Source organism: Rhinopithecus roxellana, chromosome 14, assembly GCF_007565055.1.
Source record: "Rhinopithecus roxellana isolate Shanxi Qingling chromosome 14, ASM756505v1, whole genome shotgun sequence".
NCBI lineage: Eukaryota > Metazoa > Chordata > Mammalia > Primates > Cercopithecidae > Rhinopithecus > Rhinopithecus roxellana.
The window spans coordinates 66957925-67102103 of record NC_044562.1 but is presented as its reverse complement, the minus strand read 5'-3'; the positions used below and the strand labels follow the sequence as shown (position 1 = coordinate 67102103).

The 144179-nt window shown below is 35.7% G+C and overlaps 1 protein-coding gene and 1 pseudogene across 2 annotated transcripts; one reads left to right on the top strand and one right to left on the bottom strand.

Moving 5' to 3' along the window:
* Nucleotides 1–1462: 1462 nt before the first annotated feature.
* Nucleotides 1463–3414, bottom strand: LOC115893167 (annotated as a pseudogene).
* Nucleotides 3415–46833: 43419 nt separating this feature from the next.
* On the top strand, nucleotides 46834–130402 carry UBE2E3 (ubiquitin conjugating enzyme E2 E3). 2 transcript variants are annotated; one of them, XM_030916695.1, is made up of 6 exons: nucleotides 46834–47359; nucleotides 48403–48621; nucleotides 50428–50478; nucleotides 124954–125086; nucleotides 127966–128113; nucleotides 129766–130402. In XM_030916695.1, the coding sequence occupies exons 2-6, from the start codon at nucleotides 48428–48430 to the stop codon at nucleotides 129861–129863; spliced, it is 624 nt and encodes a 207-aa protein (XP_030772555.1). In that variant the 5' UTR covers nucleotides 46834–47359; nucleotides 48403–48427; the 3' UTR covers nucleotides 129864–130402. The 2 variants fall into 2 exon arrangements, with proteins under 2 accessions (XP_030772555.1, XP_010366979.1); XM_010368677.2 differs by lacking the exon at nucleotides 46834–47359 and adding an exon at nucleotides 47425–47774.
* Nucleotides 130403–144179: the final 13777 nt, after the last annotated feature.

Genomic DNA, 144179 nt, shown 5'->3' with positions numbered 1-144179 from the left:
CTATGATGGTTTGGAATATTGCTACACAGGAGATAGTAGCTAATTGATGAAAGTTTCTTTGCCATCCTGACAGGAATCTTCATCTGCATATAGAGACTCAAATTCATTTTTAGTTATTTTCTGATTACCTCCTTACATATATTGGTCTATGATTGCTTCTCTAACTTGATGTGTCTTATTTTTTGGAAATCTTGCCCTTTTGTAGCAAATATGGAATCAAAACAGGTTTTGGATTTTGTTACTTCTAGAGACCTGAGATCATTTGTCTCCAATATTGTTCTTTTTACTCTTCTTCCTGCTCTGAACATAGTTTATAAAGTCACTTAGGCTGCATTTAGTAACTTTTGTCAAACTCTCAAATGTATTCTTGGTTTTAATCTTTCTGACATTATTTCTAGTTGTTTGTGTTTCTCTTTTGAATTAGAGCTTATTTTTGAGTTTCTTCTTTTTTTTTTTGCATCTTTTAAAGCAAAAGAGATTAATCAGAAAACTCTTTATATAGCAATACTGATTTATTTTTAATAATGCTTCCTCATTTTCTTTTCTCTTTGAGTTATTTGTTTTTTAATTTCATCTTTTACAGATCTCCAACCCTCAAACTTTATTCAAAAAAAGAAATCTCTTACCCATTACATACCGTATTCCATTTTTAGAGTCTTTAAGTTAGAGGTGTATCTGCGCTTTTACTGAAATTTTAGAATTTCGCTCCTTTCCTAATTTATTACATTTTTATACCCTTTGAGTTACTGGCGAGAACAAATTAGCCAAGAATATGGCCAAGAATACCTTCATACTACAGACAAAAGGTAGTGATAAATGAGTTTGAACAGATGTTTTCCTCTTTGGTTTAAGCAAAAAAACTGGGGAAATACTCTTCCCAATCCATACACGTTTTGTATGGATAAAGCCTTGGCAACACCAAATGGGATGGAAAAGGTCTTTGTAAAAATAAAATGTTATTCAGTGAAGTTTGATTACCGTTGTTTCTGGCTTGCCAATATCTTAGAATTATTATTTCATGTGGTGGAAAATTTGAAGATGTGTATAAAAATTATTAAATTCCAAATACATGCAGACTCGATATCTTTAGGAGCTGGTATTTTCTGTGCATTAAGGCCTAGCATATTGGTCTTATCAAAAGCTGAATCCCAACCTGAAGAAATAAGCCCTTATCATTATAGGTTACCTCAGACGCTTACCAGTTACTATGATGTTAACCAGAGACTAGGTTGCCAACATAAAGGCTGCTTCTACCAGAGTCACTCTGCCCAGTGGTAGACAATAAGGAACTAGAACCTTGACAAGGAGAAATTCATTTTATTATGGTGAGATCCTTTGTGTACTCAGACAAGCTTGTTAAAAGATTCTGATCTTCCTATTTATTTCATCATGCAGTACCTTCACTAGAAAATATTAATAAAAGCAACATATTATGGTCTCATAAGACCTGTTCCTACTTCCCTCATTCCAGAATCAATAACATGCATGACTGTGTGTTTCTAACTCATCCTGGAATGATAGCAATAACCACATGAACCAACCTTTTTCCACTTTAGCATTTATGAAGCCCCTTACGTGCGCTATCTAATTCAATCCTCAGAACAGTGCTACCAGGCAGGTGATATGGTTTGGTTGTGTCCCCACCCAAATCTCATCTTGAATTGTAATCCTCATAATCCCCACATGTCAAAGGACGGAGATGGTGGGAGGTGGTTAGGTCATGGGGGTTGTCTCCCCCACGCTGTTCTCGTGATAGTGAGTGAGTTCTCACTAGATCTGATGGTTTCATAAGGGGCTCTTTCCCTTTCACTTTCTACATGAGCTCTCTCATATGCTGCCATGCAAGACATTCTTGCTTCCCCTTCCATCGTAATTGTAAGTTTCTTGAGGCCTCCCCAGCCTTGCGGAACTGTGAGTCAATTAAACCTCCTTTATTTATAAATTGCCAGTCTTGGGTAGTATCTTTATAGCAGTGTAAAAACCACTAATACAGTAGGTATAACTATTTCAATTGTACAGATGAGAAATTTCTTTGAAGGTCAATTACTTGCTTCAAGTGAAGGACTAGGTAGTGACATCAGCGAACCAGAACATCAGTGAAGGCAGATCTCCTTCAATTTTAAATATATCATGTATTCTTTTTGTTATGTTACAACTATGAGGAAATCTGTGACTTCTTTAAAAATTCCATCAGAGGATTCAAAGAAGAGATAGAGGCAGAGGTTAATGGTAGCTTAGGTCTAGAATAAGTGGAATTAAATAAGGGTAAACCTAAATAACAAGGTCCGCAACTGGAAAAAAATTAAAGAATTACTGCACAGAAGGATCCCATGATAAGAACTCTCCAATGACAAGAAATGTCAGTGGCTCCAGCTCTAGAAATCACCTTTACTCTCAATTGGGATGAACCCTAAGATGAAATTAAAAGGCTAATTAGGATCTTTGGCTGCTGAGACATACTTCATTGGGCATTATGAGTAAATGGAGAAAGACATCAGACTATGAGAAAAGCAAAGAAAAAAATTCAATAGTTTACAGTCGTTATATTAGACAAGAAAGACAAAAGCTTTCCAATATCATATCTTTATTTCTTGCAGTGAACTACATTTCTGTTCGCCAAATATTCTTGTTTCCCTCCCTGCAATGTTCGTCACTGCAGAACCCTTCCTGTGGGAAAATTACACATTCCCTTACTATTGCACTTGAAAGTGATTGCGAAACTTGGTTTGACCAATTAAATAAAAACAGAAGTGAGTGTGCGTGTTCTGAGTGTGAGCTTTAAGAGTCAGCTCATGCTTTGCCATGTGTCTTTTCTCTTCTTCAAGAACAGCAACATCCTGAGCAGCAACAGCTCCAATCTAGCTATTAAGTCTCGGCAGATTAGTCTTATCAGAAAGTTGAATCTTTTCTTTTTTCAATTGTTAGCATTTAATGGACATCCCGCCATGTGACTTCAAGCCCCCAGAACCCCAACCCCACACCCCCACCCCACCCCTGACACCCTTAATCATCTCCTTGGCTCTTCTGCTGAAGAATTTGGCCTTCGTGATGACAGCTGCTTTGGGAGTTTTCCCTTTTCCAGAACTTTTTCGTTGTCAGATCATACCACGTCAACAATGGGAGCAGCTCCAGTCTTGTTTTTAGCAACCTTCACCCATGTCTGCTCCCTGATGAAAGTCCACAATTTGTCAAAGTTGACAGCAGGGCAGAAGCTCTGGTTTCTCCATAAGTGGTAATGCCTCATGCAAACTTTCCCAAAGTAATGTGGGTGATATTTGTCAAAGTTGATCCTGTGTGATGCATGCCACCAGCCTTACCACGGCCTCCTGGGTCCCTCTAGTGCCTTACTATGCAGCTGTGGCCATGGATTACGTAGCCCAAAAGCTTTTGGGTCTTCCTCAGTCTGGATGGCATGTCAGCAGCCCAGACAAAAGCAAGAAAGCTGAATCTTAATGATAGAGTGTGCCTAAGTCAATCCTGGGACCACTCTCCATTACACTCTCTGCAATTATATCCTAGGTGATCTCATTCAGTCCCATGACTTTAAATACTAACCACAAATGAACAACTTGTGAACCTCATAAAGGTTATCTTCAGCATCAGACTCTCCTCTGAACTCCAGGCTCATGTATTCAACATCTCCACTTACATGCCAAATAAAGACCTCAAACCTAACATGAGAAAACTTACCATGTGAATTTCTCTCAAGTCTTCTATTCTCATTTTTTCGATTTCAGTATAGAAATTTCCTTTCTCTCATTGTTTACATAAAAACCTTGAGATCATCCATGCCTCATCTCTTTTCTCATGAGCCATATTGCATAGGCAAATTGTGTGAACTCTACCTTCCAGTCATACTCAGAGTCTGTCTCCACCTTTATCACTAGAGTCTGAAGCATCTCTGTCTCTCATCCGGATTATTGCAATAGGCTCCTATTGAAACCCTTCCACCTGGTTTTTAGGCACCATGTACTCCATACATGGGAGCCACTGGGATCATTTGAAAATAGAAGTTAAATCATCTCATTCATCTGAACTCACAAGACAAACTCCATATTCATTATCCTCCCCTTCTGTTAACCTCTTGTTCTCCTTCACATGTTTCTTTTTCTTGTAGGACCTTATCTCTCATCCTGTCCTTTGTCACTACCCTCCAAATTGGCCTCCTTTCTGATCCTCAAATAAGAGAGGCATGCTGTCACCCCAGGGCATTTGCATTTGCTTTTCTTCCTGGAAAAGGTTATTCCCAAGCTATCTGCACACTTTAATTCAAGTGTTTACTGAAACATCATCTTACCAAAAGTCCTTCCTTGAGCACATTATACAAAATAGCATTTAATCTTCCAGGGAGAAGTCCCTCGCTGAGTGTGGAAGTATGCTGCATGTGATCTGGGCTGCCAAGACAGGGTGAGTCTGAGCTGGCACAGAATCACCCCTCATAGCTTCAGCTGAAATCAGGAGTGGGCCACATGGATGTGAAACACACCCCCAGAAGCACTGACTAGTGTTGACATGGAGATATGATGACAAGTTTTTGCCCAGTTAAATGAAAACTTGTTTATAGATGAAAGCAATTAACTGATGAGGCTACTAAATGAGACTTGGAGAAGACTGATTACTGACTGAGGCAATTATTGCAGATTAATTTTCTAATGAGGACTAATTCTAGCAATCTTACTAATGTATCATAAGGTCATTTCCCTAACTTCCTCATCAATTTTATTATTTTGTAAGCCATTGCCACCCAAGCTGTTTTTGTTGTTTTATTTTGTATTTTTTTATTTTAGATTTATCTGTTTAAATTTTAAAAAGATAAATGCTTTACATATAAAAAATATAGGAAGCTATAAAGAAATGAAAAGTTTACCATATTTCTTATCCTGCTGACAGAAGTTTTAAAAAATTGTAGTTTGGTGTGTAAACTTTCAGATTTTAAAAATTTTCAGTTTGAATGAACATTTACTTATATATAATATTTAAAATAAACTATATCAACTGTTCACTAACTCGTTTTTCACAAATACAGTATATATTAAGTCTTATTCCATCACTACAATAGATTCCTCATTATTTTTACCAGTTGTATAGTATTCAATTACACATAAATTCTTTAACTGATTTCTCTAATAAACATTTAAATAATTTATAATTCTTTATTACTAAGAATTATACGCTCAAAAATCAAAATGATAAAAAGCAAAGTGCAGTGTTCCACATACATACTACACAGATTCTGGTTTTGAAATGTGATTCTTCCATTAAATGGAGCCAGGGCTCCTCAGAAAAATGGCTGATTCCAGAGCTGGGACAATGAGAATGAGCCTGAACCATCTTGTTGTATCAGAAACTAGGAAAGTGTCCTAAAAACGATCAGGTTATGTCAAAAGGACATATAAGCTAGCTTAAAGCAAACCTCATTTGCCAAATCTGATATAATTTGGGCACCAAAAAATTATATCTTAATAAATATTGTATTCGTTAATATTATGTTAATAAATCCTCATAAAATATTTTTTCTTGGATTAAATTAAAATCCATTATTCCATAGTAACACAAAGAAAAAAATAAATAGATAAAAAATGAGAATCTTTCTTATAGAAAGTAAACAAATAAATGTAGAAGAAATTGTGGAATTAGAAAACCTGTATTTGGCAATCATCATACTAATAATTGATTTAGGTATACATCATTATAGGATACTAAAATGATTAGGTGGAAGTTTGAGGGATACCCAAATATTTGTATCTTTCAATATATACCCATAAATACTTGTAAATTAAAAAGAGAAAAATGGCATGTTTACACTAGAAAAACCTACTGAGCAATTATTCGACCAAGTGATCACAGGTATAACACCACTGGTTAAAGCACAAATGGTAGCATGTGCCCCCTGGTATCATGGACCAAGGAAAACAGAACATGACTTCTGGAGTATTCCTGCCAAAATGCCTGATATGAGCCTAATCATGAGAAAACATCAGATTAAGCCAAAGGTGGAGAAAAGCTACAAAATAACTGGTCTGGACTTTTTAAAAAATGGCAATCTCATGACACACAAAGAAATACACAGAGCTCTTTCAGATTAAATGAAACTAAAGAGACAAGACAATGAACACAACCTGTAGCCTTCTTTGCTGTAAAGGACATTACTGGGACAATTGAAGAGATCTGAATACGTTCTTTAGAAAAATATCGTATCAATATTAATTTCTTAATTTTGATAAATGAACTGAGAATATGTGACAAAAACCTAGATTTTTAGGAAATACACAATGAAGTATTTAGGGGTAAAGAGTATCCTGTGTAGCAAAAAAAAGTGTGTGTGTGTGTGTGTGTGTGTGTGTGTGTGTGGAGAGAGAAAGAGAAAAATAAAGCAAATGTTATGAATGTTAACATTTGAGCATTCTGAGTAAAAGGTATATTCTTGAGTTATTCTTGAAATTCTTCTATAAATCTCAAATTATTCCAGCCCTAAAAGTTGCAAGCAGTATTCTAGTGAACAAGAATGTATAGAAGTATTTTTATCATTCTAAAGGGATTACGTAAGATTAATTCAGAGAAGTGGAATTAATGAATCAACGAATGTACATACTTTAGATTTTGAGAGACATAGACAAAATTCTTCTCTTTTACCTCCATGTATCATTTGACAGTCCACAAATGACACAGGATATAGTGTATTTTCTGACACCTCAACATCAAAAACCACTGTCATTCTTTTGAATGCAAGTCTGATAAGAAATGAGATCTCACTGATGTTTGGGTTTGCATTCCTTTGATTAGTGGTGAGACTGAACATCTTTTTATATATTCAGTAACCATTTAAATCTCATTCTCTTTAAAGTTCATATACTTTAATATTTCAAATGTTATTTTTTCTTAATCATTTACAAGAGTTATTATATTAAGGACAGTAAGTAATGAATTAATACTGGATGTAAATGTTGTCTCCATTAGTTTACCCTTTGTCTTTGACTTTTTAGTAGTGTTTCACAATTTTATGTAATCAAATAAATCTTTTCCATATGGATTCAGGATTTCATGTCATCCTTAGAAAAGTGCTCTTCATCCCCATGAATATAAAAATTTTCTCCTATAATTTTTTTTTCCTGGACCTTTCATTATTATTTAACATTTAAATTCACCAAAGCTATTTATTTTGCTTTCTAGATGATTATTAAAATCTATTTTGGTGGACGATAAACTGAATTTATACTTTTTTTTAAAACTTCAAAACTTTTAAAAAGTTTTATGTTAATAGAAAATAATAATAATAATCTGTAAGTCAAATGCTGAGCATGGCCTACATAAAACAATTGTGTTATGGAATAGGTCAAGTTCCCTAGCTTGCTAAAGATTTATGAATGATTTGGATTCCAAGAACAGGTTTGGCCGATTCTTCCTCATCCCAGTTTTATTCTAACAGTTGATAGGATGTGTAGGAAAAAACTGCTGTCAAATTTCCCGAACAAGCTCCCTTTCCCAGAAATAATATCTTAGGGTAAATATGTGTCTGGATAGAATCAAGTTGCTTTCTGCTTAGCTGGGGCTGGCAGGAAGTGTCAGTTCCTTTGATCCCTTGAAAGCATGTGGGCCTGTGGGCTGCCATCCTCTTGAAGAATCCTGTCATTCCCTGTCAATTCATATTAGACAAGGGTGGTGTTTTGTAACAATTTATCTCCTTCAAGGTGATTTAGTTATTTTCTGCCGAGATTATGCTAGAGGATGTCATTACTTTTGTCCTGTCTGTCTCATTACTTTTATTGCCAGAGATTGTTGTCGTTTATTTTCACTGATAATCCATCTCTCGTAAAAGCTTCATTTTTACATTAAAGAACATAGAAATAAGATTTCTGTCCTTGTTCTTTGAAGATGCTGTCACATGTAAACAATAAAGAACCTTAAGAAAAAAATGATATTAAAAGTATCAATGTATTATGAGCAGAATATTTTTAAAAAGAAAAGAGCAACTATATAAGCATTCAATTACACACATTTGAATGCTTTGGATCACAGCATGTTGGTTAAAAGGAACACTTTGGGCTCAGGCATTGTTAGTTGAGTAACGCTGAAAGTGTATTATCATGCTCTTAAAGCTCTCTTCCCTTATTTGTAAAATAGAAATAACAACAGTACTATGTCCTAGTGTTGTTATGGAGATTTATTTAAATAACTACATGGAAAATATTACCATATTACTTGGCATCTATTAAGAACTTAAGGAGCACTAAGTGTTGTCATCATAAACACCATCATCAAATAATAAGATTATAAAATAACATCCCTTGCTTAGTCCTGAACAGCATTGTCTATAGTATGCACATGCTCTTGAACTGGCTACCAACAGATCATGATGAAACTAAATGCTTCTTGTTAATTTATGAATCATCATAACAATGAAATCTATATAGCAATTATAGAGTGAAATATTTTTAATAAGATAACTTTCGTTAAGTTCAGGCCGCTCCGTAAAATATTTTTTAATTTTAGATAATTGGGCAATATTTTGCAATAATTTTACCAAAATATTTTAGATAATATTTTACCATAATTGCCTCTCTGGATGAAGAGGTTTGTCATAGACTTAACATAAATAAAGTCTTCTCTCCCACAGTACCTGTGTCATTTGGGGGACCACTTTGGAAAAAGCGGCTGCCTGAGGCCTCTGATTCAGACCTCGGACAGCTCCTGACACGACCCCCTAAATCTTTCAGCCAGTGACTCCCTAACTTCTTTCATTCTCCCTTTTGTCCAGTTCCCCCCTCTAATATTCCTCCTCATACTCCCTGCCACTCAGTTTAGAAGAATTCTATGTTTATTCCTATTTTTCTAGTCTTCCTTTCTAATATACTGCATATTTCACATCTTGGAACAAAATTCACATTGCCAGGAAATAAACACTGTATGATATGTTAAAGAATAAGCTAAATAAATATAGCACAAAATATAAGAAACGACCTGAAATTAAGCATGAAAAATAGGATACTTAAATATTTATAAAACTTAAAACTAACTTCTTTGTCTAATCCCATCAGCAACGTTGGAATTACCAGACCAATATATTCAGAAATGTTAACAGATATACTACAGCTTTATTTAACATGATCAGGTAACTCATGATATTCTTGGAGACAGTGGACATTGACTGCACAGAGATTCTGATAGATACATTCATTGGCAGTTGAAGTGCTCTGCTCAATATGTGCTGATTAATGAATTGATAAAGAGAAGGCTCTAAAGAACAAAAATTAAAATGTATGCATATTTTTAAATTTATTGATGTATGACTAAAATTCAGAGAAATGTACAGATTTTAAGGATTTTGTTCAGTTTTAACAAATGCATTCACCTTATGTAACCCACACACCTCTCAAAATATAGAGTATTTCTATCTCTTGAGGATGTTCCCTCTGTGCATTTGCCCAGTGTTTCTCTCCCACCCAGAAAGAACACTGTTCTTATTTCTATTATCATAGACTAATTTCATAGAACTTCATATAGCATACACTATGCACTTTGGGGATGCTGGCTTCCTTCACTCAGCATAATGTTTTTGAGGTGCATCAATATTGCAGACTGTGCCACTAATTTAATACTTTTTTGCTAACTAGTATTCTATTGTATGAATATACCAATTTATCAATTCTCCTATTGATGACCCCCTGACACCCGGGCCATTTCCCTCTTGAATTAATTTTTGTGTATGATATGGGGTAGGTAGAGATAGGCATGTTCATTTTTTTCCCCATGTGAATATCCAAATGTTTCTACACCATTGGTTGAAAAACATTACTTCCTATAGAATTGATTTGGTCCTTTGGCACCAAATCATTTGACCACACAGACGGGTGTATTGAGAACTTGTATTCTGTACCATTAATCAATCGTCTATATTTTGACCAATATTACACTGTTTTGATTGCTGTACCTTTATACCAGTCTCGAAATTAAGTAAACTTTTCCACTTTTAAGATGATTTTAGCTATTCTAGGTTCTTTAAATTTTCCATACAAATTTTAGAATCTGCTTATCAATTTTTCAAAAAGTCTTGCATTATTTATATTGAGATTTCATTGAATGTATAGATCAATTTGGGAAGAATGTTTAGTCTTCCCATCCAAGAACATGGTATATCTTTTTTCATTATTTAGGTCTGCTTTAGTTGAATTCAATGGTGTTGAGTAGTTTTTAGTGCTGAGTTCTGCACATTTTCTGTTAACATAAAGAATTTTATGTTGTTGGATGCTACTGCAAATGACACTTTTTTAGTTTCCTTTTTCGATTGTTCCCTACTACTCTAGAGAAAAATACTTAACTTCTGTACACTGATGTTGGATTCTCAGCATATTAAATTTACTTACTTTTAGTTGGTTTCTGGAATTTTTTTAGGTTTTTCTGTACAGAATCATATAATCTGAAATAGTTTTTTACATTTTTTTCCAATCTTGTGTCATTTTTTTTTCTTGCTTCACTGCATTGACTAGAACTTCTATCTAGCACAATATTGAATAGAAGTTGGGGTGGGGAAAGTTTTAATATTTCAACACTAAAGAGTAGTCTTTTAATAAGTGCATTACATCATATGAATGGTTTTTTCATTTACTCCTAATTTTCTGTGAATTTTTTATATGACTAGGTGCTAAATTTTATCAAATACAGGTTCTGCATGTGTTACAATGATTGTGGGTTTTTTTCTGCTTTGATCTTTTATAATGCAATCTGAATTACATTGATTTTTGAATGTCAAGATAATCTTTCATTTATATGCTAAATCCCATGTGGTCATGATATATTGTGGCCTTAATATATTACTGAATTTGATTTGCTAATATTTTATTAACATTTCTTGCATCTATGGCTGAGAGATAATTAGTTTATATTTTTTTCTTATAGTAATTTCATCTGATTTTCATAATGGCATTATTTGGCCTCAAAAATAAATTGAAAATTATCTTTTATTCCTCTATTTTCTGAAAAGGTTTGTGTAACTTTGTTATTATTTTGTAATTAAATTTTTGATGGAACTCACCAGTGAAACCATTTAGGCCAGGAGTTTTCTTTGTGGGAATGTTTTTATTAAAAATTCAATGTGTGTAGCAGATATGGGGAATATTAGTTATTTATTGCAGTGTGGCAAATCATACCTAACAGCAGCCTACAAGAACAATAATTTATTAACTCACAGTAGCTCAGGAATCCCAGAACAGCTTAACTGAATGACGGGGTGGTTGTAACCCAGAATCTTTCATAAGGTTTCACTTAATCTGTCAACTGAAGCTGTAGTCATCTAAAGATTTAGCAGGAGAAACCACTTCAAACTCACTCACATGAGTTTTGGCAGGCCTCAGTACGTGGCTGGTCTTAAACTGGCAACCTCAATTCCTTCCCATATGAGCTTCTCTATAAGCTACCTAACTGTTCTCACAACGTGGCAGCTGGCTTCTTGTGGATTAAGTGTTCCAAGAGACAGAAATAGAGAGAGAGAAAGGGAGGAGAGAGAGAGAGAGAGAGAGAGAGAGAGAGAGAGAGAGAGAGAGATTAGAGAGAGAGAAATAACTAAGACAGAAACCATAGTGTCTTTCATAAGTGAATCTCAGAAGTGACATGCCATAATTTCTGTCGTAATCTATTGGTTACACAGATCAACCCTGGTAAAATAGGAGCACACAATACAAGGTGTGAATATCAGTATTGCTAACTATACAAATTAACACAATCTTAAGCAAGAGAAAAAAAATACTCTTCAGAACAAGAAAGTACTGGTGCCAATAATATCTGCTACATATTGGGAGTATTATACTCCTTTCTGACACTAATAAAAAGAGGCCTTGGCAAACTGAAGTGGGCAGGCAAGAAACAGTCAACAAATATTGAGTGTTTATCAAATGCCAAATGAAAAATGGTAGTTACAAATGGTTGAAAAAGCTGAAAACTGGCATATTCTTTGACCTAATAATCCTACCTTTAGAAATTTATCCTGGGAAAATGCTTAGAAAAGCACACAAAGAGTTGCATGCAAAGAGTCTTCACGGTGTTGTTGTTTAGCAAAGTAAACTATGCAAAGAACTTACATGTTCAAAAGTAGAAAACTGTTCAATAAAATTAATATTTTGTATCCATCAAAATTATTTTCTAAAAGAATATTCATTGACAAAATAAAATGTTTATTATTGGTTTTAAGTAAAATAAAAACAAATCACAAAATAGAGTATTTACAGAATGATCCTATAGTAAGAAATATGTATTTATTTTAAAAGTCTAGATACAATGTCATTATTCAAAACCTTAAGTTATTCCATAGTGGACATTTATTGTTTTAGCTTACCCAGAATCTGTTTCTCCTTCTCCTACTAACAAGATCCAGACTTTCCACTGATCTCTTTCTTATATTCAGTCCACTGATTGGGTAAAATTAATTAAAACCCAAGATTAACAAACAATCATTGTATTCCCAGTCACAAATATGGATTGAGGGATAGAATTAAGAGTCAATTCCCAGTCATTTGTTTGAATTTAAGCTTAAAGTAAGAATGGCCATGTTGCTACTGCCTGGAAGCCAACATGTGGAGAGAGGCCTTATGACATCATTTGACCCTGCATCTGTAGCCAATTCTGGGTGTCCTCATCCGCCTCAGACTCTCACACCTGTGCTAGGTCATCACCCTTCTCTCCATCACATACACTTCTACCTTAATTGGCTCCATTTGGTGGCTTTTGGGTTGAATAAGGATAAAAGGATAGAAACAAAGGAGGGCTGGATGAACACAGGAGGAAAGAAGAAAGTTTAGGTTTCTTCTTTATTTTTTAAGGATAGCTATGTAAGAAATTAGAAAAAAATTATTTTACAAAAATGAAGACAGATACAAAGGAAACCATACTATTGTCTTCAAATAGGTTCAGAACTGATCTATAGAAACAAACAAAAACAATTATTGTGCAGTCAATACTATACATTACAGGGAGACATAATTTGCTTCAATATATGTATGCAGCATACTACTTTAACAATTTGAGCTGGATACAGTTAAAATGGGATGCTTTACCAGATTATAAACTCCTTGTAACTGGAAATATTCAAGCAGAGAATAGATAAAAATGATCAGAGTTTTATATAGGAGTTTCATTCCTACTTTAAAAGAAACGCAGAACCAAATGACAATTAAATTCGTTAGCCTGGGTAGGTAACTAATTTGGGGTCTCTGTGTTTTTATTTATCTTTTTCTTTTTAAATACAATGAAGTAGTCCATACACAACACACTTTTAAACATAACTCTAGAGATGTCTGGAAGAGGATATTTGAGGAAAGCTTTACACAGTATTTTCTAGTAGCAAAAATAATTAGGCTCTGATCTTTTTACAACTCAGAACAATCAGTCGTCAGTGCATTAAATAAAAACAACTTAGCGGTACAAACAGTTCCCTTTTGAAAAATAAAACAACTCTGAATTACACCAAGAAGAGAAAAATCCCTTGGATAAAATTTAAGAGATTATATACCATATTAAGAAAAGAAAAACATTTTATTTTTATCAGCATGGGGTTATATAGTGTTTTTTATGAAAACCGGAGCATGACAAAGAGAAAAAAAGCAAAAATATTTATAAATATCTAAACCATCACAATTTAGCTAATGGAATAAAATACTGGGTCTGTATGGAATAAATTTTACCCACGAGTGTTTATTCGTTTAAACAAAGAAAGTTTTGTTTTGATAGAAATATTTTTACAAATGTATAGGCAGATTTGTCACTTTCCTGCCTTGTTAGACAGAGACTACAAAAATAACATTTTAAAGTGGCATGATGACCCACACAGCTATAATATGCTCAACTAAAGAGTCTGAAAAACCTATACAATTATCACTTTATACTCAACTTATGTTGTATATATAAATTGATGCCCTTAGAATCCGATGAAGCAAATATATATCACTCTACATTAGTATCCCATTAATTTGTGTTTTGACTAGCAGTGTCCCCATTTTAAGCTTTTTTTTTTTTTTTGCTTTTCCCCTTAATATCAGACTCCAATTTGTTATTCTTCAATGCTGCTAATAGGACTATCTCTAGCAGCCTTTTTCCTCATATAAAATTTGCTTTTTATCTGCTGCTGGTTTCTCCCCCCAGCTTTAGTGAGGTATCACTGACAAATAAAAATTGCATATGTTTAAGATATACAAGCTAAGTAACATATCCGTCACCTCACAAATCATCTCCACTGAGGGGTGTGTATGTGGTAAGAACACTTAACAATCTACTCTCTCAAAAATTTCAACTATACTATATTATTCAGCCTTAAAAAAAAGAAGAAAATTTTACCAATTTGGATATTATGCTAAGTGAAATAAGCCAGACACAGAAAGACAAATATGGCATGGTGTTGCTTAATGTGGAATTTAAAGAAATTGAAGTCATAGAAACAGAAAGTGGAATGATTGTCAGGGGTTAGGAGTGGGGACAATGGCAAAAATTTTGTCAATGGGTACAAACTTTCAGTTATAAGATAAATATGGTCTGGAGATCTAATATATAGCACGATGACTACCTGCTACTGTTTTAAAAACTGGATAGCTTAAGCAGAATAACAGTACAGAAGGAAGATTAGAACAGAATAGTGGACTGAGTACACATGTGCCTATTCTTTCCACCCCAAATACTATAAATGAAATAAATATATGTTAAAGATGTGCCACACAAGAATGTAAGACATTTTTATATTGAATTTATCTGAAGTTTAAAATTTCTGGGAGAGAAAAAACTGTTTGGAGTATCATGGCTCATATGTTCTCCCCTGCGAGAGTAGAAATTGAGACCATCAAAACCATGTGGTTTGTTGGAGCACTGATTCCTGAAAGGGAAGATTGACAGAAAAAAACAAAGCATATTTAACACACAAACACTTGCTACAGGGAGACCTTCCCCACCACCATACTAGTTATTTGTCAAATTTTAAGAAGCCCGAATTAAAAAAAGAGAAGCTGTCCTCTTTCAGTTTGATTTAAGCAGAATTCACATTTTTTTCAAGTTAATATGCAAATAGCTTATAAGAATAGCAAAGTTTAGTTTATATATAAATTATTTTATTAAATCCATAAAACATTCCTTAATTATTTTGAAGCTAAAACTATTCATGACTTCGTTCAGTTTTGGAAAATTTCAAATTATCATTGCTTCAAATATTACTTCTCCACCATCCCCTCCATTCTCTTCCTCTAGAACTTCTGTTAGAAATATGTAAGAATATCTACATCTTTCTTCTATATATCTTCATTGCATTTTCATATTTCAATCTGTGTTTGGGATGAATTCTTCATAGTATTTTCTCATTTGCTAATTCTGTCTTTTGCTATCTCAGTATAACAATTATCTATCGCTGCCTTACATCCTTCAAAATTTAGTGGTCTGAAATAAGAACAACTTATTTCTTATGATTTTGTGGATTGCCTAGGTGGTTTTCCTGCTAGTCTTGCCTGGACTGACTCATGGAACTACATTCACCCTCAGGTCAGCAAGGGTCTGTGCTTTGCTAAGCTTTTGAAGTAGCTGAGGTGACTGAACCTCTCACTCCACGTGATCTCTCACCACTCAGGAGGCTAACCCAGGCTCTGTGTCAGGATGGTTCTGGTGTCCCCAGCAGCAAGAGCATATAAGACCCCAACGTTCCGGAAAAAAAAAAAAAAAAAAAAGACCCCAACGTTCAAGTGCTTTTGAAGTCTCCACTTGCATCACCTTTGCTAGTGATCCATTGGCTAAATCTAGTCGCATTGCCTATCCAAGATTCAAGGAGTAAAGAAATGGACTCCACCTTTTGATGGAAGGAGTTACAAAGGATGTGTGGCCACTCTTTGCAATTTGCCATATCTTGCTAGAGTTTATCCATCTTCTGTACTTCATATTACAAGAATAGCATTTTATTTCCAATATTTCTTCTTTTTCAAATCCATGTGTTTTTATATGCATACTTTGTTTCATGTCATCCTGTTCTTTGCAATGATTTTGATTGCTTTGTTTCTTTCTTTGAAAAATCAAAATTAAAAAAAAAAATCTTTGTCATATTGTGCCATAAAACTGATTTTATCCGGGGAGAATTTGTGTCCTGATGATTTTCTTGGCTGTCTTTTCTTTTAAGTAAGTGTCAAGGGCTTAAAACATACTAAGCTTTATCATGGTGATTGTTGTCATTATTACTTCACGATTCCTCATTGACCTAATTGTTTTCTCATGACTTTTTTTTCATTTTCTCTGTTGGCTGTCTTTTTTATTATTACTTCTTTCATGAGGTTCATTTTGAGTGGTAGGTTTTGTTTGAATTTGTGGATTGGGTTTGTTCTCAGTTTCTCTCCTCTACCCATTCCTGTTTTATTTGTTCCCTCACTCCTTCAGACCTCAGGTCCAGAATTGAGTTTTGCAGTGTGTATTTGGTATTCCTATACTATTTGGTATTCCTATACTATTTTACAAACCTGTGGGTTTGTAAAAAATTCAGGACTTGAGTCCTGAAAGCAGTTTGACTCAGTTCCTAATCACAGTCCTCTTGCCGCCTTAGCCCCAGGCGGTAGGTCAGCAGCAAGGAGGAGGGCAACACCAAGCTTTCTTTCCTTAGCTTCTTTTCACAGGAGTGAGTAGAATATGTTGCACTCCAAGCTGTAAGACAGGCTCTGGTTTCCCATCTTCTGCGGAAAATTTCTTGCATCCTTCACTTCTGCTTCCAAGTCCATCATCTCTCAGGCCTTCAGATTCAGTCCTGCTTACTCATTCACATATCTGTCGGTTTATGGGCCATGAAGATGTTTACATGTTTTGGACTCTGTCTATGGCGTTTACATTTTATCTTCTGGGGGTATAGGTTTGGACTAGATGAAGTATATTACACATGAATAGAGCATCCAACACAGCCCCACAATAGTTTTAGCAAAACACCTTGTATTAACTCAGAAGTAGACAATAAGCACATAAAAAGATGCCCAATATCATTAGTCATTAGAGAAATAAAAGTTAAAACCACAATGAGATGCCACTGCACAACTGTTAGAATAGCTAAAATTAAAAACTGATCATACCAAGTGCGGAAAAGGATGTGGAGCAATAGGTGCTTTCATATATTGCTAGTAGGAATGAAAACCTATACAACCAACTTGGAAAATAGCTGGCAGTTTCTAAAAACATTAAACATATACCTACCTTCTGATTCCACCATTCCACTCTTAGGTAATTATACAAGTGAAATTAATGCAATTGTCTATACAAACATTTGAACATGAATGTTTATGTCAGCTTTATTAATAATAGCCAAATATGGGAAACAACTCCAATGTCCACCAACAGCAGAATGGATTAAAAAAAAAAGAAAGAAAAAAGAAACAGCATGGTATATACATATAATGAAATGCTGCATGGCAGTAAACAGGAATGAACTGTTAATATATACTGCAGTATGCAAGAATCTCAAAATAATTACGCTGAGTGACAGAAACTAATGAAAAAAGAATACAAACTACATTATTCCATTAGTAAACATTCTGGGAAATGCAAACTTTAGAGACAAAAGTATATAACTAGTTGTCTGGGGATAGGTATGGAAAGCAGGGAACAATGGGAGGTAGGGATTATAAAAAGTCATGATGGAACTTTTGGGAGTGATGAATATGTTCATTATGGTGATGGTTTCATAGTACATACATGTCAAAATTCACCAAGTGGCACACTTTAAGTATATCCAGTTCACTGTATGTCCATTATGCCTCAGTAAAGCAATTTCAAAAATTAATTTGATGGTATCATAAATTTCTGAGCTGGTTTAGCTTGAACAGATCACTTTCACTTAAAAGACAACTATGATATTGACAAAAATATTAATGATGATAAATATTTGGCACATTGCCAAGCTAATTATTATGCTAACCATTTTACAAGGTTATCACATTTGATTCCCTTCAACAAACTTATCAATTAGGTGCTACTAATAATCAAATTATATAGATAAAGAAACTGAGGTCTCAAAAGACTAAGTAACCTCTCCAACAGGTGACACACATGTTAAGTGGCAGAAATGGAGTTTGAACCATGTGTTATGGCTCTAGGGCTCAAGCTCTTAACACTACCCCAAGTAAGGTGGAAAAGGACAATTTGCCTCACCCTTACTCAGTTTCCTAGTCTTGTCCTTTAAAACTGTCCTCCCAAGAGAAAAATGAAACACAAGAAAACAAAACTGTCCTTCCTCCCAACTCTGTCCCACTGCATTTTCATCTTCTCCTCATAGAAAAGGCCATTAAGTCAGTTCCCAGGATGGGAATCAAGAACCTTTTGGCTATACTTCACTAGGTCACATACATAAGGGAAAAATTATAAGCGAATTGGGAACATATGATGTGTCCTGGCTAGTTAATATACCTCCTGATCACCTCTGCCTATCTTTGGGTTATTTTACAACTTTTTAGAGATAGAAATTATAAATAATTGATGGTAATACAAATAATTCCTGTCCATAGAAATGCACATTGTGTATGGTAGAATGCAATTGATTATTTGCCGGTGGACAATTACCTTTTCATTTTTTGCCAGTTTTCCATCAATTTATATATTCATTTCAGTATTCCTCAGATTAAGTTATCTATTGAACTGATTGTAATGTCTACTGATTCCTTCATTAATTGATGAGTTAAATAAAATCTTTGTATGTGATAATTTCATATTTGTATAAGCTATTATTTTATCCTTTTTAAGAAAGCCTAATTTTTAACACATATATAATATAGCACAATTTAAAATAATTTTTCAAATGTTATCTGAGCAGCTCACTGAATTTAGTAAGCTCTTCCTCTTCGTGTCCAATCATAATCTTCCCTTATGAATATATATTCAGTGACTGAGAATTTCCATTCTAATATAATGGTGTCTTCTATTATTTTAACCAGATACCTATGGCTAAAATACCAGATACCTATGATATCTGGTAAAAATGAGAGGAAAATTCTGAATGTTTTCTACAAGAAAACGAAGTAAATTAATATTAAATATATGGTATATGTCACTACAGTTTAAGGTATATAAAATATCATTGATGCTGTCCTTATGAATAAATGTTGTTTTATCTGAGATGATATTTAAAATATTTAAAAACCTTAAGGCAGTGGTGAGCTCCTCCATTGATCAAATTAAGAACGGTAAGATTTGAGAGTGGAAATAAACTAGATATAAAATAAAGGTGGAGAAGTAAATAAAGATTTTTTTTTCTTTTCTAATAAAGGTATGGAAAGTTTAAAAAAGAAGAGCAGAAAGACAAGTAAATGCAGGCCTCAGGACTGCCTTCTTGTAACATCTGCAAGGAGAAAGGAAGAAAGCCAAGTACATGTTCTTTGGCTTGAAGTTATCATAGAAAGAGCTGAGGCCACATAAAATGAGAATTTGGAAACAATAAGAAATACCTGCTTTATGATGATGAGTATATTAAATACAGATGACTCAAAGCTTTTTCCCATTCCAGTATCCAAGTTTTTCTCTGTATCTTGGTTAAGACAGTAAGAAGATAGGAAAGAGGAGATGGGGAGGCCTGTCCAAGATGCAGGTTTTTGGAGCATAGGATTAAATAACCTCGGACATAGAAAACCAGAAAAGCATTGATGGATTCATAACTGAGCAAAAGATGCTCATGTATTAGATTCTGTGCCATAAAGAAAAATGCATTCATGGGTATCTGTAAAATTCAAAGACAGGAGAATTCTGAAAGTTTTCTGCAAGAAAAATAAATAAATGAATGTTCAGTATATAGTGTATGTTACTTGCAGTTTAAGGTATATAAAATATCACTGATGCTCTCCTTAGGAATAAATGTTGTTTCATCTGGGATAACATTTAAGATATTTAACAAAATTAAGGCATGGGGAATACCTATGTGGATAAGGCTTTGGAGGCACCTTCCTGTGCCTGTCATTGACTTATTCCTTGCCGAATTGTGGGAAATGCCGTTGGCCTCAGGGGAATAACCAGGACCACTGGGGAAGGCTCTGGCACTTGGAAGATCTGGGAAATTTACAATTGTACAGAAGCATTTCACTATTTTCAATAAAGCACTGTCTCTCATAAGTACTTAGCACTGTCTGTCCAAAGCAGTCAAAGGACAAATAATTTATAAGGCAATTGGTTACTATATGAGTTATGAAGGTAAATAGCTATGAATAATAGAAAACTCTACCATCATGGCTTAAATAGAAGGGTTTTTAAAAATTATACTTTAAGTTCTGGGGTACATGTGCAGAACATGCAGGTTTGTTACATAGGTATATATATGCCATGGTGGTTTGCTGCACCCATCAACCTGTCATCTACATTAGGTATTTCTCCTAATGCTATCCCTCCCCTAGCCCTCCACGCCCCAACAAATAGAAGGGTTTTTTAAAAAGCTAGATGGGAGCAGTGTAGGCTTGGGCAGCTGCACATTAACATCATCAGGGACCCAAGCTCCTAGCATCTTCTACCCTAGTCATCCTTATCATGCTTGTTATGCCCCATGGTCATCAGTTGGTTCACTACACACTTAAGTTTCAAGAAAGAGTAAGACTGAAGAATGAAGGAGTAAGTTACATGTCTTAGGAGAGGAAAAACATTTGACACATCCACAGCAGACTTCCACTTGCTTCTCTGGCAGAGTTATATCACCTTACTTACTTTAGATGTCAGCCAGTATCAGGAGGTCACTATTTTTAGTGATGCACTTTGTTGCATCAAAAAATGAGAACTTGTTAGTAATGATGGAAAGAAAAATAAATATTACTTAGGTCAAAAATAGCGTACACCTGCTATAAACAGAATGTTTGTATTCTCCTAGAATGCATATGCTGAAACCTAATCCCAATGTGACAGTATTTGGAGGTTGGGTGTTTGGGGTAAAGGTAGAGTTCTCATGAATGGGATTAGTGCACTTGTAAGACAAGAGTCCAGAGAGCTAGCTTGCTTTCTTTCCACCATGTGAGGATATAAGAAGATGGCAGGCTGCAACTAGAAGAAGACCCTCATCGGCACCTTACCATGTTGCTACCCTATCTTGGACTGCCAGCCTCCACAACTGTGAGAAACAAACGTCTGTTTTTTATAAGCCACCCAGTCTATGATACTTTTTTAGTAACAGCCCTAAATGACTAAGACTATACCATACTCATCTAAAACTCCATCAAAAACTAGAATTGATTCTACCAGTGAATTCTTAATGCCTATCAAAAAGGCTTAAAACAGCAAAGCTCACTCTGCTATGGGCTTTAACACAATGTATTGTGTCACTCAGTAGATACTATATTTAAATTTCACATCTGCAAGTAAGTATATAATCACAACTTCATGTTTAAGTGGAAACCGACGTATTACTTACAAGCCATTTCCAAACATGTATAATCACACTTCTAAGCCAAAGTTCTCCATCCATGAAAAAAAAAAACTTCTCATTGATGATCACATAAAATCTGTTCATCAATGTAAGATTAATTTTAGCAGTATTTGAGGAGAAAGAAAGGGCATAATTTTAAAAAATGTAAACTTACATGAGGCAATCAAAGGTAAGGACATTTTCAACTTAAATTTTAATTTCAGAGTTATCAACCCCCTTAAGGCAGTTATTTTTTGTTCTTCCTGATTCTGCTTTTTTTCTAAGGTAGTCTTCAATTTCCCCTTCTGTCTTTCTCTATTTTTGTTGTACTTAATTTCTTCTCTTATTCAGAACACAATTTTTTCAAGAGCAGTAGAGAAGTTTTCTCCAAATTGCCCAACATTATATGCCTGTATTCTAGAAAATGGAATCTTTATCTGTCCGCAAAGATGCTTTTTATAGGTTCTAACGCAGCAAATCCAATACAGTAAGTTATTCTCCCAGTTTAAAAACATCTTTGATGAAATAATATGTAAGAGTTTATTGGAGAATAACCCTTTCATAGAATGTTTGAGCACTGTGTTATGTAATCTGAATTCCACTTTTGGAAGACAGTGTTCTCACAATAGTTTCCTTTTGACAAACTGTTGATACTGCTGAATCCTCTACTCTCAGTGAGGCAAAGAATGGAGAAGAATCAGGTAGAGATCAACACAGACAGTTGAGATGCTGATATTTCAACGTAGCACAAGGAGTATTTATAATGCCTCAATCAAAAACTAAACAGTTCTTTAGGAAAAAAATAAAAGGGAAGTGTAACAAGACATTTATAGGAGAGATGTTCATTCTACATTTAGGCTATACTTACATGCAATTCAAATTAACTAACTGTAAACAGACTCAAATATGTTTTATAAGCGTTTAAGTCTGTTTACCCTAAACTTTGTTTCACTAATGATAGGTATGTGTAACTAACAAAACCTTGTATAGAAAGGTGCATCATACCATTAGAAAATGGTCTGAGAGATACAATCTTGCCTATTTTGCCAGTTTCACAGGGTTATTACGAAAGGAGAATAAGATAATATATGTAAAAATGTTTTAAAAACTTATACATGCTATACAAATCATTTACTACAATCTACATCATAATGGAAATAAAATTAATTCTTGGCTCTAGTTTTAAGGGATGGGTTTTGTGTAAATTCAGAAGTTCCTAGACTCATGGCTGGAAGGAAGTTCTACAGAAAGAGGTCCTTAAAGTATGACACCAGAAGACTCAGTCTTGTCAGGCATCTATCCTTGTCTGCCATTCATGAGGACTAACCTATTTTAAAATGAACTCATCTATAAATAGCTAGCTAACACCTGGAAATAATATTAATAATATACCAGATTTTAAAACACTTTACTCCTATTTTTAAAAGAAGGGAGGGAAGTGAGGATATTACTTATATTATTTATCAGATAACATTTCCAGGATTCTACTAGAGTCATGTGTTGTTTAGTGTAATCTAAATGCTTGTGTTTGTTTCGTATTTTCCATGTGGAGCTTACTTTTTTAAACTAACTGTTTTTTAAATTATAAAACTACTATTCATACATGCTAGGATAAAAATGTTTAAACAGAATGAAGGGGTAAAGATAGACATGAATTTCTGTCATCTCTTCAGCTCACCCACATTGAGTCCAAATAATTCAGAAAATTTAATAACATTTCTATATTAAAAATAGTGTAATATTGCAATAAAGAATACTGATTTCCATATTTATTTGAAATGGGAAATGTCACATTTCTTAGCAATACCAAGCATCTGAAGTCCCAGGAGCAAATGGGTATCTTGAAAGATCCTAAAATTTTGAGCTTCCATGGCAGAAGACATATCTTCAGTTGCCTGATTTTATTTCTTGGTGTTTCCACATTCTTTTTTTTTTAACCCCATGTCTCCACCTCAAACACAGAAAAGAAACAAATCTCTTTTTTATGTTTATATGAGAAACAGCAATACTAATTGGAAAAATATCCAAGTATTAATAATTTTATAGCCCAAGCTATCCCAGTTTTTCAGAATGTTCTCACAGGAAAAGCATTTACTACTACTATGACTGGCTACTGCTGCCATTATTACTGATACTCATAGTAATAAGAATCATAATAATATTCTGAGGAGCTACCATTTTCTAGTTGAGCATTTGCAATGTGTCACAGGCTTTGCCTGCATTTTCTCATCTTTTTCTTACTATACATGTAAAAACTCACCAAAAGCAAACTGAGATGAAAGATTTTAAGTAACTAACTTATGGTCACATAGTAAGAGCTGAAGCCTGTGTGTGGAACCAGGTAGCGATCCCAGTATTCAGGGCTTTTTAAGCATTAGGCTTAACTGCCTTACAGTTTCACAGACTTACCAAATGGAACTTCTAAAAGCATACTATTCTCCAAAGTAACAACTTTTGTGGTTGCTAATATTATGACTTAAGGAAAATTACTCGAAATAACTTTTAAACCCTGTATTGATGTACAAAAGTAACAGATTCTCAGAATAGAATTAACCCACAAAGATGCTTTGAAAATCTATTTCAGAAAGCACTCTGCCCAACATAATTGACAATCTGATAACCTTACACATTTCCATGGCTTTAACTAACACCAATGTGTGATGAAGACCAAATCTTTAGCTCCAGTGCCACCTTGTTCTTCAAGTTTCACGTTCTATAATTGTGCTGGGACTTTTCCAAGGGACTACCCCATATGTACCTAAAAATGTGTCTAAAATGAAAATCATTTCCACAAACAATACTATTACATACAAATCCCTTTACTGTTTCTTGGTGTTCTGTTTTTCCCCTTTACTCAACTTTACCGCAATTTGTAATCTCGCATTTATTTGTTCATTTTTTCCTCCGTCACTGAAGTGTTAGCAGCAAGAGGGTCGGCATCAAGTTTATTCACACAAAATTGAAAGTTTTAAACTCTATCTGTACTTTGTGCTTTGACACACATCTTGCTTTTGCTTGAAATATTAACAATTTCCTCGTGTTTTCCTTTACTTGACTAAATTCTATTTATCCTTCAACATCAGGCATGACTTCTAAAGGTAGCTTTTCCTTCTAAAGCCTCTTCTTTGTGCCAGTAGTATCCAGGGCCAACTGCTATTTCTGTCAGTTATTGCCCTCTATTGTAATAATTATTGGTTTGTCTACCTTATTAGACCTTAAGTTTCTAGAGGGCAGAATTAGTAAGATTCGACTTGATATGTCTATTATACCTGGTATGACCTGGTAAAATGCCTGGTCATAATAAGGGCTCAACAGATGCTTTCTAAAGGGATTAATGAGAAATTCAACGAATGAAGGGGTGAATGAACCATATAATAGATTCCAAACATATGGCAGTTCGTGATACTTTAATATATAAGCACGTAAGCATAGTGCCAGGATATTACACCTAACAAATACTAAATTGCTAACTTTTTCACTTTTCTTTTTTCTTTTCTTTTATTTGCATTATCAGGAATTTCATCAAGATCTTTGAAATAAATTTACACACACCACACAGAACACAATGGGGCATTGTAGTCTACTCAGGTTAATTATGGAAATCTCCACTGAAAATAAGACATAATGATATATTTCCCCACTTAAGGCCAAACTCAACATAGCAGTCCCATACTCAATCCCCAAAATGTGGTTGGATAAATTTTAAGACAGAAAGAAAGCCAATGTACTCAATGTTCTAATATTTATTACTGTGTAAGAAATTACCACAAAACTTAGTGGCTGGAAACAACAAATATTTATTACTTCAAATCGTTTCTGTGGCTCAGGAATCTGGGTGTTACTTAGCTGGATGGTTCTGGCTCAGAGTCACTCACGGGGTTGCAGTTCTGCTATCAGCCAGGGCTGGAGTCTCTGAAGTATCCACTTTTGAGCTCAGTCACGTGGCTGTTGGCAAGCCTCAGAAGCTCTACTTCTGAGATCGTTCACATGTGCCTTTTCACAGGACTGCCTATAATATGGTGGCTGGGTTTCCCAAGATCAGCTTAAGAGAGGGCAAGATTTAAGAAAGAACAAGAGAGAATGAGCAAGAATACTTAAGAGAGAAGCTGCAGTCTTTTTTTAACCTAATATCAAAAGGAATATAACATTGCTTCTGTCACACTGTTATTTATTAGAACTGAGCCACTGAGGCAATATACTCAAGGGGAAGTGACATAAAAGGTGTGAATATCAGGAGGTGAGGGTCATGGGGGCCATCTTACAGGCTGTGTACCAGAAACATATTCTCTGTATTTCAAATATGTTTTAAACAGAAAAACATCACAGAACATTACAGGTAAAATTGCACAGACATTAAGATGATGAAATCAAATAACAAAGAGGAAAGCCCTTAAAATAATACTAAAACTCAATGTTTAAAACGAATTAACGTTATGTAGAGATGGCTTTTGAGACAGCATATTGTGGGCACAACCCATCTAATAGTTATTAAAATGGTTATTTCTATGCTTATTTTGGAATTAGTGTCAGGTTAATGCCCTAGTTCTCAACATAATTCAGATTCCTCATCACCAAAATATAACAAAGGAAAATAGTCACTTGCTATAGATATTGTCTACTCTATTTAACTATTACCACTGGCATCATTTGATTTTTCTTCTTAACTAAAAGGGAAATAATGTTCTTTTAATTATTGAGTTAACCATACTCAACTTATAAACTAACATATGTCTCTAGGTGGTTCAATGTAATTCCTTAAAATAAACTAACAGTAATTCCTTAAAATAAACTAACAGTTAATATAACCATGAAAATGTACACTTCTATCTCTGTCAATGCTTTAATGAATAAATATTAATTTGTTTAGGAAGACAAAATTTTACACCTCTTATAGCTTGAAAAACCAGCAAAGAATAGATTATTATCCACGTCTGAACCATGGCAGAAATTTCCTATCTGGTTTAAAGCCAATTTCATGCTATTAGCTTCATTTTTTTTCATTTGTATGTAATAGCAAAACTAGACCTATAATAAGAAAGGCACATATTCATTATATGTAAAATTATGGGTTATGGAACACCCTTTAATATATATACATCTCAGGCTTAAATTCTTTAATTCTTTTTTACGGAGATTGATTTTAAGTTTTCCAAAGCTCTGAGACCCCTGGGAAAGGGATGTTATGATGGGCAGAGAGGAATGTTTAAGGTGAAGAAGGATCTGTTCCAGGCCTCCTAGCTGTTGCTAGTTCCTTGGCTTGTGGCAGCACAGCTCCAGTCTCAATGGCATTCTCCCTTCTTCCTCCCCTCCCCGTGTATGTGTGTGTGTGTGTGTGTGTGTGTGTGTTTCTCTGTAAGTGTCCAAAATTTTGCTTTTTATCAGGGTATCAGTCCTACTGGATTTGCTGTCCACCTTACTCCAGCATGGCCTCATCTTAACTAATTACACCTACGACAACTGTATTTTCAAATATGGTCACATTCTGGGGAATTAGGGATTAGAATTTCAACATATGAAGTTTGGGGAGACACAGTTCATCGCATACCAAAGCCCAGGGAGTCTACTTGAGTCCACTGCCAATGATAAGCCACTAAGTAAATATTTTTTTTGTGTTGTTAATGGTTTTTCTGTTTTCCTTTAGTCAGGAAGCTGACATGTTCCAACAGGTCTTTTAAATAAATGTGTCTTAGTTGTTATGGGTAATAGTGACTGAAGGGGCTCTAACCTCGAGGCACAGAGGCTAATTTTAAGCTGTTTGAGGGCTACAATCTAGTTTGTACAATCTAGATTGTAGCCCTCAAACAGCTTAAAATTAGCCTCTGTGCCTCGAGGTTACAGCCCCTTCAGTCACTATTACCATAACAACTAGACACAACCCAAATGTCCATCTGTGACAGACTGGATTAAGAAAATGTGGCACATATACACCATGGAATACTATGCAGCCACAAAAAAGGATGAGTTTGCGTCCTTTGTAGGGACAGGGATGCAGCTGGAAACCATCATTCTTAGCAAACTATCACAAGAAGAGAAAACCAAACACCGCATGTTCTCACTCATAGGTGGGAATTGAACAATGAGATCACTTGGACTCGGGAAGGGGAACATCACACACCGGGGCCTATCATGGGGAGCGGGGAGGGGAGAGGGATTGCATCGGGGAGTTATACATGATATAAATGATGAATTGATGGGTGCTGACGAGTTGATGAGTGCAGCACACCAACATGGCACAAATATACATATGTAACAAACCTGCACGTTATGCACATGTACCCTAGAACTTAAAGTATAAAAAAAAAAAAAAAAAATGCCCCAGATCCTTTCCTCCTGGGTTTCTTTCAGCACATTGTTCCTTTATGCCTAGTTTGCTCTCTCTCCGCTTCACTTAGTTAATGCACTGCTTCAGAGCCCAAGGTAAATAGCACTTCTTCAAGAAATCTTCACCTGAGCCCTCCAGACTAGATCTGTCTCTCTAGTTATTTGCTGTTATAACTTTTCTTTCATCTGTGAAACTACCACAATTGTAGTTGTACGATTAATTTTACCATTTGTCATTTACTCTCTGTCTGCCTTGTTAGACTATAAATTCTCTGAAGGAGAGACAGCATCTATCCTGTATTGCCATAGTATAATGCCTTGTTCAGGGTAGGTCCACAATACATATCTGTTGTATAAAAGAGGTAATAAAAACCTGTACTAGTGTGAGAATATGGAAATGGCAAAGAAAGGACAGAGGAAAGGTTTAGGAAATGTTCTGACTTAGCAACTGCACGTGGTGGGCAAGGAAGGAGAAATCAAAGATGGTACCAAGATTTCAAGTGGGACAGAAAGATAGTACCACTGATAGAAATGAAGAGGCTATGATAGAAATGAAGAGGCTAGAGGAACAAGGTTGGGAGCCCCATTTTTGGCATTTTTAACATGAGATGGATGGTGAGACAGGTTTGTAGAAACAAGTACCGCTTAAAGAAAGAAAGGTAGGTAGACAGACATTTGGTTGATATGTGGGTCTTATGCTGGTTCCAGGAAACTCCCAATGATCACTGTTGAGGGAAGTGATATTCTAACTTATTTGGTCTGCATTTCCAATATACATTTATAGTCATTTTTCATATGTGTAAGTATTTTTTATTTTTAAAACATTCACATTTAAGGTAGATAATTTGGAAAATAAAAAAATATAAAGAAGACCTTGTAGGACAGGTACACATAAGTAGTAACTGGGTTGCCTACATGGAAATATGTAAATTGATATAATACTTCTGGATGACTATTTGAAAATGTAACATAAAACACTTAAAAAATAAAAATGGCAATATAGCTCATACTGCATCATTTACATGTTTTGGAATTTATTCAAAGGAATTAACCAGATATGTGTACACAGTTTGCTTAGAAGGATGCAATCTCTTTATACAGATATGACCGCTGCATGGTTAAGTTTCCATTCAGTAATTTTTAAATGTTCGGTCTTATTGTACTAATAATTTTAAAATTCAGGTCACACTATATATACTGTTTCAAGCTCTGCTTTTTTTACCCTATCTTTGCTATAACCATATATTAGGTTATGTTTCAATAACTTAATAATTGTTATTTCCATTTTTCTTTTATAATTTTACTGTGATAAACACTTCTATACATAAAGCCACTTTACCCAAAAGTGGTGATCAGATGTGAACACAAAGTCAAATTGCTATGCCTTTTTAAGTCTCTTGATACATTACCAAATGATCTTCCAAAAAGTTGAGCCAATTTACACTTTCACAAGCAGGATATGACATTTTATAGTGTCACCAAATTCTGGCCAAGTTAAATGCTATTTCTGGTTATATATTGATTACTTACCGGGGCCAGTCGATGTCAAATAGGCATTTGTCTGGGCTTTTAGAAAGGAAGAAGGAAAGGAAGTCACCTTAATCACATACCTATCATTAGTGAAACAAATGATATGCACAAACAAATGGGTGCACAGAAGTCAAGAAGTGAGGTTTGAAAATCTCCACCTGCATTTCAGAAGATGTATGGAAACACCTGGATGCCCAAGTAGAAATTTGCTGCAGGGGCGGGGCCCTTATGGAGAACCTCTGCTAGGGCAGTGCAGAAAGGAAATGTGGGGTCAGAGACCCCACAAAGAGTTCCTACTGGGGCAATGCCTGGTGGAGTTGTGAGAAGAGGGCCACTGTCCTCCAGACACCAGAATGGTAGATCCACTGACAGCCTGCACTGTGCACTTGGAAAAGCCGCAGGTATTCAATGCCAGTTCATGAAAGCAGCCGGGAGGGGCGCTGTACCCTGCAAAGTCACAGGGGTGGAGCTGCCAAAGACCATGGGAATCCACCTCTTGCATCAGCGTGACCTGGATGTGAGACACGGAGTCAAAGGAGATCGTTTTGGAGATTTAAGATTTGACTGCCCTGCTCAGTTTTGTACTTGCATGGGGCCTACAGCTCCTTTGTTTTTGTCAATTTCTCCCATTTGAAATGGCTGTATTTAGCCAATGACTGTACCCCAATTGTATCTAGGAAGTAACTAAGTTGCTTTCGATTTTACAGGCTTATAGGCAGAAAAGCCTTGCCTTGTCTCAGATGAGACGCTGGACTGTGGACTTTTGAGTTAATGCTGAAACGAATTAAGACTGGGGGACTGGTGAGAAGGCATGATTAGTTTTGAAATGTGAGGACATGAGATTTGGGAGGGATCAGGGGCAGAATAATATGGTTTGGCTGTGTCCCCACCCAAATCTCATCTGAATTCACACATGTTGTGGGAGGGACCCAGTGGGAGGTAACTGAATCACTGGGGCAGGTCTTTCCCATGCTGCTCTCATGATAGTTAATAAGTTTCATGAGATCTGGTGGTTTTATAAAGAGGAGTCTCCCTGCACAAACTCTCTCTTTGCCTGCTACCATCCATGTAAGACATGACTTGCTCCTCTTTGCCTTCTGCCATAATTGTGAGGCTTCCCCAGCCAAATGGAACCGTAAGTCCATTAAACCTCTTTCTTTTGTAAATTGCCCAGTCTCAGGTATGTCTTTATCAGCAGTCTGAAAACAGACTAATACAATCTCCAACCCAATATGCAACACAAGCTGAGAGGCATGTAACCTTGTCTTGTTCTTAAATTTAAATGGACTAAGTTTTACTGGTAAGATATACTTTAGTCCTCACAAAACCCCTGTGAGAAAGTAGGGCAGTTATCATCCTCACTGGAGAGGTGCAAGGTCAGTCTGTCACTAAGAGTTGAAATAAACAGGTTCAGTATTACACAACTCAAGTTTTAGAGCTAGAATTTTCATCTAGGTCCATTGATTCCAACACCTGTATTCCTAACCACTGTATTCCAAGTATGCCTTCACTGCATGCATGAATCTGTGTATTTACAAAAACAAGAGCTAAAATAACCTATGTTCCTTTAGAATTTCTTTTTACTCTAAAAAAAGTCGTTGAATCATTTTTAAAAACAAAAACTTACAAAGAACCCCAATTAATAAAACAGATGCAAGTGAGACTGCTCTGGGTAAACCTGGGATAGATGGCCCAGAATTGTGTCTGTTCTGTCTATTCCATTCACCCTGGTATCCCTGCTTGAGGTACCTCTGAATTCCATAGCACCTGAAACTGCATCTGAAACCACCAATTTAGAATCTCTCCCCTTTTCTAGGCAGACAAGTAGATGTTTGTCTTATTTAATAGGAATTGATACTTAAAGACAAATCCTCCCTATACCCATGTTCCTCCTTGGCAGTTAATTGGCTGTTGGGTAGGTCAGAGTCACTCAGATACTGTTTACCGAACCGCAACAGCAATGGCCTGAACAGAACGGCCAGTGTCCACCACAGAACTGGGTTTGCCAACTTGTTTTGTTATGCCTTTTGCCCCACAGTGCAATGGATCCTCCAGTTGCCTGACAGCAATTTAGGAGAAGGGAAGAAGAGGCCCTCAAAGCTCTCTTAAATTATATTTGTATATGCCTCAGCAACAGCCCATCTCAGGAATAAGATGCTGAAATGGGAGGAGAGGCGCCTGAGCATCTATTGAGAGTTCTCAGTAGACTGTTCTGCCCTAGTAGTCTGAGTGTCATTTTTGCACCAAGGTTTTCAGAGAATGTTCCAAAATCAATGTGGCATATTCACAAGTAGCTCTTATTTAACTACCTAGGAGAAGGCTTTCTGTAAAAGACCCTGTACACAAGAAATAGGTTATTAATAAAAACTACTTAATTGTGTTACGGCTTCCTTTTTTGGTAGTCATAGACATGGCTTTCCAGGATCTAGACATCTTAGAATGTGTCACAACTTTAATGGGTAACTCAGAATAAATGTAAAGTAAATACATCAGCTGGGCAATGTGTATAGAAATTAAGCATAAGTGGCAGACTGAATATGGTCCCCAAAGATATCTAGGTCCTAAACCCTGGAAATTGTAAATGTTACTTATATGCCAAAGAGAACTTAGAGACATGATTAAATTAAGAATCTTAAAATGGGAGACTTTTCCTGGATTATATGAGTTCTGAATGTTATCACAAATATCCTTGTAAGAGGGAGGCAGAGAGATACTTGACAAAGAAGAGAGAAGGTCATGTGACTATCTCAGCAGAGAGAGAGAGAGATTTAAAGATGCTATGCTTCGGGGGATGGTAGGGGAGGGTGAGCATTAGAGAAAATAGCTAATGCATACTAGGTTTAATACCTAGGTGATGGGTTGATATGTCCAGCAAACCACCATGGCACACATTTACCTATGTGACAAACCTTCACATCCTGAGCATGTACTCCCGAATTAAAAATAACAATTAAAAAAATAAATAAATAAAGATGCTATGCTGCTGGCTTTGAAGAAAGAGTAACGGGGTCATGAGCCAAAGAGTGCAAGGACCACAGCTCTAGAAGCTGGAAGACCAGGAAACAGATTTTCCCCTAGAGCTTCTGGGGCAAGCATGGCTCCAACAATACTTTGATGTTGGCCCACTGAAACTTATGTCAGGCTTCTGACCTGCATAACTATAAGAGAATAAGTATTTGTTATTTTAAGACACCAACTTCACGGTAATTTGTTATAGAAGCCATGGGAAACTAATACAACATGTTTTGGATACACAGCAAGAAAAGATAGGGGAAATCAAAAAAGTTGCCACACAGGTGATGATAATGTTATCATTGAAAAAAATTTTCCAAACCCCTGGGAACTTTTTACTAGGAATTTATAATCTGAGGATGTTTGTTGTTGTTCTAATGGCAATCTCCCTCCTTTCAGGCAACTAAAAAATCTGCACACTAAAATCAACAAAATGCAGTCAGTATATAGTTTCCAAATGTCTGACCACAGAATGAGGCTGGCATAGGATATTTTTAATTGGTCCTTGGATGAAGTGAGAAAAATAAAGACAATGTAATGAGATTTTTCAAAATTAAATGTAATTATGTATTTGCTCTTATATGTTATATTTATATTATTATCTTGTAAAATTATATATGCCGCTGTCATGTTATAATTTTAAGCAATAAGTTTAGAATAAGGCAGTAAACTTAAAAGCTAGCAATTGGTTCCAGCACTTTTTGGAACTTTTACTGGTCTATTAAATTCATAAGTTTAGTAACCATTTACCTAATGCAGATAATCACAAGAATTTTTTTACCTTATTAATGGCTTAGTTACTTATTGCTGACATATCAAATTACCACAAACTTACATCAACAGTGTATTATCTTACTGTTTTGCAGGTTAGGACGCCTGAGGTAGATCTCACCAGAAGAAAGTTCACTCACTTCTGGAGACTCTAGGGGAGAAACTATCTTTTTCCTTTTTCCAGCTTCTAGAAACCTCCCACATTCCTTGGCTTATAGTTCCTTCCTCCATTTTCAAAGCCAGCAACAGCAATTGAGTCCTTCTCAAAACACATCTCCTTTTTTGACTCTATACTTCTGCCTCACTTTTCCATTTTTAAGAACTGTATTATTAAATTAAAATTTTAATTCTGAGTTATTTAACAATCATATTCAACAGTTTGATAAATGACTAATCTTAAAAATTAGTATGTGCTTTTACTGTATTTCATAAAATTGAAAATTTGATTCTGAAATATGTCATTATTTTATAAACTTCTAAGAAAAATTGTTGTCAATTAAACAATAGCCCACTATTAAATCAAATTAAAAATTTGATTCTATGATGAATCATTATTTTATGTGCTACTATGGAAGAAAAGTCACTGCCAGTTAAACTATGATTTTTTTTACTACTTAGAATTGTTACTTTGTTTATTGAAAGAATTTTCTTAAGCTTAATTGGATTTATATTTTTATCATACATCATAGCAATATGAAGAGCTATAGCCAAGTTCATGCAGTCACAGGCAATGACAACTACATCACCAATACTGCCTGGCTGAGAGTGATTTACACCATTGATTGGAAGGTATATTTTGATTTTAGAGATGTTAAAATGCGCATGTTAGAATCAATGACATTATATATATTAGGGAGACTGTTAGAATATGTTGATTCTTGATTCTCACTCTTCAGCAGTAACTGAGATGGTCCAGGATGGGAGGTGATTTCTGCTTTGCTGGGAAACACACTGCACATGTTTCCTGTCTGGTGCACAGGACAGGGTTCCTCAGTTAGTGAATGAGCCTGAAGGATTATGCACTCAACTCGCACAGCCATGAGTGCACACTCATGCAGAAACAGGCACTCTCCTTGCCATCTGATGCCTAAATTTAAGTATATGCAAAGATTTCCTATAGCCCTAATAAATGGCAAAGGTCTACCGTGGCTAGTTATAGAAAATAGACATATATTCCCAAGAAGAAAAAAAAAGCAGGTTTTCAAAAAATCTGTTTGAATAACTAAAAATGGCTACCATTTATTCAGGGCTTACCACATGCCAGGCACTATGGTAAGGATTCTGTCAACATTTCCCCCATTTAATCTCCCACAACTAACAATCTTACACAGAAGATATCAATATAATCCTTTTATAGATGAAAAAAGTGAAACTGTAGACTAGTTAAGTGATGTGCTCCAGGAAACATGCTAGGAGGGGGCAGAGCTAGGTTTTGAGTCCTCGTTTGAGTCTAATCAGTGTACTAGACAGTCTTCTATATTCTACATTGATTATATCTAATCAAATAAATAACTGCTTCCAACTTACTGAAATTGCATTAAAGTTGGGGGAATTTTTGTATCTCTACTATAACTCACTTTTCTTACTGGATAACTCTAAGATACCTCAGGAAAACATACTTTATGAAAATGAATATAATTAAGGAATAATAGCACAAAGCATAGATTTATCTTTTTTCCCTAAGTTGAGAATGGCTTAAAAATCAATTTCCCAAGGACACCTGCCACCTCCAATTACCCATCTGAAAATTATTCATTCTGCCTCATGACTACACAATAATGTGTATATTATACTTCTATACAATAATGTGTATATTATACTTCAAAACCACTTTTTTCAAAGGATGAAACAAATTAAAAATAGTTCTTATATGACCACAGAGGAAATCCATAGGAAAAAATAGTTATCACAGATTAAAATACAGGGGCAAGTGATTTACTGGTATACTTCAGATCACATTTCTATAATTTGTATATTTATTCTTTCATGCAACAGATGGAACTGAAGTTAGGATATTTCAATGAATCAGAAAAAACAGTCTAATAATCTCTTTCTATACATCACTGGTCTATGGCAATTTGAATAACCACTAATGTTCATTCTTTAATTTAGCAAGTAGATATTATTTTCGTACCATTTTTCCACCATACCGATTCTTCACATCCCTACCACTAAGTTATGGAAAGCAATGATTCTCAACCTCGACCATACGCTGGAAACACCTAGGAAAGCTTAAAAAAATATTAATGCTTGGGTCTCACCCCAGAGCTTATGATTTAATTGATCGGGAGTATGGCCTGTGCATCAGGATTTTTAAAAGCCCCTCAATCATCCCCAGATGATTCTAATGTGCAGCCAAAGTTGACAACCACTAATATGAAGAGTTAGATAATCAAAAACACATCTGTCAGTTTGAGAAAGAAGGCTGACTCAAATAGCTTAACAGTGATATTTTTGAATTAGCTACAGATTTCTTTGTATATATTATATATGTTCTTATAACACCATAGATAATGGAGGCTTAGTTATGTTGCCAAATACTCCAGGCATTTCATGAACCAAAAAATATAACCAGATCCTTATCTCATTATAACTTTGCTCCTAAAATTATCTTATTTGTTTTTAGAATTATGTAACAAATCTGTGTTTGGATCATAGCACCATAAAATCCAATAGTACTACTGTCTTGGGGGCGTGGGTGGGAGTGTGTAGTAAAAAGGTTTAAAATTTATAACTTGCCATCTTGGGCAGTAATCCTGGCCAAGTTTCTTACAAGACAATTTGATACACTAATAAAACTTCTGCCAAAATAATCTTTTGCAGAGCCAAAGTAACTTTAGGTATGATAAGCTGGCCCCAGTGCATGAACTTATGAATCAAACAATTGTAACAGGCTATCTGTACTTCTGATACTACTGTTTTCTTGAAAAATATACTTAGAATAAAGTAAAATTTTGTATAATAAGTGGTAGAGATGCAGCTAGGCCCCCAAATAACACTTTCTATTCACATATAACTTTATAATCTGTAAAGCTTCTTTACAATAAAATTCTTTATTTGGTTTCTATGGTTATTTAAAGTCGCTTGACTCCTTGGTAATGTTCTCAAATAAATATCTTTCCAGTTCAAGAGGTATACTAATAAGGTAATTTAAAAGAAAATTCGTGATTGGTTGATGAGAAGCTGTCATTATGCTGTCAAGAAAGTTAAGGTAAGTCACTATGATGTTTATATCTAGCATTATTGCAGTTTCTAACTAGCACATTTACTTCTAGTTCAGATTATACATCAATACTCCACTTTACCTAGCTCCTTTAATATTATGCCTTCTAAATAGACAATTGGCAACTACAATAGCAAATATTCTATAAGAGGAAAATATGACCTCTTAAGAGGAAAGTGTCATCTACTGGGACTCGATGTCAGCAAATGAATATTCATTCAAATAAACATCTGTTACTTCCATAAGCCACTGCAGTAAATCAGTTTTAAGAAGCTGTACAGAGATGAATACCATATCACCTTTCCTCACCCCAAATCAATCTCTTTAAACTGGGATCCCTGTTGTCTGGATTTTCCATTGCACATACCACACTACAACACATTGTAGCTAGGCAATATAGAGCCTGTGCATGTGCTCCTGATGTCAGTCCCTGATACTGATTTTAACTTATTTAATATTTGCAGCACTCAAGTTACATATGTTTGTCAAGTTATGTGGTTGAGATTGCTGCAATGTTAGTCTCATTTGTAGTGTTTTTAACAAACAAGTGCTTGTTCCTGTAGCAAACTGACCATCTGTGCACACACACTTATATGTATATATGTATGTGTATACATATTATATATATATATTTGCACTCTGTTCGATTAGAGTAAGTACACTCAGATTAAGTCCTTAGTCCAAACACTATTTGTGCCACAGTAGACACAGATGCCTGGTGATGCTGGGAATTTTCCCCAGACAACTCCTTTAAATAACTAACAATTATGTTTATATACTCACAGTTAAATGCACAAATACAGCTTATCAGTGATTTAGTGTTCTTTACAGAAATGCAGAGATTTCAGCATTCTATAAACTATCCCTCGGCCTACATTAGCCACACAAGAACTTCTTGTTCCCATTATAAAGTGAAGGGTCTAATCATTGTTCCTAAATCTAAATGTCGGGATTTTTAAAAAATGTAAAATAAAATGTTAAATTTTAATAGCAAATGCTTTGCACTTAAGATTTGGCCATATCTTCTAATATTGAAGTGACAGAGTACCAAGATTTATTTTCATAATCTCTTACTTTTTAAAAGTTTAGTCCACCTGGGGACACTATTATTCTGTTAAGAGTCACTGACCTGCATGTTCCTCACCAGTAAGAAATCATTTTTAAGTTACTTCAGTTGTTTTCTTCTAATGGAAGTGGAGAGAGAGAGTGTGATGATATAGACATTTGATTTAATAAATACTTTAAAATTTAGGTCAACATTATAATAGGCTAAATGGGATAGGAGAGGAAAGGGACAAAGAAAGAAAATGTCATAAAGAAAGAGGATGAACTAGAGAGAGTTTGGTAGAAGAAAAATTGCCCAGGAAGACCACAAATTGTTTCTGATTTTTATAGGAGCTTCTTTACACATTTCTTCCTCATCGGACAGTTACTGTCAATCCCACTATCCAAAGACTGTCCAAAAGCAACGTCCTGGGGTTGCCTGAAACCACAGCACTTCCCTATTCTTCACTGGCTGTCAACATATCCAGGCTGTCCTAGACATCTCAATCCTTTCATGCCACTGTGGGGCCAATGATGCTGTTAATTTCTTCTCCTCTTTCTCATCTCTTCACTTGGAATGCCACTGTTTTCTTCAGAAATGGCACAGCACAGCAGCCAAGAGCATATGTTTTGGGGCACAGTCCAACATTTACTAGTCATGTAATGTGACCTCGAGTATGTTGCTTTATTTCTCTGTGCCTCAGTTTCCTCATTTGCATTTATTAACATATAATAATTGGGGCTATTGGGGGTATTACCTGAGGCAATGTACATAAAAGACAGCATAAAAGAAGTGAGTGAGAGAGTCCAACATCTGAAGTATCCCAGTTGAAAGGTTGAATTCTGAATTCTATATTTTTTTAAAAAAGATAACCTACCACAATGTGAAAATAATTAAACTGCTGCTATTTAACCACCATATAATTATCCTAAGATAGAACTTGTTTTCTATCTACTCAACTAGTGCCTATTTCTTCAGAGACTGCTCTGTGTGCATGCATGCATGCATGTGCTCATGTGTGTGTTAATGGACATGTCACCTACATTCAAAAATACAGTTTTCTCTGCAGGACTAGGTATTACAAAATACAGTTTTTCATTTGTTGAATAGGTACTCAATATTTGTTGGCTGAGTCGGTATATAAATCTACCTTTCATATCCTCTGGCCTACCCTCTAATGCATTTGAAGGCAGCAAAACAATTCCAAGGGGCTACTTATTACCTAAAGAATAGGTAAAATGAAATTCAGCCATTGCTTTTTTAGGTAGGAAGTCCCTGTTTTTAGACCTTGAGGCCATCCCTCTTAAGCTATCCTCCTAGATTATAAATCCTTTAGAGCAGAGATGCTGTCCTATCTTGTTTGGCACATTACCCTCTACCACTGTACTTTGTCCTTTAAAAGGACTTTATTATATTTATTATTTGAATAAATCAAGTCTCAGATATGCATGTAATTATATTTCCTACGTTCATTTTTATGGGACTTTTTGTGTGTATAGCAAGAGTAGCCATACGGTAGTCACAACTTTGTTTTTTAAGAAATTCTTCTAAGAACAAGAAAAAAATTAAGTTGAAAATTAATCTACCCAGAAAGTGGAAAACTCACGTGACAGAAACAACCTTATTAAAAATGAAAAATGACATCAATTATTTTTTACAAAATTCTAAACAACTTGAATTGCTGTTGTATTTTTTCCCATTTAAATTGACAGCTGGTTTGGATACTCATATGTTCATACAGCCAAAATAATGGGGAAAAGGTGGCACTGGTTATAGTATCCTTTACATAAGACATTCTAATTTTTAAAAGCTAAATTGAATTTTAACAGTTAATCAACTCATGTGGATATACATATGGCCTTAAATCATCACTGGCATAAGTGGTGCCTTTAAGCATTGTTAGTTTTGTTGTTGTTGTTTCTGTTTTTAAAGATGCTAACAATCATGTTAGTTAATTCAGTGTGTTCAACATTATTTATTTAAACAAGAGCATAAATCACAGGGATTCCAGAATTGGAAAGGATTTTCAGACTCTTCATTTTACTGATAAAGAAACTGGCATCTAGAAGGCTGAAGCATTTTAACCAGGACTTAAACTTAAGATGCTGAGTTTCTGGGTCAATGACCACAATGTTTTGATAAAGTAGTAGAGAGAGTTGGACCAAATGTGTAACAGTTTTATTTCCATCAGTTCTTTTAAATTGCTCTGCCAATGAGTCTGAGATTGATTGAGGTGATTGATTTTAATCTTAACTGCCAGACTTTAGCTTTATAGAACACAAAACTTGATTTCTTCTATGCAGACATTTTATTAAACAGGTTAGAAAAACTGTGTTACCCTGCTGTACTTTTAGAAAACAGCATAAGCCTATAGCCCAGTACTCATTCTCTGACCATGATCTTATTAGAAATTGCGTGAGAAAATGTGGTCATTGTTCTCCCTGACATTTATCTCAGAGATGAGAGTCATATACCAAACATCTTTAATTTATTTCACTGTATGAAACTATTGTCCTTTAATTTCTCTAAATACCTTTCAATTCCTGTATGCTTGGCCTATGCTCTCTTTAATGAAACTGGTTCCATAAATATATTAGGCAGTGTGAAAAGATAATTTTTCTTGTTGTTATTATTCCTTAACATTTCCTTCAGTTGGCTCTCTTTGACTGTGAATGAAGGTAATGTGGTCTCACTCAAGAATTATTTTATTAAATATTATATGCCAAGTATGCCAAGATACTGTCCTAGGCACAAAAAATAGATATGGGACCTTCCCTCCTTCTAGTAGGGGGAGAAAAATATTGCAGAAATAATCACACACAAAAATATTTACTTATAAATTGTGACAAGTCTTATCAAGAATATATAGGATGATTATGTAGAGAATGATTATAACAGGATTACTGAATCTATACTACCATATTAGAGAAGGTCTCTTTCATGTTTATGAACAAAGGTACAAAAAGACTGTTAAAGTTACAATAACTTTCTGATGACAGTCTTTTGACAATCTCTATAGGAGCTGGTGACTTGGGAGACTGGACTCTTTGCCCTGGTAGATATGACAGCATAGCAGAATGGGCATACAATTCCAAAGTGCTCTCTACAGTTCTGTCAAGAGCTACTTTTAAGACTTCAGGAAAGTGACTTATTTTCTCTAATCCTTAATTTCATCGGTAGAAAAAGTCTAGTACCTCAACATCCTTTTCTGGATTATTAGTACTGATACTAAGTGGTCATTCCTTCATGAATCTAAGTTGGAGATGTTCCTTACCTCTACCACACAGAATATATATTCCTTTCGAAAATTATTTATCACTGTTTTTTTACCTCATTCACATTACTCTGGGATATTTACTTCATCTGAGTTATTTTGGGATATTATAATCCAGAGAAGTTAAAATCATATACATCTGACATTTTACTAGGCATAAAAGATTTTTGAGATCTTTATAAATTATAATGAGCCTTTAAAATTGACCTGAAAAAAACTAAAAATCTTACTCTTGAAACAGAAACATTCTGTACAAATATTGTTTTACTACCTTAGTTATACAGATGTTCAACTGGCACATAAACCTGATTATCATATCAAATTAAACTACTTTATTTGTAGCCCCAAAAGAAAGCACACTGCCCCTTATTGAGCCTTTTCTAATTAGATAACCATTTATGCAATATGGAAGAGGTAGCCAGAATCACAAGCAATCAGGCTACTTATTCCAAAATGATTGTTTGCATATTTCTTCCAAATCTCTATTATACATTTTTCAACCATCATGGATACAACTTTGTTTTCTGAAGCAGAAAGGATACATTTAACTTGATTTTACAGAAGATGCTATAAGGCATCTCAGAAAAATGTAAGTGATGATGTTAAGTAAAAATATAAGTTAAAAAAATGATGTATGACACTTTTGTTAGTCTTTTTAACTAAGCAGGACATGAGCTGATTTCATAGAAAAGGATTTTCTGACAAGGAGGAATTGATAAACTGTTAGTTATAATACCATTTTATATTCATATATCATATTCCATCGAGTGAATGAACCGTAATTTACCAAGCATAGTCCTTATATTGGACAGTTTGAGTGGTTTCCATTTTTATATAGTATAAATTACACTGGGATAAACATTGTCAGGCATATAGCATTTAAAAAATATTTTGGATTATTTCCTTAGGATAGATTCCCAGAAGTAGAATTACTAGGTTAAAAGAGTATGAACATTTTTATGATTCTTGTAGCACATTGCCAACCTGCTTCCCAAAAAGGTTATATCAATTTACAATGCCATCAGCAATATAGGAGAGTGCCCTTCTCATAATACTCCTCCAGGTATTTGGCATTACATAGTTTTTAGATTTGCAAATTTTGAAGGCAAGAACGTTGTACCCCATTTTAATATATATATTTCTTACATTTTTAAGGCAAATATAAATATTTTTACATACAGTTTAATAACTTCAAATTTCTAACATGTTCTTTAACTATGTTTTGATATTTTTACAAGCCTATTCAGAATTACATGTGATATATACTAATCATTATTCATAGTATTATACAAACCATTTTATCTAGCTTGTTGTTTCAACTTGCTACATGTATATGTATGTGGCTCCTTTAGGAAGGCATATTGAGGCTTCAATTTGTGTACCTGGTCAAATGCGTTGTTTCCTGTAATTTTTTGTGGTGCTGTTGCTTTTTAGCATAGTATATCATAACTCTGTCTCTCTGCATCATGTACTCAAATTATTCTAATTTTCTTAAGTAGTGACTTTTAAAAATGTTAACTCTTGAACTCACTTGTAACTATGCTGATGTATGAAATAAGGCATGATTTTAAGTGATCTTTTTCCATATTGGTAACTAGTTATCTCAGTCATTTATTGCATAATACTTATTTTTTGTATGTTTTAGGTAAAATCTCATCTGTTACATAATTAAATGATCTAATTCTTGGTTACATCTTTTTCAGTGATCTATCTGTCCTCGAGCCAGAGCTTGTTTTATTTAATGTGGAGTCTCTTCTATGGCTTTTTTCAGTATTTAAAATTGGTCTTCCCTATTTTTTCTTATATCAACTTTAAAATCCTGACAAATTCTAAAATAGTCTGCTTGAACTTTCATCATTTCTTTTAATTTATGTAAGAACTTTTTTAAAAAAAACCATTAAAACAGCATTTATTTTTGCCAAATCTACATCTCTGCATTTATTCACATCTTTTTTCCCCTCATAAAAGTAGTATCTGCTTATTAAACTAGAAAAACACTGCATATAGTAAAAAGAATATAAAGTTGTTCATATTCATAGTCATTCTAAAATCTAGGTACTGGCCAATCTTTTGTTTTCAGACATTTTTGTTTTGCTTATTGTAAAAATACAATGGATATTAATTCAACAAATATTCATTGAGGATTTACTTTGTGCTTAGTACCTTGAGAGGTATTGAGGCAGGCTCTGATTTCACAGTGACTAAAACAGATAAACTTCTACCTTAAGTGTATTTTATCATAATCTGTTTTTGTATTTTAGCTTGCTTTGCACAACTGTTATTTTAATAATGGCAAATTTAATTACGTGGGTGAATCAGTATGTGTAATCATTTGCATATTGTTGGACATTTCCAATTTTTCAATATCATTTTTCTCACTTTTAGAATGTTTCCTTAAAGTACATTTCTTGAAATGGAGAAATCTGGTCAAAGGGTATGGCAACATTTAATGCTCCTGAAAAAAACTTCCAAATTGCTTTTTGAAACATGTACCAATTTTCATTGCTACTGGAAACGGGCAAAGGGATTTTTTTTTTTAACCAATTTGCCAGGAATTATTATAACAACTAAAAATTGTTTTTGCTATTTTGATAGATATTTCATTTCAACTTTCCTTTCTGGATAACTAGCAAGGCTAAATTTTTGTTAGAATGTTAAATATTTCTTTAAAAATTTTTCTGTAATGCCTTTTGACATACTAAGGTGCTCATGGTTTTGTTTCATGTGTACAGGCTCCTCACCATGACATAAGCCTTTCTTGGTATATACCGTCCCTTAGAGGTATCTCAAAAGAGAAATACAGAAAATAATCACTGAGTTATCTGACGTGATTACGCACGTCTTACGCACCTTTCCAACTCCAGGGCCCAGCCCTTGGTATAGCACACAGCAGGTTTTCCCCTCAGGATGCAGTGGAAGTGCACACAGATGTCAAGCGATGCATTGGATTCTGGGGGTCCAAAGACACTGGGACTAACAATGACAAACAAAGCTGTGTAAACTAAGGCTGAGCCAAGAAATACCTTCCTAGTAAACCAATCCAGTCTTTATGGGTAGAAAGAGAAAACTGCTTAGCCAGAGGACTGAGGATACAAGTAACTGGAAAGCATCAGAAACAGCCAGTAAAACTGAAGGAACACTCAGAAAAGTTATTGACTGGAAGGAAACAAAGCACCTTCAAATCAACAAAATAAATTCATATGTATTCTACATCTTCTGTGTGTGAGGGATGCTGTTGGTCATGGTGGATGAGTTGAGGTCTATACCCCAGCTTACATAATCACTCAATTAAGAAACTTCTTAGGTAACTCAGTGATAGATCCTGTGAAATTCTTAGTTACACATACTCACAATTATGTACACAGATAAGACAGACTCATTGAAAGGCACAGGACAAAGCATCTCCCAAACTAGGGAGGTACAAAGGATTCTGGGGTCTGACTTATTTGCCCTTAGGCAGGCCTCTTTTTGTCACAACATCTGGTGGATAAGGAGATAAGAGATAATAATTGTAATACCGCAAATGGATTCGGCATCTTTCCTCCTACCACAGCCCTTCTCAGGGTTGTGAGTGAGAGGCTGGCAGGACCCCACACCAACAAGAGAAAAGAAAAGAAAAGAGACTGAGAGGAAACAATCTTCTTTGTGGTAGCTGCTGTCTGCTTATGGAACTATTCTGAGGGACCTTATGGGAAAAGGGCCCCTTTTATTATATATTTTATGAAATAATTGCATTAGGTCAAATTTATATGCTCCCAAGAGTGCCTGTGAAACATGAACCCTAATTTCAAGGATTGACATAGCAAAAACAAGAGAGAGAGAGAAAATAATCACAAAACAGGTTGTCACGTGAGGAAGAACTAAACATTAGAAGCAATTTGTACCTTACAAGTTACATCTGGTGGAGGTGATGCCATGTTACCTGGGAGAGGAGCTGCGAGTTGAAATCACTTGAGCAACCCCTTGAGTCAGCTGAATGAAGGCAGCCAGGCACCTCACATTGTGGGGGCAGGGCACTACTGCCCCTAACCTCATGGAACCATTCATTATCTTTATGTTGACTTTAACAATAGGTATTATTTGTCGAACACCCAAGTTCCAGGTATTTTGCCAAGAGTATTAACCTATATTATCTACATTATCACTGGCCCTAGTGCTCTCTCCAAGACTAATCTAATGTTTCCTTCTTTGACCTTTACCTCACGCCCCACAACTCCAACCTGAATTAATAGTTCCATTATTAATTAATTGATGATGAATAATGCTCTATTCTCATTCACTTCTTTAATATAGCACTTCTCATTCTGCAGGCTACGTTTCTGGCTGCCCTACTACACAATTGAGCTTGGTTAAGAGCATGACCCATGTTTCACTCCAATTTCCCAAGCTGTTAGTAGATCCTGAATATTCTGTTGGGTGAATGTTAAGTTAAACTCCATGACTTCAAACTCACCAAAAAATCACAGAATCATGGAATTTTTGAGCAGGAGAGGGCTTAGAACCTTTGATACAATCTCCTTTTACATAAGAGTAATTGAAATAACTTAACTTGCCCAAGGTCATATGAACTTAGTAGAATGAGGATTAGAATACACTTACCTTGCTTTTCAACCCAATACTATTTCTGAAGATGTTACCAAACAAAACTAAATATCTTTCTCCCCGAAGCTCCTCACCCCACTAAATCCTATCAGCAATTGGCCTTTGGGCCTTCAGGCTATTTCTGTGTTCTTAAATTTCCTAAAAGAACCCATGTTTAGCATACAGCTTTCCTTTTATATCTCCCCATTCCAAACAAAGCAAAGCTTGAACTCCAAATTGTCTGGCTTTTGCTGTAACATCACATCGTGTAAAGCTGGGGGAAAATTCTGCGTTTATTTTCACTAACAAGCTTTTCCCACAAGCACTCTTTGACCCAGCCAAATCAAAATGCTCGTCCACAGACAGACCATGCTCTTTTTTGAGGCATGAGCTATTCTATCTGTTCATTCTGAGTGGAATATCCTTACTGCTTATGAATCTAGTGAACTTTAATGAACTGTTCCCCTTCTGGATTAGGAGGAACTCTTAGCACAGAGTAGAGACCTGGTTTTAGTCACACAGCAATTGAATGAGAGTGTTTCCAGCACCTAGCAACATAGAGCCCTCAATAAAGTTAACTGAATGACTGTGTCTTTGGAAAATTACGTAAATGTAACTTACTCTTTAGAGTTGTTATCAAGCTTTTACCAAAAGTTTTCTATTAGGAGAAATAATAAGCAAATAGTTGGCTCACTCAGTCTTTTCTTCTTTCCCTTAACTCTGGTACATGTTTTGACTCTGCCATTCTCACTCCCTCTGTGAACTACACATTCTCACAGCACCCCTGCCCCTGGACACTTGTGGGAGAGGAATCCACAAATTCCTTTGAGGCTCCATCACCGGAACAAGTTCTCAGTAGCTGGAGAAGGTCTGGGCGGCAAACAGGAAGTTTTTGTATTCTGGCTACTTTGTGCCGCGGGGTAAAAACCGCAGAGTCCACCTGGAGACTGCAAAAAGAATGGTAGAACAAACAAAACTGTCACTATCTCCACCTAAAGCTTTTCTGGGTGGACATTCTGACCCACCATCACTCAGGACTTCTTTCCAGAACTGGCACCTCGTGTAAGACAGAAGAGTCCTGCAGAAAAGTGTCATGTATTTAGCTCTCATCGCCACCCCACAACCCTAAACTCTTCTCCTTCACTTTTAAGAATGTTGAGTGGGACATTTTAAACACTGTTTTGGATTTTTAAGGTTTCAAAGCATCGGAAGGACAGTCCCTTTTGGCAGCGACAGTTGCAAGCTGTGAGCCAAAAAGAAATAGAGGTTGGTCCCCTAATCAACAAATATATTCTACCCTCTTCAACGCCCAGGACCCCAACTTGTCCCTTCCTCCAGCGAGGGGCAAGTGGCAGCTCTTCTCCGCCTGCGTGCCTGGCCTCGCCAACAACACCCATTAGTCTCCCGTCTCCCAGGGCGGCGGGGGACTCCCAACCACGCGCCCAAGGCCCTTTCCCAGGTACTGGTGCCCCGGGAGCCACGACGTCGCCCACGCAGGCGGACGGGATGGAACCAGCCCTGGGGACGCGGGTAGCCCAATGGGCAGCCTCCGCCCGGAGGCGGGCCCAGGCCGGAAGCCACCCCGCGGCACAGCGGCCCCACGATACGGTGCCCGCGCCCCCGCCTTCTCTGGCACAGGCTCCGCGGCCAAGGGCGGCAGGGGCCAGCCCGCCAGGTCCCCGCCGCGCTCTTTGTCCTGGCCGCGCGCGGGCGGACGCGTGCACCCCCCGGGTGAGGGGAGGTGCGGGGAGCGCGCGCGGCAGCGCGCGGGAGCAGCTCGCGCCCGCCGGGCGCCGGCGGCGCGCGTCCCTCCGCCAGGCAAGCAGCGAGCACGCGCGCCGCCGCCGCGCCCGCCCCTCCCCCCGCGTTCGCCTCGGAACTTGCTGACTGCGCGGCCGGGAGGAGCCGAGCCGGGCGGCGGCGGCGGCGGGAGGCCACAGCGCGCGGGGGTCTCCCGCGTCCCCTCCGCCTCGCCGGGAGCTCGCGCCCTCGCCCAGCCGAGCTCCCACCCCCCCTTTTTTCCGAAGGCGCTGGGCGGCGCCACCCTCCGGCCGGAGCCCGGCACTGCACAACCCCCTCCGACTTTCAATGTTCCACACTCCCCGGCCAGAGCCTCCTCGGCTTCTTTTTTTCCCTCCCCCCCCTTCCCCCCCCCACAGCTGCCTCCATTTCCTTAAGGAAGGGTTTTTTTCTCTCTCCCTCCCCCACACCGTAGCGGCGCGCGAGCGGGCCGGGCGGGCGGCCGAGGTAAGGCGGAGGGGCCGGGGGGCCGCGTGGGGGGCGGCCGGGGCGGCGGCGGCTGCGGTGGGGGAGGGGGCGGGGGCGGGCAGCTTTGTTCGCGCCGGGCGCCCGCGCCGCCGGTGTCCGCGAGCCGCGGCGGGGCCGGCCGGGCTGCTCGCATCACTTGGCGCCCGGCGCGGCGAGCGCTGCCCGCGGCCCCCGCGCGGCCCTCCCCACAAAGGGCCGCGGAGCTGCGTGGCCGCCGACGCCGGCCGCGGCTCGCCTCCGCGGGCGCGGAAATTTGTTGCACTTCTTGGGGCTTTGTTTGTTTGTTTGTTTTTCCTCTGGGTTTCTTATTTTTTTCGTTATTTTGGACAAAATGTCGGTCCGTGATGTAAAAATTGAGCGAGGAACCTTGGTGGCATTGGGAGCTTTGCAGAAGGTGCAGTTTGAATTCTGCTTTTCCCAGGGTGGCAGCTAGGTCTTGGCCGGATGAATCTTCGCTGCTGGCGGTGGAAACAGCTAGAGGAGCTCGTTAGTTGATTTTTAAATTTCCAAGTGTTGTGTTTAAAGGCTTTACGTGCACTGAGAAGGAATCGCCACCTTAAATAAGCATATGGGCGATTAACAGGGTGTGTTTCCTCTCGGAAAGGGAATTTGGTAGCTTTGACCAATGTCAGTGTGTAAATATTTAGACGTTATTAGTGACTTTTAAACATTTTTCAGCGAGATCTGTTATTTACAGTGTGTCATATGTTATTAATGCTTGTTGCCTAAGTTCCTTGGCAAATCTGTTTCATGCCTTCTGAGAAAGTAGACAATTGATAGATTGTCCAAGAGATGGAAAAAAATGTGAGTGGGTTTTCTAACTTGAGTTCGGCAAATCCCTGAACGCTGGCGTTGTGTGACACATCACCTCCCCTGTACCCTTGTTGTATGATGAAATAAGTGTGAACACTTTTGAAGCTTTTTCATTACAATACGATTTTAGATGAATAGAAGAAAATGCTGTTGGTTTATTTCCTAGATTTAACAGTTTTCTCCCCATCCTTCCCTGTTCTCTTTAAAAGTTTTCCAAGAGATAACTTTACCAAGATGTCCAGTGATAGGCAAAGGTCCGATGATGAGAGCCCCAGCACCAGCAGTGGCAGTTCAGATGCGGACCAGCGAGACCCAGCCGCTCCAGAGCCTGAAGAACAAGAGGAAAGAAAACCTTCTGCCGCCCAGCAGAAGAAAAACACCAAACTCTCTAGCAAAACCACTGCTAAGTTATCCACTAGTGCTAAAAGGTAATGTGTGAAAGAAGGATCCAGCACACTTTGTCAGGTTGTCTTCCAGGTGGTTGGACGCGTTTGTTGGTTTTACATCAATAGCAATAGTTCAGAAATATTCACTTCATTATCAGTTTATTTGTACTTGAATGAGTTGTCATTCTTTAGGTGGTATGTAAGCAACCTTGCTAGAATTATGCTTTTAAGCAAACTTACTCTGTACTTCGGTAACTTCAGTTAAGAGTGTCCTTGAGTAGAGATGAGACTAACATTCTGACAGATTGTTTAAGGAGTTGGCAAGGAAAATTTGGTGAACCCAAATTAGATGGTACTTTGGGGATGTTTCCTTTTATGAGTCATAATCTTCTTTAATGAAATTGACACTTCCAGAGATTAGCAGGGCCTCTCTTCATGAAACTTAATGATCAGAAATGATCATATTTGCTAGAGAATTGCAAATTCAGGCCTTTGCTATGTTTGAAAGCAGATTTAAAATCGTGCTGCGAATCTGCTTACAGTTTTACAAAACATGACTTTAAATCATGTATCACAGGTAACTTTCGTGGTTAAATTGTGATTATCCCTCCCTGTGCTTGTGAGGGCAAATCAAACTGAAAAGTAGCCCTTTACAATTTGAGGTGTCACTGGTGATAGAAAACTTTCATTGTCCTTGGGCTTCTTCACTCTGAAACTTGTGGATGTGCTTGACAAGTTAATACTCAACAGCAGGAGAAACATATTTAATTGGATGTAAGTGGAAGATCATTTGTTTCGTATTGATTTATATTTTCTGATAGAGAAGAAAAGATTCTGTCAATGAGACTCTGTCAGTGGTAGTAGTAGTAGAATATCCACAAACTCTAGTAATTATACATAAAATGTATAATCTCTACAGCGTTAGCCAATGTTGACATTTTGTTAATTTTTATTGATCACAACTAAAGGAAAAAATGTAAAAAGTGATCAAATACTACATTCTGTGGTGATTCATAAATACTCATATTTTTCTATGGATTTTCACCTTTATTGTTTCAGTAATGATGTGTTAATAACTTGAGAATATTTTTGAATGGCAGCAGTCTTTGACATAATTTAAAATCCTTCTCAATTTGGTATAGTGTTGATGTGGAACATATTAGACACATCTAAAGTTTTGAAAGCGTATTAAATTTGAATCAAATCAGGGAACCGCTTTTCTCCCCCTTAACTCAGGCCTATGTATTTTCTCTTTCTCTCAATATTTACTAAATTTAAGTGCTGTGCCTATAATCAGGGAAGACAGAAATGGCTAAATTAGAATGTCAAGTAGTCTTCGAAAGTTTTTCACCAGTAAAGATATTTATAAATTTTAAACTTTTTTTTTTTACAGATAAAATATTGTCAGAACTGTTAATGTGCTCTTGCAGTAGCCTGTTAATTTTTACCTCAGTAAAAGTCACTCGAAGTCCTTGTCAAATATTCCAGTGCTTTCCCTCCTCCCTTTTTGTCTCATTTGCATATAAGCTTGAAAAGAGAATTTCTTTGGTAAAAAGTGTTTTGAAATAGATATTATATTCTTTACTGAGTACTAGTGGATGAGTATTTCTCAAATAAAGTGTAAATGACTTACTTATTTGCAGCAGCAAGTGAGAAAAAAAGCTGCAAAGTTTCTGTTAAGGGATTTGGGTTATGCCTCTGAGAACAAAGAGGAAGCAGCCATGTTAGCATTACTGAAGGCAGAGCCAGCCTTGCATTTAACTGCATGGTGGTAGAGGGCAGTGTAATTCCCTGGTTATTCTGTAGACTATCTCAAATCCTTTTTGTCTCTTCTCATTTCACTAACAGAATTCAGAAGGAGCTAGCTGAAATAACCCTTGATCCTCCTCCTAATTGCAGGTAAGAAATGAATTTTGTTGTTTTGGTTTCAAATTGTGGAAAAATATCAAGAGATTGATGTATTGTCTGGATATGTGTGCAGCAGAGGAGACAACGTTTGCTTCTCTACAGCTTTGCAAGTGCATTAAATAAAAATTGTAGAAGGTGAACTAGATAAAATTGGGAGAAAAAATACTTTTTAGCATAAGTATACTTTGTGGATTTATGAATATACTGATTTTGTGCTTCTGAGATTTTTATGAATGGTGCTGATTTTTGTTCTGATGTATTTCTGTAGAGGGTGTTTATTCAGAAGTATACTGAAGAAACTTCTAAAATTTTGCTCAGCTTTAAAGTTACTGTTTGTGTGCAATCTGGACTGACCTTCCCCATTTAGAAATTGCTGAATGTGGTGTTACAAAATGTAAATGCAGTAAACAAGCATATAGTTGGTTCTGTTTGATTTATTCAGTTACTAGCCTTAAGGATAAATTTTATGGGCTAAGCTAATGGTTTTAGTCCTCGTTTTCTACAGAATGCATTGTTGGAATTATTTACATTTTAAGCAAATGTCCTGATGGCTTGAGGAAATTTTTAGTAATTTTGGTAGTTGGAATATGTGTTATGAAAAGCAGTAAATGAATTGGAATTGCGGGAATTCATTTCAGTGGAACTCAGGTAGATGAATTTAAGATTATTGGTTGGTATAAGATCCTTTAAAAGTATCTGGTTGATTATTTTTTCTCCAATAACTTTTTTCATTTCGTTTGTATAGCGCTCTATTCTTTTTTAAATGACTATATGGCTTACAAAATTGAACACACATAGAAAACAATATTGTAGATAATTTGTGAAGAGATATGTGCTCAATAATGTGAGCGGCTGCAAGAAATAAGGCAGTTTTATGGTTTGGTAGGAAAATGTTTTCATGTTTAACCTGTATTTCTGTTACAAGTTGTATTCACTTGGGATGATCAGACCCTATCTCTGAAGTCTACTTGTGATATATAATAGGATAATCCAGTTACTTCTTATTGTGTATGTTAACTGGATCCTCAGATAAGGTGATTTGATCCTGATTTATCCATTGAATGAACAGTTTGCTTGTATTTGTAATTTCAGTTCAAACAGGAAACATGAATGTAAACTAATTTTAAGGAGATAGTGGTATGTGAGTTCTCAAAGTATTACTTAAGGGCTGTGCTGTCCAGTAACATCGCCACTTGCCACATGTGGCTGTTGACCTCTTCGGTTGTGGCTAGTCCAAAATGAGATGTGCTGAAAGGGTAAAATTTAAACACGTTGGGTTTTGAAAACTTAGTACGACAAAAGAATGTATAATATTGCATTGACTTAAAAAATATGTTCATTACATGTTAAAATAATATTTTGGATGTATTTGGCTATAAAATGTTATTAAAATGAATTTCAATTTTTTACTATTTTAGTATGGTTGTTGGAATATTTAAAATTACATGTGTGACTTGCATTATATTTCTATTGAACAGTGCTGCTTTAGAGAACAAGCAAATCAAAGTATTTTCCCTCCAGCCTTCTAAATGGTGTGTCAAATCTGTAGCCATTTAGAGAGGTCAAGTTAAATTTGCTCCCTGGAAGAATCACTTAACTTGCAGAGTGTATTCTGATATTTCCCATTATGAAAAATGTAAAGATCTATCAATTCAGAACTCTTAAATGTTTTAAAATTGCATGTAAGGTCAAACATTTTTAAAGCTTTCTGTTGATTTTCTGCAAATGGAACAAACTAATGTATATGCATAAATCTAGAAAGCCTAGTAGACATGTGTTGAGTGCCCTCAGAGCAATAGCCTACTGTTGCAGTTACCAGAGAAATCTGCTTTACATGTTTAACTCGGGAATGTTTCCTCAAGGTCACTGAGAATTATTTTAGAGAGAGTAGAATCTTTCCATGAGATAGGAGGTTTCACTTGTCTTTCTCTTTATATACCAGATTTCATTTAAGTCCTTGAAATAATGCTCCCTCATTTAGTAATTAGACTAGTGAAACATCAAAACTTTGGGCTTTCTGTGAACAATAACATGGAACACCTCATCCCTGCTTTCCCTTGTCACAACCTGTGATGACTATCACCTACTGCAAATGACATCTTTTAGTTCTCAAGTTCTTTTAGTAGATGAGTTTATGTGTGGCTCTAGTATGTGAAAAACAGACATAAAATATGTCTTAGTAGGGAACCAGGATAAGTTGTTGCTTATTATTGGAGGCAGTGTTTTTCCGCATGCCTCACATGTAAAATATCCGGATACTTTGTTTGTCTTCAAATCTTTTGGGTGGAAGAAGACCTAGTTTTTGTCCTTGAGTGGGAATTGGAATACTGAGTATTCAGTAAAGGTGTTTTAGAATTTTGACAAATAAGAAGCCTGAATTTGTATTATATTTTTGCCTACGTGTCAGATCTGTGACAGACTGTGGTGTTATGTTCTTTTAATTCACAAGTGCGTAAATGAGAATTTTAGCTTTACGGTGATTGTACAGTTTAAATTTATTAATTTATGCTGTAATTAAAAATGGAGTCTATATTCATAAATTCTAGAATATGTGAATTCATATTGCCTGAGATCTATGAAACCTAAAAATTTGGCTTTCATGTGTAGTTATTTAATCAGAATTCCATTACAGTCTTGAATACGATTTTTACAAGTTTGTCAAAGTACATGACGGCTTTAATTCTTCCTCGGGGAAGAAATGTAAAGTGTATCTGTGTACATTCAGGAAAAAGTTGAATGAAATACAAGAAAACTCAGCAAAACAAAAATTATTCAGACTGGGACGATTTCTCTAAAATCCATTCCTATTTTTTAATTAATGAAATATTCTTTAATTAGTATATAGTTACATCTAGTACATACACACCCAGGGTGATGTTAGTATTGTGTATGGCTTTATACATGTTTTAATATATTTTGATAGCATTGATATTTCTTTTCCTGATAGTGTAAAAGTTTGATAATGACATTATTTCCAGTGATTTGATGTTATTTTAGGTTTTAGGTAATGGAGGCCCATGGACCATAGTGTACTAAACATAGGGATATATTATTTATTGGTTTCAGTTTATGCTGTTTACATAGTATAAATAATTGATACATCAATGAGAGTCAAGGGAAATTGTGTTATGGGCATTTCCCTATTTGTATTTAGAGAGAATTATTGACTAGAATTGTTTAGTGATGTGTTATTAAGACATTTACTTTCCATCTGTTTCCCAGAGGGTGTCCTTGTCCTCTCCTAGTCACCACTTGTACGAACAGCAAAAGTTTAGAAAGCTACTTGATTTCTAACTTAACCCTTAATTTCTTTCCATATAGGAAGAAGCACAAATATACACTCTTAAAATACTCATCAGTATGTTCAGAGTGAATCTATTCTGAAGATATTCGGGGGTATTTGTGTTAATAAATAGTTTATTGATGTGGGAAAGGCCGTATTGGGGGATATGTATTATAGTTTCAAGTTTATAGTATTAATATACTGACTAGCAAAACCTGAGATCAGGTAATTTCGTTAACTTTCTTCTTTAAAAATAAAAAAATAATGAAATCATAAAAGAAGCAGTTGTTTCTAAACCAGTAGTTGGTAATCTCTCGCTTCCTCATTAGCCTACTTGTCTGAGGATAAATTCTACTTTCTTCTGAGGGTTGCTACCACTTTCCATCATTTTCTAGGGTAGACTAGAACTTTGCTACTTAAAAGAGTGCCCTGCAGACTGTCAGCATCTGCGTCACAGATGAGTTTGTTAGAAATACAGACTCTTGCTTCCCCCAACCTGCAACCCAGAATTTGAATTTAACAAGATTCCTGGTGAATTGCATATGTAAGTAGGTTTGAAAAGTGCTGGTACTGGAGCAAAACTGTCTGGGTTGAGATCCATGCTCTGCCACTAACTTGCTGTGTTACCTTAGATACATTTTGGAATATTTCTGTTCTTCTCAGTTGTAAAGTGGGGATTAAGTTAATACCCCCCTTTATAATAGGGTTATTGTGAGGATTAAACGAATTAATATGTTTAAGTTTTGTAGCAGTGTAAATCAGTCAGTAAAGTGGCCACAGCAAGATAAAAATGGGAGACACAGTGTAGCGGTGTGCTCTCACTGTTGCTGGCATTTTCTCCAGTGCATTGACGTCTTATGTAATTTTATCTTAATTCGTCACTAGATTATTGAGTACAAGTACATAACAAGCAATTTGTTTTTTATTGTCAGTAAAAGTAGTTGCTAGGAACTTGTGTAAAAAAGAAAATAAACCTAAAAGCTTCAGGCATAGATGAATAAATACTGCATCCCTTTTAAAGGAACATATATAAGATTAATGATATTTAATTCAATAGAGAATATTATGATTGTCCAGTAAAGTATAATAAACAATTTTTAGATAAGAGTAATGATTGTGTTTTCCCCTTTTAAAATATAAGAATTTGTGATTTTACTGTGAATGGGATTATATCAGCAGTTCTGAAATTCACATTCTGGGTTGCTGTTACCTGCATTACCTAACCCCATAGCATTCTTTCCTTGTCTGTGAACTAAGGAGAAATTTTGAAAGCTTTTTTCTAATTGGCATATGAAAACAGGTAATAATTGAAATAACGTGTGATCCCTCTATTAGCTTTGTTGGTTGCTTGTAGAGTACTTGGTTGTAAACTCTCTCACACATATAGATAGATTGCTTTTCCTTCTTAATACGTTTGATTGTTTTTGTTGTAGTGTTTGCTACAAGATTGTATCTCATTGGTTATCTAGTCCTTTTATTTTCAACTCTTCAAAAAGAAAGATCCTGGAAACCCCTTTTTATAAAAATTAAATCTTAATTGGAAGCTCGACTGTAAAACAGATAAATATGGAACTACTCTGACAAAGTAGTTTTCATCCGACTGTGCCGTGGTCATCTACAGGTAGTTTATATTATTAGTTTTATTGTTGATAAATTCATTTTGGCATCAGTATAGACCTCAAAGGTCATGAGGATTTTTCTGGGGACTTGGGCATTAGTGATAATTTTAAACGGTTTATGATCAAAGCAAATTGATGTTTTATTTCTCAATAAGCCAGTAGTTTTTTTCAACACAACTGTAATAAAGTACTTTTTTCATGCTGTATTATAATACTTGTTTACCTTCTGCAATAGCGAGTGTTCCTTGAAGGCAGAGATTGTCTTATTCATTTTTGTATCTCTTCCTTCCTTCACATGGTGCTTTGCATGTGAAGGTCTGTTAATAAATAAATTGAAGTCTCTCAAACTGACATAGAAATAGCAATTCCAGGCAAAACAATGACTTAAGAGAAAATTTATTAAATATCCTATACGTTCTTTACCTTTTCAATAATTATGATACTTAAAAATATTTAATAATCTATTCACAGTTTACCTAGCTACTGTTTTTGCTTATGAGAGGAAATTGATACTCACAGTAGGCCTAGTTATTTCCTCCATACATACCAGTATAGCAGAAATGCTCAGTACGCTGTGTGACTAGAAACATTTTCCAAAGGAGTGACCAAGTGAAAATAATATTCTTCCCTCTAAACTTCACATTTTTATTAAGGATCTATTAAGTTCAGTGCAGATAATGTAATTAGAAGGTGGGTAAAACAGCGTGTGCTTTTAGAAAAGTTACGTGTTTACTTTGCAGCTACATGCTGCAAATCATATTCCTCTCATAACCAATTAATACTTTATTCTTTTCTTAAATGCGTTGCTGTAACAGCAACTATGGCTATGTTTGATTTTCAGGAAAATCAACAAGTCTTACATAGAGTGTAAGGACATTCAGATTGAGAATGAAGAACTTGACCTTTCAGTCTCTTCTTCCCTATCAATATGAGATGAAAACATAATAAAATCACTTGTAAATCTAGAGAAATAGAAAGTGATTTTTTTTTTTCACATACCATTTTGACAGGTAAGTATATTTGGGCATTTTAATTGGAATCTGGAAGCTGAAACATCTTCAAACTTTTAATCTTTTTTTTGCCTTTGGATCAGTGGTTCTCAACTGAGGCAATTTTTATCCTGCCCTTCCCCAGCCCCCAGGCTAGGTGACAATTGGTAATGCCTGGAGATATTTTTTGCTTTTCATAACTGAGGGAGAAGGGGGCTACCACTGACATTAGTAGGTAGAAGTCAGGGATACTGCTGAATACCCTATAATACATAGGACAGACCCCCCACAATAAAGGATTACCTGGGCCAAAATGTCTAGTGCTGAAGTTGAGAGACCCTCCTATAGATATTTGTTCCTGTACTTTGCCTCTTGAATGTTTGAATAGTTTGCTTTTGACTGTTTTCCTGTCTTATTAGTGATGCCTGCTTAATATATTCACCTACACCCTCCTCAGCTGATTCTTCACTTCCTGCTACTTCTATGCATAGTTTACACATATCTTACATTATTTGACATACGTGTGTATTATTTTTTATGTGAAACCACAGGAATGGCTACCTTGAGTACCTGCTAAATTATGGTCTTCTGAGGCCAGAAATGCTTACAGCAGTATTTTTATTTCTTTTAGGTCTTGTGCCAGTTAATTATATCCCCGCATGATCTAGCTTTAGGCTGATTATGTCTATTCTACTAGGGGTATTAAAACAACATCATGGAGAAATAATATTGGACAGTCATCAAAATTCAGTTTGACATTGAATTACACGCAGGTTAGAAATTTGTGCTCCTCATTTAGGTTTTACTTTCATCATTACGACAATACACGAGTTACTTCAATTTTTACAAGTTCCCAATCCTTTATTTCAAACCTTTGGGGCCGGATGTATTTCAGAATGCAGAAATTTTCATGTTTTAGAAAGGTAATATGATGTGTTTGTGGTACTTTATGTAATCTGTTCCACAGCATTACTGTTTCTCTGCATTACTGTTTCCACACCAAAAATGTATTAATATTCATACAGGTGGGATAAATAGAAGCTACAAATAGTTTCAAGTCAGTTCAGATTTAGGGTTGCTACCACATTATTTTGTAACAACCTTATTAAAACTTTGTTTTTTTTTTTTCAGAGTTTTGAGATTCTAGAATTGTAGATAAGCTGTTAATGGCCCTATACAATAGTTCCCCCTTATCTGTGGGGAATACATATCAAGACTCCTCGGTGGATGCCTGAAAGTTGACATAGTAGCCATTGTTAAATAAAATGAGGGTTATCTGAAAATAAGCACTGCAGTAGTCTATAACCAATTCTAATAGTGGAGTCTGATAGCGAAGACCACTACTAAGTGACTAGAGCAAGCTTGTTCTACCTGCAGCCCTTGGGCCACATGGTGGCCAGGACACCTTTGAATGTGGTCTGACACAAATTCATAAACTTTCTTAAAACATTATGAGTTTTTTTGCGATCTTCTTTCTTTTCTTTTCTTTTCTCTTCTCTTCTCTTCTCTTCTCTTTTCTTCTTTTCTTTTCTTTTCTTTTCTTTTCTTTTCTTTTCTTTTCTTTTCTTTTCTTTTCTTTTCTTTTCTTTTCTTTTCTTTCTTTTGCTCATCAGCTATTGTTAGTGTTAGTGTATTTTATGTGTGGCCCAAGAGAGTTATTCTTCTACTGTGGCCCAGGGAAACCAAAAGATTGGACACCTCTGGACTAGAGCATATACAGTGTGGGTAAACTGGACAAAAGTATGATTCAAGTCCAAGTGGGATGGAACAGGGCAATGTGAGATTTCATCATGCTGCTTAGAATGAGGTGCGATTTAAAACTTAAGAATTATTTCTGGAATTTTTCCATTTAATGTTTTTGGATTGTGGTTGACCTAGAGTAACGGGAACTGTGGGAAGTGGAACTGCACGGATAAATAGAGACTGCTTTGCTACTTCTGTTACGTGACCATGACTGAAATTACTTACTATTAATGATGAAAGGGTGTTTTTATTTTCCTTTGCTTTCTTTTTTGCCTGTTTCCTAATAGCTGATTTTGGTTTCTCAGTTGTTATTTTTGGTTTATTGAGTTTTTTGTTTTGCAACTTGTATGCTTAAGAGTTCTTTTCTCTTAAGGTGAAACTATCAGTGTCCACTTGTTTTTAAGTTGTTCTTTGTATGTTGGGTTGTTTTTTCACTTTGCTTTCAAATACTGTCTTTTAATCATTCCATTCATTTTAGATACACAATATTACACAGAAAGGAAGATAATCTTTAATGCTTAAATACTTAATACTTATGTATGTATTTTGCCTTACATTAAGTGCAATTAGACTATAAAAGGAGACGTTAAATTTTGCTGGTTGTGTTGTGATTACAAACAAAACTAGAAGGCTCAGTGGCTCAACATATAAAGATTTATTTCTCACTCAAGTGAAGTCCGCTGTGGGTCCAGAGACTATCTTGGGTAGCTCTTCTCTGTGTTGACTTGTGTCTATGTATCTTGTAGCTCTGACATTTGGAACATGTGTCCAGGCAAGACACCTGGAAGGTCATGTGGCAACTTTCAAGTGCTTTGGTCTGGAAGTAAGGCATGAATTAGTCATCCGTGTAGAGTAACTGCAAAGTAGCTGAAAAATGTGTAGAAGTGTACAGATACTCGGTGAGAAATCAGTTTCCGTGCCACAAAGTAGATACACATATTCTCTCTCTCTCTCTCTATGAATAAGTGACTTTCACTCTCACTTCAAAAGCTTAAAGAGGAAATAATTGAGTACCAGCTTGGCACTGTACTAGGTTCCACAGTACGGAAACCTAATAATACAATATTTTGTTTTAAATCCTAAAACAACTCTATGAAGTAAATATTATTATTCTGTTTAGATTTCAAAACTGAATGTGATGAGAAAATTGTCAAATGTCATGCAGTGTGTATGTGTATATGACAGATCCAAGGCAAAAACCTAGTTTTTGACTTGAAATGAAAGCATTTTTGGTTTTGTACAGTGCTGTTTGAAAAATCTGGTAAAAGCAGAGTCGATACAGATCTATAAGTACATGCTTAGTGTAAGTATATCCCTTTCATTTGCTTATTTCTCAAAGGATCCAAAATACTGTTCCTGTCCGGCTTTAGAATCTGGCAAATAAAGTCCAGATGGTGAATTGGAGAAAGAAGAGAGTTTCCTTCTTTGGCTTGGAGATGCCAGGCCCTTCCTACATTTATCTTTTTAAAATTATCATTCAGAAGCATTTTCTTTTCAGGTAGTATTCCCCAAGTGGTCAGCTGTCTTGTCTTGTTCTCTTTCTTTGTAGGAAGACGGTCAGGGATTGAATATGATCATAATGGAAAAGGTAAATCTGTTTGCAGCCATGTAATTCTTTATGTATGGCTTTCTTATAGGCAGAGGAGTAACTTTTAAATCTACCTTTACTTTTTTCTCTGGGGTATTGTGAAACATTCCATGTTTATGAATTGCTTTGAAATTGGAAAAATTCTCTTTGCAGATAAGAATTTTTGTGTTTTATGAGGAAAAACTCCAATCATGTAAGATTTTAAGGGATTTTTAAAGCTGATCTCTCAGTAATGTGAGCATGTATTATCTTTTAATATTGATACCAGCTCTGATTTTTTTTTTGCAGAAATTTGGATTTTTTTTACTAGGTTCCTCTTGTCTTGTTTTATATATTTCATAGTTTATTTAAACTGTTTATCCTAAACTTATGAATTTGTACTTTTAAATTTATGTAAACTTGTGATCATTAGTATGGGGATTTGCTTTTTCTCTTTTCTTTTTTTTTTTTTTTTTGAGACAGGGTCTCACTCTGTCACTCAGGCTGGAGTGCAGCATGATCTCGGCCCAGTGTAACCTCTGCCTTCCAGCCTCAAGCTATCTTCCCACCTCAGCCTCCTGAGTAGCTGGGACTACAGGCGCACCCCACCATGCCCAGCTAACTTTTTTTTTTCTTTTTGGAGACAGAGTCTCGCTCTGGAGTGAAATGGCACAATATCAGCTCACTGCAACCTCTGCCTCCTGGGTTCAAGCAGTTCTCCTGCCTCAGCCTCCCGGGTAGCTGGGACTATAGGCATGTGCCACCACACCCGACTAATTGTGTATTTTTTTAGTAGAGACAGGGTTTCACCATGTTGATCAGGCTGGGATTTACTTTTTCCAGTGAGTCTCTTTGGAAGAGTGGCTGGTCCACTTTATAAAACAGAACTAATGTTCTCAGGGTGATCTACCACATTTATATATTTCATTTTAAATTGATGACATTATTGAGTTTTATTAAGCAAATATGTGCCTTGCATCTTGTCTAAATGCAGTAATAAAGTTAAATTCTAAAGCCTTGAGATTTTTCTCTCTGTTGACATTCTATCAGTTTTATAAGGGTGTATAGAGAAATAACAAAAGCTTGTTTATTGCATCTGTTTTCGATGTGCCTGTCAGTAGGTGGTGATAAAGTAATACCAATAGTGAGGATCAGCTTAGGGTCATTCAGTTTTTAAACATCCCAGTTCCCTCTTTTTGGTCCTTCATGTGTATAATAATTGTTTTAATTTTATGGTTATTCACAACAAATGAAGCTTTGAAAGGAACTGCGGTGTAGTCTGTCTTTTTTGGAAGCTTTTGGACTAGTTATGCCATTCCAAAGTTTTGCTGCTTTAATGTTCCAGAGCAAATATACTCAGTCATTCTGTTTAACTTCCAGCTTGTCTGGGGAAAAATAAAGACATCTCTAGTCCAAAATTGCTTTTGGGAGTATAGTTCCACATCTTTTGGTCTGAATGAAAGGCCTAGGGAAACATGAATTTTGTTACCTTTTTATTTTATTTTCCTTCACTTATAAATCATCATCATGATCCTCCCTTTACATCCATGCGTCTCACTTTTTATAAACACTGTTTATTCCCTTTCTGAGGGTGGTTATTTGTAGTTAGTTTTGCCATTTACAGTCTTAAAGGTCCTTTACAAATGGATCATTTTTTCACATTAAATTTTAGTAGGTCGAGAATCCATTTATTCAGGGTCCCGAAGAGAATCAATCTCAGAAGATTGTGACTACATATTTTTTATGGCTTCCTTTTGCTTTCTGTAGTCTTCTCAATTTAAACAGTAGCAATAACAAAATGTAGAGGGTAGCATAAGGCATTGGCTTTATGATTTATTCTTGCCTCATACTTGCTTCTTAGGGTATTGGTGTTATTTGTTAGATTTGGAATATATATGCTTGTACTAAATTTACCTGGTGTCACAATGAGAAGAAACCTGGCATTTGAAGGCTTTGAACACAAACTCAAAGGCATGTAAATCTGTGTGGAATTCAATGGCAGTTTTAACTAGTGTGCCTTTAATTTTTCTTCATTTTATATCTACACCAGTGTCCTTGTAAAATTTTAAAAGACATTTTTCTCATCTTCCCAGATGCTTACTATCCCCATTTCCATTAGAAGATGCCAAATACTCATTTTGTTCTTTTGAAAACCCTAAAATAAGCATGTTGCAATTACCACTTTTCCCTTCTGCCGAGGTTTCTTAATTTTGGAGAACTTGAAACATACACAAAAGTAAACAGGCTGGTATGATGAACCTCCATAAATATAACCTTTATCCAGTTTCAGTAGTTACCTAATCATGGCCAATCTGGCTTCATCTATGCCCCTATCCATTTCACTCTCCCATTATTACATTAAAACAAATCTCAGACATCATTTCATCTGTATCTTAAAATATGCAAGTATTTCACTATGCACTTTCAAAAGATAAGACTCCTTTTAACTTAACCATTGTGACATCAGCATGCTTACAAATTTTCAGTAGCTCCGTAATCAGTCATTGTTTAGGGTTACAAATGGGTGTTGTCCTTCCTTCCCCACAGTTATTTGAATGAGGATACAAGTAAAGGCCAGTTGACCTTTGAACAACATGGATTTAAACGAGTGCATTCATTTATACATAACTTTTTTCAATAAATTTATTGGAAAAATATTTAGAGATTTACAATTTGAAAAAACTTGCAGATGAATGGTGTAGCCTAGAAATAGTGAAAATATTAAGAAAAGGTTAAGCTTGTCATGAATCCACAAAACACATGTGGATACTAATCTGTTTTATCATTTACTACTGTGAAGTAATACACAAATCTATTATAAAAAGTTAGAATTTATCAAAACTTACATAGACATTTACAGATCATACATGGTGCCATTTGGAGTCAAGAGAAACGTAAACAAATGTAAATACTAAATCATAACTGCATAAAATTAACTATAGTACATACTGTATTACCGCAGTAATTTTGTAACCACCTCCTGTTGCTGTTGCAGTGAGCTGTAGTGTTGCAAGTATCTGCTTAAAACTATGTGATGCTAATCATTTCTGTATAAGCAGTTCATCACCCAGTAAATTGGGTATTGCAGTAAAAAGTGATTTCTCCTGGTTCTTGTGTATATTTTAGTGTGTTTAGTGCAATACTGTAAAGCTTGAATAACACCATGGGACCCATGTGAAGTGGCGCTAGTGATGCTGGAAATGCTTCCAAGAAGCAGAGAAAAGTCATGACTTTACAAGAAAAAGTTGAATTGCTTGTCGTGCGTGTACTGTAGATTGAAATCTGCAGCTGTAGGTGTCTGCTGTTTCAGACAAGCTTACAATATTGATAAATACAGTATAGTACTGTAAACGTATTTTATCTCTCATGGTTTTCCTTTGCTTATTTTACTGTAAGAATGCAGTATATAATACATGTAACATACAAAATGTTTTTGTTGTTGGTAAGGCTTCAGGTCAAGAATAGGCTATTAGTAGTTAAGTTTTTGGGGCATCAGAAGTTATACTCAGAGTTTTTCTTTTTTTATTTTCTAATCTATAAGGTTCTCCTCAGTGTTTTCTTCATTTTTGCAGTTTGTTTATTGAAGAAACCAGGCTGAGTTTCTTAGAGTCTGTTTTGCTTATTGGATTTCTGTGGTGTAGTTTAATATCTTTCTTCATCCTTAGTGTTTCTTGTATGTTTGGGATATTAAACTACACCACAGAAATTCAAGCTGGATTTCTTTTTCTTCTAACTAGTACTACTTTTTGTTTGTTTGTTTTGTTTTAACAAAACAAAACTCCTGGTGTGCTTTTGTATCAAAAGACACCTAAGATCTGGTTGTTGTTTTGTGATGTTAGCAGCCATTGGAATACAGTTCTAAACAGAAACTTATTCTCATCTCCTATTTGGTTACCTAGTCATGCAAGTTGCATACTAAAGGTATAATATGTGCTTAATGTTTTTCCCTTACCAATTTTTTCTTCTTTTTCAAAATAGCGAGTTGGTGTCCTAGTATCCTTTTCAGAATGATTGCCAACTCATAATTGTATTTCAACCCATTGTAGTACTTCAGTTTATTGCTATCATCTTTATAGAATTTCTTAATTCTTAATTAAAAAAAAAACTTCAGCTTAAATTGCTTTGCTCTGGGAAACCTTAGAGGGTAAAAGTCATATGGACCTATTTGGTGTGTAACAATGCAAGTGCATACATTCAACTTAACCATTGCTCTAGGTATTATTTTGAAAACTGAATACTTATTTAAGCTGTTGTTTCAAACGTGACATTCTTCTAGCCACTTCCGTGTCAGTTGTCAGAGATAATTAAGTCTTGGCATTAGGAGAACTGAGATATCTTTATTAAAACTATAGATCTGCTTTAAGTTTTGAATTAAACTGAGGGGGGTAGATTAAGGTAGAAGGCAAACCTTTATCAGAATCAAATTAATTTGTCACAATAATTGAACTTAAAAATTAACTCTGTTGTTTATACAAGAAGCAGCCTCCTTTGTCTGTTTAGTGTTTCTCATCAGGGGCATCTTAGTTATATTTGACTGGATTGTGCTTTGAGTTGGAAGACATTGAACATCCTCAGACTCTGCTAACTAAATGCTATGTTCTGGCCACCAAAACCTGCCTCTTCCCCCCATTTCCAGATATCTTGGAGGGGAGGGCCTATCACTTGCACTTGCAAATTACTGGTCTAGATTCCACATTGCAGTGATAGCAAATCATAATGCTGTAAGAAACTAATTTTATATAGCATTACTTTGAGTAATACATAATAATTTGTAATAGTTGTGTTTCTTACATAAAATGTATCTCGGCTAAGTTTGTGTGATTTTTACTGCATATGTAATTGTCTAACATGTGAAAAAAAAATTTCTTCCTCTAGCTTTTTACTTTTTACACCTCCCCGCAATTCTGAACTCTCATAGTACATTTGAACTTTGTGCATGAGCTTAATGTGTATGTACGCACACACACACACGGCTCTGATAAATATGTGAGTCTGTGTATCCCTTTGATCTTTTTATTATTAATGAATTCTTTTTTTTCATTTATAGGAAAACTTTTGTTCTGAAAAGGATTTCTGTTTACCCCATTGCTTCAAACTACACTTTTTTTTTACTCTTATTTCTAATCTCTCTTCAATTATTTAACCTCTTTTTCTAAGAGTTTTTTTTAAGCTCATTTAATTGTTTCATCTTTCTCTACTTATTATCCCGTTTATCTATCTATCTGTATTAATTTTTTTTGTCCAGTTTTGTGTCTTGTATTTCTTTCATCTTTTTGTTATATGGCTTTTCCTCTTTCATTTTATTTTAGAAAGGTCATTTGGAAATATTACCTGTTAGTATTTTCTCATATGACTTACTCTGTGTCTTTTTTGTTTTATATGCCCGTGTTCTCTTTAGTTTCATCTTTTCTGACGTACTTGAAATGTCTCTTCTTTCTCCCACCCTCCTTTAGTATTTCTTCATGTATGTGATACATATTCTTTTTCCACCCTTGTGTCGTTTATCCCTTCTTATCTCCCCTAGGCTCTCATGCCACATCGTGTCACAGCTGCTTTTTGGTGATGGATTTCCCTCAGAGTCCCAGTGGTTGTCTATCAAAATTACCTGCATGTAGCTCTCTTAATTGATCTTTATTTTTATCTTATCTTTATTTTTTTCCCATTATGTAGAAAAGTCTTACGTTGTAGCAAAAGTATTGTTTTCTACTACCTGAGTAAAACTTGAGTTTTCTAGATTCTGCATCTTTGTTTACATCTCTCGTTGCCTAGGATGGCTTTCATCCTTCAAGTGATAGTGATCTTTTAAAGTCTATTTCAGATTTTACATCTTTCCTGCACATGTCTCTTTTGGGAGACATTTGTACTACTAATATTTAATTCACTGGTACTGCCTCTTGTCATGTGCCCTTTCCTCCCAGCTGAACCGGGCACTAGGACTGGGTATAGCTCTTATGTTTCTTTACATTTTCATGTCAGTAAAATGCTGTAGCGCTGTAAGAATAATTTTAATTAACTTAGTTGAAAGTAGTTCTGAAACTTGCCAGATTCTCAAAGTGTAGAGCACAACGGCAACAGTGTTTGACCATACACCTTGGTTTATATCTATTGTCTTGACAAAAATATTAATAGCATTTCCTTTCACTTTTAGAAATACCTGAGTTTGTGTGATAAATTATAGGTTCACCTTACCCTCATGCTATGAATTGGTGGTGTTCTGGTTGGACTTGGTGAATCAGGAGATTCTTATAATCAGCAATTACCCAAAGCAGAGATTCTTACTTAGTGGGCCAAGGGTGACCTGACAATGTGCATTTTAAGAAGGCACATCTAAGGATTCAGGTAGTAATGTGAGAAGCAGTACTCTGTGTCTGGTACTGAGGCCAGTGGTCTCAGTAGGGATAAGAAGAGTGGGGAAGGGGCAGGGGAGATGATGAAATTCATTTATCCTCTATGAAGCTATGGAAGAACAATTAAGATCATATTTCCTACTTGATTTTAATGGCTAGTCATTTCTTAATCTAAGCACCCCGTGTAATTTACCTATGTCATAATGCAAAATAACCGTTGGTAATAATGTTGGGGGGAGGAGTCTCTACAAGAATATTAAGGCCCTGTGTGTGAGCGTGTCTGTAGTTACAAAGACTTAATGAGAAAGCGTCAAATTGTAGTGCAGACAGCTGAAAGCAGAAGTAAATCGGAACATAATAAGGTGCAACTTTGGAGGAGCTGAAAGCAACAGGTATGTTTTTATCCGAAAAGGAGTAAAACAAAAAAATCTTCAACAGCAGTTCCTTCAGATAATTAACAGATGATTCATTTGAAAGCATTAATTAACTAGGTTGTTTGTAAAAGAACTTTTTTCAATTTATACTTTTAATGTTTATTAAATTACTTTTCTCTATAGATCTGCAGATAAGATATTTTAAATGTGTAAGTGGTATAAATGTCCCGTGTGTCTTACTCTAGAGCATAAGACAAGACGGGAGGCCACCTCAAACTTGTTTTGAAGCAAATGTCATAAGCATCCCCAAGCATAACACCAGTACTGCTGAATGACAGTTATCTAATCTTACTGATGAACAAAAATATTAAAATTATAAAAGGTCAAATTTATTTATTATGATAAGAATAATACCCATCCACGAAGGGTATTACAAGACCGTGAAGAATGGCAGTTCCCAGTACTCTGACACACCACAGTAGGCTAAAGAAGAAAAACTGAGCATTTCAAGAAATACCACAATACCCAAAAAAGGATTTGGTAAATTTTGTCTCCTCACCAGTTGTGAGCCTTTGGGTTGTTTCCACCTTTTGGGTACTGTGAATAGTGTTGCTATGAAGGATTCACAAACACATATTTGTTCGAATACGTGTTTTTATTTCTTCACTATATATTCCTAGGAGTGGAATTGCTGTGTCATATGATAATTTCTCTGTCTTTGTGAGGAAACATTGAACTGCTTTTCACAAACGCTGTGCTATTTTACTTTCGCAATGGCATATTAGGGTTCCAGTTTGTCCACATCCTGGCCATACTTATTTTCTGTTTTTTTCTTTATAGGCACCCTCCCCGCCGCCCCCTTCCCCCCCCCAAAAAAAGAAAAAGCCAAAATAAAAAACAGACCTTGTACATCCAGGACATCCACATGACGCAGATAAAGGGCTTTGGAGTTAGACAAATGGAAGTTCAAGTCCTGGCTTTACAATTGAGTAACTGTAAAAGCTTGAGCAAGTTATCGCCTCTGATTCTCAGAAATGTGAATAATCCTGTTTCATTGTTGTAAGTGTTTTAGATATTATGTAACTGATATATGTTACATATAATGATATAAAAAGCGGTTATATGGACAAATAAACAGGCATGTTTATGAAAGAACATTTTGAAAAACGAAGTATTAGAACCAATTATAATACAAATATATATTTTTGAAAGTGGTTCTGGCCTACAAATAGCACTGACCAGTGATACAGAATAAAGTATTAATACAGTTTGATAATCGTTTTGTGTTTTCAGCTGCCTTTTGCAATTTTTCTTCTTGGCATTTAACCCAATTTCTTGACATATTAGATATATACATATATATAATTTTGAAGTTTTGTTCACTAGATGTTTGGAATAAGACAGTATATTATAAAACAAACACCTCTTAAAAAATCTATTAAAATAGCTTTCTAAAACATGGGGTTAAGATTATTAAGTGACAGGAATATGTGAATAGTGATTTTAAAAATTGTTAATCACAACTTTTATAATATAAGCTCTAGGTGGATGAAAATCTTATATGTTGTAAAGGATTAAGCTATTGAAAAACTTTGCAAATAGGCATATATATTACTGGTTGAATCTAAAATGTTAACGCTGTACAACTCCAGGGTGTACCATTCACACTGTACTCTGTATTCAGCATAACACAGCACAGAGTAAGTATAGTATAAATGGTATCCGTGGAGTTGTATAGTGTCGTGGCCAGGATTAGACCTTAAAGAAAAACTTTTTTTTTTTTTGAAATGGAGTCTTGCTGTGTTGCCCAGGCTGGAGTACAGTGGCTCAGTCTCAGCTCACTGCAAGCTCTGCCTCCCGGGTCCATGCCATTCTCCTGCCACAGCCTCCCGAGTAGCTGGGACTACAGGCGGTCACCACCATGCCCAGCTAATTTTTTGTATTTTTAGTAGAGACGGAGTTTCACCGTGTTAGCCAAGATGGTCTCCATCTCCTGACCTCCTGATCCACCGACCTTGGCCTTCCAAAGTGAGAATAACTTTTTAAATTCATAAGCAAAATCATGAAGGCATTGATTGAAACTCTGTTATGTAAAGTAAGAATTTTTGTGCTTTGAAAAGGAACAAAATTTTAAACACATTAGTATTTAGTGTGTTTAAAATATTTACATCAACATTACAAATAATATATGTTATGCATCGTTAACTCATATCAGTAATAAAAACATTAAGATTTACTATGATGGGGTGGAGAATATGACACACTGACTCTTAAAGAGGCAAAAATTGGAAACAGCTTGGGACGATTGCATTACTTGGACTCTTTCAAAAACCTTTTGGAAGTTTTGAACCACTGCTTCAGAAGAATGCTTAAGAATTTTTGGTTTTCTGAACTCCAGAGTTCCTTTCAAGCTCTAGTGTTTTATAAATGTGAATTACTACATTTAAAGTAAATTGAGTGAAGAAATGAAATAAGGTAAAATATGTCACTTATTCAGGAAAGAGAGGTGGGAGAGAAGTACACAGTAGCCTCCACAAAGTTGAGAGCTGGGATTTCCAAAGTAGAATTTTCTAGCTGCTTAAACGGCTGGGGAAAGGAAACATACAATTATGTTTTGCCTTGAGTCCCAGAAGTCCTCCACCCCCCATCCCCCCAACTGTGAATGTAGAGGGTGGGACATCAAGAAGTGGAAATACAACAAAAGAGACAATTTGGGGAAGGAGTCGATTGATACAGCACCAGATAAGTAGGTTTGCTTAAGCACAAGAGAAGGAATAGGCAGAAAGGTGAAGAAAAAAATAAAGGAGATTATGAAATGACCTAAGAGGCCTGTCAAAACCGAAGATAAGGATTCTGACATGTAAAGGCCATAGAAAATCTTTACAGGGTATTGAAAAGAGGAGCTGGGATTTAGAATGTGACAGATTAGCATATAACTTGAGTTGTGGTGGTTAAAGAGACTTGGTTAACTAACTGGGGAGGGCGGAGAGAAAGAAAACAAGCTGAATGCAATTCACCTTTCATATCTGTTAATATACTGTTTTCAAGTATGGGTGAGGGGATTTTAAATTTTATTATTTAATCCTCTAAAATGGCAAGACTGTCTTTACTATTAAATACTTGTTGATGAAAAGAAATGTATTTTTACATGTCTTTGCTTTAATAATAGAAGTTTGCAAAGAAGTTGTAGTTTTCCACCTGTTGCATATGGAGATTGAAGGGCTTGAATATCCCAAGCAGCAGACAGTACAGTATCATAGAAGCCTAGTTGGCATTAGCTAGAAATACATATGGCCTTCCACACCTAGCATTTGCTGGCAAATGAAATAGTAGGGATGAGGTTGACTTAATGGCTGGCCTACTGATCACAGCTTGGAACGAATTTGTTTTAATGGATTTCTATTTTACTGAAAATCGTATCGCTTGTTGTCTGCATGATAAAAGTACTAGTACACAATTAATATAATGCCCTTTGATCTAGTTTCATGTTTAATCTATATTATCCATTAATATGTTTATTTTCTATTGCTCACTGTGGTAGGTACGGCATCCCAAGAGGTTGTATGAAAATGTATAGAAGGATGAAGTACATACAGAATGTTTAAGCTGGCGGATACCTATCAATTCACAATACTTTTTTAAAAGACTTTTTTAAAAAACTTAGGAATGATTACAAATGAAGAAAATCCTTTAAATTCATAGATTTAATTGCCATGATTTACAACAGTGCTTTCCAATGAAAATGTAATGTATACCACATATGTAATTTTCAGTTTTCTAGTAGCCACATTAGAAATTGAAACAAAGGAAATGAATTTTAAGTTTTTTAAACTCAAATATGAAAAATTACTAATTTTAATGTAATATAAAAATTAAGGAGATATTTTATAATTTTTTTGTACAATGTTTTTGAAATCTAGTGTTAAAATATACACCACCTTTTAAGGGCTTAAAATGGCCACAGGTAGCTAGTGACTACTGTATTACGCAGCAGAGATTTACAGTTGCTGCTCTGTGTTCTTCCACTTATCTTGGATTATCTTTTGTTCCCTCTTACATCTTTTTATTGTGCATAGATTTCAGGAACTGGGGCACACCCCAGTTTGTAAAAAGGTGGACAACCCTTCTTGGCTAGAGGTAATTAGATGTGAAAAGTCTGAAAACTCAACATCCTGTACAAAAATGCAGGCTTCTTTTTAAAGACTTTTGTTTTGAAACACATCTCTCTGCCATGTCTTTGTTATTGGTATCTTGTGTAGTACATGTGTGCTTTTTGTTTTGAGAGAGTCTCTCTATTCCTTTTGAGAATGGTGTGTATGTCCTGAACATCACTTTTGTGACAGGAAGTATAATATATGTGGCTTAATTAGTATTCCCAGATGGAGTTTATTTAGTAAGGAGCTTATATTAGCCTAAATATATTTTCATTGGTGTTCTGAGATGAAATGTTATTTGTTAGGAGTTTAATTTTTTTATATTAACAGTGTTAAGCAAACATGAGCTAATAATGTATTTATAACTGCTTTATCACATTATAGGCAATCTTGCCATTAGCAGTACTGATGTTTCGGATGACCTCTAATGAGCAAATATGGTATTGTCACTTGACATTTCTAGAAGTACTTTGTAAATAACTTTAAGTCAAATTATTTATGTCTACTTTTGAAGAACTTCCAGGAGGGATGACGCTGTCTCAAGATTTAAAAACAATCTAATTACGATTTGATATAAATTAAGATGGAGTTTCTGGATATTTGGATTGTGATTTTACTCAGTACCCGAATGTCATAAGTCAGTTTGCTGGCTTTGAACACTGAAGTTGAATATTGTAAAACTTTATAAAACAAAATTTATTTGTTTGCACATAGTACACTGTGCAACCAGACTGTATTTTCTAAGATTTCTAGCCATGGACATTTTCATTGCCATTTACTTTTTCCTTACATGATGAATTGTTACAAGGGTCACTTAATTGCAGCTATATATGCCCATTTGAATATGATTTCAAGTGCATTACTTGTTGAGTGTGGTAGGTACTATTCTAGGTAATTTACATGTATTGTTGATATTTCTGCATTCTCCCAGGAAGATGTTTTTTAGAAATGAGAAGAATAAATCCTTCAGAAATTATATAACTAAAGACGTACTAATAAATGATGGAAGCAGGATTCAAACTTAGGTCTCTCTGACTAAAGATCATGCTCTTCATCACACTGCCTGCATCAGGTGTGAATGTGCGTTCGGGAAGGTCTTTGCGAGGCTGGAGTGGAGAGTTAAGAAATATCTACTACTGTGAAGTTAAATTAATCAGTACAGCATAATACTTTGCTTTTCTCTTCACTTTCCTCTGTATTGTACAGAGTTTGAAATTAATTGACTCAGAGCAACTTTCAGAAATTACAGTTTTTAGAGTTGAAAGCAATGGTGTAGTGTGTAGTAGTTTTAGTTGTAAAACTTGATAACATAACGCTAATATTTTAAATTTCTTATTTGTACACAAAAAGTTAACTACCTTATTAGCAATAGCTTAAGAAACAATACAGCCGAGTGTGGTGTCTTGTGCCTGTTATCCCAGCATTTTGGGAGGCCGAGGCGGGCGGATCACAAGGTCAAGAGATCGAGACTATCCTGGCCAGCATAATAAAACCCTGTCTCTACTAAAAATACGAAAATTAGCTGGACCCGGTGGCACACGCCTGTAGTCCCAGCTACTTGGGAGGCTGAGGCAGGAGAATCACTTGAACCATGGAGGCGAAAGTTGCAGTGAGCCGAGATTGTGCCACTACACCCCAGCCTGGCGAAAGAGCGAGACTCCATCTCAAGAAAAAATGTGTTAAGTAACTTTTGATTTGGGACTAAATATGTTTAATATCAGGAATACTTGTCAGTTTATGTATGTGTCCTTTGCACTTGCTTACAGCATGTTTCTTTTTAAGGAAGCCAAGGCATCATAGCCTTTTATATTGTGAAAAAAGGTAATATATATATTATGTGGTAGGTGACAACCAAGGCCTTTATTGTTTCTTGGCCTTTTGCCAAATGTAATTTTGAAGGTTAGTATTTGTATGATAAATCTTCAGACAATGTCTTACAAAGATAATATTTTGAAAGGATTTTAAGTAAAACCCAAAACTTACATTTGCCTATGCTTGCATACTGTCAGCCTATAAGACAAACTCAGCACTGTGTGTGTGTAAGTTACTTTTAAAAATTGACTTTGAATGCCTGTATCAGAATTCATTTGGTTGCAATGGCATACAACTCAAACCAAACTGGCTTAAGTAAAACATGAATTTGTTGGTTCACATAACTGATAAAGTCAGAGTAGATTTGACATTTGACATGCTGTCAGCATCTGATTTACCTTTCCATTTGCTTGCTCTCCTTCCTCTTAGTTGACTCCATGTTCAGACAGACTTTCTCCTTGTGATCATAAGATAACTGGTAGTAGCTCCCAGCTACGTTCTTCAGATTGAGATGCAGTGTGAAATAGCGTGAATCTTGGCCCCAGTTTTTTCATCAGAAGTCTAATGCATTTCATTAATTCCAGTTGGGTATATTACATACATATGGTTCATTCATGCCTAGGCCACACTGCTCTATCCCCAATATAGGAATGGCATTAATTCCATTGGAAGCATATAGACTATTAGAAAGGGTGCAAAGATGAACTGGGTTACCACAAGTTAAGTAAATGAAGCTGAGTAGCAAAATTAGTATGTATCTTTTTGGAGTGATAGGCGTTATGTGTTTCCCCATAGTCCTTACCTCTTTCTATTATGATGGTCGCTTAACTAATTTACATTACCTGTGTGGCACCTTACTGACATTTGGGTTTGATTCCTCTGGTTTATAGTTTCCTGTTATCTATTGAATAATTTGTTATGGTTATATAGTTATATATTTTTTCAATTTAACAGACCTACGTTCATAGCTTTAATCTTTTGTGTATCTGCGTATTTAATATTTTTATGAATCTGAAGTTATATTTGTTTCAGTTGTGAAATGGCAAGGATGTTTATAAAGGGTCAGATTAATTAGTTTTTTCAAATGACTTTACCAAACACAGGTTTATGTGTTGGTTAAAGCTCAGCTGGTAGTCTTGAACTGCTTCTGGCAATTTCTTACAAGAGGCTATAGCCCAGATTTTGGCTCGTGTGTATAATTATAGCTAAGCCAAGAGCTACGGATGTAAACACCAGTTTATGGGCTGAGGGCTGGGAGGCTGTCATAGCTGGAACAGAGAAGGTCCAAGCCTAGTCCTTCTGCAGGAATAGAATTGGGAGGCATTTCCAGAGTCCCTTACTCTTGACAGCAAGGCAGACCTGGAGAGGGTAAGGAGGCAAAAGTCTGTGGGGTCAGAATTCATGTCACCAGGATAAAATGAACAAAGAGTGAGAGCTAGAATTGAGCACAAGTAGTACAGAAAAAATTCGCCTGTCAAGATTCCCTTGAGCTGGTGTTAGAGTTAAGGTCATAGAGTTTGCTTAAATAGACATACTTTCACTTGTTTTAAAGTAAAGGCACACCTTCCTGTTCAGTGTATATGCATTCTGTTCATATTGTTCGTGATTTCAGATTTTGTTGCCTTCCACCTTTTGCCTTTCCAGATTCCACGAAGGATACTACTTCTGGATCTAGGATGGCCAGATAAAATACAAGATACCTAATTAAAATTGAATTTCAAATAAACAATAATTTTTGTAAGTATGTCCCAAATGTACATGGAGCATACTTATGTGCATATTAAATATTAGGAACATGCTAAATATTTCTTGTTTAACTGAAATTCAAATTTAACTGAGTAGTTTTTGTTTTTCTTTAAACGTTTGATTTTGATACAGATTCATATGTGATTGTAAGAAAGAATTCAGAGCGATTTTTTCTGTATTTTTATTTGCTAAATTTGACAACCCTCTCTGGGTCTTTTCATCATAAAGCAACCCAACCTCCAAACATTTGTGTTTTGCAAATAGTAAATATTAGTTAGAAACCCTTTGGATCCTATGATACTTTAGGGAAGACTGATTTTTGAAAGACCAGTTTTTAAAGTAAGATACTACTAAAATTACTTAAACATTTGTAATTTCTTAGAGTAAAATTACTTTAAAAGCCATGCAGAGTTTATAATACCTAACAATCTAATCTTTCTAGCAAGATACTGCATTGGAAATGTTAGGAAACAAATAATTTAGCTTGAGGCATCTCTGAGCAGGTAATATTTTCAACCATTCAGTCTCAGGTCTCTTTCATCCCCCAGTCCTTCAAAGTTCTTCCAACTCCTTTGACCCAAATTTAATCATATTTTTTTTTTCCAGTAGTCTGTGGTGACTTTATTAGTGATATCATAACTATGGGATAATAATTTGGATAAAAAAGATACTAACGCCCACCACCCCTTTTAGTAAGCTGAAAGAAAGAAGTGATCCTTCAGGTTTTTAGAATTTTTGAGCCTAATTAAGATAGCTTGCTTCCTTATCCTTTTCCCCCATCTGTACAGTAGGTGGTATGGCCTGGGGAGAAAGATGGCTAGTGTGTTTTCCATGCAATTACTTAGCCCTACGCTGTTGCTCCCTATTGATAATCAGACCTTGTGAGTACTTCCATCGTTTATAAATATGAGAGTTGACTGGACTCGGGAAAAAAAGAGGAAGTGGAAATAAGTAAAACTGTGAACTAAGTATAATTGATTATTATTTTTTCTTTCTTTATGCTTGGAAATACCTGGGCAGATAGCTATAGAACATTGTTCTCTAGTGAGATGCAAATTGGAGCTGGAATTAATAGGCCCATTTGACTTTCCATTGATTGAACTTTGGTCTCCAGCTTTACCATCCTGGAAGGGGCAGTTCGTCAGTGTATTCTTTCTGCCACTACTGTCGAGGGATCCCAACAGTGAATGGAGGCCAGTAGAGCCAAAAGTGCTGCTGCAGGTTTCTGTCTACACTAGTGCTGGACAGGAGAACTTTCCACAATGGTAGAAGGGCTTGATATCTGCCACATATGGGAATTGAGCACTTCAAATATGGCTAGTGTGAATAAGAAATTGACTTTATAATTCAGTTTTAATTATTTTATATGTATAAATAGCCACTTGTGGCTAGTAGCTAACATATTTAATGAAGTCGTGAACCCTTATCAAGGAAGGTTTCTACAGGAGAAGTTTGTTAATCCTTATTCTTCAAGCATCCACTGAAACTAAAGCCAAACAAATACAGTACTTTGTATTCTGAATTGTCTTTTTAATCTGGCTTTTAAAAAAGCAGGACTTGAAAAGTATTGAGATTTAATCAGTTTAAACTTTGGCCTTGGTGATAAAATAACCAGTTGTGACATGGGATATCTGCAGTATAGACAAATATGATGGGTATGCGAATCGCGCATATGTTATTTTGCTTATGGTGTTTTGTTTCTTCTGCACGAGATTTGATTGGAAGCTGTGCAAATAATTCTGCTAATATTTATTGACCAATTACTATGTGGCAGGCAATAGTCTAAGTCTTGAAGCAACCTTATGAATGTTATCCTCATTTTGAGGTGAGAAAACTGAGGTACAGAGAGAAGTTCTTCCTAGGATCACATGGTTGGTAAAAGGTGGAAGCAAGATTTGAAATCAGGCAGTCTGGCTCCAGAGTTCATGCTCTTAACTGCCACACTGCACTAGTCTTGTAAGTTGTTCTTAAAGTGGTCATAGACGCTTCGTTTATGCATTTCTAGTTCTGGCTGAGGTCCAACTGGATATATACGGCAGTCCTGAGTGGGTAAGGGGAGATTTCCCTGTTTCAAGCCATTCTCGGGGCAGCAGTAGGGGCAGCCCCAGCTTCTAGCAGAGACAGGAATTAGGCCTGGCTGTGGTGGAGTCTCTAGTGGTGAGAGGAGGATAGAAGAATTCCTTAGTGGCTTTGGGCTAGTTAAAGGGAGTGTCACTGGGAATGCTTAAAGCAGGTCAGAGAGCACTGGGTGTGCTTAAGTCAGGTCTGTATCGCACAAGCAAACGTTAAACAGTTATTGAGAGTGATGGTTTAATTTCTTTACAGCTAAGCTTGAAATAATTTTGTAAACAGTGACCATGATTCTCCCTTGCAGTCTTTGACAATGTCAGTCTTGCAGTATGTGCTTTTTTCTTTATCATACTAGGCTATAATTTGTTTTATTTTTCATGGGAATGTAAACTTAGTTGAATGAAACATCATTGGATCTTGAGGCATTAAATATTATGGCAGTGCTAAGGATGGTTATTCTAAAACAACATAAACAGATACCATTTGGATAAAATCGTTAAAAGGTAACGGAAGTAGTTATTTCTTCTAGCCAGGTCTTCTACATTTTGTCACTTGTCCTTCTCCTTTAGAATGTTCTATCTACTCCCAGATTTTCTTCCTTAGTAATTGTTAATGTAATGCTAGAGTGATGTTTTCCCAGGCCTGTAATATTTTTGATGCTAAGAGATTGGACACATTGTAAAACAAATAACTGAAAATAAGTGACCTTTTATACTATTTATCTATAAAACAAACTTTGAATTATTAAAATATCTTACCATTTTTGTTTGTTTTGGTGTGTACACCAAAATAAAAAGCAGTTTTTACCCATTCTTGATTACAGTAATGTTTTACTAACCAGAAACAAAGTAAGATGAAAGTCCATCACATACTTCTTCTCCTACCATAATGGTGTAATAATTGGAAAATATATATTTGTACTAGGTTTCATTATTTTATATTATGAATTGTGATTCTCTGTATAGTTCTTTTTCATTCAAATAACCAAATGTATTTCAGTATACACCAAAATAAACACTACTTGAGGTCAGTGAACATACGATTTTCTTTATTTTAGTGTTTGTTTTTCTGACTTCTTAAGTGATAATTGTGACAGTTTCTTCTGACTCCCATACTGTAAAGTACAAGCTAAGGCTAATTCCTTTATGAAATGTAAAATGTACTATTTTACGGATTTGTTGATAACTAGAATGTAAGGTGGTATTAATAAAGTACACTGGCACTTAGCTATATACTTTGTAAATGCTTTTTCTCTTTTTAATGTATAGCCTATTTTTCTTGATAAGCTAGCTTTTCCAGTTTTTTAATACTTTTTTTACTCTTCATTTATTCTTCTCAAACGTATTTGTATTTTGATATTTTAAATACTATTTCTACTTTGTTTTATGTTATCCAGATATGTGGTTGCAAGTATAAACAGATTCTGGTCACATGCAATTTTTACCTATTCTTGATTACAGTAATGTTTTACTAACTAGAAGCAAAGTAAGATGAAAGTCCACCACATACTATTTCTCCTTACATAAAGGTGTAATAATTGGAAAATATATATTTGTAGTAGGCTTTATTAGTCTATATTATTAATTGTGGTTCTCTATATAGTTCTTTTTCATTCAGATAAATCAGTAGGCTTAATTTCAGGTGTGTCAGCTAGTTACGGGGTTAATATGTTACTATGATACTATTTCTTGTCAGTAGTATTCTGTGTTTTCAATACAGATTATTTTTTTTGGAAGGATTGTTTTTTGAGGTGGTCACTTTAGCTGGTAAAGAGTAGTGGGTGTACAGGATGCGCTCTTATTGCAGCCGGCAGCACGTCAGTCTCATACTCTGAAGAGTAGTTGTTGATATTCTTAGCTGTAGAAGAAATCAGGGAAATCAAAGGGATATTTGCATATTTCTAGATTCTGCCTATCCTCCTGAATCTGTATTCTCTAATGTAAGAAAGAAGATCTGAGTTTCACAGGTAGATATAAAAGGAAAATAGTAGCTAGCAGAATTTTTCCAAATGTCATCTTATACTTTACTTTTTCTACATTTGTATAAACAGTGTTTTCTGGTGGGACTTCAAAATAACTAAAACAGCCTGTGACTAATACAATCAATTTAGGGACAAAAATCTTTGCTAAGAAGATGTCTGATGTTATAGAATGTTGAAAATATTTACCTCCTGTTGGTTGTTTTTGTTATATTCTCTTTTTTTAACATTTTGCGTGGATGTGTTTATTGGCAACATTCAAATCTGCCTCGGACTTTTATGTGTGCTCTGAGTATCTCTGCAGAAATGAACCTACTGATTTCTTTACTAGTGAGTGTCTTGAATTAAAACTTCCTGCTGAAGGCTTGCCAGCTTCAACTTCACATCATACAATAGCCAGAGCTTTCACAGATTTATCTAATATAAGCCCTTCACTTAATAAAATTAAAGAGAGACTAGATGACTTGAGCACAGGGTCTTGACTTTTTTTTTTTTTTTTTAATTAGAGCCAGAACAAAAATTCAGATTTCTAGGCTTCAGTCCTGTCTTAATCTATTTTGTGTTGCTGTAACACAACAACACAAAATTATTTGACTCATTATTTTGGAGACTAGAAAATCCAATATCAGGGTGCTGTCAGGATCTTCTTTCTAGGCTGCTGCTTATCCCGTGGCGAAGTTCAAGAGAGATAGGGGATGGGGATAAAATGGGGTGATAAGGAGGTAGGGAGAGATAGAGATACTGCACACAAGAGCAAAAGGGGGCCAAACTCAGTCTATTATAATTAACTCACTCTAGGGTAGAGCCTCCGCAACCCAATTACCTCTCAGAGGATCTACTTCCTAACACTTTCACAGTGTCAGTCAAATCTCAGCCTGAGTTTTGGAGGGGACAAACATTCAACCCGTATAACAAGTCCAGTACTCTTCCCAGTGCACCTAAATCAAAACTAAGCCAGAAAAATTTTAAGAAAAATAATGGCACTGGCTGCACAGGAATGATGGTATAGAAGTGCCATTTTAATGTTAGTTGCTAGGTAATGCCTTTCTATTTTTTAACTTCCAGCTTAATGCCAGCCTTGTGTGAGCTATAACAATTTAATCATTGAGGTCCTCTGGCAAGTAGTGTTACAGAAATTGGATCATACCATTATTTATTGTTTTTATTTTGGCTTTTAAAATGAATGAACCATGTGTCCTCCTTTTAACTGATTTTAGGAAGAGCAAATGATAAGGATGGACTGTAACATTTTTTTTCCAGTTATTTAATTTCACTTTATGAATAGTGATTTTTATTTATTTTAAAATTTCCTGAGTGAGGGTTATTAGGCAAAATGGACTCCATAATGCGCATCATATTTTCCTGTCACTTTAGTGTCTCAGAATTAAACCATCATTTTATGTGGAAGTGTAGCTCCGCTTTGCTCTACCGCAAGGTAGAGGGCTCAGTTATTAGGTGGGAAGGAAACATGTTAATTGATGTTTTCTTTTGAGAGAGGGCAATATGATGGGTCAGCAACTCCAGATTTTTGTCACTTGTGATGACATTTTTTAATAGTATGCATGCTCCTTTCTTGTACTAACACTTACTAGATTAGTAACACTGATTAGCTTCAGTAAATCTACATGTATAACAAAGTGTACATGTACTAGTATATACTGTAAATTTTCAAATACAACTCACACAAATAGTTTGTCTTATGCAGTTGATGGGGTATTGATCAGTTACAGTTGTCATTCGAATCAGTGCTGTCTTGTTTACATTGTTTTCTAGATAGTTTGCTTTGTATTTTAGGTACTTTAATAGCTCTTTAAATTAAAAAATGTCAAGGGATGTGTGTGGATAGGTGGGTGTACACACACACATACATGAGGTCACTCATGGATTCAGGTTTGTGAGTGTAATTGATTTTAAGTCATTTATTTGACAACCACACATGGTCACATAAGCACACAAGAGGTTTAACATAATGGCCACAAAGTAATCTCTTTGTTGTCTGTGAAGCCGGTTTGTAGTATCTGAGTAAAATGAGTGCAGTATATTTTGTGTAAACTAATAGTTCAAAATATGCATATATCCCATATCCCTAGTTGTTGTTATACAGATATTTAGTTGTAATTACAATCTAGGTTCTGAATTACGTTGTTAAACCATTTGGTGGCATCACACATTAAAGTTTTATTATCTAACACATGTATAGGCATGAATTTAGAGATACTAAGTATTGGTGTTTCTCATATTGAATATACATGGAGCCTCTACTATGTATTAGACATTGCTTGGTATTTAGAATATACCAGTGGACAAAATCAGGCCTTGTCCATTCCCATATACTCCTTCCTAACAAGGGATCAGGAAGACATGCATATTAATTTTTTATTTTTTACATGGGAGTCTAATTATGTTGCCCAGGCTGGCCTTGAATTCCTGGACTCAAGCAATCCTCCCACCTCAGCTTCCCGAGTAGATGGGACTACAGTCATGCACCACCTTGGCTGGCTATGTTAATTTTTTTAAATTGCAAATATATTAAGTACAACGAAGGAAAAATACTGGGTGTTGATGATAGTGAACCATAGGAGTTGTGTTATATGTTGCTACTTAACAAATTACTCCACAATTTAGTGGCTTTAAATAGAAAACATTATTATCTCATACTTTCTGTAAGACAGGAGTTTGGGAGAGGAGTAGTTGCTAGCTGGGTGGTTCTGATTCAGAGTCTTCCATGAAATTACAGTTAAGGTATCAGCAGGCTGTAGCTGTCTGAAGACTTGATGAGATTGGAAGATCTGTTTTCAAGGTGACTCACTCACATAAAAAGCTGTTGACAGGTCTCAGTGCCTCACTGGCTGTTGGCAGTTGTCTTAGTTTCTTGACTTGTTGGCCTACCAGTAGGCTGCTTAAGTGTTCTCATAAAATGGCAGTTAACTTCTTCTAGAGTAAGTGACCTGAGGGAGGGAGGGATGACATTTCCATGTAACCTGGACTTCTATAAATCTGATGGCTGGGTTTCAAGAGCAAATATTCTGAAGCAGGGGAAGTGGGAAGAAGAGAGGGAGCTCATGTGTGTGTATGTGTCTGCAGCAGATGAAATCCTCATTACTTTTTTTTGACCTAGGCTGGAATTCATACAGCATCACTTCTGCTGCTTTTGGTGGAGGTAATCAGAAGGTTCCACCCAAATTCAAAGGGAGCAGAAATAGACCATGCTTCTTAATGGGGAATGGCCAGGTTCTGGAAGAACATTTGGACCAATAGTATTGATGTGGTCATTTTTGGAAAATACATTTTGCTACAGAAGGGAGAGCAAGAGCAGATGCTGGGAGATCAGTAACATGCTTCTAGTAGTCTAGGAAGGATTTGATGGTAGTGGAAGTGGAGGTAGTAAGAAGTAGATAATACAAAAGATGTGCCGAAGGATGGATACCATCTATTGACTGAAAAGATGTGGATGGTGAAGGAGATGGATATGTCAGGGATGATCCCCATGTTTCTGACATGAGTTTTAAATGAATGCAGTGCCATATTCAGAGATAGGAAATCCTGGAGGGTGTGAAGATGGAAGTTTTAGTTTTTGTTTTCAGTGGTTGTGGTTGTGGTGGGTGGGGGAACATTTTAAATTCATTTCTGAGCAAAGTGAGTTTGAGTTACTTGAGGGATATTTGGTGGAAATGGAATGTTGCTAGTTGGCTACATTCATTCTGATACAACTCACAGAAGCAGCCTGGGTTGGAAATTATTTGAGAATTTTAGTTGTATAGATGGCAGTATATATGAATAAAGTTCACTTAGGTGAGTGTAGACTGAGAGGATGAAAATAGGGGAAAAAAACTTTGAGAAATGTCAACTTTTAATGATTGATTAGAGAAGGCTACACGAGCAAGCAAGGCTGAGAAGAACTGACCTGAGAGATTGGAAGAAAACAAAGAGGTTGTGTGTCATGGAAACCTGAGGTAGAAAGTGTTTCATAGGTGTGCCAGTTAAGTTGAAGACTGGAAAATCTTTATTAATTTTTGTCTCTTGGAGGTGACTTCAGTAGAGTTGTGTTATTATTTTTTTAATTTTTGTTGATACAGTTGTACATATTTTTGGGGTACATGTGATATTTGATACCTTTATATGATGTGTAATGATCAAATGGGGATAGTTGGGATATCCGTCACCTCAAACATTTATGTTGGTAACATTACAGATCTTGTCTTCTAGCTACTTTGAAATATACAGTAAGTTATTAACTATAATTTCCCACTGTATTATTGAAGTGGAAGTGAAGTCGATTTAGAATGGTGTGAAAAGTGAGTGGGAAGGAAGAGAATGGTGATGCCTGATGAGGCAGCCCTTAAGATGTTGGTCAAAGAGGCATTAGAGACTGAGGTCAATAGCTGCAAGGAAAAACAAAGTAGAGAGTTGCTTTTTTCTTAGTATTTTTTCCCTTTTAAGATGGAAGGAGTTCAACACCTTTATATGCTTATGGTAAGGATCGGGAAGAGAGCAAAAAGGGTAGAATCCCTTGAATTTAGTATAAAATTCAAGACATGCAAAAACATATTTAAAAATTGAAACAGCATTTATGGCCCAATGTATTAAGGCTACATATAGTCACATTAGGACATCTTAAAATGAGGGCTTTATCACGTAGCTTATATGTGTTCTTTGTGAACTAAATTGGTGACTTTTTTTTTAATTTCAATACATTTAGAACATTTTGTTAGTAATTACAGTGTTATTGAGACAAAGGGATAGATGATAGTACTTAATGATTTTTGCAGTAAAGACTAACAAAAACAAAAAGACTTTGCTTATTAAAAAGACTAAGTGGTGAAATAAATGATAAAGTATAATCTGGAGAAAATGCAGTATTAAAAGACAATGTCAGAATTCTTGGAAAATGAACAGTTTTCATTATATGATAAAGGTAAGACTATTTTTTACTTTAAAGTTTTTATAATAACAGATAAGAAAGGAATAAAAGCAAGTTAATTGGTTTTAGGAAGTCCCTAGGAAATAATTGACATTTAAAAAATAAATACCACAAATTCCGTCAAAGCCAAATGATAACAGAAAATCTCTTTTAAATGCACAGAAGCCTGAACTGGAGTATAATCACTAAAACGATCACATGGTACTTGTTCCATATACTAGAGAAAATACCCACAAAACTTAAGTCACTAGTTCAATAATTTACAGCTAACTATACTGCAAGTGCCCAAACTAGAAACTGGGTACTCTTCTTACCAGCAAGTGTTGTTTCTGTTACATAATACCATGGAGCATGTTAGAGCAATGAGAATGAGACCAGAGTAATTAGCAATGAAGATTAAAATTTGTTCAACTAGCTTTATAAAGTTATAGGAAATTTTAGAAAGATAACCACATGCTACTTCTGGCATTCATATGGCAGACCTTGAAATAAATGCTAGTGAACAATGTAGTGGGCCCGGTTTCAGATAACTGAGTTTTAACCCTAAATCTGCCACTGATTTCACTTTGTGAGCTTGGGCAAGACACTAACCTTTACCTTCTTTATACCTTTTTGGGGTTTAATTTTTTTTTTTTTTTTTAATTTTATTTTTAGTAGAGACAGGATCTCACTGTGTTGTCCAGGCTGGTCTTGATCTCCTGGGCTCAAGCGATCCTCCTTCCTTGGCCTCCCAAAGTGTTGTGATTACAGGCATGAGCAACCATGCTTGGCTAATACCTTTTTGTCTCTATCAATAAAGTGACAAGGTTGGAGTCGGAGCTATAAAAAAACTCAAATTTATTGGGCACCAACTATGTGGCAGGTCGTGTCATTTTCTTAGTATTTCTTATTTAACATGTAACACCCTATAAGGCTGCCTGTGTCAGACTCATTTTACAGTTTAGCCTAGATAACTTGACAATTACCCGGCTTATAAGTAATAGAGGTAGAATTCCAGCTCAAGCTTATTGACCCCCAAACTGATGCTTGTTACACAGCAACAGTGTCTCCCAAACCTTAGTTTTGTACAACTCTAACAACTGTTGCCCTATCAGTGTCACAACTACTATGATTTACTAGATATTTTTCTTTAAATGTGTATTCGTATATTTTACTTAAATATATTTCAGAAGGAAACTGCCTGATAAATAAGAACAAAACTTAACACAAAATTGGTATGAAAGTCTGAAAAGATAAAGAACTCTTTCTTTTTCCTCTGAGGGGCAGCAGGGTGGATATATATGAAAGGTAGGAAGGACCAAGGGCCCAGAGAGAGGGAATCTCGTTGAGTTAGAAGCCAAAGCCTGGAAATGCCATAATTGTTCAAAGAATTGTGCTTGAAACTGGTAATTTGATCCCATCTGATTAAGAACGTTATATCACAGACAGAGTAGGGAGAGTGAGAAGCACCTGGATTTGATTTAAAAGAGAAAACTGGAGGTGGAGACAGAATTGGGCCAGGAATGGAACCTGGGTTATAGAAGGGCCTGAGACTGAGGATAGTACATTCCCTGGGAGTGAGGAGAAGGTTAAAGTCTGAAGGAAGGACATAGGGATTGGGAAGTGTGGAAGAATCACAGGGGCTAGAAGTTTACATTTAAGTGGGATACAGTGGTCAGGACTCCTGGAAATAGATGTGTGCAGGTGAAGGCTGAGGTCCAGGTGGGCCCAGTGGGACAAGTTTAGAATAGGACCAGTAAAGGGGGCTCAAAAATGAAGCCTTAGAGATGGGTGCATCCGAGGTTGGAATGGTAAGTTTTGAGTTAGGAGCATGAGAGAGGGGGAACCAAGCATGATCCCTCGTGGATTAAGCCAACACTTTTTCTTCTGAAACTGGACTATGAATGTGACAATTCTGAGAACTTTCCTCCAAGGGAAGACAGCGTGTATGTGTACTGTCTAAAGTCACTTCATGGAAATGCAGTAATATGCATACCTTCGTTTTGGGAAATGTAGCTTTTTCTAGAGTGGATTCATCTGTGCCTTCCTACTGTGGACTCTTCTTTGATCCATTTTTTTTTTTTTTAAATATAGAAGTGTCACATGTTGCTTATTTAACAACAGCATAAAAGGTTTTTTGTTTGTTTGTTTTTGTTTTTGTTTTTCTTTCTAATTTGTTTAAGTAATAGATCTAGTATGCTTTAGGCTTCCCTTGCCTTTCAGCTCCGAACTAAAATGGGGGATCTGCTAACTACAGGATAGGGGGTTTAAGATGCTTTCTTAAAGGAAGTGATGGACGAGAGCCCTGTTGCTACAGGATTTTTTGGTTAGAGGAATCCCAGCTTCACGTCACCCATCATCTTCCAGCTCAGTCTTCTGAGTGTGACTGACTTTTGTCTGTATTTCTTTTTACAGTGTCTTTACTTTCTGCTCTTTCTTTCTACCTAGAAGATCACCCTAATTTTGTTTTCGTTGTAGTTTTTACCTAGCTCTACATTATGGGACTGCTACAGTGATTGTGCTTTGGCTTCGTTTATGCCTGTGGGACTTTCATTTTCTTTGCTCTTCTTGGTACTTTACTGGCTATCTTCTAAAATGAATAATTTTGAATATATAATAAAAACAGTTATACTCTAGTAGCAATTTATGCCAATAAAATATAAAGAACACTACTTATATTTAGAGATTCTGCCCACCTTGGAGGAATGCATTCTAGTGATGTACCTGTATACATAAATACACATCCACACATACAAGCACCTACGTTTACACGTGTGGTTAATATTTTTATCTGTATATACGTATATATTTGACCTAGGAAGATAATATTTTTATCTGTGTATACATAGATATTTGACCTAGGATTGTGTAGTGTATCTATCTGGGTGCAGATACCTATCTACCTTTCAGTGCAGTTAATCTATTGATTAACTTTTGTGCCCGAGGACTTGGGAGTATAGTAGTAAAACTGTGTGCCGTTTTTATTTGCTGATCTCCCTGCATTTTGTTTCAATTTCTCTTTTTTGTTTTGTTTTGTTTTTTCATTAGTAAGCTGATTCTGAAGAGCTTGAAGGAAGTCATTTTAATTGAAGGAGTTAGAGCTTCTTCCTTACACTTTCCCAGTCCACCAGGACTCTTCATCTTTGATTTCATACAGTTGGTAACATCTTAAGAAATGGCCATAGTGTAATAATAAATATGTATAATGACATGGAGTATTACTCTTGTTACCCAGGCTGGAGGGCAGTGGTGTGATCTCCGCTCACTGCAACCTCTGCCTCCCAGGTTCAAGCGATTCTCGTGCCTCAGTCTCGTAGCTGGGACTACAGGCATGCGCCACCACACCTGGCTGATTTTATATTTTTAGTAGAGATGAGGTTTCACCATGTTGACCAGGCTAGTCTCGAATTCCTCACCTCAAGGGATCCACCTGCCTCGGCCTCCCAAAGTGCTGGGATTACAGGCATGAACCGCCGCGCCCGACCTAGCTCTAAAATTTATGAGAATATGGGTCCCTGAAATTCTTAGTTGATAGACATTAAATCATTGGAAGATGTTCAGCCAATGCTCAAAATGTGCTGTCCATAAATGTCACTAGGAAGCATATTAACTTTGCATTAATCTTTTTTCTACCTATAATATAAACTTTTAAACTTTCAAAATTCAGTGTTCAGTGTCATTTTTAACTTAGCGGTTGTTTCATCTTGCTACTTGGGAAACCACAGCATATATTTTATTTTCATTTTGCATTTTGAAGGAATAATAGAAACTAGAAGACTCTTAGGAGATGGGAGCTTCATTTGTAATTATCTCAAAAATTATTTTCATTGGGGACACAATGTACCAGTGACTTTTTTAAAAAAGTCACTTACTGTTAGTTTTTTTAAACATAAAAAATATGAGCTTTATTGAGATAATTGACAAATTTAAGTATTGTATATAGTTAAGGTATACAGCTTGGTATTTTGGTATCTATATTTTGATATATGTATATTGTGAAATAATCACCATAATCAAGCTAGTTAACATAGCCTTCACCTTACATACTTATCATTTTCTTTTCTTTTTTTTTCCTTTTTTTGTGGTGAGAACATTTAAGATCTACTTTCTCAGCAAATTTCAAGTGTGTGATACAATATTGTTAACTCTAGACACATTGTACATTAGATCTCCAGAATTTACTCAACTTGCATATCTAGAATTGTGTACCTTTTGACCAGTATCTCCCCATTTCCCTGTACCTCAACCCCTGACAACTAGTGTTCTACTCTCTGCATCTGTGAGTTTGACTATTTGTATTTCCTATCCGTTTTTGTGGGAAGGTTGATGTATTAGTTTCCTAGGGCTGCCATACCCAAGTACTACAAATTAGGTGACTTTGAACATCAATTTATTATCTCACAAATCTAGAGGCTAGTTCTGCAGTATAAGGTGTGGACAAGGCCATGCTCCCTCTGAAATCTGTAGGGGGAGCATCCTTCCTTGCCTCCAGTAGGTTGTGTTTTCGACGTCACTCTACCTCCATTGTCATATGACTGCCTTCTTCCTGAGTATCTCTGTCTCTCTTCTCGTCTTGTAGGGACATAAGCCGTAAGGATTAAGGGCCACTATACTCCAGTATAACCTCATCTTCACGAATTATATCTGCAATGACTCTGTTTCCAGATATGTTCACATTTTGAGATACTAGGGGTTAGGGCTTCAACATTCTCTTTTAGGGGCCTACAATTCAACCTGTCACAGTTGATGAAAAGATTTTGATCTTTAATAATAATGTAATAAAACTAGAATTATTTCCTTTATTTTTACTTCATAGTAATTTCAATAATACCACTACCACTTTTCCATCTGCTGAGCAAATGTTATCAAATACTTCTTTGTTTCTTGTGTCTAAGTTCAAATAAAAGCCATAGTATGAATTCAGAGGGAATGCCTAGTCTTCATATAGAGCTAAGTTTAAGAAGGTAAATGGTTAAAATGGGTTTCATATGTAATGCATAAGAAAAAAAATAAAGTAGTCATAAGAAGTAGACAACTTTAAATTCACCTCATTATTTCTGGATTTCCCTGACACGGGTAAATCTAGTGATATGGTTGTAGATGACTGGATGGATTAAATTTTTTATTAAGTTTTTAGAGTTAGGAAATGGTAGGGGATAGAAAAGGGGAATTTTTATCCTTCCTGTTTTGTAATGTTTTAGTTGGACATGTTTCAATATTTGTGTATGCATTTGAAACTAATGAAAGGGTTATTACACACTTTGTCAATGATATACACTATTATATGTGAAAAGTAGTAATTATTTAAGGGAAAGGTGGTTTACAGAAATAGGATAATTGCTACAGCAATATACCAGTCTTTGTGGACTTTCACATGTAGTAACGTAGTTGCGACTACAAAACATGAGATTAGTCAGGATTGTGATGTTTTTGCCGACAAATAAGATACTAATCCTAATGGAGTATTGTTTTCCCTTGTGAAGTCATGTATTCATTTAAGTTACATTTTTCTGTCTTTATCCTAGCTTTATGAATTGATTGTCCATATAACTTCCCCATTACAATGTTTTTCCTTTTCTCTTTTTTCTTCTCTTCTCTTTTCTCTTTTCTTTTCTCCTTCCTTCCTTTCTCCCTCCCTCCCTCCCTGCTCCCTCCCTCTCTCTCTCCCTCTCTCCCTTTCTCTCTCTCTCTCTCTTTTTCTTTCTCTCTCCCCCTCCTTCTCCTCTCTCTCCCCTTTTCTTTTTTTTCTTTACAACTTTTTTTTAAAATATACTCCTGATTCCTTCCTCCCTCCCCTCCCCCTCCCCTCTCCTCCCCTCCCACTCCCCTCCCCTCCCCCCTTACCCGTCCCCCTCCCCTTCCCCGTCCCCCCTTCCCCGTCCCCCCTCCCCTCCCCCCCTCCCCCTCCCCTCCCCCCTCCCCTCCCCCCTCCCCCCTCCCCCTCCCCTCCCCTCCCCTGGCTTCCCCTCCCCCTCCCCTCCCCTGGCTTCCCCTCCCCCTCCCCTCTCCTCCTCTCCCCTCCCTCCCCACTTTTCTTTTAAATATACTATATCTATTAGTATCTGTGGTCATGGAACCATATAAAGTAATTTAGCAGTTTTTGACCAGTGAATTTCTTAATATGTTTGCAGACTAGCTTTCTGTTTGTTTTTATTTTACCTTTTTCACGGATGATATGTAGGTTGGAAAATATTTCTGGGTTTTGCTTTCTTAAGTGATTTTTAAATGCACCTAAAAGTTTAGAGTAAAAGTCCCCAGAATCCTTGACCTTAGTCTTCCTTATATGTGAACCACCAATTTTTCCCTTTTGGTCAGTTTTTTACTGTTAAGGTTAAAAACCGCTCTGCCTTACAGCTTTTGTGAAGGTAAAATAATAATGTACGTAACATTTTGGAAATCGTAAAATGCAGTACAGATGTAATAAGATAGCATTAACAGTAATATTGAAACGTAAATGGAACGTTAAACTTTGATGTCCTATGATTAATACTGTTATGGCAAACATACTGTAAGTTTAGGAGTCAGACTACCATTTTTTATGAATGTTAATAGTTATTTTATAGGAAATTTAATCTTTTCATCAGACTCTTGAAAATAAGATTAGTATTATTGCTAGCTGTGTCTATTTCAGGAAGATATATCAAACAGAAAAATAAACACAGTTGATTCTCATTATTCTCAGTGGTGTTATGTTCCATAAAGTTGTCAAACACTGAATTAGTGAATACTGAACCATTACTCCTAGGGGAAATAAAGGATTATCTTTTTTGGTATTCTAGTTAGAGCATTGTTGTTAAAAATTAATACATAACCATTTTATGTTTCTGTTGAAAAACATCTTTTAAATGTATATTGTTGATTCATTAACATTTAACTCATGGCCAACAGCAACTATAAGCCTGAAGGAAGCTTATCTAACATGTATTTTCTCAGTAAAGCATGTCACAGCCTTCTTGCACTTAGAAACACTAGATAACACTTCAGCATTATGTTGGGCACCATTTCAAACAATGAAATTACTAACAAAAAGCACATTAATGCAAAAAGCATGGTACCAAGTAGGCTCCAAATCACACACACTACATACACACACACACAGGTTTACAGAATGAGAGCTGGAACAGAAGGCAGAGTACTGCCTTGTTCAACCTCAGCTGGGACTCAAAATTTTTCTCCACTCTGCATATTGTCTGCAAATGACTACAAAAGCTCCTAGTATTGATTTTTGGTTTGCAAATACCAGATGTCCTTCAACTTACAATGGGGCTATGTCCTGATAAGCCCTACTGGAAGTCAAAAATACATTTAATGCTGGTAATAAACCAAATAGTCCCAGACCAACAGTGGTTTCACTGAATGTTTTTTATGATGATGGGAAAGCAATATACATTTAGTAGAAATCACATGCATTCATTAGAAACCATAACCCCATCATGAGTAAGTTGTGAGGAGTTCCTTGACTTGCAGTGGGGCTATACCCCAATAAACCCATCGTAACATCTAAAAAACTTTAAGTAGAAACATCAGGAACCATCTCTATATTTTGGGGAGTAGATGAATTCACAGACACAAAATCCCCAAATAATGAGAATTGACTGTATGCTGAATAGTGAGAAAATGAATTGGATTAAGTTCATATTTCAGTTGTTAAAATTCGATTTAGTTACTTTTATCTTGAATTTCTTAATCTTTCATAGTAAATAGAACATCCTTTACTTTTGTCTTCTGATTTCTCAATATATATTGCCACAAAAAACTCTGTTATCAGTGATATTTGTTGCAAATACTTAATGCTTTCAACTTTCATTTGATGATAAGGAGTCTGCTACTTAAAGGAATCATGAATTGCTTTGTGGCACAAGAAGACAGAGGAATTTGGCCAGTGTGAGGCATCCCTTACCTTCTTTAACACAGCTGCCTGATACAACAGTAGCCGTACTGTTTAGGTAAATCTACTCTGACAACCTTGAAATATTTCTGGGCATAAAAATTGGGGGCATCCGATATAGCAAAGGGGTTGAGAGCATGGACTCTATCCTGGTACCATCACTTACTGGATGTATGGCTTTAGGTTCATTACTTAAATTCTTTGTGTGTTGATTTCTTTTAAATGATGACGATAAAATGTCTACCTCATAATATTGGTGTGAGCATTAAATGAATTGATACATGGAAAGTGGATAAACCAGTGCCCACCACGTAAGTTGCTGCTCGATAAGTGTTAGCTGTAATCATTACTATTATTATTATTATCCTTAATTTAAGTAGACTGTTTCTCCCCACTTGTTACTGTCACAAGTGATAAAGCAATGGGAATACCTGTGTTTTATATTTCTTGCATTTGTAACCTCTCCCAGCACTCATGTTTGTTATTAATATGGTTAGTCATTTTTTTCCTATTGATACTGTCATTGTAGGTCAGGTAAACATGTATGTTCAGTCCTTCATTATGAATGAGCCAAAAGTTCATTTTAAGACTTCAGCTTTGAGTCCCCAAAGGATTTGTTAAAAAGTTCATTAATACCTTCATTTGTCATGTTCCAAGATTAGCCTCTTGACTGACTCTTCTCAGAAAATGATTGACACTTCATGTAAGATTAACTCTTAAAGTGAGCTATGAATTATGTTAAAGCCAGACAGATTATAAAAAAGTAAGACTTCATCCTAGCATTCTACCATCCTGTTATCCACTCACCTTTTGCAAAAAGTGTAATCTAGAAACATTTTCAAAAAGGAAGGAAAATTCAATCAAGTATGTTGAAAACTGAGTTCCAGTCATCATGGAGTAAACAAGCAATAACCAGATTAGGTAGTGCTCCAATAAATTAAAATTGTAACAGAGCTATACATTAGACTTTGAATGTTTTTTAAATTTATTTTCAAACTTGACTTTTAATATATATGATTATAAAGATGTAATGGTGATGTGCTGTGTAGATATGAATCAGTGTTACAGTAATCTATTTTTCTCTAACATTTTATCATGAAAATGTGTAAACATACAATAAAACTGAAAATTTTAGTGACTACCTATATGCTCATCATCTAGATGCTATCCTTGAATAATCTATTTTTATAAAGGTATTGATGTAACCATTTTATAAATGAAAAACTACACTATGAAAACCAAATATGTGATCTCCAACATCACAGAAATGAAATAAGGATTTTTTTTAAACTTAGGTAGTATTCCTTGAACTGTAGTAATTCAGATGTAGCAATTTCAAAGGTAGAATTTTCTGGTGTATTGTCATATTGCTTCACATCAGCTCTATTAATAAAAGTAGAACAGTTATAAAGGATCTCTGATAGGACAGACAATTTAAAAAGTTGTTAATAAAGGTTTTTAGAGTTCACTGTAAGCCTTTCATGTGGCTTTAGTTACTCATATGGAGATACGTTCTGGGACGAAAGTTGGAAGTACTCTCAAGAAGAAAAAATACCAAATAATTTCTAGGGGCACGAGTGGTTTGAAGTACAGTTTAGGATTAGCGTGGGTCTTGGCATTTGTCCAGAAACCAGACTACTTTGCACAATTATGCTTGAATTCCTAATCATATCCACTAGCCTACTGTCTTAAATAGACCACAGAAACCTTGCTCGTAACATGTAAGACAGTGGAGTGTCTTGCTTTCTAGAAATGCTTTTATTTTTATTACCACTATGCAAATAAATGTAATTTTCACAGTGTCATAACCTTGATTTTGTCACTGAAGATATTACCTATTTTTTTCCCTGACAGTTCATGTTAAAATGCATTTAGCTTTGTTAGGTAAGAGAATTTTGATACTTCTTTTTCATATTTATTGTGTAAACGGGTATATTTGCCTGGGATATATGGTATTTAAGGGTATTCTTTTAGAAGAATTGTCTAAGTTGTTAATAGTTGTTAAATACCACGTTAATTTTTTTCTACATTTAGATGACCATTGTCCTGTGTTACTGGACTTGTCTCAGAAATGAGAGAAATATAGGACCATTGTTAATTTTGTATTTGAATTATATCATTGGCTGTTAATCTTCTACAGTCACGTCTACATATATTATCTGTGAAGAATCATTTTAGTGACAATTTGTTAGTCTTCAAAGAGAAAAAAGAAAAATCTGAGTTCATACCAAGTCTTCTATGAGAACAATTCTACTGTCAATGTACAGCTCTTTCTTTTTTGTTTTTAAAACTCTCTAAGATAGTTCTATTTTATATGGAAGCGATTTTCTGAAGAGCAGGCAATGGATTTATGGAAATTTGCGCATAAACATGTAATCACGTTTTGTTTAAAAAGTGTAAAAATATTTTCTTAATGTCATTCAAAATATATGTTAAATTTTGAATAATACCAGGAAGCAATTTGATCTCATTGACAGGGTCAACAGAGCAGTTAATACAATGACTAGATCTGGGGAGGCTTTTGCTGTAGAATCAACTGTGTTGGGATAATGAATACTTAAATAGTTTTAATTAAAACAGCAGGAAAAGCTGAAACAACACTGAAACGCTTTGGAAGATTGAGTTAAATTTTGAAAAGAGTGATTAAAGCTAATACTTTAGATATTCTCATAGAAACAGAAATACAGATTGTTTAGTATAGCAACTATAGATTACTTATTCTGTAGATTGTCATGGCATTTTCTTGTAATCTGATTTTTTTTTTCAATTTCAGAAGATAATGAATGAAGTCTAGGTAACTCTTTCAGTTCCATTCCCTTAAAAAAGAACTGCAGTCTCTCATAGACCATTTTGATTCCTGCTGGTTTCTCTATCTTGTTTGTCTGAAGGTAGAGCAGAGACACCTCTGTGTATTGTATTTTCTGTCAGCTAGTTCTTAGATCTTTCAACTATTTTTTTTATTTAAATCCTTGATACATGCTTTCCAAAGGCTGAGGAAACAGAAAGTGAGAGAGGAGCGAAAGCCATATATAATGGGAATTAGCTGGAGAATTAAAGTTTCACTAATGCCATTAGTTTAAATATTTGACTCTGGCCCTTTCATGTATGAGATTTGTTTCACCATTACCTCAGGTAGATTTCATTACCTCGACTGGACTGCCTAAATACAACTTTTGTGTCAGTCAATATGGTTATACTTAATTTTACACATGCCAATGGCAATATTAGATCTACTGAACATATATCATCAGTAAACTTGTATTAATGATTGATATTCATGTCCAACTTTGATTATTGATCATACAATATTTTGTGTAATTTCTGTGGTTATTATAAAGATTGATAACCAGTTACTCAGGCAATTTGCATTTAAAATTTTTTTATGTAGATTTTGCTATTCAGTTAGAAATGTCTCTTCATGAAGGTGATTACTAGTAAAAAATTAGTAAAAACAATTTGTGCAGAGAATTGCACAAAGTATCTTAACTTTATTCTAACTTACCCTACTATTAGGAATGTTCTTAATAATCTTTATTAAAAATTTACTCAGTTTCTTAGATTATCTGTACCTGTGTTAAAATGTGGTGTACAGCCGTTTAAAGAGTCTCTGTTTTATAACTTATGTGAATTTCGGATTTGTAACGTGTATGTGTGTATATTTATGTGTGTGCATATGTGCATAAATTAAATTTTTGGCTAAAAGATGGACCGCAACAAGTGTGGGAAAGTGTTATAGTTACAATATCCTACTTTTTGCTTTTCTGTCTAAGAGACTTGGTAGCTTCATCATGGTCATCCAAACCTCTTGTTTTAAATGAGAGACATAGTTAACTATAATTAAAAATGCTAAATAAATTTGAAATATAAACTGTTTGACCCATTAAATAAAAAGATCCCAGGAATATAATTCTTAGCTGTAAAGTTATTTAATTCTTGAGATTTAACTTAATATAATTTATTTATGGGTAGTTTTTTTTTTTTTTAATTTGTCTTTCAAGCATTGTGGAGACTAGAAATTTTGTGTTTTTCTTTTTTTTTAATTTGAAGGTCCTTAATAAAACAGTATGTAATTGTGAGAAGCAAGAGTGCTGCAACATATTGTATCTTTTAAAGATCTTTGAGAGTAACAGAAAAGCCCAAATTCTCTCCTAGTGTCATTTTTAAAATCAAGTATTGAAATTGAATATAGTCCAGCTAAGCTTTATTTGCTGTCACCTTAACATTGCCATAACTTAACATTGTCACCTTAACATTGCCATAACTCATTGTCATTTGATTGTACAGAAAGAGTATATCCTTATTATCAATCATGTACTGCATAATGTGTAGAAAAGAATACATGTAACATTTTTTGAAGCATAACAGTAACACAATACTGATGATTTCTCACCTAGCTTGAAAACTAGATGGTTTCATTGAATCTCTGTATGTTGTCTGTCCCTATTCAGTCACTCTATTTCCCTTCACCCAGTTGTGATCATTATTTTAAGATTTTTCATTCATTTCCTTACTTCTTATAAAAATAATGGTTTCTGAATGTATTACTGAACAGTATATATTTAATTTTGAACATACATGACGTAATGTAATTACATATTAATGTAATTTTATTATATTAATTAAAATTATATTTTAATGTAATTATACTTTTTCTCTTAAATGTTTCAAGATTTGAGTCTTGGCATGTAGCTATAGTTAAATTTCATTGCTGTATACGATTTTATTATGTGGATATACTTGGATTCATTGTAGTAGGGTGTATTGGGTGTTCCATGTTTATTTTGTTTTTTGTCATTATGAACAATTGTACTGTGAAGATTACTGAACATGTATTCTAGTATATGTGAGTAAATTCTTTCATTGTGTATCTAAGAGTGGAATAGGTGAGTCTCACAGAGTATGTGCATATTCAACCATGCAAGATAATGCCAAATTGGTGATACACTGATAGACATTTCTGCCAGCAAAGTGCAGTAGTTCTCTTTCTGCTACAGGTTTATCAACTCTGACAATCTTCAGACTTCTTGATTGTTCCTAATCTATGAGTATACAAATAGTATTTCATCATGGTTTTAATTTGCATTTTCCTAATAGTGAGGTTGAACTTTTTTTTTAATGTTTATCTTCCATTCCCATTTCTGTGAACTGCCTGTTTTTGTTATTTGTCCCCCCGCCCCCGATTTTGTTTTATTAGGAGTTCTTATGTATTGTGGATACAGATGCCTTTTGTTTATATGTTGCAAAAATCTTCTCTCTGTTAATGACTTGGTTCTTCTATGGTATATTAGTGAAAAAAACTGAATTTAAATGGTAGTTAAATTTATCAGTCTCTTATATCATTAGCACTTTTTGTGTCACGGTGAAGAAATTATTCTTTGTCCCAAGGTCTCGAGGATAATATCTTTATTTTTATTTTTTCTAAGTCTTGCCCTCCTTGTTTCAAATTTATTTGGAATTGATTCTTTGAAAAGGGTAAGGTGGTAGTTCAGTCTCATTTTTCTCCATATAGATAACTATTTGTTTTAGTAACTTTATCGAATGGTCCAGTGGCTAGAGTGCCATCTGTCATTTCATGATTCTTTTTGCCTGGTTCTGTGTTGGACTCTTCTGTTCTTTTCATCAAGTTGTCTATCTCTGCACAAATAATATATAATATAGTTTTAATTACTATAATTCTAATGAGTCTTGATATCCAGTAGGACAAGTTCCTGTATTTTCATTAGGAGCTGCCTGACTCATTCATATAAAATGAGAATCAGCTTATCAAATTCCTTTTCCTGGAAAAGTATTCTTGTGGTTTTAATTAGAATTTTATTGAATTTGAGAAATTAGAAGTGGAATTCTTAAAAATGATGAATTTCCTTTTCCATGAACATACCATATCACCCTCATTTATTTAGGATTTCTTTAATTCTGATTTTGCTTTGTAATTTTCTGTATACAAGCATTGTACATCTTTTGCTAGATTTAATTCTAGGTATTTAATATTTTTGATGCTATTGTAGATTTTATCTAAAAACAAGTTTTTTAATTTTTGTCATATCTAGCAACCTTGTATAAATGCTTTTTAATTATAATAATTTGCTTATACATTCTTTGATTGTTATATGTAGACAGTCTATCTCCTTTTTTTTTTTTTTTTGAGAGGGAGTTTCGCTCTGACACCCAGGCTGGAGTGCAGTGGCTGTATCTCAGCTCACTGCAAGCTCTGCTTCCCGGGTTTATGCCATTCTCCTGCCTCAGCCTTCCGAGTAGCTGGGACTACAGGCACCCGCCACCTCGCCCAGCTAGTTTTTTGTATTTTTTAGTAGAGACGGGGTTTCACCATGTTAGCCAGAATGGTCTTGATCTCCTGACCTCGTGATCCGTCCCTCTCGGCCTCCCAAAGTGCTGGGATTACAGGCGTGAGCCACCGCGCCCATCCCTTTTTTTTTTCTTCTTACTTTACTACTTTATTGTACTGTCCAGGACAACTAAGTCATAATTGGGCTTTCTTTCTTGTGTCATATTTTAAATGGAGCGGTATAAACTTGTCATCTTTAATATTGATGTTTGGTGAGGGTGTTTGAAGAGGTACTCTTTATCAATTAATTCAGTCACTTTTTTTTTTATTTGAGACGGAGTCTCACTCTGTCGCCAGGTTGGAGTGCAGTGGCGCAGTCAGAGCTTATTGCAACCTCCGCCTCCAGGGTTCAAGTGATTACCCTGCCTCAGCCTCCCAAGTAGCCGGGACTACAGGCGCCCACCACCATGCCCGGCTAATTTTTGTATTTTTAGTAGAGACCGGGTTTCATCGTGTTGGCCAGGATGGTATTGGTCCCTAGACCTCATGATCCACCTGCCTCGGCCTCCCAGAGTGCTGGGATTACAGGCATGAGCCACCGCACTCGGCTCCTCTATTTTTCCATGAAAGTACTTCGGTTCTCTTTGGTGGTGGTGGTGGCCTTATGTAAAGTCTTCATTGGGCATTAAATTGTAACGAATACTTTATCTACTAAAGTAATAATTATATGATTTTGCTTTAATCTATTAATATGATGAATTGAATGTGTGTATTTTTCTAATGTCAGACTAACTTTGCATTTCCAATTTGGTAATATATATTATCCTTTTTCAATATGAACACTCTTGGATGTGATTTGTTACTAAGAGTCTTACATGTATGTTCATGATTTGAGATTGGCTTCTTTTTTTCTTACACCTAATTAGCCTGTTTTTAATACTGGCCTCAGAGAAAAAATATGTGTATTTTTTTGTTTTATATTTTTGTTTCTCAGATGAGTTTTAAGAGTGGAATGGTCTCACTTGAAATTTCATAGAAGTCTCCTGTAAAACTATTTGTACCTGGTGGTTTTGTATTTGGGATAAGATGAGCGGGAAAGGTGGAAATTAACTACCAGTCCATCTCTATATTGTATAACCAATATTCACGTAGTCTGTTCCTTTTAGTACGTTAAATTTTTCCAGGAATTAGAGCATTGGTTTTTTTTCATGTCTGTCTTCTCTCAGTCTTGTCACAAGGTTTGTATTTTTTACTAGTCTTGACCTAAAAATTGTAAAAAATCTTTCAGTCTTTATTCACACTATTTTGTATTTGTGTTGTGTTTTGCTAGTTTATACTGTTACCTTTGTTACCTTTTCTGTTTACTTGAGCTAATTTTGCTGTTCTTTTTGTAGTTTTTTAGATTGGATTCTTAATTTTTAGCTTTTCTTCTGTAATACAAGCAATAAAGCTATACATTTACCTCTAAGTACTGATTTTGTGGCCCCTTATCCTAAGTTTTTAAAAAATGTGTTGAAAATTGCTTTTGGACCGAATGTATTGTTAGATTTTATACGTATGTCCAGTATACTTGAGAAAAATACCTCTTCTCTGATTGTTACATATAGGCTTCTCTATGTTTCCCTTAAATCATGTTCATTTATTGTGTGGTTCAGATATTCTGTATCTTCATTTTTTCCTTCTGGTTATCAAAAACAAAACAAGATATGTAGAAATGTGTTTGCCGTATTACTTTTTATTTATATATTGCTGTATAATCTTTGCTGTATTACTATACCTTGAGGCTATTTTATTATGCAGAGCAAGCTTACGATGTTTCAGTAGCATTTATTTTTACTGCTTTTGTTTTTTTGTCATTTTAAAATACCACATTACGCTGTGTGTTTTTATTTATTTAGTCTGACAGTCTTTAAAGAGTTTGGTTCATTTGTATTCATTATGATAGGGGTGTGTTACTACCATTTACTTATTACTACTTTCTGTTTTTCTCTTTCTGCGCCCCTCCTCCTTGCCTTGCCTTTTTGATTGAGGACTTTTTGCTTATCAGTTTTGGTATTTTGTTTTGTTTTGCTCATAATTCCATTCCTTCTTTACACCCATTCTTGGAGGATATACACTATTTCTGTATCCTTAGTGGTTCTGCACCTTCACTATGCTTACTTAAAAAGAAGTCGTAAGTTAATAATCTTAACTCACTCTCCTATAAGACAGTGATTGTGAAATAGTTTAATTTTAATCAACTCCTTTCCTGATTTAAATGTTTCCAGACTAGTGACTTTTAAAACGCCAGTTTCTTCTGTTTAACTCAAAAGTTTGCCCAGCTCACAAATGCCGTTTGGAAATGCCATGTAGCCTGTTCTTACAATCTAACAGTATTCTGCAGTGGAAAACCAGCTTCAGGAAGGTGCTCCGTTAGCAAAATCTAGAAACCAAAAACTGGATAATCACTCTGCTGAGGTTTTTATTCTCTGAAGAAGCAAAAGTTGCTAGTCTCCCTTTGAACAAATTTTATGCCTAGCTTTCCTTGGGTTTAGAGGCAAAATTAACTTTTTTTGTTGAAGTAGTAGTATGTTACGAAAGCCAAAGTGAACATCATTATTTCAAAGGAAAAGTAAAATAGAATATGGTCTTATTCACCTGGTAGCAATTGCATAAAATAACATGTATTCAACATTAGTTTTTAATCGGTGATATTTTTTCCTCTGGAGAGCCAGCTTCTGCTATCTGATAAAAATGTATATTATCCTTTTATATACATGGGTTACAAAATTATTTGACTGACTTACTCAAATGGCTCCTATTTAAAGGAACCTCTGTAGTAGATAGTGTGGATAAGATAATGAAGTTTCAAAGAAACATTTGAGTTGTTTAGTAATTTTGAATATCTTTATATCTTAGGACTTTCTCATTTGTCAGTGTCTCATTTGACCCATTTCCTTATTCTTAACTCTAGATTTTTTAAACTTGATATGTCTTTTCTTAGTAAGAAAAATTTACAATCTCTTTGAAAAAATAAATGTTACCACTGTAATTTGGACATGCAAAGAAAACAAAGCTGAAAAAATGTAATTTTTAAATATGCCTCCTTATTCCCAGCTGATTCAGAACCACTGAAATTTATGGACAAGTGCTTTAATTTAGGATTATCAAACAGTATCTGAAATTTTCTGAAACTAGCATATCACAATACCATTTTATTCCCAGCTTAACGTTTAGTGTATACATTGAATTTTATTTCATTTCTATTTATTTTCATTTCTATTTATATTAAAGTTTCTAAAGAACAGAAGTTTCCAAGAACAAATGTGGCTTTCAACAGGTGAAATGATTCGAGTAATAGAAAAAATTAGAATTTGAAAAATTTGAAGAATATAAAAAGTTAACATATTTGAAGAATATGAAATAGCAATATCAGGGAGAATTAGTTTGATACTTTTAATTTAGGAACTATTAGAGAAAGGGGAAAGACAACTAATATTTTAGGTGATTCTATTTAGATAAATGACAAAATCCACCTTGGAAAAGCTACATAATATATATAATATACAAATAATTTGTAAACTGTTGGGATCATTTAGGTGCTTTACGGTTAGTATTCATATTTTAAAATTAATGTACATTATAGCAAAATAACTGTTTTGTTTTAATATTTGTATGTGTTCTATATAAGGGACAACAACATTTTGAACTGTAAAAAGTGAAATGTACAAAGTAAAACCTGTGTTATACTATGGTTTGCATGATGTAGGGCTTTAGATGTATATTCCTTTTTCTGAACTATTCTTTTGATGGTTGCAGTTCTGTCAGCTACTGATTTTTCCTTTTGAACTTAAACACAGCTTTTGTCGTTGTCATGGAAATAATTACTATTTTCTTTATTTTTATTTTAAAATGTATAAAAATACGAATTATTTTTTAAATAGTAATAATTATTGCTGATACTACTCCTACTAATGATATATATTACTCTTAGTAGATGTATTATATATTACTCTTAGTAGTAATATTATATATGTATATGTTAATAAACATGTAAAAAACATGTAATGCTAAGCTTGTTAGTAATAGTATATAGTAATATATTAGTAATAATATATAGCAAGCTTGTTCAACCCATGGCCTGCGGGCCACATGCGTCCCAGGATGGCTTTGTAGCCCAACACAAATTCAAAAACTTTGTTGAAACATTATGAGATTTTTTGCAATTTTTTTAAAGCTCATCAGGTGTCGTTAATGTTAGTGTATTTTATGTGTGGCCCAAGACAATTCTTCTTTTAGTGTGGACACCCCTGATATATAGTCGTACTTGATTGTTCCCAAGGGTTTTTACCATAGGGACAGAGGAAGGTCACATAATAGGTAATAGAAGCTGATGATAAGTTTTACTCATAATTTAATGGCCAGCTGTCTTAGAATTTAAAATTTATTTTGTTTGGTGTTGAACCCTATAGGTATAAAGTAAGCCTCCAATGTGGTAAGTGATGTCAGTACAGTACATTCTTCAAACAGTAGAGTCAATCCTGATTTCTTGAGTGGTATGTTTGAAATATCAAATTCCTTATTGAAATGGACAGAATGAAGGACTTGGCTCACAGCAGGCAACATCTTGTACATTCTAATTTTTGCAAAGAAAGAACGAAGTTGGAGGACTCATACTACTTGATTCTGACATACTAGGTAAACATACAGTAATCAGAATAGTGTGGTATTGGCATAGGATGGGCATATATATCAGTGAAACAGAATAAGGAGCCCAGAAGTAGGTCCACACATAAATGGTCAGTTGATTTTCAATAGAAATGCCAAGGTAATTCAGTAGGGAAAGGATTTTGACAGAAAGTGTTAGAATAACTGAGTGTCTGTACACAAAATACAGCAGGTCCTTGAATAATGTTTCATTCAACATTATGTTGTAGTTACAACATTTATGAGGACAAAACCGATTCCTGGCAGGGGCCATTGTGTGGAGTTCGCATCTTCTGCCATGTCTGCGTGGGCTATCTCTGTGTATTCCGGTTCCCTCCCACATTTCAGAGATGTGCACGTTAAGGAAATTGGTGTGTCTAAATTGTCCCCTACCTGAGTGAGTGAGTGGGTGTGGGGGGTATGTGAAAATGTGCCTTGTGATGCAGGGGCATCCTGTCCAGGGATGGTTCACACCATGTGCCCTGGGCTGCTGGAACTCTTCAGCCACCGTCTACCCTGAACTGGAATAAAGGGGCAAACAATACTCTTATTTCTTTTTTATTAAGCTTTCTTAACTGGATGTATAGCTCACATTTATTTCAATGCTTGATGTTAGAAATATTTTGGTCTTTAGTAAATTTTGGTGATGTTGTTGTGACCGGAAATATGACATAGGAACTTGAATCTTGTTTATGTCAATTAGCCTGTAGTTAAATTGGTTTCAGTATATGTCATTTCACATAAAGTTGCAGTTTCCAAAAACCTGTCAACAATTTTAAGCGAAGACTTACTGTATTGAACCTTGATTGTTACCTCACATCATCCATATGTTATGCATTGTATAATGACATTTTGATCAACGACAGACCACATACATGATGGTGGTTCCAGAAGATTATGATAGAGCTGAAAAATTCCTGTCACCTAATTGAGCTTGTAGTCATCGTAGCATTGTCAGACAGTGCATGCTGGTGGAAACAAACTTGTACTGCTGGTCATATAAAGGTATAGCACATACAATTATGTATAGTACATACTTGATAATAAACGACTATGTTCCTGGTTTATGTATTTACTGTACTTTTTATTGTTATTTTAGAGTATACTCCTTCTACTTATTTTTTTTTTAAGTTAACTGTGAAACAGCCTCAGGCAGTTCTTTCAGGAGGTATTGCAGGAGAAGGCATTGTTATCCTAGGAGGCGACAGCTCTCTGTACATGTTATTGTTGATGAGGACCCTACAGGGGAACAACATATGGCAGTGGAAGACAGTAGTGACACATATGCTCCTGATCCTATGTGAGCCTAATGTGTGTGTTTGTGTCTTAGTTTTTACAAAAAAAGTTTTAAAAATTAAACAAAATAAATTCTAAAAATAAAAAAGCTTAAATGTGGCACATGTCCTTTGTAGGGACATGGATGAAGCCGAAAACCATCATTCTGAGCAAACTGTCACAAGGACAGAAAGCCAAACACCGCATATTCTCACTCATAGGTGGGAATTGAACAATGAGAGCACTTGGACACAGGATGGGGAACATGACATACCGGGGCCTGTCATGGGGTGGGGGAGGGGGGAGAGATAGCATTAGGAGATAAACCTAATGTAAATGACGAGTTAATGGGTGCAGTACACCAACATGGCACATGTATACATAACAAACCTGCACGTTGTGCACATGTACCCTAGAACTTAAAGTATAATAAAAAAGAAAAGCTTATAGACAAATACAAAGGAAAATATTTTTGTACAGCTATACAATGTTTGTGTTTTAAGTTCAGTGTTATTACAAAAGTGTCAGAAAGTTAAAAAATTTAATTTAAAGTTAGCATAGTATTATAACCAGGCTCACACCTGTAATGCCAACACTTTCAGGAGGTCGAGGGGGGGAGGATCACTTGAAGCCAAAAGTTTGAGGCCAGCCTGGGCAATATAGCAAGACTCCATCTTTACCAAAAATTTAAAAATTAGCCAGGAGTGGTGGCATATGCCTGTGGTCCCAGGTGCTTGGGAGGCTGAGGTGGGAGGACCACTTGAGCCCAGGAGTTCAAGATTACAGTGCACTCTGGCCTGAGTGACCAAGTCAGATCTTGTCTCTAAACAAAAAATACAAGTTATAGTAAGCTAAAGTTGATTTATTGTAGTGGAAGAAAAGTATTTTTGCATAAATTTAGTATAGCCTAAGTGTTTATAAAGCCTGCGGTAGTGCACAGATACATCCTGTGCCTTCACTACTCACCCCTGAGTCACCCAGAGCAACTTCCAGTCCTGAAAGCTCCATCGTGGTAACTGCCCAATACAAGTGTACCACTTCTTTAGTATAATTTTTACTGTATCTTTCCTGTGTTTAGATACACAAGTAACATTGTTTTACAGTTGCCTACAGTATTCTGTAGAAGAATAGGCTGTATGAGTTTGTAGCCTGGGAGCAATAGGCTATACTATATAACCTAAGTGTGTAGTAGGCTATACCATCTAGGTTTGTGTAAATACACTATGATGTTTGAAAAATGACAAAATCCCCGAAAGACACATTTCTGAATCATATTCTTGTTGTTAAACATAAAGTGACACATGACTGTACAAAAATTAATTCAAAATGGGTCATTGACCTAAATGTAGGAGCTAAAGCTATAACTTGTAGAATATAACAAGAGCAAAATTTTATGCCCTTGGATTAAGTAAAAATTTCTTAGGACAAAAGCAAGAAATAAAATAATTGACAAATGCAACTTAAAGTAAAAGACACTGTTGAGAAAATGAAAAGGCAAGTCACGGAAAGGGAGAAAATCATTTCAAATCCTCTGTCTGATAGAAGACTTGTATCCAGAACATGCAAGTCTTAACATATAAGTCTTATATCTTAATAGACAAACCAATTTAAAATAGACAAAAGATTTGAATAGACATGTTACTGATGAAGCTGTATGAATAACAGTGGTGCTTACACATCATTAGTCATTAGAAAAATGCAAATTAAAACCACGATGAGATACAACTACATACTGACTAGAAGGGTTAAAATAATTTTTAAAAAACAGTTTTAGGAAGGATATGTAGCAGTTGAAACTCCTCATACATCACCATTGAGAAGGCAAAATGGTACTGCCACTTTAGATAACAGTTTTGCGGTTTGTTGTTATAAACATACACTTACTACATGTGACTCAGTGATACTGGTTGAATTATGTCCTGCAAAATGGTATGTTTAAGTCCTAACCTCCAGCACTCAGAATGTGACTTTTTTTTTTTTTTTTTTGGAAATAGAGTCATTGCAGTATAAATAATTAAAGATGGGATCATACATACTGGAGTAGGGAGTTCTTAATCCAGAAGGATTTGTGTTCTTAAGAGAGATACAGAGGAGAGATGGCCTTGTGAAGACAGAGACTTACAGAGAATGCCACGTAATGACAGAGGAAGAGATTGTTTTTATACAGCTGCAAATCAAGGACTGCCAAGGATTCCTGGCAGTGGCAGAAGCTAAGAAAAAAACATGGAACGTTCTTTTCTAATGACTCTCCTAGTTGATTTAGGAGAGCGTGGCTCTACTGACACCTTGATTTCATACTTTTAGCCTCTAGAATTGTGAGAAAATACATTTCTATTGTTTTAAACCATCTAGTTTGTGATATTTTGATATGACAGCTTTGGGAAACCAGTAACCAGTAGTACCACTTCTAGGCATTTACTCAAGAGCAATGAAAACATGTTCACACAAAGATGTACTTGAATGTTTATATAGTTCTGGTTATAATAGTGGAAAACTGCAAACAACCCGGTGTCCTTCATCTGAGCAATTGGGTGCTATATCCATGTAATAGAACGAACTATTGATAGACATAAACACACACCATGTATAAGTCTAAAAGCATTATGCTGTATAAAAGAATCCAGTGATAAAAGTCTATGCCCTGTATGTTTCTCCAATAACAGCATTTCAACAAAGGCGAAACTATACTAACAGAAAGCAGATCAGTGGTTATGAGGAGTAGGGAATGGGGACAGAGGACATTGACTTCAAAGGAACATGAGGAAACATTTTTGGGGTGGTGGAAATGTTCTATAGCATGGTTTTAGTGATGTTACAGGACTGTATACATTTGTCTTACCAGTGTTTATTTCAAAATGGTGAATTTTATTGTAAATATACTTCAACAAAGCTGATTAAAAGTGTTTGAAAAATACAATAAATGGTTACATTGAAAATGTAATGAATATACTTTTAAATCAAAAAGTAGGTGCAGATGAGCATTCTGGCTCCTAGAGCACCTGGGAGGGCAACTTATAACTAGAATGCCTGTGGTCGCCCAGGTGTCAAATGTAAAAACATTGTCTTAAGAGTGTACAGGGACTGGTGTGGTGGCTCACGCCTGTAATCGCAACACTTTGAGAGGCTGAGGTGGGAGGATTGCTTGAACTTAGGAGTTTGAGGCCAGCCATTAGTCTGGGCAACCTGATGAGACTCCCATCTCTACAAATAAAAATAAAAATAAAATAAAATAGCGTACAAATGCTAATTTTGGCTATGATAAAATTTCTAATAGTGTCAATTCCAGAGTCAAAAAAAAATTCATCTCAATAACTTACTAATGACAAAGACACTGATAGTCTAGGAATTGAATAAAATTTTCATAAAATGTGATTATAGAGAAGACAGGGACTAGTGTGGTGGCTCATGCCTGTAATCTCAGCGTTTGGGATTTCGAGGTGGGCAGATTGCTTGAACTCAGGAGTTTGAGACCATCTTGAGCAACATGGCAAGACTCCCATCTCTACAAAAAAAACAAGTGTACAAATGCTAAGTTTGGTCATGATAAAATTTCTAATAGTGTCAGTTGCAAAGGCAAAAAATTCATCTCAATAATTTAGTAACGACAAAGACACTGATGTCTAGGAGTTGAATAAAATTTTCATAAAATGTCATCCCGTGGTATTCTTGGGGGATTGGTTCTGGGACTCCCACAGATACCAAAGTCCTCAGAATACTCAAGTCCCTTGTATAAAATGGCATACTGTTTGCATATAACCTATATATATCTTCTGGTATACTTTCAATAATCTTTAGATTACTTATAATACCAAATACAATATAAATTCTATGTAAATAGTTGTTAAACTGTATTGGCTTTTTATTTGTATTATTTCTTATTAGTTTTTTTCTGCATATTTTGTGTTTGTGGTTGGTTGAATTTGTGAATGTAGAACCCATAGGTACAGAGGGCTGACTGTATTTATATTTTACTATATGGGGTGATTTTTAATATCTGTAGCTAAACTAATAAGTATTTGAAGTGGCCATTTGACTGTTTCCTTGACATTTCTAAAAATTTATATACTTAAATTGGGGAGGAAAATATGTTTGTGTTCTTCTTAGTGAGTAAATGGAAGATAGCTTTTTAGTCATATATTCATAGAACTTTCTGATTTACCCATTTAAGCAATTTTGATACATCCTTCTTCGTCCTTCCACGGGACATTGACCTGTCTCTAGTTCTGCACATATTACACTGTATTGCATTTAGCCTTTTCATAACAATAAATTTAATTAGATGGCATTTTTTCCTTTTATCCCTACTACAGTGCCTGCCTTATGATTTACATAAAATAAATATTAGTGGATAGGAAAATTTTTTTATAAAGAATCATTTTTGTGCCACAGTGCAGTTTTCCGTGGTTGACATTCAGCAAGCATTTATTGAGCAACTGTTATGTGGAAAGCATTATGCTGGCTGCTTTGGGATATATAAAAGAACTATAACATCTAAACATGTAATGTTAGAATGAAATGTAATTTCTATTTACTATAAGGTATGCTACAAAGTATAGGATTTCAGATGGATCGTAGGTAAAGTACATATACTATAAGGTATATATATTTTACTATACATATATACTATAAGGTATATGTGTAAATACAAATACTATAAGGTATACTACAAATTATAGAGATTTCAGATGGATCATAGGTAAAAAATACTGGGAAAACAGTTTAGTCTGATGACAAAATCACTTTTTAGTAGCTATGGTATTCAAAATAATCATAGTTTAAAATGTCATTTAACAGTTTCTTGAATTTGTATAAAATCATTCTCCTTACTGTCATGTTGTTAGATCCAGAGAGTTAGACTGTGCAGTAAATGAGCTAGTTTTTACCTTAGAAGAGCAGAAGACTTGAAGTTTCATAAGTAGACTCTTAGAGCTGCCTTCTGATGCTTCAACACAATTCCTTTTCTCTAAAGAAATGCTTCAGGGCCGAGTGCAGTGGCTTATGCCTGTAATCCCAACACTTTGGGCGGCCAAGGCGGGCGGATCATGAGGTCAGGAGATCAAAACCATCCTGGCCAACATGATGAAACCCTGTCTACCAAAAATACAAAAATTAGCCGGGCGTGGCAGCGCGTGCTTGTAGTGCCAGCTACTCGAGGGGCTGAGGCAGGAGAATTGCTTGAACCTGGGAGGCGGAGGCTGCAGTGAGCCAAGATCATGCCACTGAGCGACAGAGAGAGACTCCGTCTCAGAAAAAAAAAAAAAAGTGTTTTTTTTTTTTTTTTTTTTGTAGTCTTCATGTAGAGTATCAAATAGCGCTTGAACCAAAGCCCTTTACCTCTCCTCGCACGGGCATCGAACAGTAATAGAAGCTTAGAACGTAACATACTACTTTTTATATAGATGATCAGTATAGATCTATTTTAATTGTTAAAATGGATGTCAGGGTTTTCTGTGAGCAGTGTGCAACGTAAGGATTATTTATTTATTTTTTTTGAGATGGAGTCTCTCTTTGTCAACCAGGCTAGAGTACAGTGGCACAACCTCGGCTCACTGCAACCTCTACTTCCCAGGTTCAAGTAATTCTCCTGCCTCAGCCTCCCCAGTAGCTGGGATTACAGACACGCACCAGCATGCCAGGCTAATTTTTCTATTTTTAGTAGAGATGGGGTTTCACCATGTTGACCAGGCTGGTCTCAAACTCCTGACCTCATGATCCACCTGCCTCAGCCTCCCAAAGTTCTGGGATTACAGGTGTGATGTGGCACACTGCTCACAGAAACTGTGGTAATAAGCTTTTGTCAAATAGGAATTACGTTTTTGGCCAGTACTTTCACTAGGTGGATTGAATGACAGCCAAACCACTGTCAGGAGGCAGCATGGTCTGGAAGAGCAGTGGAGTGTGAGTCAAAACACCTCTTCCTTGCCATCAGGTGTGGAGAGTCATCTCAGCAGAGCCTAGTACTGTTGACTATAAACATTATGGTGATACCTATCACCATAGACTGGAAAGCAAGTGGAAATGAGAATATAATTGTGGAGCCTTCTGTATTTGTCAAAACTAAGAAATTAATATTGGCAAATTAATATTAACTAAACTCCTGGCTTTATACCAGTTTTTTTCACTAATGTCCTTTTTGTTTCAGGATATCACATTGCATTTAATTGGCACATCTTTTAAGTCTACCTTATGCCCATCAGTCATTCTAAGCTTTCCAGATGTTTGAAAATTAATGTTTGCCTGTCTTAGGAATCAGAGAATATGTGCTGAGTGTTGCTCAGTCTTTCCTTGTTAATTCAAGGGTATTGTGAAACATCAGTTAATATTCTGTGCCTTCAGGGGCTATTTACATGTTTGATGTTTTCTGATTTAACTTTAAGCGGCTGCGCTCTTCTGGTTAGACCTCCATCAATGTGACCTAGTCAAAAAGCCAAACAGCAATCTGTACTAGAGTTCAAAAAGAGGGATAAGTCCGTTTTGGAATTAGGGAAGGCCTTCTATTTATTAATTGAATTCGGATAAAGAATATTGAAAGAGTCAGTAGTCATCAGGGAGGTAGGAAAGAATGGCATGAGCAAAGTCCTGAGAAGTTCTCTAAGGATGCCTGTGAAAGAGTGCCAAACTGGAAGTCATGGAACAGGTTAGAATTCAGGTTCTGCCACGTATTAGCTCTGGAGCCTTGAGCAAGCACCTGACCTCAGTTTCCTCATTTGTAAAACCAGGGACCCATAGTAAATGATATCTAAAGACCTGTCATTTCTAAACATCCATAATTGAGTCCCAGGTCAAATGTGCTAAGTATCTGGGTTGGAAGTAGTGATAAAGAAAATTACATAATAGTAGGAGCTGTCAACTTCACTGTAACTCCAAAGGCAGGTGCCATCACATACGAATGGAGAAAAGTTGAGTAATTTAGACGTCACACATCTGGAAAATGCAACCAGATTTTAGATCTTGTGTGATTTCCAAGCCTTTTCAATACAATTTACTGCTTCCTCTCTATTGTTATAAGAAAGATTATTCAGAAGAACCTTCAGGATGTCTGGTGAGCAAGGAAGCTTAAAAGTCAAGTTTTATGCCTGTACAACTGGAAAAATAAATGAAAGTGCCATTTAAAAAAAAATTGTTTTTAATAGAAGTATAATGGTTGAGCATCTCTGATCTGAAATCTGAAATGCTTCAAGACCTGAAACTTTTTGAGTTCAAACATGATGCCACAAGTTAACCTGAACGCATTTTTTCATTGTATCCATGGTATGTTCTGTTTTTTACTAAATACTTATATGTGAATAAATATAAGAAAATGAATGCTTACCAGTAGCATATAAATTCAAGAGTCAGGAATGATGGTTATGCCAGTCAACTAGATTGTCCACATGTGTGGAGAGTCATCTCAGCAGACCCTAGTACTGTTCACTATAAACATTATGGTGATATCTATCCTAATTTAGACTGGAAAGCAAATGGAAATGAGGATATAAAAGGAAATACACGTAGACATATTGTATACACATATACAAATTGTTTACACAATACGATTACTGCTATGTATATATAGTTTTGTGATCTACTCTTCCCTCTTAATCTGTCATGAACATTTCTCCATGTCATTTAACAGTCTTCAAAATCTTGAATTTTTTTTCAGTGGCTACATCATGATTGATTGAAAACTGTAAGTGGTTTAACCATTATCATTTAGTTGGACATTTAAGCTATTTTGAGTTTCCCTATTGTTATTTTGCTTTGAGCCTCCTAACACAAAAACTTTTATTCACATCTCTGTTTTTTGTCCTAGGATAGCTTCTTGGATGTGGGATTACTTGATCAAATGACTCTTGATACATGTGGCTAAGAATTTTTAAAAAGCTGTATTTCTCCTCCGACCTAGTGGTATTTGAGCATGACTATCCCTCCACATTTTTCCCAAGTACTACAATTTCTGGTCTTTGGTAGGGCCAGGTTTTATGTTAAAGATAATTTTGATTTTGTTGAGTTTGAGGTGACGGTTGGTCGGAAAAGTATAATGTTCAATAAGTACTTAAAAAGTGAATAGTGCAAAATATACAATGCTACTACTAAAGATTTAGAAACTGATTATATGTAGTTTATATAAAACAGGATGAAATCTCTAAGCGATAAATAGGTATAGTTTGTATTATCTATGGCACTGTGTATAGCAAGAAGGATGCCAAAGACAACTTCAGGGCAAACCCCGATCATAAGGGATAGAAGTGGAAAAAAAGAATGTTTAGTGGTAATGGAGAATACTAGAAGTGACAGAATGCAGGTTTACTTTAACAGGAGATTGTGTTTTCTGTAAGGCTTTATCTAAGGAAGATTCAGTTTTAACTTACTGTGTAGAAACTGCTTTTTGTAATTTCAAGATTTGTGACATAATTCCCCTATTATGCCGATCTAATTTTTTATGTCACTAGATTAGTGTATTGATCTTCTTAATGTACCTTTTGCTATTTTGTATGCTTATAGATAACATAATTCCTAAAGTCCCTGTGAATGGTTCTTATAGTAACCACTATGTTCAAAAGTCTTAATTGCTCACTAGTTTCTGATTTAGCTTACTGTACTCTCCAGTAACTGTTCAGTTCTAGGAGTATTTTATGGCATAGTAGTCATATAATGTCAGTGGTGCACTGGTTAATGTTCTAGAATTAATAATAATAATACATTTTATTTTCATATTATGTAAAATTTTCTAAATGTTAGAATTTAAAGTCAGAGAACTTACTAAATGTTTACATAGGATACTAAAATAAGATTTTACCTTTCTCTAATAGCATACCTTGTGTTTATGCTTTTAAGTCTGCTGCTTTATAAACAGAAAGAGAGGGAGGGAAATGGCAAGAAAGCATGCAGCAGCAAGAGCTGAGAATCTTAAACTGTCATAATCTACTTTTTAAAGACAAATGTATAGGCAAAAGTACTTGTGCTGTGTATGAGAAAGAAGATTGTAGAGACATTTTCTCATTTGATCAATTTTAAAAAGCTGTTATATTATGTTGATTATCATTACAGCTTTTTGAGGTGGCGATGAGGAAGTTTTCCGAGGAGGCTGGCATGCCCCTCGCTGAGCCCAGCTATTACCTTAATAAATTCACCACAATCTAAAGATGTTAATGAGTTTTGGCAGAAGTTATAATAGCTTCTTACATCTTTCTGCACAATAGGAGTAACAGTTACAGAGACCAGGCAATTGTGTCATATCTGAGGATTGGAATACTTTCTTGTTTCCATTCTGTTTTTTCCAATTCTTTCTGCATATCTGCTCTCCTCATCTCCAGTTGTTTTGAGTCATGGCTGAGCATTTTATCACCTGAGGAGTTTTTAAGCCTCTGTAAGCTCAGACCAAGCCCCAGACTAATACATCAGAATCTCTTAGGGGTGGGAGCTGGTATTGGGTAAGTTTTTAAACTCCACAGGTGATCACATTTGGCAGCCAAGGTTGGGACCCATGGTTTTAGATGTAGTAACCACATCAGTTAACTTAGTACCTCTTAAGAAGGTTGCTTATTAGAATAACCTGGGAGATTTTCTCCACACTGTTCCCTCCCGCCCACTTCCCTTATTACTTTAGTGAGCCAGTGTTAACTGATGGGAATATAGACATATCCTTGGATATGTTGGGACAGGAAAAAAAAAGACCAACAATTTGTTAAGTACTATTTTTCATACACTGTTTGGAATATAGTCTGCTTATTTAAATGACTTTGTATTTATCCAGCATTATTTTATGTGGATAATTTTGTGTAGTTCAGTATTTGCATAATCACTGTGAGGGCAAGGACCTGGTAGGTTCTGTTCATCACTGTATTTTCAGTACCCATTAGTGCCTGGTACATGGTAGGTAATCAGTAGATGTTAGAAGAGTGAATCAGTAACACTTGAGTACCTCACATATGTGCCAACTATATTATGAAGCTTTGTAATTACATTGTCCACCAAGGAAAAAGATCTTCCATAAAGCCAAAGATAAGCAGGAAATACATTTATTGAATTTTGAGTCTTTTGCAGGTCAGGGATTCTGTATAGGCATTAAGGTTTTGAACAAAAATGTAGCACAAAACACAAATACTTCCTGGTGGAAGATACATTTCCGTACCTGCCCTCGTATATCAAACTGCAAAACATACAGAAAAAAACTAATGGACAAACAGGTGCTTTTGGAGTCTGTACTTAGTTTAAACCTCATGATAAACTGGACTAAAGCTTGACACATTTATCAACTGTTAGTTGTATTTTACCTAATCATAGCCTGTCTTAAAGTTAAAGGCAGAAAATGAAAACAAGATGATCTGTCACATATGGTTAAGTTGTAATTCAGATTTACAATATATTGGTAAAATGGCTTCAATTTTGAATGAGCCCTTAAACTGTACAGTATGCAAAGAGTGGGGGAGGGAAGATACCTAAGAAGGGTAAGTAATCTTAGCCAAGATTTCTCAAAGCTCTTATTAATCTGATTTTTCAGAATTGGAAAATCTCTGTTGTCAGAGATCGCCAGTTTGGGGTTTGATAAAAAAAGCATATTATAGAAATTACTCTGCCTACCTAAAATCCTTTCTGGTTTAGACTTTCTTCTGTAGTGTTTTTACAACACTCTTAGTGCTTCAGTCATCACCCCAGTTTGGACTTACTGGGCCCCTGTCCCTCTTATTTTTCAAATTAAAACTTACACAGAAAACTATTCAGAGTGGAAAGAGTATACAGTGAAAATTGGGTTTCCTTTTCATTCCAGAGCACCACATCCTTCTTAGAGGTAACCACTGTTAGTATTTCCTTCTGTATTTTTACAGAAAGAATTAGTTCATATTGCCAGCATACACATGCAGATAGTTTTTGCAGTTTATTGGTATGATCCCCACATGACTAGATGACGTCTTCTTTAGTTTCTAACACACTTTTCAAACCCAGCTTCTTTCCATATTTCTTCATGTAATTAATCTCTCCTCTGCTTTGTTTCCATTTGCTTTTTTGTTCCTCTTTTATACACCTGTCACAGGTCTGACATGTGTTATTGGGACTTAGGTGTGGTGGTCTCATCTCAGGCATCATCTCGCCTTCTTACTCTGTACTCTTTACCTAGTTTGGTGCATCCCACCTGCAGGACATTAAGGACCTGTGTATCAAAGTCTCACAAATTTATATCTGTAGGACCAGTCCCCTTTATCTTATTTGTCTGTCTCTTTGACGTATTTATCTTTTGGATATCTCTTAAACTTCTTAGTCCCAGTGTGTGCAAAACCAACTTTTTTTCAACGTCCATATCTTAGTTAATGTCATATACATTATCTCAGTCATACAGTCTGAAAACCATAAGCTATTCTTGATACCCCCTTTTCCTCACTTGCCCTATTTCAAAACGTAAGTCTGGTTGATTTTTTTAATTTTTTAATTTTTTTATTTTTTGCCTCCTAAGTAACTCTCAAGTCCCTCCTCTTTGTCTCTGGTACCACCTTAGTCTAGCCTGTCATCACCTTTCACCCACATTACTGCAGTGGTCCACCCACAGCTCCTCCAGGCCTCTTCCAGGCCATTTTCCACAGAGCAACCTGAGGAGGCTTTGCAAAATGTCCATATTAGTTTAACACTCCCCCTTTGTTGCTTAAAATCTTTTGATAGCTGCCTATTGCTTTTAATATAAAGACAAGTATCTTTCATGTAGCGTTATAAGGTCCTGCCTAGATGTTGGTTACAGCTTTCCTCATCAGGTCCTGTTTCATTGTACTTCCCATGTTCCCTTCGCTTCTGCCACATTGTCCTTCCAGACCCTGCTACTTGTTCCTAATAGCCTCAGGGCATTTGCATATGCTATGAATTCCTCTTTCCCAGCCCTTTCCTTTCACCTTCTCCTGATTAGCCCCCACTGGGGTATCTGAAGTAATCTAAGTATTGCTTCCTCTGACTCTTCCCTTACCTCTCTAACATTTCCCTGGCATTCAACAAAGAATACCTTGCCTTTGTAGCATTTTCTGTTTTATGTTTTTTTGTGTGTGTGAGTTTATTTGATTAAGATCTATATCCTCAGCTAGGCTGAAATCTCCATTGTGTATTTAGTTCCTTGTACAGATTTCTAGCCCCAAATCGTAGACACTCTTTGATGAATGAATGAATTTGTTTCCTTTATTGAATCTGACAAGTACTATATTTTGTATATTGTTAAAGCTTAAATACTTTTTTTGATTTCAAAGGAAATTCATAGGTTCACAAGGTACAGTATGGATTAATAAGCAATACTATTTCCTGGTTGGTTGTAATAGAGATTACATAAGAATTCACACATTTACCAAAAAGAGGTCATTCTTGGGAAGAGGAGTAGGAAGATAAAATCATTGGAACTGCTAGCACATACCTAGATCTGCCCTTTTAGTTAGTAGAATTATTTTTCTATATTATTTCTCCAGCCACTCCCCTCACCCTAATTGTCTGTATTATAGCTTTCCCTAATTGTGAACTCCTAAATGCTTTCAACCTAAATAAATATAATTCTTTCTAAAACACTCAGGAATAATAACTGTTCACTTATAAACAGCTTTTGAAGTTTGGAAAGCAATATAGAGGTATGGCTTTCCTTTAGAAAAACGTTACAAAAGCCACCTATATTCTCTGCCTAGTTCACACATGCCCATTTAGCATTTGATGTACTTCATATAATTAAATTTGTTCTGCATCCTAAGGATATTCCTAAGCCCCAACCGCCTTGATAAGGTTGTTAAAATGAACAACTCATTGCTAAGATTACCTTTTCTCCCTCTCTTGGGCAGTGAAGATAGAACTCAGCTGAGAGAGGGAATAGAGGCGATTAGGAGAAGAAAGAGTGGTGGGTTGAGATTTCTGGAGATTTCAGCTGAGGGAGTAGAGAAGTTTCACAGGATAAATATATTCTTTATGTCATCATTAGCAGAGAAGTCAAGGATCTTCTGGACAGAGCAGCTTTTTGAGTGTAGGTATTTTAGCTAAGTCGGATATTATACACCACAATCAATGTAAATATAAAAAGCAAGGGATTTAAGTGTGAAATTGTGACCACAGTATTAGTGAAAGACAATATGCTTATAGATGTTGATGTTTAATTTCACCATACCCACAGTTTATTCTGGCATCCCAGTGCTTGGTCCATAGTAGTTATTTACAATGTTATTTAACTGACTGGACTTGGAGTGTGTGTGTGTTTTTAATTATTTCACCTTGTGTATGGTTTTACTTTTAGAAATGTTTTCACCTATGTTTATATAAGTGTACAGTACTTTGCAATGAAAAATACTTGTACCAGAATTCTTACAAAGCGTTTCTTCTGATTATATACAATAGATTTGACTGCATTTGGATGATGAATGTCATAACAGGCCTTAAGATAGACAAAGCGCAAGCTTTATAGTAGCAGTTTTGAAGAAAGACTATATGGTAATTACTAGATCAGTAAAGCATTATTGCATTATCTGTGCAGATAGAAGCCCTTAGGCGATGCCATAAATATTTTTTTTTACTTCTGCTAGAAATAGTTATTAATTCTTTAATGAAGATGGTTTTGCAGACTGAATTTATGTATATGTATATAGCATGCACACCCAGCTATTTTATTTTTGTGTTCAATCTAATTCCTTTAAAGAAAAGACTATGAATATACTACTGTTCTGTAGACCATGTGATAAGGTTGTTAGGGCTGGACAGAAAGAAAAAATATGTTTATTTGCCATACGCTCAATATATGAAACGAAGACTAGGTTTCAAAAATCATACTTGCATGCATCACAGTAATTTACAAAAGGGCCAAGAAGTTACACACGCATTTGTAATAATTTATGTAAAAGACGTGAAGCTGATAAGGGATGGTTCAAAAACTTATGATTCAGAATCTGCTTAATAAAAATTTTAGGAAAAGAATCCACTTCTTTGCAAGGCAGTACTCTGATCACTATTTTCTGAACAGTTATTGAAGGTGTTTCAGGCAAGGGTTACATGATAATATAGATTTTTAATGCAAATGACCATATTTGTTTTGAAGGTGATACCTTGTGGGTTTTCTTCTACTCTTTCAAAACTTGAATTGTATATCATTTTGTTTTTCCTTCCATCCCCACATTCTAAGTGTTAAACATAAAAAGGCTCAAAAACTCATCTTGTCACCTGCTGTTTTGTTCAACAGGATTCTCTTCAGACATATAATCCTAAAGTTTGAGAGGAACTCTTGGACACTTAAAACAGATGTAACAAAGGATTAATAGTCCAAATTATATGAAGCACTTAAAAGTCTATCTAGAATAGAAGCCATTACAGAATCACCTTTAGTACGTGATTAGATACCTTTATTTCTGAATCTGTTTACATTTTATTTTTGGCAGGCGCTGGGTAATTAAAAATATTTGTATGGATTTATTGCTTTAAAATTTGTGATGAAGACATTTTGGAAGAGAATCTTAGCTCTGCATATATGACCCTAGGCAAGTCACTTAACCTTTCTGGCTCGTTTTCTCGTCTATGAAATTGTGATAAAAAATACTTGAACAGGATTACTACTATCGAGTTAGATGTGATATAAAGCACCTGGCATAGAGTGGGCACTCCATAAAATGTTATATCTTTCTTTAGTTATGTTAATAGTAAAATAGAACTCTGGTGTACTTTGAAACTTCCTTTTTTGTTTCAGCGTACAGTAGTAGGTAAGACTTGAGTAATAATCCAATAATCCTTTCATATATTCTAGCTTGAACATATTTTTTAAAGGAAGTAAAACTATATATAGTTGAAGTTTCTTCATACTTTCTTCCCAATGTCATTCTTTTTCCTTCCTGCCCGGAGGCAATAACTATTCTGTATGTTTGGTCCATGATTTCCATATACGTTTTCATACTTTCACTGTGTGTGTATGTATGCATTCATAAACAATATGTGGGATTTTTTAATGTTTTTTTAAATGTGAATAAATGGTATTCAATTACGTGTTTAATCCTACAACTTAACTTTTTTCACTGAGCATTATTTTTGAGATCTATCTCTTGCTGAAAAATGTAGGTCATTCATTTTAATTGCTGTGTAATTATCTGTTTCCTTATTGGTAGACATAATGGTTTTATGCAGTTTTTTCATTATTTTAAACAATGCTAGGTTGGATATGTTCATATTAATAGTCTTCTTAGAACTCAGGTCTGCTTATTGAGTCGCACCTTAATCCCTGAAATGTGTTTTACTGACCTACAAATGTTTGTAATGAACTTACTTATAAATGAACTTATTTATAATCTTAATTACGTAACTCATTCCAGTCTTTTCTAAAGATTGGTCTAGTTTAAGGGCTCCTCTTTCTAATCTCCCCTACTCCCATTACTCATACTGAGATGCTAACTTGATAACCTCATTGTGGGAAAAGTCATATCAACATTAGGAACAGTTATTGCTTATTTTGGTGATATTAATAGTGATTGATTTTAATTTTCAATATTACGCATTTTAAGTATACCAGTTCTAAAGTATACTTTTGCAGTAGAATATGTGTGCAAATTCTTATGACTATTAAAATACTTAGTCCAACCTAATGGAGTAACCTTTTGTATGTAATTTCTTTTTAAATATGTGTTTATAGTGAATACATGAGCTGGTTTTATAATTACTATTCTCTATGTTTTCTAGACTGCTTTTTTATGCAGTATGGCATCATATCTAAAATTTTGTATCTCTGTTTTTAAGTCAAAAATACGTTTTCCAAATAAAATTATTTTGTATAGAGCCTGCAGACACTAGATACATTTCTGAATCACTGAAGTATTTCCATATAGTTTGGTACAATGTAAAAGTTACGTGATTTAACTTAATTATGACTGAATCATGGTGCTGAAATGCCTCCTTTCATTAGCCATATTATTAATCTGAGTGAATCTTATCTAGTTGTTAAGGCTGAGAAAAGAAAGGTGGCTGACACAGCCACATCCTATAAGAAAATGTAATGCTTAAATTACAGTCATTAAGGTGTAACTAATTCTCCCATTTAGTTAGGATGTTGGTGATGTCAAGAATTAATTAAAATACTTGGCAGGGGTGTCCGGGGGAAAGAATACAGTCATAGGTTCTTGAAGTTTCTGTTTCCGGTTAGGCCAGTAAAGCCCCGTCCTCATCCTCTTTTTCTTTGATCACTAGAGACAGAAACTAAAAACTGTGGCTTGGCCGGGCGCGGTGGCTCAAGCCTGTAATCCCAGCACTTTGGGAGGCCGAGACGGGCGGATCACGAGGTCAGGAGATCGAGACCATCCTGGCTAACACGGTGAAACCCCCTCTCTACTAAAAAAAAATACAAAAAACTAGCCAGGCGAAGTGGTGGGCACCTGTAGTCCCAGCTACTCGGGAGGCTGAGGCAGGAGAATGGCGTGAACCCGGGAGGCGGAGCTTGCAGTGAGCTGAGATCGCGCCACTGCACTCCAGCCTGGGTGACAGAGTGAGACTCCGTCTCAAAAAAAAAAAAAAAAAAAAAAAACCCATGGCTTTAGGCTGCTAAAAGCATAAAACAAAACAATAGCAGCACAACAATAACAGCAAAAATAAGCAGGTTGGACAAGTTTGCTATAGTCTGTGTGGCATTTAAATATCTTCGTTAACCTGTTTAAGGTATATGCTTATTGCTTTTCAGAAATTTTGAATTTTAAAAATATCTGGAAATGGTTGAGTGCTGAAAGTTAACAGTGCAGTTATCATTGAGAACACCTGACTTTCACACATTAATTTAACACCACCAACATTGGCTAGTCCTTTTTATTATCTAGTAATAGCCACAGAAATACTCCTTTCCTGCTTATCTCCCAGTTTGTAGTTTCTAGTCATTTCAAGACCTAGTTCTTAATCACTTTTGCTAAAAGGTGTGCCCACTCTTAAGGCCAGGGGTAGATTCCTTGTTTTATTTTCTTTGTTCTGCTTCTTCTGCCTCTGCTTTCCAGGAGAGTCTCCATTTTCCTATCTGCTGTGAAATGCTTGCTGGTCACTTTTCTACCTTGGTTTTCTTTTATCCTTACCTCCCTTTTATCTGGCCTATTGGTGGACTTGCCATGTGCCTCTCTGTGCACAGGACACCTCGCCATCGCTTTTACAGTGCTGTTCCTTCTTAGTCAATTGTTAGTCATTTCAGCACCCTTTAAGTCTCCAGGAATAATGTTTTTCTTTTCCTCTCATTCTTTTGTGACCAGAATTTCCTTATTTTTACATCTCTTTTCTCCTTGGTTTATAAACATATGTTTGAAAGAGTAGGAAAAGATCAGAGGCCAGAGTGAATACCTGCCAACTACATGAACTTTGAGAGCCAGAGTGATCAATTTAAAGGCACTCTGGGTTATGTATTTTTAAAATGTCTAACTATATATCATACTTTTCAGTATTTTTCACTGCAGATATACAGTACCTTATTTAATGTTACGGAAGAAATAGTTTAAATAAATTTTGTGGACCAGGATTTAAACCACCTTAGTTCTGTGGTCAGAATGTGTTTCAAGTTCCAAAATACCTGATTTCAAAACAAATTTTTGGAACATACTCATTTATAAAAGTTAGTAAATCTTTTTATAAACCAGTACTTAGAGAAACACAGACTTCTTATTTAAATATATAAATATTTGCTTGTTCTAAACTTTATTTGTATTTTTTAAATTAATAGCTTTTTCTGGGCAGTTTTAAGTTCATAGCGAAATTGAGTGAAAACTCCTTGTCTTTCTGCCCCTGCACACACACACAATCACCCTGCTATTATTGTCCCACACTACAGTGGTATAGTTGTTCCATTCCAACCAATAAACCTACATTGACATATCATTATCATGCAGAGTCCCTAGTTTTCATCACGGTTCACTCTTGATGTTGTACATTTTATGGATTGTTACACATGCATAATGACATACCCGCCATGTCACACCATACTGAATAGTTTCACTACTTTAAAGATCCTCCATGCTGTGCCTCTTCATCCCTTCCACCCCACTAACCCCTGGCAACCACTGATATTTTTACTGTTTCTGTAGTTTTGCCTCCAGAATGTCATGTAGATAGAGTCGTACAGTATGTAGCCTTTTCATATTGGGTTCTCCTCCTTAGTAATACACATTTAAGTTTCATCCATGTCTTTTCATGGCTTGATAGCTCATTTCTTTTTAGCACTGAATAATATTTTGTTGTCTGGAGGTACCACAGTTTATATATCCATTCGCCTACTGAAGTGCATCTTGATCACCTTCAAGATTTGGCAGTTATGAATGAAACTGCTTTTCACATCTGCATGCAGGATTTTGAGTGGACATAAGTTTTCAGTCATTTGAATAAATACCCAGGAGTGTGATTGCTGGATCTTATGGTAAGATATGTTTATGTTTATAAGAAAATTGCCAAACACTCTTCCAAAGTAGACATCCAGATGCGTAAAAATGAATCTAAATATTTTGCATTTCCTGTACCATTTTGTATTCTCCACTAGCAACGGATGAGAGTTCCTATTACTCCACATTTTCGTCAGCATTTGTTGTTAGTGTTTTAGATTTTGGCCATTCTGATAGTTGTGTAGTGGTATGTTTTTCTTGTTTTAACTTGAAATTCCCTAATGACATTAGGTTGAACAGGTTTTCGTATGCTTACTTGCCATCTGTTTATCTTTGGTGTGAGGAATCTGTTTAGGTATTTTGCCCGTTTTATAATCAGGTTGTTCATTTTCTTGAGTTTTAATTGTTCATTGTATATTTTTGATAATAGTTCTTTTGCAAATAATTTCTCCACAACTATTGCCTGTCGTCTTCTCCTGACATAGTCTTGCAGAGCAAAAACAATCTAGGCTGCAGTTACAGATGTGGAAGTTAAGAGCATATTGGTGCTATTGGGAGCAATAAAACTGCGTAAGATAACCAAAACAGTACAGGTAGGTAGAAAAGAGAAGAGGTGTAAGGTCTTAGCTCTGGAGGACTGATGATATTTAAAGTTTAGGGAGATAAGGAGTAGGAATAGAGAGTGAGAAGGGGCCAGGAAATGTAGGAAAACTAACAAAGTATGTTATTCTGGGAATTAAAGAGAAAGTGTATCAAAGATGATGTGATTGGCTGTGTCAGGTGTTGCTGGACTAATCAAATAATGTGAAGACTGAGATATGATCAATAGGTATAGTGATGAGGTCACTGGTGACCTTGGATGAGAGCTGTTTCAGTGGAGCAGTGGGAGGAAATGCCTGTTTGGAATGAGTTCAAGTGATAACAGAGGAGAGAAACTGAAGATAGGAGGTGTAGATAAGATTTCCAAGGAGTTTTGCTGTAAAGGAAAGATGATTGAGATGGAAGCTGGAAGGGATAGAGAAATAGAGATTTAAAAAAATAATAATAAAGTTGGGAGAAATGGCATTGTTGGATTCTTATTGGCATCACTCACCAGAGAAGGAAAAATGGATGATTCAAGACAGTGAAAGTGGCAGAGAGAGTGTCAATCAGCTGTTAGCCTCTAATATGGTTTGTTTAAATTACAGTGGACTCAGCTCTGCAGCTGCTCATATCCCTTCCTGACGCCTTCCCATCTTGCCCCGTGTTTTGTCTAACAGATGGTACATCTATGAGAATGAAAAGAGACCCCTAACTCCAGACAGGTAGCCAAAACTACCTGGATTTTAGCCCTCACTTGCCCTAAGCTAGGTATCTTTGGGTACAGCAAAGTAATCACACTACCATAGATTCTCTGCTTAGTCTACTCCAAGACAATAGGAAAAGTTATTTACTATCCTGCTGTAGTAGTTAAATGTACACTTTGTCCTATAGTTAAATGCACACTTTGTCCTATGGCAAACAGCATGATAAGTGGGAAGAGAGCACATTTAAGAACTAAAAATTTGGTGTGGGAATCCAAGCTCTTCTACCAACTGGCAGTAAAATATATTTGAGGAGAGTTTAAGGCATATGAGTCGTCTTACCGACAAGTAATTATGAGTTTAGATTTTATTTGAACTATCTGTCCTTTGTATTTTATAAAGTAATGGTGTTAAGCACAGTGCACCAAAATGTAACTGAGACTTAGTAGCACCTAGGACTCAGATCTTGGTTTTTCTGACAACATGCCCATTGAAAGGAACCCTGGCTCTTTGGAAAAATGGCTGATTCCAAGGATGGGATTCCTTATGCCAAAGGAAGGAAATGCTTAAAAAAAAAAAAAAAAAAAAAAAAAAAGCTCACATGTTGCAAGGCTATAGGAGTCATTTTGAAAGGGTTCTCCATTGGCCAAGCCTGCGATAATTTGGGCATCAAAATAATTAAAGGCATTAATGACTTACAAAGCATTGGGAAAAAATGAGACCATACCAATAATACTTACTTCTGTACATACGTACAGGCAGTAGAAAGGGCTCAAGGGGTAACTGTTAAGTGTAGAGAAAGTTCTAGAATTGGAAAATCATGATTTTATTGCTGTAACAGAATACCTGAGACTGAGTAGGTTATAGGGAAAAGAGGTTTATTTGGTTCACCTGATGGGCGTCTGCATCTAGTGAGGGCCTCAGGCTGCTTCAGCTTGCTGTGGAAAGGCAAGCATCAAATGCAAAGAGATCACAAAGCAAGAGAGGAAGGAAGAAAGAGAAACCAAGGAAAGCCACCCTTTTTAACAGTGAGTTCTCTTGGGAACTAATTCATTTTTGCTAGAGTGAGGACTCACCCCTGAGGGAGGGCATTAATTTATTCATGAGGGATCTACCCCTCTGACCCAACATTGCCACATTTGGGGGTCAGATTTCAACATGAGTTTTAGCAGGGACAAATCAAACCATAGCAATCACAAATGGATGCTTAATATTGGGAAGAAATTTTGATGAGAAGCAGGATATTTGCCTGGTCTTAAAGTGTCTGTCCAAAGATTGCTTACTGGTTGCAGGGAAAAAATAGTAACTAAACAGTAGGAAAATTGGATAGCACTATGTCTGGATGATGAAACTTAACATCACCAATGAGGTACAGGTAGATGCTGTGTGCATCCAAGTGTGATACCATGAGAAGGACACATCACTTACATACTATTTCAGCCAGAAATTCATTACATGAATCAAATCATGACGAAACATGGAAAGCTCAAAATGATGAGCATTTTTAAAAAAAGAAGACTAGATTCTGCAAAAAAAGTTAATGTTACAAAAGTTAAAGAAAGGCGGAAAGGACCCATATTAAAGGAGAATAAAGACACAGGAAATACATAGTTCCAAGACTGGGTCCTGCATCCAGAGAAAAATTAATGTTTTAAAAGGGTATTACAGAATCAGTTGACAACATTATAATACAAATGGCAGTTTAAAGTATTGTATTAATGTATTTACTGAAATTGTAACTGTATTGTGATTTATAGGAGATTATTTTTAGGAAATGCATGCTGAAGTGTTTATGGGGAAAAGGCCATAAAGCGTGCAACTTTCAAATGACTGAGAAAAAAGCGTCCCTATGCATGCTTGCAGGTTAAGAGGGGTGTGTGTTTCGGAGAGAGAGAGGAGCAAATGGGGCAGAGCAGAATGCTAATGGAGACTGGGTAAAGTTATACCGATTTTCTTTGTACTTTTCTTGCATTTCTTCTGTAAGTTTGTAATATTTCCAAATAAGTTCTTACACACATGCACATGCAAACACATTGGGGCTTATTTCTTTTATACTTATTTCACTTCTTATTGCTCTAGATTGCTAATTTACCTTTAACACTTCCCTGGTTTTAGGATATTAACATGAATTGCTAATATATGTACATACTGATTTTTAATTTCTTTTAAATAGTGCTGGGCCTAAAGGAGATAACATTTATGAATGGAGATCAACTATACTTGGTCCACCGGGTTCTGTATATGAAGGTGGTGTGTTTTTTCTGGATATCACATTTTCATCAGATTATCCATTTAAGCCACCAAAGGTAAGAAGCTAGAAGTGCATTCTTTAATATTTAATCCTCCTTCTCTAAATTTAATTGGTTATTCTAAAACTTAAATGTGTATTGATGCAATTATTTTGATTTCATTGCTTTTCATGGATTGATATGGAAAATTTCATGTAATCAAGAATTTTAAAATTTTAAAAGAATTTAAAACTGGAAGTAATTTATTATTTTTTTCACAAATAATTTGTAATAAGCAGAAAGAGTTTAATTCTTAAGTGTAAATAAAACTATACCTTGCACCTCAGTACAGCAGGTAAATTTTATGCTTATGAGGGAAAATATCCTATGAACCTTCATTAATACCTTAATTAACAATACCTTAATTAACTATTAAGGTATTAATGAAGATATTTATTAGGATAAAAAGTAAAACTGACAGCTTCCAGAAATAAGTGTTTAATAATGTGAATTTTGTGCTGAATACCTTATCTTTATAGATAAGCAAAAACTTCATAGCCAAGAAGAGGGAAATGAATAATATTTAGTAAACTCATATTGTTCCTTCTGTGGGTATGATGTAGTAATGGAAACAGAATGCCTCAGTTTTGTTGGCTCTGAGTTCATTTGAAGTATGAATTAGATGGATAACAGAGAACTGGGTGAGTTGTGCCTTGTAATGACCGTCAGCTTTGCAAAGTTTAAACGTAACAGTTACTTGAATGGCTCCCTCCCCTAACTTCTGTTTCTACAATGGTCAAGTCAGCAGGTAAAAACCACTGGAATTAAGCATGAGCATTATTATGCTCTTGTTACAGAGATATCTGACATTCTAGAGGAAAGTATATTTTCAAGTCCATAGCCCTTAACTGCGGTGAAATGTTTTTCTTTCCAACATGGTAACTTTTGTTCTCTATACTTTATAAAGTTTATGTTGCAATTTATACCATTTAAAATTTATGTAGCCTGTGTGTATGTGTGTATGTGCACATAAACAGATTTATTTTGTGAATAAAAGAGGGTTATTTCTCAGTAATGAATCATCTAACAAGGTAGCAAGAGTTCCATATAGTGGTATTTACCCCAAACCGCAGACACTGTTTACTCTCAGTTACAGCTGTTAGTGTTTAAAGTGCTTTAACCGTGTGGTCCCATCAGAATGTAAGATCTTGAAATTATTTTTGCATATGGGGAAGATTAATTGAAGAAAAAGACTCTTAAGTTTTTCTGACACCTTCTAATGGAAAATGGAAATTGACTGATATAAGAATTTCACAGTATATAGTACTGTATATGATTTGCCAATAATTTTGATTAATATAATGATTATAAATTTAGCATGTTAGTTTTTTGCTGAAATTGCCATATATTAAATTTCTAATTCTTTAGTGTTAGTTCGCTCTGTTGCTAAGATATACAGTATTAACCGTTATTAAGATCTGTAGTTGGACAAGTGAAAAATGATTTCTGGTATGATCTTGGTATTTGGAACAATTATTTCTCTACAGTGCTAAATCTTTTTGAAGTTTGGAAAAAATGTTGAGCTTCTTGAAGGATAATAAATATTTAATAGAAATCCGTTCATGAATGCTACTCTGTTCAGTAGTTATAACTGAAAATGTATTTGTAAATCACATATGTATTGAGTAGTAATGTCTGATCTGAACATAAATTATTTCTATATTCTAGAACAGCATTAATGGAAATATAGTAAAATCTACATGTATAATTTTAAATGTCCTAAGAGCTACATAAAACGTAAAAACCAGAATTTTAGTACTATATTAGTTAACCCAACATATTCAGAATATTGTCATTTCAACATGTAATCAATGTAAGAGTATTATTAATGAAATCTTACACGTTTTCTTTTTGGTACTAACTCTTTGAAATCTGGTATTTATTTTACAACACTTTCAGTTTGTTTCAATTCACTTTGCCACAATTTAAGAGCTGTATATGCACATGTAGCTAGTATATGCTGTATTGGTCAGAGCAGTTCTGGAAGGGCATTCTCTCTTCCTCCCCCACTAAACTAGTGTGGTGCTCCCCCACCCCCTCCCCATCATGCATTCTTTTCAGAAAGACACTTTTGAGAGCATTTAATATTTTCTTCCCAGATTCCACTTTTGTGCCCACAGTACACTGCTAGTTTCAAATGATCAGAAATTGTTTTTTTTCTCGGCAACTCCAATTATGAATTAACTATCCAATTAGTGTTTGTGAATGTTTTGAGACTTGGCAGTGTTTGTTCTTATGATTTATCTTCTTCTCTCACACATTTCAGTGATATATTAGTTTCCTTTATCCAGTAGCTAAAAACCTTGCTTATTTTATTTTAATATTTTAGTCTAACAAGACAGTGAACCAGCTGTAGAAATAAAAGGCTAAGAAACAGAAAGGCAGGTAGTGTAAATGATTTTACCAACCTTCTAAATCCTCCAGTATTTTCTAACGTTTGGTAGAAAATTAGCTGAATTGATACTGATCTTTTCTACTAAGAAAGTGATGTCACTTTTATGTTTTAAAAAAGATCTTCATCAGTTCCTCTTACCTTTGGCATCAAAACATTTCTCTTCCTCACTTTCTGTCTTTCTGTATGTGTGTGTACACACACAGTTGTATATGATGTGGGTGTGTATGCAAACACACGTACCCACACACATAGATAGAATTACTGTATCAGTTATTTAAGTATAACTGATCAATTCCTTACTTTAGTTCTTTCTATACAGGGTAAAAATAAAAATTTCAACTGAGTCAAAACCATTTAATTCTGTTATTAAACCTAATCTAAGGTTAGCTCCAGTCAGATAATTTAGTATCTTCTATGATATATTACCCTTCATTTTTTTCTAGTGTTTTAGTTGGTAATATAGCATTCATTTTCCTTCTGTTTTTAATGTGACTGTGCTTAGGTTACTTTCCGCACCAGAATTTATCACTGCAACATCAACAGTCAGGGAGTCATCTGTCTGGACATCCTTAAAGACAACTGGAGTCCCGCTTTGACTATTTCAAAAGTTTTGCTGTCTATTTGTTCCCTTTTGACAGACTGCAACCCTGGTAAGCAAATCTTTATTAACACAAAAACCAGTGCTTTTTTTTTTTTTTTTTTTTTTTTTTTAGTTAGCTTTAAATGTAGATTGAGAGGTAAATGTTATTGACAGAAAGATCTCCGTAAAACAGTTTGTAAGGAAATTACCAGTGCCATTTGAAGTAGACTAGGCCAAAAGTTTCTCAATACCTTCATTTAATTTGTTAATGGCATACCACTCTCTAATTATTTTGTCACCATCATTAATGGAATCTCTACTTTTAAAACTATTTAGGTGCGCAGACCACTTCTAACAAGAGTAAACCAATGTCTCTGAAACCAGCGCCTCCTTTTCCTGCTCCTTCCATTCTGCGATATGCTTTTAGGCAACTACTTTAATAATAGAGGGCTTCTTGTTCTCCCTTCCTTTTTGAATTAATTAGTTATATTAGGTGTAGTAGTAATGAATATTAAAATGATAGCCAATGAGAATTGAACTAGATTATGATTATATAAACTCAGATAAAATCATTTGTGTATAATTCATAACTTTAAAAAATGCTGCCACATATGAACTTCAGAAACTTGAGTAGCTGACTTGATAAAATGATGTTTAGACTTGAAATTTCACACATTTTGTTTTGCTATGTGACCTTTTTTTTTTAAGTTGACTTACTTTTTCTGAATATTTGATAAGTCACTGAAAACTGTTACTGTTGTTACCTTGTGCTTGGTAGAGATACATATGCAATAGATAGAGACAGATGGATATTCATTGTTGTATCATTTATTAGAGTATTGGAAACAACCTCAATGCCCATTAATTGATGTAACTTTTTAAAAGAATGACAACTCTATATGAACTCATAGGGAAATATCTTCAAGATATATTAAGTATAAAAGGCACTGGAAAAAAATACATATATACAATATAATATTCTAAATGGTTGTCAATGCATGTAAGAACTCTGGAAAGTAATGTTGTAAATGGGTAAAAGTTGTTTGCCAGGGAAAGAAACTTCTGAGTAGTTGGAGTCAGGAAGGAAGAGAGTTTTTTTTACTGGCTATGGTTTGGTACAATTCAAATATTGTACCATATGTACATATTTTTTTCTTTTTAAACATCAAAATAAAAATTTATATCAGGTTCACTCTCTAGTTCAGAATTCTACTTAAAACAAAATGGCAAGTAAGGTTTCAAGTGGAAATATGGATAGTGATTAGAGTCATATCAGGCACAGAATGAAGGAAGCATTGTATTTGAAATAGCATGGTATCATAAGACTGGGGTTTTACTTAAAAATTACCATTTTTGAACTATTCATAAGCAGAAATATAACCTCCTAGTATACTTCCATTGTTGAATGAAAGGCCAAAATTATAAAATAGTTTTTGTATATTAAAGACCTGTATCTTTCATAAAAGTCAAATCTAACTATTTTTATGTATAGCTCAAAATTCGTTGTTGTTGTTGTTGTTGTTTTGCTGAAGGGGGCTTTCCTAACTTGAATATTAAAATATACATATGATCATGTTACTTTAAATTTTTTCTTTTGAAAATCTAGCTATTATATATGAAGATACTGCTGAAAAGTAAGCATTTCATTTTAATAGAATATTAGAACTCTACCTTGAAGAAGATACCACAAAATAGCTTTTAATGTTCTTTCCACTTTTCCAGCGGATCCTCTGGTTGGAAGCATAGCCACTCAGTATTTGACCAACAGAGCAGAACACGACAGGATAGCCAGACAGTGGACCAAGAGATACGCAACATAATTCACATAATTTGTATGCAGTGTGAAGGAGCAGAAGGCATCTTCTCACTGTGCTGCAAATCTTTATAGCCTTTACAATACGGACTTCTGTGTATATGTTATACTGATTCTACTCTGCTTTTATCCTTTGGAGCCTGGGAGACTCCCCAAAAAGGTAAATGCTATCAAGAGTAGAACTTTGTAGCTGTAGATTAGTTATGTTTAAAACGCCTACTTGCAAGTCTTGCTTCTTTGGGATATCAAAATGTATTTTGTGATGTACTAAGGATACTGGTCCTGAAGTCTACCAAATATTATAGTGCATTTTAGCCTAATTCATTATCTGTATGAAGTTATAAAAGTAGCTGTAGATGACTAGGAATTATGTCATTTGTATTAAACCCAGATCTATTTCTGAGTATGTGGTTCATGCTGTTGTGAAAAATGTTTTACCTTTTACCTTTGTCAGTTTGTAATGAGAGGATTTCCTTTTACCCTTTGTAGCTCAGAGAGCACCTGATGTATCATCTCAAACACAATAAACATGCTCCTGAAGGCATAGTTTCCTGTCGTAATATTTTAAGTCAATCTTGTTAGAAGGTGTGTCTGAGATGATTGTTGATGAAATAAAAATGCGTCTATGAAGATTACTAAAGACTAGCACAAATAAACCAATTCTTAAATTGAAAACATTTTAAGTCCTATTAAATGCGTAGAGATTTTTTCCTTTGTTATTGAAAGAATGACCGTAAATAATCAAAAGTGGATTTTAACCCATTAGTCTCCAACACATAAAGCTGTACTTTGGTAATATGATGTTGAAGTCAAAATGCGTCTGGTAATGTCTTATGGAACATGTTGCTTCCAGATTGGTGATTTTTGTTCAGCATTGGGCAGTATTGTTAGATGGTAACTTTAATGTGGTAGCTAGTCTGTGGTGCACTTTTTACTTCTAATCCTGGTCTTGAATTTTCGTGGTGTGTATTACCATTCTTACTATGGCACGTGGCCAGCAAATATAGCCAGAGGCACAGTTGAACACAGAAATCTTTGTCTGCCTTGAAGGTAGACTAGAACTGTGTTAGTGTACAATGTGATATTTCTCAATTGGTAACATACCAAATTGTAAGGTTTTTAGAAGGTTAAATTTCTTCTTCCTAGTTGTAATTGTGAAGTGTTAGATTTCTTGAAAGTTAGAATTACTTGGCAATATTTAGATTTGCTAAACAGAGTATCATTGTGTGTGGTTTGTTTTGTTTTGTTTCCCTATGACTAAGGTAATCATCTCTGGTCATGTAGCCAAGGTTGTGGTATATGGGGCAGGTGTCTTCTCCAGTCCTCAATATGGAAATGAAGTATCATCTTAAAAATGTATAGAGTGAAAATATTAACATAAAAAAATGCTTCAAGATAAAAGTAAAAACATGTAGTTGTGTGTGTGTCACTAGAGGAGCAGACTCCTATTTGTCAGTAGAAGTCTTATAGCAGAGTAAAATTAAAATTACACTTATATATCTGTTTTTCACTTAAACTCCCTACCCCCCAACTTTATTACAGAGGAACACCATACCAAGGGACTATTTTGAAGAGTTCAGACTTTACCTCTGTGAAAACCTAACTAATAGTTTATAATGGAGTCCAAGTCAATGTGATGAAAGTAGAGACCGTTTTTTAAGTTGTAAGGGTTTTTATCAACCATGGGTGAGCTGTAGAAAGTAGTTTTTCCTCCACTACCCAAATTGTATATTCTACGTCCCAGAGTAATAAACTTGTCTCTTGGTACTGGAAAAACTTAAATCATACTGAATGTTAGGATGTTTGGGGATGCTATGATTAGACTTCTTTACTCCACTGCCAACCTATTTTGCTTACCTGTTGGCTGTGTCCATACTGGTTTGGGATAAAGTGGAGGGAATTGGTTACTTAAAATATTTGCAGCTTTTCCACAAACTACCACTGTGGCCTTAAATAAGACACTTTAACTCTTCGAGTTTTAGTTTGTTTATATGTGAGACAGAAGAGTCGATTAGATAATTTCCCCCTTCTCTATTCACCCTCAAACTCAGTAAATTTAATCTTGTAAATTTTGTTGTGCTTGTCCTGCTTATTCTTTTAGGGAACAGGCTGCTCTCTGAAGTGGACTAGTAGTATCTTGGTGTTCTGATGAATAGATCGACCTATGACATGAGAGCCACTGCATGCCAGGGCACTGTTCAGTCACTGATGTGCCTTATCTCATTTGAGACACCTAAAGAGCTTTAGGAGAACAGACACTGATGATCCTTAGTTGACAGTTGACAGGATGCATAGACAAGTTTAAATAACTTGCTCTATATTACACAGCCAATACGATACTTTCTCTCCCCCTGCACCGTCATGCTTTCCCACTAGGCAAAGAGTTTTTGTTTATAACGTCACAACTTTATATTGAACACGTGCACACACACGCATATATGTATATACACATACACAGGTTATAACAGTTCCCTATAAAAGTAGATATTCATAGATTATAGCTTCTGGAAATTATATAGTATTTCATTTTAGCAAATCTTTGTTTTAATATTTTATTTTAGTCTCAAATGGAACCTTATAAAATATAACTACTGTTTGCAATGAATATGAGTTAGGTAGGTTTGTATTCTCCCATAGATATTTGTCATAGAAATACTTTCAACATCACTGATATTCCTTGATCAATTTGGAAAATGAGATAAACAATGTTATTTCAAATTTATTTAACCATATATTGCATAACCACATCAGAAAATTTGTGTTGATAAATAAAGCAAGCATTTAATGGAATACCTTTTTCAAAACAGAAATTTTAGCTCTGTAGACATTGCTTTTTTTAAAAATGAGGAAATTTTAATTAATCACAGGAATGAAATTCGTGTGATGCTTAAAATTTGACCTATGTGTATGCCACCCTTTGTAATAAGAAATTTTAAGGTGGTGTTTTCTGATGCGTAAAAAACTTGCAGTCTGCCCCACTAACTTGTCAAAGTGTTCTTACAACAATATAAGAATGTGATTGTATGATAAGATTTCAGTGCATTTCAGTCCTGTGACTTTAGATAGTAACCTACATTATAGTGATATGTGCGCACCACGTTAACACATTTTTGTTAACATTTACATTGAGGTCTTTGGACGGAATTATGGCATGATGTGAAACGTCAGTTATTTTTCTCAAGTGTTTATAAATTGTCTTAAGAGAGTGGGATAATGGTTCTACATAAGCATTATCTACTTATATTACAGTTAGTGGTCTTTATTTTAGGTAAATAACATATACGAATACATTCGTTTGTTTCATATTTAAATAAATTACTAAATTTTCTCAAGTAATAGCCAAGTAAAAATTATAGTTACATTCTAGTAGATACTCATTATTTGAAATGAAACAAAATTTTTCTAACTAGTTTGTCAGGTTTTTCTTGTAAAGTTCTTCAGTGATTTAAATGTGTATCTGCAATGTGTAATGGGATGTTTCTACAGAGTAAAATGATAGTCCTTTCAAAATGGCTATAAAATGAATGACTGGGAGTGGCATTTATAACTGCATTGCTGACAGCAATAGGTAATGTGAAAGCCTTTGTCTTTGTCAAACAGAATCAATCTTGTTAAATTAGAAATGAGGAGTGATCCTGTAAGATGTATGCCTATCATACACACACTAGCCTCACTTTCTTCTTTTTCTCCCTGACTCTCTTATGAGTTCTCGTAAACTCATAAGCATTTCTTTTAAGGGAATATCCTTGGAACTCCAGCAGTATCTCTCTTACTTCAGTTTACCCCTTGCCGGGCTCTCAGCTTCTGTGGTTCTGGTTATTCGTGTAGCAGGAAGCCCAAGGTGATTTTTAAATGGCAACATCCAATATATCAATAAGACCATATATTGAAAAGCTAAGTTTTGAAAAGAAAAAAATAAGCAATAGATTACCCAGATTCAGGCACAAGTACAGTATAAATAGTCTTTAATCATCTTCATTGTTAATTTATACATGAGAAAGAGTGATTAAACAAAGATTAGGCAGCAGAGCTTTGGTACCTAGTCCTGGATATATTTTGAAGTAAACAGAACAATGCATAGCAAAAGGAATTTTTGACGAATGTAGGTATTATCATTGACATATATTTATGGAAATTTAAGTTCACATTAAATCTTCATATCTGTAGGTTACCTTGTTGAAATCTGGTGAAGCTAAAGCCAGTTACGCAAGTCCTCCAAACACAGGTCACTAAAAGCATTTTTTTCCTCCAAATCCTCCAATCTCTAAATCCCTAAAGTTTATCTCAAGTCCAGCTCCTTCGATGGAAACCTTTCTGTTATACTGCTGTCATGTACCTGTTGGTCTGTTTCTCTGAGATGCCTTCTTCACAAACATCAGAAATAATAAAAAGGAGTCAAGCATATGCATATTTCCACGTGCCAACAACAGCTAGGTGCCTTCCTCAACAATGTGTGCCCTAAAGCCAAGAATTCTTTTTTCCTTTTTCTTTTTTCTCTTTGGAAGGGATTGGGGGAGATGAAAGGTGGTTACGCTATATAACTCCTCAGCTGATCTTCACTCTGAGTTTATTTGCTCTACAAATTTTATGTGTTTGCTAATTACAAGGTTCTTTCTGTCACTGTGGTACATACAGAGATGAATACATTTTCACATCCTCAAACAGTTTATCATTTCCCTGTCCAGATAGACTTTTCCCTCTTATTAGCAGAGAACACATCTTTGCTAATGTATATCCATTTTTATTGAATGAGAAACTGAACAGATGTTCCTGATGATTTAGCAATGAAAATATTAGTATAATATTGTTTTACTCTATATATATTAAATATGCTTAATACTATTTGATGCTTTTAAAATAATTATTCTTTCTTAAACTACACTTAGTAACCCATGTTTCTAGCATGTGTTTTGGCATTTTATGCAATTTTATTCCATATCCATATTTCTGGATAATGAGCTTTTGGAGGATAATATCTATGCCCCGTGTCTCCTTATTTCAGTATCTAGCCCAATATGTAACATGATATATGTTTGTTGAGTGAATGATAATATCATGGGTGTAAGTCTTCTCCATAAGGTTATCCAGAGACCATGTGAAGCATATCTGTCATGTCTCCTTTAATTCCCCATGTTGATTCAGTGTTTTGTATGTGGTTGGTGCCACATATATTTAAATTGTTAAATTGAAACTGTTAAATTGAAATATGGGAAATAGCAATGGGTTAGTCATATAACGTACTTAATGACAATGTGTTTAAAATAGAGACAGACTTAATCTTGTAATTTTAAACTTCCTTAAATTCACCAGAATACTTTCTGTCTTACAAAGTTTACATAATTTCTCATTATCATTACTGTCTTCTTAATTGATATTTTTCCTATCCTTTTTTTTTTTTTTTTTTTTTTTTTTTTTTTTTTTTTTTGAGACGGAGTCTCGCTCTGTCACCCAGGCTGGAGTGCAGTGGCTGGATCTCAGCTCACTGCAAGCTCCGCCTCCCGGGTTCACGCCATTCTCCTGCCTCAGCCTCCCAGGTAGCTGGGACTACAGGCGCCGCCACCTCGCCCGGCTAGTTTTTTGTAGTTTCTAGTAGAGACGGGGGGTTTCACGGTGTTAGCCAGGATGGTCTCGATCTCCTGACCTCGCGATCCACCCGTCTCGGCCTCCCCAAGTGCTAGGATTACAGGCTTGAGCCACCGCGCCCGGCCTTCTCCTATCCTTTTTTATTGGTAATAAGAAAACAACTAAATACATGTATCTGCTTGCAATATTTTAGGGAAATCTAATAGAAGAAATGAAAACAGATGGCCTTTGAGAAAATCTTTTAAGATAAATATTTTAGGGAAAGGGAACTAGTATACCATTTGGTAATGTGGAACGGAGTATTCTGGAGTGTCGGAGGTCATTTATTGAAATATTATTCAACTCTTTTTGTTTTCTGCATGTCGTGTGTGTTTTTCACTTCAGTGAGAAAAGGGAAATGGAGGACGATGAAGAGTTACAGGGTCATTTTTTTCTGTATTGCCCCATGTTCTTTCTTTGCCAGTAGGTTGAACTGAAAATTATCTGGGTAAGAAGCGCCCTAGTTTCAGAAGTATAATTTCAGCAACTTCTATTTTGTCTCACACCATGAATATTTCTTGTTAGCTTAGCAAACTCAGATGTGTTGGCTGCTCGCACCTCAGTCCAAGAGAGGGAAAAGGTAAATCTGTGGAGGAATGAGTTGCCGAGAGGTGTGTGGTACTGAGAAGTCCTGACAATTAGGGGCCCAGGTGTGTAAGGAAAGTCAGGGATTCTCTAGTGATTGAGATTGGAGTAGTTAAGTCTTCATATGAGCATTTCAAGTTTTCATCTACAAAGTGATGAAGAAGAGTCATAATTTATGAGATAAAGGGTAGGAGGGGATAACACTATAGGGCTTTCACTGGCACCCCTTACCTGATTTCCTTTATCCTCGTTTGAAGAGCACTTTTTGGCCCTCTGCTAAACTCTTGCTGTAATCACACAACTCTCAAATGGTGAAGGTCATTTTAAATATGCATGAGAGACCATGTTTTTTATTCCATAGTTCCTTTTTTTTTTAGGACACACATAATGTTTTACTTGTGTATGTATATCATCTCAATTATGAGCCCCTAGAAATAAGGGATCCAGTTTATTTCACTCAGTAAGTTGTTAGTTGTGTCCACTGGAATATTGGTTTGGGTGCTTAGGATTAACAGTGAATAAAACAAAAATTCCTGCCCTTATGGAGTTTACTGTCAATTGCTAGGAGACAGACCAAAAAAATGTTAAAGTACATATGTGTGTGTGTGTGTGTGTGTGTGTGTGTATGCATACACACACGCACACATTCTCACACAGACACACATATGTATGTTAGATGGTAAGTGTTATGGAGAAAAGCAAGGGAAATAGTGTGCAGCGACGGAGAAAGAGGAGGTTGAATTACAGTTACAACAAGGGTAGTTGGGGAAGACCTCACCTAAAAGATGAGTCAAGAGCTGAAGATGGGGCTGGGCACAGTGGCTCACGCCTGTAATCCCAGCACTTTGGGAGGCCGAGGCGGGCAGATCACGAGGTCAGGAGATCCAGACCATCCTGGCTAACATGTTGTGAAACCCCATCTCTACTAAAAATACGAAAAAGTAGCCGGGCATGGTGGCGGGTACCTATAGTCCAAGCCACTCGGGAGGCTGAGGCAGAAGAATGGCATGAACCCAGGAGGCAGAGCTTGCAGTGAGCCGAGATCGTGCCACTGCGGTCCAGCCTGGGCGACAAAGTGAGACTCTGTCTCAAAAAAAAAAAAAAAAAAAAAAAGCTAAAGATGGTGAGGAATAAGCCACATAGGGAAAGAGTCTGACAGTCAGAGGGAATACCAACTGAAGAAATCTTGTGGCAAGAGCATGCCCAATGCGTTCAAAAAGTAGCAAGTGCTTAGGAGGGCTGGAGCAGGCGAGCATCTAGGAGAGGAATAGGACACTAGGTCAGGAAGATGACAGGTGGGCAGATCACATAGGGTCTTGTATTTCATTTTAAGGAGTTTGGCTAGTATTTTGGAAGCTGTTTTTAGCCAAAGAGCAACAGGACATGATTTATTAGAATCTCTGATCAGTCAGAAAAAACTTGCTGTGGGGCTAAGGAATTGGGAGCAGGGGGACCAGTTAGGAGCCTAATGCAGTAATCCAGGTGAGAGATACCATTGACTTCAACCTGGCTAGTGGCAGTGTAAGTAGTAAGAAAAGGTCAGATTCTGGTTAAAAATAGAGTTAAGAAGATTTGCTGATAGATTGAATATGTGATGGAAAAAAGGAGTTACAGTGTAGGGCCTGAGTAAACTAATGGGCTATAGTCATTAACCAAGGTGAAAAACTCGAGGGTGAAGCAGGATAGGGAGAAAGATTATGAGCTTAGTTTTTAATGGGTTAAGTTTGAAATGCCTATTAAACATCCAAATGGAAGTGCAAGACTGGATATACAAATTTGGAATTCAAGAGTTCTGGGCCAGGGATGTATGTTTGTGACACATGAGTGTGTAGCTGGTATTTATAGCCGTGAGACCTATGATCACTCATTCAAGGGAATGAGTGCTGCTAGAGAAGAAAGAAGCCTAGGCACTCCCAGCATTAGAAGGCTGAGGAGAGATGAGTCAGCAAAGGAATCCAGGAAGGAACACTCAAGAAGTGAAAGGAAAATCAGGAGAGTGTGAGAACCTGAAAAGGAAGTGAGAAGTTTCAAGGAGGTGGGAAGACTACTGATAAGCCAAATGAGATAAGGACCCCTAGCCATTAGTCGTAGACACTGGTGACTTTTATATGCAATTTTGTTGGAGCAATGAAATCAAAGCTTGATTGAAGAAAGTAACAAGGAATAGAGAACTTGGAGACTCCTGACAATTTTGCAGTGAAATAGAGAAGTGGGGAGTAGTTGGAATTTCTTTAAGATGGGAGAAATTACAACATGTTTGTATATTGATAGGAAAGATTAGAGAGGAGGAAGTGGATGGTGTAGGGGAGGAGGAACAGTGTCCTTGAAAAAGTTACCTGCTACATCATTTATTCGGGGTGTTTTCAAAGCTCTGTGCACACTACCCTGGAAATCTGTCTTTCTCCCTGACTAGAGTAGAAGCTCTTTGTGAAGTGCAGCACACAGCACTTAGAGCAGCATTGTCGTTCACCAAATTCTTGAGTTACCCTAGATAAGAGGGGATAGGATCTAGCACAAGAGAGGTGTTTGGCCCTTGTTGTGAGTTTGCAGAGGACACGGGCATAGGTGAGACTGGAGGGTAGATGTGGTTAATAGAAGTCCTTTGGTAGCTTTTCCTCCTCCATGAAACAAGAGATGTTATTGACTGAAAGTGAGAATGGGGAGACCACAGTTCATTTATCTGTGTGACCCATAATGTCCAGCAGAGTAACTAGTCGTTCCTGGTCAAGTGTAAAAATGAATGATTGAGTTGTCTATCTGGATTAACCTTTCATTTATTTCATAGTTAGCATATTAATGAACATGCAATTAAAACGTCCATATTAGCTCGAATGACCCCTCTTTTTCATCAGGTATAGTTTAGCAGTTGTTTGAATCTTTAGCATCTTAATTTTTGTTTCATTCAAATGATTTTCCTGAAATCATTGAAGAATCTACATTGACACCAATTTTAACTAGAGAAATTCGATTATTTGCTGAAAGTTAATACTGCTTTAAATGCTGGACACAAAAAATAGTTATGCTGTGTTTCCCAAGAAGGTCATCATAGTCTAGTCAGGAAGAGGGATATCCAGGGTGAGTTACACAGAGCTTTGGAAAAGCCTCAGTGGATAATGTGGCAGATGATGTCTCTGAGTTTGCTGAGGAAACTGGACTCTAGAGGAAAAATGACTCTAGAAAACTGAGTATTCTTTACCCCAGTTCTATTTTATGGATATGGTGGTCAGAGAAGGACATAGTGACACCAATTTCTGTGATCCTCCCTTCCACCATTGGTCCCGTGGCAAGACTCAGTTACAAGCCTTCTGTCCCTTTGGACTGTACCTCACTCAGGAAATAGGGAATTTGAAGATAGGTTTCATTTCCAAAAAATCCATAGGATAGTCACAACTTATGACCAAGGCTCACACCTTTTATTCTGCTTACCTTTCCCTGCTATTGTCCTGACTTCTTGCCTCCCAAGATTGATATGTAAGAAGTGGGGCCTTTTTTTGCTGATTTTCTCTGAAAAACTAGTCAGCAAAGAGGTTGGAATTTTAATTGGCTCAACTACTTAACTTAGAAAGCCAAGAGTTAAGAGTTAATAAATACTTAGAAGTGAAACTTTTTTCTTTCTTTTTCTTCCTGATTGGGTCTTTCTGAACAATACTTCTGCTGTGATTATTGCACCTTTAAGCCCTACTATAGTTTTTATCTGAAAAACAAATAGGATATGACTCTTAACTTTCGTAAGCTGATTACAATAATATTCTTTAGAACAGGGGTGTCTAATCTTTTGGCATCCCTGGGCCACATTGGAAGAATAATTGTCTTGGGCCACACATTAAGTACACTAACACTGTAACGGTAGCTGATGAGCTAAATAAATGGCCCATGCATAAATCTCATAATGTTGTAAGAAAGTTTACGAATTTGTGTTGGGCTGCATTTAAAGCCATCATGGGCCGCAGGTTGGACAAGCTTGCTTTAGAATATTTCACAGTTAGACTGGTAGTTGCTTGCTTTTTTTCTTGTTTCTGAAGGAAATCATGTCTTGATTCTGTTCTCTTCCTTCCACTCCTACTGTCTCATTCAGGCCCTTGGTTATTCCTTATCTATAGGAACCTTTTAAAAGTTATCCTCTTGTTCATCCAAACAACACCAACCCATTCTTCACACCACTATTACATTAATCTTCCCAGAGTAAACTCTTTACCAGGACAGTCCCTGCTCCAACTTCAGCGGTTGCCTGTTGTTTCCTGAATAAACTCCACACTCCACAGAAGCCTTTCTGTCATTACATCAGTGTACTCCCTGGATGAAGCAGCATCTATTTCAGTAGCAGCTTGGGATGCACTCATTTCTTAATGAAATATCAGAGTCACTCTTAACAATGGCAGCAGTTCCATGTATCACTGAAAAATATTTCCTCAGAGAAAGCGATAGTGACTCATTGAGAACATTTCCTTAATTCACTGACTCTTCTTCAAGGTTTTCTGCTCATAGGACTACAACTCTTTGATGCTCTGACGTTTTTATAATTTTACTACTAGCAGTTGAAAGTATTGATGCATGTAACCTTGTTGCTAGCCATGTTAAGTTTCAATCAAGCATCAGAAAATGGATTGCTTAAGATACTTGGCTAGGCACACCAGTATTTTAAATGTGAATGGATATACTTGGTGCTTCAAGACAGATGGTGCATTGCTTCTGTGCCTAAGAGCATTTGGCAGTGCTGAAATTGAGCCTTCTGTTCAGTTCAAAATAATTCACTGATGAGTGGGCAACTTTATACTTTTTTGAGGGTTTTTTGTTGTTGTTTTGCTGAATTTGAGTATTGGAAGTGTTTTAGCTTACGTGGTAGCTATATGTAGCACCTTCAAAAAAATGACACTACAGGTGTAAGCAAGTACATGATTGGGATAAGTACTGTATATCAGTTTGACATATGGCGCCACATGTTTTTATTTTTATTATAGTGATATGTTTCCAGTAAGATTTACAAGTGCATTTGACCATTGAACAACACGGGTTTGAACTGCACAGGTCCACTTAATATGCAGATTTTTTTTTCAATAAATGTATCAGAAAACTTTTGGAAATTTATAACAATTTGAAAAAACTTGCAAACTATTTAAAAATAGTTACATCATGAATGCATAAAATATATGTAGATATTAGTTTATTTATGTGTTACCCTACTTTGTTATCAGTAAGACTCCTGATCCACTGTAGGCTACTACTTTTGGGAAATCAAAAGTTATATGTGTTATTTTCCACTGTTTGGGGTCACCCCCCTGTGTTGTTCTTCAAGGGTCACCTGTTTGGCCACATTTAAACATGGGCCCAAACTTTCCAGATTTAAAGTTAACAGGCTAATGTTAGTTAAGCTCAGAGGGAAGGCTTTTCAATGCAGTGAGTTTAAGAGACCAGAGAATTTTAAATCTCATGTTGATCACCTTTCCTGTTTCATGTTGTTAATACTTCTCCTCAGGCACCTTGCTAAAACAGCATTTTCTTATTTAAGGCCTGGCTGGAATATTGCCATGAATAGTATCTCCGAAGTCTGTACTTAGAGAATAGCATCTCTGAAATCCTATATATTGTTAACTAAAATTAGAAATCATTTGTATTTCTTTTGACTTGCAGCTTGTTAGAGGCTTCTTAGTCATTAGCTAGAAATATATTTTTTCTCTTCGTGTAATTTCAAAGAAGGATTTACATAACCATGTGGTTGTCATTGGGGAGGCACTGTGTGTTAAATATCATAGGATGCCAGAAGCCCACAAGAAGATAAGAACACTCCGGTGAGGACCTCTGAAGAGAAACAGCAAAAGCATCCCCATCCTGCACTGAGTTGTGGGTTATTATTGTCATGGAGGTGAATGAAGGTTTATTTAGGAGAGCGTATTATAATGTGGAGGAAACATCCAGCCCATTTATGGTTTGGGAAAAAGGTTTGCTCCTTTGAGCTTGGTTGGGTTAAAACACTGTATTGCCTGCTCTCATAATATTGGAAGGATAAAGAGATCAATAAAGTTTCCTCAGATTCTGTAAGTCAGACTTGTCTCTATTTTCTTAACATTTCCAGGGAAGTCAGTATCACGAAAAGTGGTTGATTCTGGTGGTGGGAATATTGATATTGATTCTGTAATATTACTGTAAATGCTTTTTCCAAGATTAAATATATTGTGCACAAGTACTCTGACCACATCTCTGGATTCATTTTATGTAACCTGCCCATGGACTGATCTTTGAATAACCACCTCTTCTTAGAATCTGCAACTTTGGACATGTCTGGAAGACTCATTTCCTGTCTAGGATATGGCCGCATGTCCTGGGAAAATGGAACTAGAAGATCTATTTAGGAGGATACACAAACATACATGCCCCCTCCCCCACAAACAATTTGTGAATTCTCTCAGAATCACTGGAATCTGCTGCTTCTGCACTGTAGGGACAGCAGCCTTAGTTCCAAAGCTAGGATCCTGCTGGGAAATCTTTAAAATCACCATCTGTAGAACATGCCCAATAAAATCTATATTACACATATACAAAACTAATTACCAAGGGTTGTGGCCTAACACATTTTGACACTTTCTCTTGAAAGAAATGAATGTGGGGATCACAACTTTTAAATGTTAGTTATATCTTTGGAGTAATTATGGGTCATTGATTTATCACAATAGTCTCTTAGTGAGTAAAACACTTCAATAATAATTGATATTTTAAATCTGACTTCTGGGTTTTTAGAATACTGAATTCCAGAGCCAGAATAGTTTAATTAATGTAACCACCAGCCTGTAATAGAGTAAGCTTTCAAATGCCTTATTTGCTCCCTTGCTCTGTAGCAAGGAATTCTTTTTTACTTCTCTGGGCCTGAATTTTATCAACTATGTAATTGAACTAAAAATAATGAACAACACTACAGAAATGTAGTGAAAGGAAAATTTATGTAGTGGTATAACAATGGGCAGTGTAAAGTGTCTGAAAGACTTTTTTAAAGCTGTAAAAAATAATAATAATTGTATGGATTATTATACATTGGAGTGCAGCATGAAGCTTCACTGTTAGGACGTTGTTTTTGCTTGTGCTAATAGGTTGTGTCGCATCTTTTTTTGTTGTGTTTTTGTTTGTTTGTTTTTGTCTCTGGGCTGTGAAGATTGAAGTTTATTAATTGCTGAGAAGGAAATAAGTGAGTATATTTCTTTTTACAAATTTAACAACACCATCAATGGATATTTATTTAAGGACATTTGGTTATAATTAAGTAATATGGCTGCCTTAAGATTATTTTAGGGCCAGGTGTGGTGACCCGTGCCTGTAATCCCAACACTTTGGGAGACTAAGCAGGAAGATCGCTTGAGGCCAGGAGTTCAAGACCAGCCTGGGGAACATAGCAAGACCTTTATCTCTACAAAAAAAAAAATTAAAAATTAGCCAAGCATAGTGAGCACACCTATAGTCAAGCTACTTGGGAGGCTGAGGCAGGAAGATTGCTTGAGCCCAGGAGGTCGAGCCTGCGGTGAGCCATGATCATACCACTGTATCCAGCCTGGATGACAGAGCAAGACCTTATTTCAAAAAGAATATATATATATGATTTTCCACTTGAGAGCTGGTCTAACCATTTCTGGATGATGATTCTTATTTCCAGACATCATTGAAAGAGCGAATTAAAGAATTTAGAAGCATTCTGGGTGTGGCAGGAGCAACGTCATACACATTCTTGTCAAGAGAAAAATCACATATTTCCTACTTCTTGAGGATTTCTTTTAGTTCCATGTTTCCTCCAGGCCAACAGTAAGATATTTTCACTTTTCTTTTCTTCTTTTTTTTTTTTTTTTTCAGAAGAGGTGTAGTGGAAAGGTCTTCCAGAACCAGAGGCTAAGCACACAGCAGTTTAAATATAAATTCTTTATTCCAGCTTCCAGAATTCCTCCTCTTCAGCTTTGCCTGTTGACTGGAATAATGAAGCAATTAAACAGTGGTGTAAAGAAGTTCCATCCAGTGGTTGAAGTTCAATAGAAAACAAGGAAATAGGCTGATGTATATCAAATATACCATCTGCACTCCAAGTCCTTCCCAGGTTCACTAAAGGGGGAGGAGGAGACACAGTTTTAGATTTAATTTGTAC

Bases quoted from the DNA above. Each gene is read 5' to 3' on its own strand.
- UBE2E3 (XM_030916695.1), top strand. From the start codon at position 48,428: ATGTCCAGTGATAGGCAAAGGTCCGATGATGAGAGCCCCAGCACCAGC. The intron at 48,622-50,427 runs GTAATGTGTGAA...TTTCACTAACAG, and splicing joins TTATCCACTAGTGCTAAAAG to AATTCAGAAGGAGCTAGCTG. The intron at 50,479-124,953 runs GTAAGAAATGAA...TCTTTTAAATAG, and splicing joins GATCCTCCTCCTAATTGCAG to TGCTGGGCCTAAAGGAGATA.